Genomic DNA, 116,145 nt, shown 5'->3' with positions numbered 1-116,145 from the left:
CAAGCACAATGCCATTTGTCATTTCTGTTCCTTCTCTAACGAACTGGCCCATTTACAAGTTTCTGGCTATGGTTTGTGTAATTCTTGGTTCAAAACTAAGAGAGATGGAGCTTCAAAGTCAAGTGTCCAAGGTGACTTTGAAGCCCGAGGCCCAACTAAGAGAGATGGAGCTTCAAAAGTCAAGTGTCCAAGGTGACTTTGAAGCCCGAGGCCCATCTCTCTCCTCAGGTGGAGAGGCCACCCCCCCAACCCCCCCACCCCCCTGCTGCTGGAGCTGGCAGGTCACTGAAGGGCATCGGTCGGGACCTTGGGACTGGGTCAGGCCTCCCCGCCTCTTCTTTCCTGTTGAGCCTGTCTGGTGGGAGAGGAGAACCACCAAGTGAAACTATAGAATTAATCGAAAGTTGCCAGTCTGAGGAGACCTCTCGCAGTTAAGCTTGGGGCCATGTTTTCTGTTGCTGAAAGTCTTTCAAAGATAGCAGCAATGGAATTGTGTTTAGAAAGTCCCCGGAAAAGGGTAGGTGGTTGACCCCAGTTCCTGGCACACACATCTGACAAGGGCCAACCTTCAGTGATGCAAAGGCGGTTCTCGAAAACGAGGCCCACCAAATTTGGGTCCCTCAGGGTTTCCAGGGCCTGGTGGGATTTGGGAAAGGCTTCTTTTTTTTTTTTTTTTAAACCGTCCTCAGGCAGAGCTGCTTGGATAGAAAGCTTTTAGGGAAAGTTGTCAGGACAGCCTCCCTACCCCACGCAGAGCGTTTCCGCATACACACTCGTTCAGCTTCTTTCTCACTACAGTATGACTGAGGAGACAAGGGCTCTGATTGGCATGTGGGGACACAGTCTCTTGGAGGTTAAACTGGGCAACTTTCTGGAACCTTCCTTCGGAACTAAATCAGTATCCAAGGAGGCCAGCTGTGAAAGTCTAGACCACTAACTAAGGCACTGTTGGAACTCAGAACACTGAGGGGATGGTGGGGCAGGCCGTGGTGAATGCACACAGCTTGGGGTGCCAGCACCCTGCTGTGTGTTTGCCTCCAACCTGACTTAGTCACTTGAAGATCAAGCAGATGGACCCAGGACTCTTGCGCAGCTCCTCTTTATTTTTCCTCTGTGAAACAACAGGCACTGGAGCTGGAGGGGAGAAAGGCCAGGTTCCATTTCCTTACTGCCAGCAGCAATCTGCTCTGTGCTCCTGGGGGATGAACGTGGGAGCTTCAGGAAGAAAACTGCCAGTCAGTCTTGGCGAGGTGGTGATGAGACTGCTTTATGCGGAGGCATTTTATAACTTGTAAATTAAATGGGAAGCGAGAGCAGTTCATTAAAATGGGCATTACACAAGTGGCCTGCTGAGGTTTGCAATAGCAGAGTGGCTGGCGGCTCGGGCTGCTCTCTGAATTAGCGCTGTAATTCTCCAGGAAGTCGGTGAAGGGAGCAGGTCACAGATGACCCTGCTCAGCAGCATCAGCTCAGAGCGAACTTGGGAGGCTTGAAAATGGATCCACAGCAAGAGTCATAAACCCTTTCACTCCTGCATCCAAAGTCCACCTGGTTGCATACTTAGCAAGCAACCCTTTACACTTACCACACGAGTCAGCCCCTGGGGAGTATGAGTTGGGGGCAGGAGGTCACCCACCCCTGTGCCGAGGCACCCAGACCTCCCTCAATGGGGTGTTCTTAGCAATAGCTATGACACTTAGGAGCAGAGCCATGGAGGCTGGATGAAGCCCCAAAATCATTGCCCTGAGATAGTCTTTAAAGCTTCAAACAAAAACATCCCCAGAAGTCTTAAAACCAAGCAAGTTTAGCTTAACTAGTAACAAACGTCTGCCTTGAGCATTATGCCCTTTTAAGATCTATCTATATGGGACCAAATTGGTAACAGCAACTCAAAAGGTTAGATAGGAACCCTAAGGGGCAGTGAGTTTATGTTAATGGGGAAGGAACAACTGAGAAAAGGAGGGTGAGACTGGTTGCAAAATTTGAAGAATGTAATCAATGTCACTGAATTGTACATGTGGAATCGGTTGAATTGGTGTATGTTTTGCTGAGTGTATTCTCAACCAAAACAACAACAAAATAAGTTAAAAAAAAAAAAAAAAGAGGCATCATTTCAATTTATTTGCATCACAGAGGTATATTTAAAAATTTAAAAGACCAAAAAACCACACGAACAGCTGTGTGTCATAGTTACAAGGGAAACTGGCGGAGGTGGATAAGAGGTTGTCTCAATTAATATAATTACACCAGATTTTTTTTTTCTGAATGGGATTAATTCATTAGAAAATGTCTGCATCAAATCTGTAGAAAAGGAAGAAAGAACCAGAGACAAAAATATAGCTATTACCTCCCTCACCATAAATACTTGCAATTATGATACCTTGGAATGCTGCCACGATATAGATTGCTTTGATTAAAAGATGTCGGTTGAATAAAACAGTACCCTGGGATGATAGTTTTCCGCGGCTGGATAAATGCTAATGTTTATTTTTAAACCAGGAAACATTGATCCTGTGACAACGCCCTGTTACACTGACTTTATCATACCTAGGGGCTGATATATATTTAATCATTTGGCTAATGAATGGGGGGTGCGGGGAGGATGCTGGTGCTCTGTCTTGCATCCTAATGAGTGCTGGAGCCCGGCCGCAGCTTCTGCTTGGGATCGGGGGTGGCGGGGGGCTGCTCCCTGAGAGTTCGGTACCCCCTAGTCCCAAAGCCAGGCCTCGATGAAGTGAAGCAGGTTATGTTTTACTTTTGTCTCCCTTCAGAAATGCCCTTCAGAAATGCCCACTAGGGGAGATAAATCAGATCTCTTAACACCATTTCATTAAAGCTCAGTGCTCCTAAGAACACGTCACTCTTGATGATTTCCGAAAGTTATAGATGAGCCTGCTTGTTTCACACGTCTTCCCCTGTCATACAGAAAGGTCTGGTTTTTCTTACCAGCTGCTGGCCTGCGTTCCCATCTCTCTTGTTTTACAAGTAAACTAAAGTCAGCTGTTACCCTCTACCACGAACCAAACCCGCTGCCATAGAGTGGATTCTGACTCAGAGTGACCCTACAGGACAGAGTAGAATGGCCCCACAGGGTTTCCAAGGAGAGGCTGGTGGATTCGAACTGCCGACCTTTTGGTTAGCAGCTGAGCTCTTAACCACTACACCACCAGGTTGCCCTCTCTGGCACAGCAGTCATTAAAAAAAAATTTTTTTTTTTTTTGTTCATCTTTTGCTTGGATCCACAGCTCAGAATTTATTGTCTGTGATGCTGAGGCCATTTGTACAAGAAGGGCTTTTTGCTTTTCATCATGCCCTCGCTCAGCGAACATTTATTAAGTACCTTCTGCAGGCTAGACACTGTATGAGGGGCTGAGCGATTCATCAGTGGGAGTGATTTGGGTCAGATGTTTTTCGTTTACCAGCAGCCTACATAAGGTGATTCAAGTTTATACGTAGAGAGAAAAATGCAAAATACGTTTGGTTCTCATTTCTGTTGCTAGCGTTTCCTTTTTAAAAACAATTTATAAACTGCTGCCCTTTGGAGCTTCCTATAAGAAACTCAAAAGGGTCTATTTAAATGTTCCTTTCCGCTCCTCTCTGCTCTGTGAGTCAAGAAATCTTTCCTATAAGGCTAGCTGTCCCTACACTGATTTACATTTTCCTCCCGGGCTTGAAAACAGATCTCTGCAGTTGGTGACGTGTGTTTGTATTCTGATTTCAGCGTAGGTTAACGTTTTGGGAATTGAACATTTTAAGAAATGCATTAGAACGCTTTAGTTTTCATAATTTTTCCTTTATGTATTTTAAGTTGTATTTCCTGTTTTGATGTGGAATTCATTTACAAAAGTCGGTGCAGGAAAGGACTTCTTCCCATCGTACGTTTTGGTTATCTGATGTGTCATGAATCCATGGCTTTATGGCTGACTTTACTTGCCCTGGAGGGAAGGAGATGTATTTCTGTAGCGTCCAGATCGAAAGAGCCGTTCACAGCATGTTCTCACATGTTCCACATCCACCTGATGAAGCCTGCCTTGCCAAAGCGTAAACTTTTGTACTTGCTGTCTCCAGATTATGCTCAATAAATTCTGTGCTCTGAATATATGTAAAAGATGTTTCAGTGTAAAATCATTTTGAGTGAATAGCTTAACGAGCATTTAGATATGGTTTGGAGAACGTACTAGGCCCCGTTTCTCTACTCTTCCACTGCTTCTTAGGAGCATGACATTGGTTTAAATGAAAATCATAGACATTTTGAGCCAGAAAACAGACTTTAGAGATGGCTTTGGTCTGCTTTCTCGTTTTACAGATGAGGAAACTTTTTGCCCAGAGAGCTTAAGCACAGGGTCTGGGATTGTACTGTAGCGGTTTCCTGATGGGAGGCAAGACATACCCATGTAAATTATTTCCAACTCTGAAAGGTGGGTGCCTTCTGTCTCTAAGCAATGGTTGACAAGGTCTCCATCTTACCATCATGTTTTGTTAACACGTTGATGAATCTGTTTTAACTTCCTTTGGAAAAGTAACACTTGCCACTGGTGAAAGTTCATACAAGGCCAAAGGATTTACAGTACCAAGTCAGTTTTCCTCCTACCGCAAACACACCTCATTCTCCAGTTGTCATCAGGTGCCATCGAGTTGGTTCCAACTCATTGGGACCCTAAGTACAACAGAACAAACGCTGCCCGGTCCTAGACCATCCTCACGATCGTTGTTATGTTTGAGCCCATTGTTGCAGCCACTGGGTCAGTCCATCTCTTTGAGGGTCTCCTCTTTTTTGCTGACCCTCTGCTTTACCAAGTGTGACGTCCTTCTCCAGGGACTGGCCCTCCCGATGACGTGTCCAGAATACGTGAGATGAAGCTTCGCCACCGTCGCTCTAAGGAGCATTCTGGCATTCTCCAGAAACAACCTGAATTTTCCATGTCTTGTTGGCAACCCAGATCACACGCGTCGGTGAGGCACAGCCCTGTATCTTCTTGGACACAAGCGGCACACACACTGCATGCCGTGGCGTGAGTGTTGCTCTTTGGACTTGGGACTGTATCTCGGAGATCATTTCACATCAGCACGTGCAGTGTTGCTGTCATTCTCCTTAACGGCCCTGTAGTTTTCTTCTGTGTGGTATGCCCATACTTTTCTTAATCAGCCCACTATTAAGATGTGTTTAGTTTCTAGTCTGGCTACTATAAACAAACCTATTGCCGTTCAGTCGACCCCAACTCCTAGTGACCCTATAGGACAGAGTAGAACTGCCCCATAGGCTTTCCAAGGCTATAATCTTTATGGAAGCACACTGTCAAGTGCTCTAACCACTGATCCACCAGGGCTTATTACTACAAACAGAGCTACAGAAAATACCCCTGTCCATGAACAAGAATACCATGGGATCTGTTCCTAGCAGTGGAATGAGTGGCTGAAAGGGTGCCTGCATTTTAAATTTTGTTAGTTGACTTGCACATTGCCTTCTGGAGCGCACATACCAACACATTGTCCTTATGGTGCCGGCTTCCCTACTCCTTTGCCAGCACGTTTCACTGTCTGGCTTCTCCATCTTTTAAAAAAAGTCCAAAACTAAATCCATTACTATCGAGTCAATTCTGACTCATAGTGACCCAGTAGGACAGAGTAGAACTGCCCCATAGGGTTTCCAAGGAGCATCCGGTGGACTTGAACTGCTGACCTTTTGGTTACCAGTTAAGCTCTTACTGCGCCACCAGGCTCCTCTTGATCTTTGTTCATCTGAAAAGTGAACATGGTGTCAGAGTTTTAATGTGTCTTTCTTTGCATGAGGTTGAGCTGCTTTTCATATGTATAAAGGCCGTCTGAAAACCCTCATGAAGATCTGGGGTGGAGTGAAAGGAAATAAAGGCTTAGCATGCACACAAGGTTGCTCATGGAACAGCCAAAACGAAGATTAAAACAAAACAAACCAAGCCTGTTGCCACTGAGTTGATTCCAACTCATAGCGACCCTACAGGACAGAGTAGAACTGCCTTGTAGTGTTTCCAAGAAGTGCCTGGTGGATTCGAACTGCTGACCTTTTACTAAGGGCATATTTTGAAAAACACACAATTACAAGTGTGGGACAATTACTTGTGACAAAAGGTATAGAAACGGGTTGAGGGGGGAGGACATAATGAACTCTTTATGGCCAAACCAACAGAACTCTGATCCTTGATCTATTCTAGCAACCTCTCTGCTGTATAGCCTAAATGTGTTTGTGTCACTCTTGTGTCCCCAAGGGTCTTTCCGACCATGTGTTTCACAGAGGACACACATGAGGAGCCAGTCAGCAGTTTCATCAGGCCAAAATCTCAGCACCCCAGACAAGAGAGACTAGAAAATGATGGCAGGTTTTAAAGGGTTAAAACCCAAGCCGTGAAATAGGGGCGCCTTCTAGAAAGAGCAAAAGGAGCCTTTCTGAAGAAGTCACCACCCTTACCCACCACTGTCTTTTGTTAGTGCATTAGAAGACAAACTGCCACCTAGGAATGCGCCAGAGCCCTGGGATGTGGGGACACGCCCAGTCAGAAACTGGGAATACCCTCCAAAATGGCACTTAGAGCCTAGGCTTTCTCTCTCTCTCTCTCCTTTTTTTTTTGGTAAGTAGAATTTCTGTTTTCTTTAGTCATGTTCGACCACTAAAATCACTTCAAAGAAGAACAGAAACACTGAAAATTTGAAGAAACACAAAATTAGCGTTGGGTACTTTCTGAAAAATGTACCTTTATGTTATTTCCAAAAATGTCAAGAAAATGGGTACGGGAGAAAGGCTTTTTTTGTTTTTCTTTGTTTGGGGGTAAGGGGAGGAAGAAGGCATTTTAAAGTCAAGCCAAAACCCACTATTATATTTTCACCTCTTCCATGTAGTCACATTGCTAGTCCTAAAAGTGGCTCCAAAATACAGAAACTATTTTACACTGGCCATGATAAGAGGAGTATTCACCCAGTCGATGTGTGAGGAAAGGCTGGTGGCCCATGGGCTGTGGTCCAGGCTTTGTCCCACTTTGGGCATTTGCCCTGTGTTTCCCATAAGCTCAGACACTGCTAGAGAACCCAATTTGTACACTCAGATGCCACCATCTCCCATTCGCTGTGAGGCCTGCTCTTTTGAGCTCTCCTTACCCCACCGCCCTTAACCCCCAAAGCACTTGAAATCTTACCATAGTCTACACTTTGCTGCCGTGAAAGCAATTGGAAGGCAAGTTCTAGATTTTGTTGGGGTGTTTTTATTTTTTATCAGGGCATTTCATTTACATAATATAAAAAGTCATATAGTTCTAACAGGCTTATAATGAAAACCAGTAGGCTCTCATCACCCTGGGCTTCCACTTCCCAGAGGAAGCCATTTTAACCCTTTGAGCTGTTTCTTCTGGCTTTGACCTCCATGTTTCCAAATAACGTGGTTATGTTACTCTTCCTTGATTTTTTTCACTTGTAGATATTCTTTATTGACTTCCTCCTAAGGAAGAAGAGAATTTAGCTCTTAACCTTTCTTCCCACCCCTATCCCAAGTACATATCTCCTTTTCGTTTCCTCTCATCAAGTTATATTATAATCTTTGGCCAAATCAGTATTTTTTTACATTATTAAGACTACTGAAACATTGTTCACAGCTGTGCCTTACAAGGCATGTTCTATGAATACATTTCCTTTCTACACACAACTCTTTGCTTGCCCATACTAAACCTCAGTTTCTTGTTTGCTTAGTTTCCTATGTATCTATCATCAATTCAGCCCCAAACTCTGACAGAAGTGTAAATCTCCTCCATACATTCATACATCAGGTAATCTATGATTTTTATGTTTTTCTTAAAGATCATTCCTGGGGCTCTCCATTCTCCTGCTCTTCTCTGGGCTGGTGGCTCTTTAGACCTCCTGCACAGCTTGTACCCCAGAAAGGCCCTTCACTCGCTCTCACCTTGGGAATTCTTTTTGTTCTCTTCTTGGTTGGATTCCCTGTTTTCTGGATTCTCTATCTTCCTCTTCCTTGTTTTACTTCTTCCTTTTGGGGACCACATCTTTTAGCAAGTTTCTGAGTGAGGGATATGTGGGGGATAAGTTTTCTGGGAACTCTACGTATCTGAAGATGTTCCAGTCTAGCCTCACATTTGATTGATAGTTGTGCTGGGTATAAAAGCCAAGTTTGGAAATCATTCTGAAGGTTTTGAAAGCAAGATTCCACTGATTTCCAACTTCCAGTGTTGCTCTTAAGAAATCTGATGCCATTTTAATTCCTGATCCTTTTTTTTTTTTTTCTTCTAAGTCCTGGGAAATTCCTTCAACTTTAGTTTCCAACCTTCTTTTGGTTATTTCTGTTATCATACTTACAATTTCCAAGAACTCTTTCTTTTCCATTTAATATTATTTGTTTATAGCAACCTTCTCTTTTTAGATGTATAATATTTTCTTTTCACTGAGGACATTAATTATATTTTGGTGGCGGTGTTCTGTCCCTTGCATCATCACCTACCTACTAGTCACTTTGGACTAATTTTGGTCTCTGTCTATCATGTTGGAGCCTTTCCTCAAAGGTCTGGTGATCCATGGCTGCCTTATGTATTTGTGAATGAAGCACTAAAAAGCTGATGGGAAACTGTATGTGTACATGGGATTTGTTGAATGGTGAGTTTCTATGCCAGCTAATTGGGTAGGGACCTAACAGGCAGCCTCCTTCGGGAATTCCCAGCTGTCAGTATCTGTAGCTGGTTTAGGTTGGGCTCATTGCTCCAGAGGAATCTTCCAGTGTCTTGCCTGGCAGCATCAGCCTGGCCACCAGCTCACTAGGAGCCAAGCTGGGAAGAGTCTGGGCAACCTCAGTGTTCAGTGTGTAGAATTTTATTTATTACCTGTATTTTTGGTATGATACCTTGGGCTGTCCCCAAGTTCAAAGATCCTCTTGTTGACTTTTTGATCTTTTGTAGCAGTTAGGGAGAGGGTCTGAGGGTACAACTGCTCCTTTTACAGGCTTGCCCTACGGTCCTCTGTTTTTAGCCCCACTGCTCCTCTACCTTCTGAGAGGCCTGGGGACACCAATTCCTCTGCCTTTTGTTGGGAGGGAATCTGTGGAACAAGTGGACTTGATTCTGAGCTCTGCCCCCAAACAACCCACCAGCACCTTGCTTTCAGCTCTTTGCAATCTGTGATCAGTTACAATTTGCCCATCAGCTTTTCACATTCCGAAATTTTGCGCCAGCAAAATTGTCTGCTGTGGTCTCCTCCCCTTTTCTGTTTATCCTTGTAATTGTGGCCTCTTTGCACTTTCCCATAATTGATTGGGGCTTCGGAAGAAGTAGAGGTAAGATCATGTGCCTGTTCTAGCTGGAGCTCAGGAGGTCTTCCTGCTCAGTAAATACATTTAGGTCTCATTAAATGGACACAGTTGATTTTAATAGAGATAATGCCAACCTAAATTTGTAAAAGCTTTTTCATTCAGAGGGATTAAACATCACCAAACATAGGAATGAGAGTAGTACGTTACTGATAACCCCTCAGAAGTAAATACTGTATCTCTGGATGAACACTCATCCTCACTGAGAGTTTGTTTCAAGCCATTCCTCTCAGAGTGCATCATTGATTCCTTTTGAACCACTTACTAGTTATGGTCCTTCCCAGTGTTGGGGCTGATGACTCCAGGAATTATTAGGGGTAAGCTCATTTTACTGGTGAAGAAACTGAAGCCAGAAGGCTCCAAAGCTAAAGATGGAAAGCCTTGGTACCTGGGTGAGGCTGAGCATCTCTCAGGCTCCCTGACCTCTGTAGGCTTGAGAGGATTAGGAGGAACTCTCAGGGGACCCTGTGCCAGGCTGCCCTGTAGCCCTTATTCTGGGACAGCAACTGTCCCCAGTGCCCTTCTAGAGATAGATATCCTCAAGTTCCCAGCTCTGGGTTCTGTTCTGTCTACCTTACCAAAAAAACAAAGCAGCCACACCAAAAGTCCAAGCTAGTATTTAGATTATGTGGTTGTTATCTCGATGCTTGAATTCAGTCTCTTTGCAGGATTCAGAGCATTTGTTCACGGAACCAACATTTACTGAGCTCCTACTGTGTGCTGGGTGCCACTGCTCTGCACCCAGGGGGCCCAGTGGGGAACAAGACAGACAAAGGGGCCCTACTGCCTAGGAGCTCATCTTAAAGAGGAGAGAGATGGACAGCAAGCAGAAAGTGAGCCCATAAGATGTTTTTAGATACTGCTAAACACTATAGCAAATAAAAAAGAGTGCCGAGATGCGGAAGGCAGAGGAGGGTAAGGGAGCCCTTTTTGGGGTGGCTGGGGATGGTGGGGTGATGACTAAAAGCTGAGACTCAATGATGGGGCCGTCTGAAGGAAGGATATCCCTGGCAGAGGGAAGAGCTGAGAGGGGCCAAGTTGGGTGTGATTTGAGCATAGCAAGGATCTGTGGCTGGGGTGGCAGATGGTGGTGGACAGGGGCTTGGAGGGTCTGGCTGGACACTTACTTCTTGGGAACACTGACAGGTAGTTTACACTGTCCTCACATCCACTTATGGGGTGATGTGTGTGAGATGGGACTGGCTCTCTGTCACTTAAGGCCATCAAGAAGGAAAGCAAGGTCCCACACTGCTGCCCAAGTTGAGCACCCTCTAAGTGGAAGCAACCCCCCCCCCCGCCCCTTAGCTCCCATCTGTGATATTAACAGTGGTGAGGCAGCCCAGGCCCCGGCCCTAATGAGATTCCACAGTCTGCGTCAGAGAGCTCTTCGCCCCCGCGGCTGAGTCACCGGCTCCCGGGAGAGGGACCTGCAGGCTGGCCAGTGTCTGCAGAGCGCACGTCACTGGCTGAGACGCAGTTTCTCAGCCCAGCAGCTCCACAGGGAGATTAAACACGTTCACTCAGAAAAAAAAAAAAAAAAAGCAAAGAAATAACTTCTTTTGATAACCAGCATCTGTTAGTTAATGGACCTCTGAGAGCTGTATACAATTTAAACTTTTTATTAAAAAAAAACAAACAAACAAAAAGAACGAACAGCTCTTTTAATCTCCTGGGTTTTTGTTTTTGTTTTTTTTTTTCCTTTTAAACGTGACTGAACATACAGTGGAGAACATTAATTTTGTTTTGTTTCAAATGGGAGCTGTGGGCTTCACTCTCTTCTCTTTTGATTAAAGCAATTTTGGGTTTTATGTGGAGACTGAGGAGGAGTCAGATGAAGCGGGGGCCCGTCCCTGGGACAGCATCCGCCACCCCTCCGCCCCGCGCTGTGCCCCCTCATTCCAGCCCGGGGTGCGGGGGCCCTGACCTTGCTACCCGTGAGAACAGGGGTCACTGCCCTTCCTTCAGCCTTCTTGTTTTCCTTTCTTCCAAGCTAAGTCCAGTCAAGGGAAGGACAGACTGAGCAGCTGGGAGCCCGGAACCTTCTCTCTCCCTAAATACATACCTTCTGATTAGAGGTGATTTCATGCACATGAAGGGGTGCAAAACTCCTTCCCCAAACACAGTTAAGGAGTCCCACCCGCCAGGGAGCCCACAGGTGCATGGACCTGGTGCAGGGCTGTGACCTGATCACTGATTCTGGTGTGAGGACTAGTGGGCTAACGAATGTCTGCCTAGTCAACAAGTGTTTATCAAGTCTCTATCATGTCTCAGTGAGCGAGTCCCACAACTGACATTCTAGGGGAGCAGGCAGAGGATAAACAAACAAACAAGGTCCTTCCTGACAGCAATTAAAAAAAAAAAAAAATCATTGCTTTTGAGTTGATTCTGACTCATAGCAACCCTACAGGACAGAGTATAGCTACCCCACAGTGTTTCCAAGGCTGCAATCTTTCCAGGAACAGATCACCAAGTCTTTCTCCTGCAGAGCTGCTGGTGGGTTTGAACCACTGATCTTTTGGTTAGCAGCTGAGCACTTAACCATTGCACCACCAGGGCTCCTTGACAGTGATAAAGAAGCACTATAAAGAACAGAAAATGGCAATAGGATAGAGGGTGACAGGAGGCACAGGGGATTGCTCTTTTGGAATGATGAAGGTGGGCCTCCCTGAGAAGGTGACATTTGACCTGGGTCTTGAATGAAAAGAAACAGCCAAGCTTCTGAAGATTGGGGAAGAGCATGCTAGGTAGAGGCACTGGCAGATGCAGAGGCCCCGAGGCACGAACCAGCCTGGCACCATCAAGAAACAGAAAGAAGGCCAGTACATCCAGGGCATGATGGGTGGGGCTGGAGAAGCAGGCAGTGGCTGGCCTGTGGGGTCTTGCCACCCATGGTGGGCAAGGAGTGGGGACTTTACTCTCAGCACATAGAAACCCACTGAGAGTTTGAAGCAGGGCTGGGCTGTGGCATGGAGGGGCTTAGCAGGGGGAGCCGGAGCTGACCACTGATTTTATCCTCTTTCCCACAGTCTCTGGATGACACTCTACTGCCTCATCCCCTAGGCTGACTTTAATAACCCATAGGAACATTTTGCAGGCTGTTTAATTTTATTAAAAGATTCAAATTTGATGATAAATGGTGGCATGTTTCCCTCAAGCCTCAATACAAGACTTGCTCAGTCGCAGTCACGGTCTTCACACCCACGCTCACCCCCAGTGGGAACTCCCCCCACCCCAATTCAGTTTAAAACAGTAAATAATCCAATGATTTCTTGTACTTTGGCAAAGATTTGAGGAACCAGGGCTTCAAACTGGTTCTTCCTGGTCCTGTCATGGCCAAGGAAATGACACCAGAACAGATGGAAATTTTTTAAATTTAGGTGAAACAGAACCATAACCAGAACAGGAAAAATTATGAGTCTCAGCTCTGCTAGAGACTTAATCTCCCTCTTAGAACACAAGGGCAGCGTATGCGTTGCATAGCAACCAAATCTCTTACCCACCAGATTTTGAGCAGAGTTGGAAAAAGTGGTACCCCACTCAAAGATGGCAGCTGACTGCATGACTTTGAATACATAGCACTCTCCTCAGTCCTAGCAATAATCCAATCTCACCCATTAGGCTCACTATGCCTCTTCTGAGTCTCCCATTCCAGAGCTTCAACTTGTATTTTTCCCATTATGGTTATCGTTCTGGATCACCGAAATTTTAAAAATTTGGATCTGTTCTGGTTTCCCTTCATCGGCCATGTCTGAACCAGTTTGAAGCCCTGCCAGGAGCACTCATAGCTATCTGAGACCTACAGGGAATATTAACTTGGTGGGTTTTTTTTTTTTTTTTTTTTTCCTAACAAGAATGTGTGGATAAGTTAGGGCAATTTCAGCAGGCTGATTGAGCCCCATGCAATCTGGCAGAGGACAGGACTTCCCTTGGAAAACAACATCAGCCTTGGAGAGGACCGTGGTTCAAGATCTGTGATAAGAGGCAGAGATTGGGATTGGGGGGGTGAGTCACGACACAGTCCCGAAAACCCTCAAGCCCACCAGGATGCCAGTGAATCCTCAGGGTGCAGATGAGACTCTGGGGTGCAGGCAGGGACCTGGAGAGGTGCGGCCTGTCCACCCCTGGTGACAGCCCCTCTGTGCAGAGCGGGATCAACTAGTCAGCATCACACCGAAGGGTGGGGCAAAGCCTGGCCTTCTGGCTCCTCCTCCCAGTGCTGCTGTGGGGCCTGGTGACCCTCACCCCTCCACAGGATGGGTCCCAAAGAATCACTGGAGGGTACCCCACCCACCAAGCACAAGGAATCTTGAGAACAGAGGACGTCTGTGCAGGGTAATTGCAGGGCATGTTGGCTTCACTGCTGTCATTAGTATTAATTACTTTCCAAAGGCTGGCAGCACTGCTTTCCTCCAAAGACTTGCCCCAGCAGCCAGTCCCTGAACATGGGCGCTCAGCGTGGGCATGAGGCCCAGCGCCCTGGGAGCCCTCTTCTCTAAAGGCCCCCCGGAGGGCGGGAGGCACAGCCTCACAGTGATAGCTGGGGTCTGAGCCGCAGAAGCACAGGAGATGCCGACAAATGTCAGTAGTCCGATTGAGAAAGCTGAGTGGCCCTGAAGAGAGGGGCCCTTTCGAAAAGTACGAAAAGCTTGAAGCAGCATCTTTAATTCACAGCCCCAGCTGGTGTCTGTGTTCCTAAATTCAGTTAAGAATCTTGAAAATAACCCACAGACGTGGCAGAGAATCATTCGTGTCGTCTCACCCCATTTCACAGAATCCCAAGGGTGTGGGTGAGAAGAGAAGCTGGGAGGCTATGGGGTGTGCTGGCTGGTGCTGGACTGTGAACAGCCTACGATGAGGAACGCACGGGAGTGAGCGTTTAGGAACCTTGATAGCACTCTGCCCTTTGTACCACACTGAAGTGTGAGATCAGTGGACGTCTATCCCCAAGCCGGGTATAGACTTTCCACGGGCTGTTGACTCACGAGCTGAGTTTACAAGCATCAGGGCTGTGTACTCATCCATAACTGGTTGGAAAGAAAACGAGTCCTTTACACAGATAGTTTGAGGAGCTCCATGTCCAGGAGGGAGTCCTGGATAGCTGAAAAGTTGTAAAGAGCTATAGCACAAAGATGTTCATTCTGGTGTTATTTATAATAGGAAAATCTAGCCACACTCATGTTTTGAGGCCTAGTCACAGCCCTCAATCACCCCAGGGCCAGAAAGGCATCCCAAGAAGCCATTCTTGACATCGAAGACCAATTTCAAAGCCACCCAAGGAAGGCCAACCCTAGAACAAGGAGCAGAAAGGGGAGAGGGGCTACAGGAGGACGTGGACCCCCTCCGCTGGGGGGTTTTCCCAGCAGAGGCCTGTGAGGCAGGAGTATCGGGAAGTCCTGGGCCATCTCATCACACAGGACCAGGGGGGCTTGGAATGATGTGGGACGCTTCTCGGGGGTATCAGGACTTGACCCGTCGGTGGGCCGTTGTCCAATGAAGAGAAGGCTTTGGCCACGGGGGTCTTGCTCCATCTTGAAAAGCTCATATTCCACATGGGGGAGCCTGATGCCCAGTGGCATACACCCGTTGGTGGCTGTGACATCCCGTTCCGTCCCCATGGACCAGGCTCCCGGCCCCCCACAGCTGCCCGGCTTCGAGAAGTTGAGCATGGCCGTGGTGACCTGGTCCATGGGGGTCACATGGGCCCGTGTCACCTCGAACACAAGCTCAGTGCCTCCACGGACCTTGGCGGATGGCGTGCCATTAGTGTAGCGGCCGGTGGCATACACGGTGAAGGTGGGCTGCTGGCAGGCTGGGTCTGAGAAGTGGTGGTAGTGGCCCTCCCAGGAGCGGTTGTGCCCATGGAAGGTGAAGAGTCTGGTGAGGAAGAGCACAGCAGGCCGTGCCTCGCAGCCAGAGCTGACCCAGCGGCCTTGCAGGCGCAGGGCCAGAGCCACCGGAGGGGGCAAGACGGGTGGGTGGTGCTCATCAGCATGGGACACGAGGCCACAGACCAGGCAGGGGTGAGAATGGTGCTGTCAAAAGACAAACAGAGAGGAGGTAGTTTTCCAAAGCAGGAAATCTCAGCTCTGTACCCAACTGACAAGGTCCCGAGTGGCCAGCCCATCTCATCACCAATCACTGTCCCCCTCCCTCCCTCCAGCCACATGGCCCTCTTTGCTCCTTCCCTCCTCCAGGCCATTGCCCGTGTTGTCTTCTCTACCTGGGATGCTCTCCCCAAAAACAGTGCATGGAGGGCTCCTTCTTTTCCTTTAGGTCTCAGGTCAACGAGAGGCCACAGAAAGCCTTTTCCTGACCACCCCATATAAAGTAGCCCCCAGGGCCCTTTCTTTCTTTTTAAAATAATTTATTTGATTTTTTTTTTTTTTTTTTTTTTTGCTGTTGTTGAAAATATACACAGCAGAACATGCACCAATTTCACAATTTCTACATGTACAATTCAGCGGCATTGATTACATTTTGCAAGTTGTGCGACCATTCTCACCCTCCTTTTCTGAGTTGTTCTTCCCCCATTCACACAAACTCATCGTTCCCTAAGGTTCCCATCTCATCTTTTGACATGCTGTTTTCAATCCCACATAGATAGATCTTAAAGGAACACAATGCTCAAGGTGGACATTCTTTACTAATTAAGTTAAACTATTGATTGGTTTTAAGAAGACTTCGGAGTACACTTTTGGTTTAAGGCTTAAGGTTTTAAGATTATCTCAGAGCAATAATTTCATGGGTTCATCCAGCCTCCATGGTTCCAGAAAGTCTGGATTCCATGAGAATTTGGATTTCTGTTCTACATTTCCCTCATTTGATCAGGATTCTTCTACAGAATCTTTGATCAAAGCATTCATTAATGGTAGCCAGGTAACATGCAATTCTCCTGGTCTCGTGGCAAAGGCGACAGAATGGAGGGTTTTTTTTTATTCTTTATGAAATCCAAAGCCATTTTATTGAAAAACAACAACAGAAACTTTTTACCAATGTAGAAATTTAAAGGATCTAAGGGGTCTTCCTAAATCTTAAACCAAACATTAACAGAAAGTCTCATTTTTAACGGTAAACCGTTAAAAGCATGCTCATTAAAATAAGGAAAAAGAGAACCATACTGAGCATTCTCACTTCAGTGAAACAATGTCCTGGAGGTCCCAATTAGTTCGCTGGTTTACAATGGTCATGATGAGATTTCTTTTCACCATCAACTTAGAAATCTCCATTGTGTCCCTCTTGTGTTTGACATTTTGTCTTCCTCTTTCTTAGATTTTTCTTTCATTTCTGAAGGCCAGAGTCTGGAATCAAGGTGTTGGTGGGGTTGGCTCCCTTTGGAAGTTCTAAGGGAGAATCTATTCCAGGCCTTTCTCCTAGCTTCTAGTGGTGTTATTGTTGTTAGGTGCCATTGAGTTGGTTCCAACTCACAGCGACACTATGTGCAACAGAATGAAACAGCCTGGTCCTGCACCATCCTCAAAATCGTTGCTACGTTTGAGTTCTTTTTTGCAGCCACTGTGTCAATCCATCTCCTTGAAGGTCTTTCTCTTTTTCACTGCCCCTCTACTTTACCATGCATGATAACATGATAACATGTCCAAAGTATGTGAGATGAAGTCTAGCCACCTTAACTTCTAAGAAACATTTTGGCTGTACTTCTTCCAAGACAGATTTGTTTGTTCTTCTGGCAGTACATGGTATATTTAATGTTCTTCACCAACACCATCATCAAAGGCATCAATTTTTCTTTGGTCTTCTTTAATCATTATTCAGCTTTTGCATGTATCTGAAGTGGCTGAAAATACCATGGCTTGGGTCAGGCACACCTTAGTACCCAAAGTGACATCTTTGTTTTTTTAACACTTTAAAGAGGTCTTTTGCAGCAGATTTGCCCAATGTAATACATCGCTTGATTTCTTGACTGCTGCTTCCATGAGCATTGATTGTTGATCCAAGTAAAATGAAACCCTTGAGAACGTCAATATTTTCTCTGTTTATCATGATGTTGCTTATTGGTCCAGTTGTGAGGATTTTTGTTCTCTTTATGATGAGGTGTAATCTATACTGACTGCTGTCGTCTTTGATTTTCATCACTAAATAGTTCAAGTCCTCTTCACTCTCAGCAAGCAAAGTTATATTATCTACATAATGCAGGTTGTTTATGAGTCTTCCTCTAATCCTGGAGCTGTGTTCTTCTTCATATAGTCCAGCTTCTCAGATTATTTGCTCAGGATACAGACTGAATAGGTATGGTGAAAAGATACAACCCTGACGCACACCTTTCCTGATTTTAAACCATGCAGTATCACTTTGTTCTGTTTGAATGACTGCCTCTTGGTCTATGTACAGATTCCTCATGGGCACAATTAAGTGTTCTGGAATTCCCATTCTTTACAACGTTATCCATAAATTGTTATGATCCACACGATCAGATTTCTTTGCACAGTCAATAAGACATAGGTAAAGATCTTTCTAGTATTCTATGCTTTTAGCCAAGATCCATCAGACATCAGCAATGATATCCCTGATTCTACATCCTCTCCTGAATCCGGCTTGAATTTCTGGCAGTTCCCTGTCAGTGTACTGCTGCAACTGCTTTTGAATTATCTTCAGGACAATTTTACTTATGTGTGCATTTAGCTTCTGGTAGCTCCCAGTACTCCTTGGTGTTCCTTGGCTTGTAATGTCATCATTCCAATCTCTGCCCCCATCTTCACATTGCCTTTCTCTCTGTGTCTCTCTTCGTCTTCTCCTATTCTGTCTCTTATAAGGAAACTTGTCATTGGATTTAGGGCTCACCCTAATCCTGGGTGATATCATTTTTAAACCTTTCCCTTAACTGGATAAGCAGACACTAACTCCAAACAAGGTCACGGTCTGAAGTAACAGGTGGACATGAGTTTTAAAGTGTGTGCTCTGATCCCCAGAATTCACGCCCCAAAAGTCCTAACCAATTCCATCATCAACTCTAAGTCCAAACTTTCATCTAAATAACATCAACTCAAAACATCCCAAATCTCATCATCTAAAACATCTAAATCAGATGTGGGTGAGACCCTTGGTATGATCCATCCTGGGGGAAAATTTCTCTCTATCTGTGAACCTTTTAGGGCAGGGTAGTCACGCATTGAGAAGTTTATCAGTTTTCTTCTGCTGTGTAGCAAATTACCACAAACTCAGTAACTTAAAACAACATCTTTTAATTAGCTCACAGTTCTGTAGGTCATTATCCTGGTACAGTGTTGCTGGCTTCTCTGCTCAGGGCATCACAATGTTAAAATCAAGGTGTTGGGCAGGCTAGGCTCTTATATGGAGGTGTTGGAGGGAAATTCACTTCCAAGCTCATTCAGATTGTTGGCTGAATTCAGTCTCTTGTTGGTATAGGACTGATGTCCTATTTTCCTGCTGACTGCCAGGCAGGAGCCCCACTCAGTTCTTTAAGGCTGCTCACATTCCTTCCCATGCGGCCCCTCCATCTTCAAACCGGAAATGCTGTGGTGACTCTCCCTAAATTTTCAACTATCTCACTTCCCCTTCTTCCATCACCAACCCGTGAAAGCTCACTTCTTTAAAGGCCTCATGTGGTTACATTGTCCAAACTCTCCAGGATAATCTCTCTATCCTAAGGTCAACTGTGACACATAATATATCATAGTCATGAGAGCAAGACCTCAGCATATTCACAGGTTCTGAGTATTAAGATGGGACATCATTAGGGAGTCATTTTTGAAATTCTGCCTAACACAGCGTCCTAATCTTCCAGGGCAGCAATAACAATATACCATAAAGTGGTGGCTTTATGGGACATAAATTTATTTTTTCGCAGCTCCTGAGGCTAGAAGTCTGAATTCAGGGTATAGGCAGGGCTATGTTCTCTCCGTGTCATCTCCAGGGATAGTTCTTCCCTGTTTCCTACAGATTGTGGTAGGCCTGGGCACTTGTTGGCATTCTTTGGCTTGTAGAAGGATCCTCACACATTGGCTTTTTGGAAGAGAGGTTTTTGATCTTCAGAAATTTCACATGGAAGGTGAGCATCATTCCCTCCACTCCCTTGGAAAGTGAATGTGGCAACAAGGACCACAAACCTTCAAAATATTCATACCCTTTGCACCCCAGTGCTTAGAGTCTGTGCTAAGCAGCCCGCTGACACGTCGTAAAGAGCTATAGCACAGAGATGTTCATTCTGGCTTTATTTACAGAAGCGAAGACCAGCCGCACTGTGCTTTGAGGCACAGCCACAGCCCTTGGTCGTTCCAAGCTGTGAATGGGTTTTCCTCTGTCTTTGACCTTGTTCACAGTCATCCCTGCTTTACAAATTCTCATGAGTTGGGTTTACAGTACAACAGGAAACAGATGCTAATCCAAATTGCATGGGAGTAGTCACTCTGCATTTTGGAGGGAAAAAGCTCAGTAGAGGCCAAAAAGGAACCAGATACAGACATTTTCTTTTTCTCTTTTTTTAAGGGAGCTGCTGACCAGAATGTAGTCCAAAGCATCATCCTAAAAAGTACACGTCTTTGGGACAGCCACTTGCCAAAGTGAGGCTGATGTGGGAGCTGGCGACCATTCCCTGCTGTTACCTTCCAGAAGGAAACTCAGGGCCAGAAGCCCAAGCGGGACAGGCAAGGGGAAGGGGGCATTTTGAGGGCCCAGCTGGGGAATCAGTTCCAGCCTTTTCTTTCTTGCAAAAAACAAAAGATTTCCATGGATTGCTGCTAGACGAGCTTCACGCCAAATAAGTGTTGTTTGGGAGCTCTGGTTTAGAAAGAAAACAGTTCATGATTGAGAAAAAAATAATTTTTCTGGATTGCCACATTATAAAAGCTCTTATTTATTCCTGTGATGAAGCTAACCTTTCCTTGATTTCCATAATAGAGGAAACGATATGATACGTGGTTTGGGGGATTATTACCGGGAGGGCAAGAAGACACTTGGAAATGCTAGCAAATGGCCGCTCCTTGTCTGTGCTGGAGTGCTGCTAATTGGAATGCAGGCTGATACAAGCCTACAGTAATTTAGGCGTTTCAAGCTACATTCAGACTGTAGTTACACGAATGCATATTGACGAGATACGACAGATTATATTCAAATAACCCCACGGACAGCCCTTCCCCCCCAAAAAGAGCTATCTTCTGCGGGTAGGACATCTGGGGATACTAGCAGGTAATCAGGAGCCCTGGTGGCGCAACGGTTAAGCGCTTAGCTGCTAACTGAAAGGTTGGCAGTTCTAACCCTTCCAGTGGCTCCACTGGAGAAAGATCTGGCAATCTGCTTCCGTAAAGATCACAGTCTAGAAAATCCCATGGGGGCAGTTCTACTCCGTCACATGGGGTCGCTATGAGTTGGAATCAACTTGACAGCATCTAACAACAACAATGGGTGGTAACTTGTGGCAAGCAATTTTCTGCAGAGCAGAAACAAATTGAGAAACTGCAAGCTTTTGAGGTGGGAGAGGGGAGAGAAGACATTTCCTTCTCTGTGCTTTCGATGGGGATGTGAGAAAGCAGTCATCTTTATCCGAAACCTTCCGGAGTCCTTCTGCAGAGCCCTGGAGCCGCACGTGTTAATAACCAAGGCCCCTGCCAGCAGGATTCACACTCGTGCAGAAACCAGACTCTACCGGTTTAATCCTGTTATATAAAGTTATTTCTCAAACAGCACATAGCAGTCTCTAATTAACCCCCGAGGTGCTACCAGGCTCAGATGATTTTGGTCCAATGTCAGCTGATTGATTAGAATTCTCTATCCAGGCAGTGAATTTGGGGATCAAATTGGTTTTAAATTAACTTCTAGAAATGCTCATGTTTGCCATCTGGTTTGGGTCGTGGGCACTGCTGGGCCCCGGAGAGCAGAAGGCAACGACTAATTCGTTACTTGGGATTTCTCTGCAGACTTTCCTTCTTTGAAATTATCTTCCTCCTTTTTTTTTTTTTTCCTCTGGGGTGAGGGCTGTTGGTGAGCAGACATTTAAGTTAATGGCTGCACATCTGGCACTGTTGGTGTTTGCATACATTCCTGTGATTTACTTCTCAGTCACATTTTGGGCTCCACAGCCACTCAGGCTGACCACAGCAGGCAGGGCAGTGATGCCGGTGGCCCCCAAGCCCTGCCTGGGAAGACATAGGTTGGTACCCCTCACGGGTTCCTATCCAAATATCAAGGTGGGGGCTGGATCACACCTTCTCTTTCTAAGCAGGATAATGCCAGGCAAGGACTGACACCTAGAACGTTGCTTGCCATTTTAAGGTCACAAAGAGCACTCTGGGGCTGATTTTCTGATCATGAGACCCTCTTGTCATTCTCCTTCTCTGCAACCCAGATTCTGGGTTTAAGTGGGGGATGGAGGGCGGGAGACAGAGGAGAAGGGCAGATGGGTAGGCATGGGTTCTCATCCCCATTGCTGCCCCCTTAGGGCCTTTGACAAGCTGCTGTTCCCCATCGATGAGAAGTTGTTCCATCTGGTTTACTTCCTGTACATCTACTACACAGTGGGCACTCAATACATGTGAATGATGTGAGGGTTTGCTTAGGGCTCAAATAACACTTGACAGAGAAACCAAAACTCATCCCTCCATCTATCCACCCATCTATCCACCCAACACTCATCCATCCATCTGTCATCCATCCATCCATCTGTCATCCATCCATCCATCCGTCATCCATCCATCCATCCATCCAACTCTCCATCCACCCATCCACCCACCCACCCACCCGTCCACACGTCCATCCGTCCATCCATCCATCCATCCATCTGTCAATACATCCAACTATCCATCCATTCATCCACCCATTCATCTATCCATCCATCTCTCCCTCCCTCCCCCTCTCATCCATTCATTCATTTATTCATCCATTTGTCCATCCTTCTCTCCATTCCTTTGTTCTTTTGACAAATACTCACTGAGTGCAGAGTACAGAGGTTTTTAACCTGGAGTCTTAACCTGGGCTTCTTTTTTCACTAACCTCTAACTAATAAAAAGTTAATATTTCCTCTAAGTGAGAACATAGGTAACAGCCCCTAGTAGCATCAGCAGAACCTCTGAATTGCCACCAGTGGAAGCCAGATATCTTAGATCACATTAACAGTGTCGCAGATACTTGAAACCTTGTCTAAACTCATCAATACTAGAATGACTATGTATGAAGAAGGACATATATTCCTATATCCCAAACCTAACATTTCAATATTTGGGTAACTATTTCAAATATACAGTCAACTCTCATTATTCATGGTATAGTTCATAAAGCTGCCTCAAACACTGAATTAGCAAATATTAAGCCATTCCTTCATGAAGAAACACTAGGTTAAGTTCCTGCAAGCCTCTGGTCACAATGTTTTCATCAACTGATCAGTACATAACTTGTTTTCTGTGTAAAGACCCCTTGTTTAATATAGTTTTTAATTTAATGTTGTTGATTCATTAACATTGAGCACACGGCTGACAGCACCATTTCTCAAGTCAAGGAAGCTTATCTAACACCCATATTTTCTCTGTAAGGCACATCACAGCCTTCTCCTGCTTAGGAACACTAGACAGCACTTCAGCACTATGCTGGGGGCCATTTTAAATAGCTAAATCATCAACAAAAATGTGAAAAACATGGCACTAAACAGACTGAGAAAGGGACACTTGTTTGCAGCATGAGAGGTGAAACAAGAAGGCAGAGCGCCGCCTTGTTTGAAGTCAGCGGGGAACGTGTGTGGGGGGGCGACTCAACTTTTTCACCTCTCTGCGCGTGCTCGAAATGGCCTCGCAAGTGCCGACAGTATTGATTTGGGGGTTACAAATAAAATTTAGTGAGGCGGAGAATCCGCAAATATGTAATCCATAAATTACGAGGATTGACTGTGATTGGCTTCTGGCGAAATGTAGCTTATCTTATGTTATGCTTTGTAAACACTGTTCTGAGGCAGGGTCAGCAGGCTCCACCAGCCCCCAGGAGCCCCTGACACAGGAAAGACTTGTTTCCCCCCATCCCCAGAAATAAAGCTAAGTGCCTTTCTGGCTGTTTGCTCACTGGGCAAAAACAAGCAACCAGATAGCCCCCAGGTTAGGAGAGTTATGTTTGTGATGGCCTAACTTAAAATATACGCTAATTGGCTTGAGCGAAACTCATTTCGGGGGCTGGGGTGGGCACCTCGAAGAGAGGGCACTTCCCTTTGGACGGGAGCCTCGCTTCCCGAGCGCAGCCCATCAAGCAGCAGCACCAGCCCCACCTGGGAGCTGGTTAGAAACCAAAGTCAGACCAGACCTGCGGAATCCGACTCTGCTGTCTAACAGAGATGCCCAGGGGATGTCCACATTACAGTTTGAGAAGCCCGGCTCTGCACATTAGTACGGAGGGGCATACTTCGAGGCCTCTAGCTCCCGGCAGAAATGTAGCTCATGCGCCACATTGAGGTTTTATGGGGGGGGGGGGGGGCGTTCTACCAGCAGCACCCTGGAGGAAAGCTGCCACTTCCCAAATTTATTCAAAAACATTTACTGACATCAACCGAGCGCCAGAGCCTGTACAAGGTGTCAGCCCCGTCCCGTGGATGGTCTCGTTCCAGAGGGAGAAGAAGGCAAGAAACAAGTAAATAAACAGTGCAAGTTCAGGGCATGCCAAGTGCCAGGAAGACCACAGATAGAGGAGTGTGGAGAGTGGGGACTAGAACTCAGGGAAGGGGGAGCTGACCAAGCTCACGTGTCCAGCAAGAGCAGCAATGGGACTCTGCAGGGCCCTCGAGGACCAAGTCTGGAGGATGTGGGCTAAGGAGGAGTAGGCATGGGCGCCGTAGACAGAGCTTCTTTCCCCCCCCCAAAAAAAAAACAGCCCAGTAAAGATCCAGGAGATGTCTCAAGCAGCGGACCGGTTTGTGCAAAGGTCCTGCGGCAGGCAAGCCACAATGGGAGGGGCCGTGATAAGAGCGAAGGGTGGGGTGGTTGCCAGGCAGGACCTGCTGAGTGTGGAGGCTCAAGGCTCGTCCTTCAGGGCCCCAGACTCACCAGGGCGCTCTGCAGTGGGCGCTGGTAGCCGGTGGGTCGGTAGTGCCGTCTCTCCGCGGGGTCAGTGTGGATGTCCCCCAGGTACAGCTCCTCTACCAGGCGAGACGGGGCACGGGGCTGCGGCTGGAGGTGGCGCTGCACGCGGACCAGGCTGAGCTCGTGCATGGTGAAGCCCAGCGCCGCGGCGCAGTCCTGCTCAGCCTGGGCACCCAGCAGCTCATACACTGCTCCGGGCAGCCAGGCACCGGCCGGGGGCAGCCGTCGGGCGCAGTCCTGACTGGCCCGGCTCAGGCCGAGGCGCTCGGCGACGGCAAGCAGCGCGCCGCGGCTATGGAAGACTATACCCACCTTGTGCAGGTGGTAGTCGGCCTCGGTGGCGCCCCGGGTGACCCAAGAGGCCCGGCGCAGCCGCACCTTGCCCTTCATGAGCAGAGAGTGCGCAGGCTTCTGGCAGGAGGGGTCCTCGTAGTAGAACTGGTAGGCGTGAAAGAGGCGGTTGGGGTGGAAGGTGTAGGAGCGGGTGAGGAACTCGGGTCCTGGGCGCACCTCGCAGCTGCAGGGGGGCGGGAGAGGGGGAGAGAAGGGTTGGCAGAGCAGTAAGAACCTGCACCGGGAGCCACTGGCCCCCACTCTCAGTGCAGCACCAGCTCCCACCAGGCTCCCCTTCTGTCCTCAGCTCGGGGTGGCTTCTCCAGCCTCAGTTTCCCTGACTGGTCTAGGCAGCTCCGACTTTGAAGCTGTGGCCTCCCACTCAATGGCTGTGATCTCAACAAAATCTTCTCCTTCCCTTCCATCTACCCAACATCTTCCGTGTGGTGTGGGTCTCACAGGCTTTGCAGTCAGAGGACCTGGGTTCAAATCCCATCTGCGCTCCTCATGGGAACATGAGCTGGAGGAGTGCCCCAGCTCTTGGCTCCCTCCTCTGTGACACAGAGGTGACAGGTCTCCACCATAGGGTCAGGAAAGCATCGAGTGCAGTGGGGGGCAGCTGGAAGGTGCTAAAGAACAGAACTGCTTTGCAGCCATTTGGGGACCAGCTATTCTGTGTGCTCTGGGAGGAGGGGTCCTGCCTGTTTCTCTTCCCCTGGATGCCTGGTGCCTGGCACAGCCTGGTCCACACTGGACCCCACCAGGTGCTTGCTGAATGGATGGATGAATGATGGATGGATGGATGGATGGATGGATGGATGGATGGATGGATGGATGGATGGATGGTAGATGATGGATGGATGGATGGATGGATGCATGGATGGATGGATGGATGGATGGATGGATGGACGGATGGGTGGATGGGTGGATGGACGGGTGGATGGTGAATGATGGATGGATGATGGATGGATACATGGGTGGATGGTGGATGATGGATGGATGGATGGGTGGGTGGATGGATGGATGGATGGATGGATGGATGATGGATGGATGGATGGATGGATGGTAGATGATGGATGGATGGTGGATGATGGATGGATCGCTGGCTGGCTGGCTAGATGGGTGGATGGATGAATGGTGGAAAATGGATAGATGGATGGATGGTGGATGATGGATGGTTGGATGGATGGTGGATGATGGATGGGTGGATGAATGGATGATAGACGGATAGATGGTGGATGGATTGATGGTGGATGATGGATGGTTGGATGGATGGTGGATGATGGATGGATGGTGGATGATGGATGGGTGGATGAATGGATGATAGATGGATAGATGGTGGATGATGGATGGATGGATAGTAGATGGTGGATGGATGGATGGATGGTGGATGATGGATGGTTGGATGGATGGTGGATAATGGATGGGTAGATGAATGGATGATAGATGGATAGATGGTGGACGACGGATGGATGGATGGATGGATGGATGGATGGATGGATGGATGGATGGATGGATGGATGGATGGTGGATGATGGATGTTTGGAGGGATGGTGGATGATGGATGGGTGGATGAATGGATGATAGATGGTGGATGATGGATGGATGGATGGATGGATGGATGGATGGATGGATGGATGGATGGATGGATGGATGGATGGACGGATGGATGGATAGTGGAAGATAGATGGATGGATAGATGGTGGATGGTGGATGGATGGATGGTGGATGATGGATGGATGGATGGTAGATGATGGATGGTTAATTGGCAATGGGTGGATGGATGATGGATGGATAGGTAGATAGATGGATGAATGGTGGATGATGTTTGCTCATATCCTGTCTTCCTCCCTGACCAGTGAGAGGTCCTTTCTTGACCAAGGTTTATTCATGTCTGTCACAGGGTTTGTTGACCTAAACTAGGTTTCTGTACACTTTTACTATACTGTGTCAGATAATAAATACGCTCAGCCTTGTAGGCCAGATGGCCTTTGTTGCAACTATGCAACTCTCACTGAAGTGTTAAAGCAGTTGTGGGCAGTGTGTAAATGAGTGGGCATGTTGGGGTCCCAATAAAACTTTTACAGAAACAGTCACAGGCCCTAGTCTGCAGATGATGCAAACAAGTAAAGGGTGGGGAGCGGAGGTAGGGGAGCTCAATGATTCTTGCACCCATAGTCACACCTGGACTGGCAGGGAAGCCTCTGGGGGACTTCCCCATTGTGGACTCAGATAAAGTGGATGGTGGAAAGAAAGAGCCGGTGGTATTACTCTAACCAAGTAATACCTGTGCTGTTACTGTCTTGTTATTTTTCATAGAGCGCTGTTGTAGCTGAGGAAAAATGTTACCACCCAGAAAGAAAACACACCCCTCCCCATTCTCTTTCAATCTGTCTGATAATGTTAAAGAGAAGGTCTCAGTCTGGAGCTAACGTGTCTTCAACACCTCTAACCTCCCTTTTCTCCCTGAGAGAACAGACTCAGAGCCTTCAGCAGGCAATTGGTCTAGTGGGAATTTAATTACATTGTTTTGTTTTCATTGTGCTTTTTTCTACAGTTACTTCCTTTTTAAGGCTAGTGACACTGCTATCCATTTCCAGGGTGACACAAAGATTTCTTTAGAAATAATTAGGTCATACCATAAGCTTGTGCAGTTTACAGTATGCCGGTTGTTGAGGTATAAACATAAATAAAAATGTTTAAGTCAATAAAAGCAAGTTGGTTCAGGAAAACTATTAAGTAAGTAACAGTACCAAAACTAGTTACTGTAGCGTCAACCCTGACTCATGGTGACTCCATGTGTCTCAGAGCAGAACTGGGCTCCATACGGTTTTCAGTGGCTGGTTTTTCAAAAGTAGATTGCCAGGCTTTTCTTCTTAGGTGCCTCTGGGTAGACTCAAACCTCCAACCTTTTGGTTAGCAGCCAAGCATTTTCACCATTTGTACCACTGAAGGACTCCAAATAACAGTACAGGCAGTCATTAAATATGGCAAGGGGTGCCCGGCGTGCCACAGCTCTGTCCTGGCCCATTTCTCGGTAACACCACATGGAGAAGGGGTTTGCCTAAGTAGGCTCTGGGTGTTCCCAGCCTCTGAGCCCTTATCTGCACTCCCCCTGGGAAGCAGCTGAGCTCATCTGGAGACCAGGGAGGGGACCTTTCTAAGAACTGCTATGAAACGCTATGGTCTTGGGGCAGGAGCAGCCTGACAGGGCAGCCTGCAACCAGTGCTTCCCCCCAGCCCCGCCCCAGTTCAGCCTCTGAGGGACCCTGGCCAGTGGCCTGGGGAGTGAGGGGTGGGGCTGCATGTGGCCCTGAGAGCCTGGGAGCAAGCCTGAGTGGCTTTGTGATGTCTCCTCCACCCCAAGTGGAAGTAGATGTTTGGCAGGCGGTTCCTCCCTGAGCTCGGAGGTGCATGGAGGACATGGGTGTAGAGAGTGCTGTCCCTGACCTGAGAACGGTACCGCCAGAGGGGACTAGGGAGCAGGGAGAGGAAGGGCTGTGTTAAGAGGCCCAGGAGGGAGTCCTCTGCAGGCTAATGTGGAGTTTGTGCTCGGCAAATGAGGGCAGAAACTGGCTTCTGTAGTGTCAGGGGGACTGGGAGGACATAAAGAGATTTAGACGAGAGCGAATACCCGGCCCTCTCCTGGATCTGCCACTTCCTGCCTCAGGGCCTTTGTACCAGCTGCTTCATCTGCCTGACTCCTCTGGCTCTCAGAATGGTTGATTTCTCTTCTTTCAGCTCTTATCCAGATGTCACCGCTCCCAAGAAGCCTTCCCTGACTATTGTCTCTAAAGAACCTTGCTGATAACTCGCTATCACAGCCTTGGTTTTATTTCCTTCATTGCAAAGTTTGGCACCATCTCAAGCTTATATTACTTATCTCTGGGTTCTCATACTGATCCCCTGCATCTGATTCATAGTAGGTGCTCGATAAGCGTTTGTCTAGTAGCTGTTGGGTAATTGCTTGTATAGCACGTGTTTGATAAGCGTTTGTATAAGGTGCTTGATGAGCCTATGTTTCCCAGGGCACACTCTGTGGTGGGGAGGCAAGCAAAGCCATGTGCTCAGCACTTAGTAGGCCTCATGAACAACTGAATGAATCGACCTGTTTCACAGGTGCAGACACAGGTTCAGAGAGGGTAAAGTCTCCCGGCCCAGCAGCCTGTGGTCACGGTGATCTTGGATCTTACCCAGTGGAGACCCAGGGCCCATCGAGGCGTGGGGGCAGCAGTGTGGTGACGTGTGCTCCGTCAGGCAGGGGCTGCTGACAGCGGGGCTCCCAGGGCAGGTGGCCTCTCCCTGCCACCGTCTCTGCCGTGTGGGCTGCAAACCAGTCAGAACTGGGTTAGCCATCCTGCTGCATCCCCAGAGATGTCTGCCCTGGCCACCCTCCCAAGTCTGCCTGGACCACTGGGCTCTGCACTCCCATCAGGCTGCCCCTAGGTCCCAGGTTGGGAGCCAAGAACACCTGTCCTTGAAGTCCCTTGCATCCAGCCCCCCGACTCAGCTCCTGGAATCCTAGATTGAGACAATCCTGTCTCCTAGGGGGAGAGGGGCCCAGATTTACAGGACTGGAAGCCCCTGGGAATTAGGTTCCTAGGAACTTGTTAGCTAGACCCCCAGGTGCCTGGACCTTTCACAGACTCACCTGCTGGGCCTGGCACCACTGGCGGGGGCTGGAGGGATCCTGCACTCCTGGATAAGTGCCCTTTAGACTCAGACCTGAGGAGCTGAGGGCGTGGGCTCTGACCCTTCCCCAGAGTGGGTCCCCTTCCAACCTGGGGGAGGCCCTGCTTCTGTTTGAACCTTGGCTGGAGCAGGTCAGACCTGCCGTCCACCCTGGAGGCCAGTGTCCCAGCTTGAGGCTGCCTGTGCTGTCAGCCTCTGTGTCCAAGGCACCCTGAGCAGTGCCAGCACAGGGAGACACTTAGTGATGCACCGTGAGTGGACAAGGGCACGGCCGGCAGGCGCCCAGGATGGTGCCCCGGCTAGAAGAGGGGGACCATGCCTCTTCTAGATGGCTTGTCTCCATGTCTGAAGCTCCAGGGATGACCAGGGGTTCCAGGAGGAAGGTGGGGTGTGTGGACTCAGGCTGCAGGGCAGTGCTCTGGGTTCTGCGTCCTCATGAGTGACCCCAGGTGTGCTCTGCCAAGCCAGGGTGTGGGACATTCGTGACATCTTCTGTGAGTGCTCAGAGGTACTCACGCCAAGATCTTCAGCTGCTGAAGAGCAGCAATTCACCCTGAATGTCATCTCCACTCAGAGGCGCAGGCTTGAGGCTGTGCGGGTGGCGGATGCTGGGGAACCGTGTACTCACAGCATCCAAGTATTACAGCTGTGGGCTTGCTCTTGGGGCCGGGCCTGGGGCCCAGCCAGCCAGGGCATCCTGGCACAGCCTTCCCCTGAGCCTGTGCTGAAGTGGGACGGGAGAGCAGAGCCTCAGAGGGTGGGCCAGGGGGCCAGGGTACTGCTTGCCTCAACCTGGAGCCCTGAAAGTATTGGTGGGCTGAGCACAAAAGTGAATGAGAGAAATGTTCTGCCCCTTCCCATTGCACGTCCACACCTTTCCATCGAGGCTCAGGATAGGCAGCCCAGCATGGGAGATCAGGGTGTTCTCACCTCCCTGGAGGCTAGTGAATGCATCCAAGACTCTCAGGGTTCCCGCTGGCCAGTGAAGAAAGCAGGTGTGGTGCTGATGAGAGTGGTAATGGCAGCTCCCGTTAACTGAGTGTCGACTCCGTGTATTTTTATACTGTACTCCATGTTATACTATATCTCATGTGGTCTTTGCAACAGTCCTGGGAGATGGAGGCTTGTGTTTTCATCTTATAGATGCAAAAATAGGCACGGGGGGAAGAGGGCTTAGATGGCACAGGGGTACATGCTGCCCAAATGAGACACAGCCAGGACTCAAGCCCCAGACGTGGGACTCTGGAGCCTGATGCCTGACTGCTTAACCCTGCATTGCATCTCCAGCTTGGGTGAAAGGAGCTGATTGGGAGGCATGGCAGACTGCAGGGCACACACCAGACATCTGCTGAAGGAACGAATGGGTGAATGAGTGGATAAATGAGTGGATGGATGGATGGGTGGATGGAAGAGTGGATGGATGGATGGATGGATGGATGGATGGATGGATGGATGGATGGATGGATGGATGGATGGATGGATGGATGGATGGATGGATGGATGGATGGATGGATGGATGGATGGATGGATGGATGGATGGATGGATGGATGGATGGATGGATGGATGGATGGATGGATGGATGGATGGATGAGTGGATGAGTGGATGAGTGGATGGATGTATGAATGAATGCATGGATGGATGGATAGATGAATGCATGGATGAATGGATGGATGGATGAATGAGTGGATGGATGGACAGATGGATGGATGGGCAGACAGACGGATGGGTGAGTGGATGGATGGGTGGATGGATGGATGGATGGATGGATGGATGGATGGATGGATGGATGGATGGATGGATGGATGGATGGATGGATGGATGGATGGATGGATGGATGGATGGATGGATGGATGGATGGATGGATGGATGGATGGATGGATGGATGGGTGGGTGGGTGGGTGAGTGGATGGGTGGATGGGTGGATGGGTGGATGGGTGGATGGGTGGATGGGTGGATGGGTGGATGGATGACTGGACGGATGGCTGGATGGATGAGTGGATGGATGGATGAGTGGATGGATGGATGAGTGAATGCACGGATGGGTGGATGGATGAATGGATGGATGGATGGATGAGTGAATGCATGGATGGATGGATGGATGAGGGATGGATGGATGGGTGGGCAGATGGGTGGCTGAGTGGATGGATAGATGTATGGATGGAGGGGAGGATGGTTGGATGGATGAGTGTATGAATGAGTGGATGGATGGATGAATGAATAAGTGCTGGTGCAGTACTTGGCCCTGCTATATTCCTGGTTTATCTACAACTGATTCATTAGCTTCAATTGCCAAAGAGGAGATATGCAAACAACAAACCCACCATCAAGGCTGAGTTTCCTTATGCTGGTAATGTGGGCACTTGGGCCACTCCATGGGCTCCCAGCGCCACTCTGCAGAGTGAATGAAATGCCTGTGAGGATCTTGAGGGAGAAGCTTGTGGTGGTCCTGTGTTAACTTGTGCACGCTTCAATTTTACAGGGACCTGAACAGAATGTTGTGGTGGGCGGGTAGGTGGGCTTCAAAGGTAGGCCAGAGTCCCAGCACAGGCCTTCCCCCCACCCCAGGGGTCCTGAGCTGGGATGTAAGCACATCTGTGCTGACACCTCACGCATGTTAGCGCTTCTGCAGTTGACCTTGTGGGAAGACATTGGGCCCTGGGATGCAATTCTGCAGGTTGATTGCGAACATCGCCAGTGTTAATGAAACCTGTCTGCGAGAGTTGATTTGGGGAATGGAATGGAGGCAAAGGGAGAGAAGTCTTTCAGGGCTCAGCATTATCTGCCTGGTGTGAAAATCCAGCTTCCACATCAGAGCCCTGAAAATTAGACTGGCATGGTTTCCATGAAGCCCAGTTTCTAGAGGAAATATTTTCTGTTTCAAAGAAAACAACCCTTTTCCTCTGTACTCTTCCTGAAGACACTGAGAACAGACGGCCACACGATGCTCTATTTTGTCACGAATTCTCAGATATGATGTTTTGCTAAGGGTGTTTTAGTTTGTCTTGTTTTTCTGTGAGAAATTAGAATGTAATGAAGTCAGGAAATGACAAGAAGTGGTTAGACCTCATTGTATTCCCAACGTGCTCTCACAAACACAGAACTGGAGAAAATGCTGGAGCCCAGCCGAGCCCTGCTTCTTGGCCATCCGTGTAGCCTCAACCTCAAGGTTACAGAAATAAAATTAAGCAATTATAAATTATTCCATGAAATTTTCTCAGTTGGAGCCTTCAAGGTCATCTTTGATTTTCTTTTCTTTCTCCCGTTTTCTTCCCCCGGCCCTACTGCAAAGAAGTCTCTGCTGAAGCAACGCCAATGGAAAGCAGATGGTGCCGTGGGCTGGGTGGCACACCTTTTTGAAGGTGCCTGGTAGAGGGAGTTAAATGCATGGGCCAAATTGATTTTTATCAACCATGGATTTTTTTAATTAACAGTGGTGTCCACTTACTGCTATCCATTATTTACTGTTTATCCACTAATTAAAAATTATGCTGCTTTTGCACTCAGACGAGCAGGGACATTTGAAATTAGATTGCATGGTTCAAATTACCTGAAGAATTAAATCTAGAGTGCCCAATTTCTCAGCCCACGCTAATGGGGCTTAAAATATGACCCGCTTCAGCCTGGTATATGATCGTGACTCAGAGTACCAGGGCATGGAAAAACGCCGTATGGAATCTGCCTGGGGCCTTTGGGGTGCTGGATGCTTGTTGAGCCCCTACTGTGTGCCAGGCACTCGGCCAAGGTCACTTTAAGATGCTTATATCAGTGCCCAGCCTCTAATTGTATTGCATTAAATGCTTTATTGCATTGTGGTGGTTGGTCCTCCCAGCAACCCCAGGAGAGTATGATGGGTGGTCCGGTGCCAGCCACTGCACCTGGCAGTCCCCATGACTGACAGGCATAGTTTGCACAGCCACCCATGATGGAGGTTCTGCTGATGCCCCGATTTTGCAGACGAGGAAACAAAACTTCAGAGGGACGGTAGGGCTTGGCCAGTGTCAGGTGCTTCTTATCTATTTTATTTATTGTGATAATAAAATACACATAACATACCCTGAAATTATTGCCCTGAGATCATCTTTAAACCTTAAACCAAAAAATACCCCCTGAAGTCTTCTTAAAACCAAACAATAGTTTAGCTTAATGAGTAAAAAATCTGCCTTCAGTGCTGTGCTCTTTTCAGATCTATCAGTGTGGAATTAAACCAACAACAGCAACCCAAAAGGTTAGATAGGAACCTGAGGGGGCAGTGGGTTCATGTTAATGGGGGAGGAACAACTCGCTCGGAAAAGGAAGGTGAGAATGGTTGCACAACTTGAAGAATGTCATCAATGTCACACTGAATTGCACACGTAGAAGTTGTTGAACTGGTGTGTATTTTCTCACCACCACCACCAACAAAAGAAAAAAAAATACACATAACATAAATTCACCGTTTTAACCATTTAAAAGTTTAAGTTTAGTGACATTTAGACCATTCACAAGCTTGTGCGATCATCACTCCTATCCAGTTCTAGAACATTGTCGTCGTCCTCAAAAGAAGCCCATCCCCATCAGCCGTCACCCCTGCCCCTAGGCAACCACTAATCTACTTTCTGTTTCTATGGATTTACTTTTCTGGTATTTCTTATAAATATTTTTATTGTGTCTGCTTTTCACAACAATTTTCTTAGGTGGATGTGCTCATCCCATTTTACAGATGAAAAATGGAGGCTGAGCACTGTTTCACACCCAGGCTCACAATCCGTGTTTCCTCCCAAGAGCATCAAGACAGGAGAGGAGGGCGGAGAAAATGTTTGGGGTTTGTGGCCAGAGCCGAGGGACAAAATATCAGGTCTTTAGTTATCTTTCATAAAAGCACTGTTTTTTCTCATCCTAATTGACCTCAGTATGGATTATACCTCAGGATAAAGAAAACAAAAATCCTCACAACTGGACCAATAAGCAACATCATGATAAACGGGGACAAGATTGAAATTGTCAAGGATTTAATTTTACTTGGCTCCACAATCAATACCCATGGAAGCAGCAGCCAGAAAATCAAAAGACATATTGTATTGGGCAAATCTACTGCAAAAGACCTCTTAAAGTGTTGAAAAGCAAAGATGTCACTTTGAAGACTAAGGTGCACCTGACCCAAGCCATGGTGTTTTCAATTGCCTCATATGCATGCGAAAGCTGGACAAGGAATAAGGAAGATAGAAGAACTGATGCCTTTGAATTGTGGTACTAGAGAAGAATATTGAATATACCATGGACTCCTGAAAGGATGAACAAATCTGTCTTGGAAGAAGTACAACCAGAATGGTCCTTAGAAGCAACGATTGCGAGACTACGTCTCACATACTTTGGACATGTTGTCAGGAGAGACAAATCCCTGGAAAAGGACATCATGCTTGGCAAAGGACAGGGTCAGCAGAAAAGAGGAAGACCCTCATTGAGATGACTGACACAGTGGCTGCAACAATGAGCTCAAACATAGCAACAATTGTGAGGATGGCACAGGACTGGGAAGTGTTTCGTTCTGTTGTACTCAGGGTCGCTATGAGTCAGGACGAACTTGATGGCACCTAAAAACAATTGGCTTGCTCTGAGGTTTCTGAAGCCAGAGGCGTGTGAGGTGATTTTAGGAGCAAGGGTGGTTCCACGTTGATCTTAAAAAAAAAAAAAAACCCAGTCCTCTCGAGTCAATTCTGACTCATAGCAACCCTATATGCTGATCTTTAAAAAAAAAATTTCTAAGATGTTGATCTTAGAGGGTCTTAAAAAGCAGCAGTAGTTTTCATAGCAAACTTGTGATTTCACAGCCCAGTTGCTTAGGACAAGACTCTGTTTTAAAAGGCCGGGGTGGGGGGTGGATCTGCACTTAATCTTAAAATATTAATATTTTAAGTCAGTAGCATTTACTAAGTGAGTGTGTCAGGGACTCATAGTAAATTCTCTGAGGGTGATGTACCACAGGCAGACTTTGTCTCAAGAATGCAAAAGGATACAGTATTTCTTTCCTAGAGTTGCTGCAACAAAATACCACAAGGTCCCACAACTGCAAGGCTTAAAACAACAGAAAGTATTCTTTCACAGTTGTGGAGGCTAGAAGTCCAAAGTCAATCTGTAAGCAGGGCCATATACCTTCTGAAGGCTCCAGGGGAGAATGCTTCCTTGCCTCTTACTAGCTTCTGGTGACTTCTGGCAACATTTGCATTCTTTGGGTTTTAGCTGCATCATTCCAATTTTTGCCTCCATCTTCACATGGCCTTCTTCCCTCTCTGTGTCTCCTCTGAGTCTATGTCTTTGGGTCCAAATTTCTCTCTCCTTTCTCTTACAAAAGCATCGGTTATTGGATTTAGGTCTCACCCTAATCCAGTATGACCGCATCATAAATTGATTACAGCTGCAAAGACCCCATTCCCAAAAAAGGTCATGTTCAAAAGGGCAGAGACTCCAACAGCCTGAGACCAGAAGAATTAGATGGTGCCTGGCTACCACCAATGACCGCCCTGACAGGATACACAACAGAGAGTCCCTGATGGAGCAGGAGAAAAGTGGGGTGCAGAACTCAAATTCATGTAAAAACACCAGACTTAATTGTATGACTCAGACTAGAGGAACCCCAGAAGACGTGGCCCCCAGACTCTCTGTTAACTCAGGACTAAAACCATTCCCCAAGCCAACTCTTTAGACAAAGAAGACTACAAGACATAAAATGATACTCGTGAAGAGTGTGCTTCTTAGCTCAAGTAGATACATGAGACTAAATGGGCAGCTCCTGTCGGGAGGTGAGATGAGTAGAAAGGGACAGGAGCTGGTTGAATGGGCATGGGAAATCTGGGGTAGAAAGGAGGAGCGTGTTGTCACATTATAGGGATAGCAACTAGAGTCACATAACAGTATGTGTATAAGTTTTTGTATGAGAAATTAACTTGAGTTGAAAACTTTCACCTAAAGCACAACAACAACAAACAAAAAAAAAAAGCAAAGATAGTCACTTTCACAGTTACCAGGAGTTAAGATTTGAACATACATTTGGGGAGGCACAATTCAACCTATAACAGAAACCAATGGCCATCTTAAGCCCAGGTCCCCCCAGCAACCTGACCTTTGTTCATTCATTTCTTTGCCCACACACAAACACTTCAAACCCACTGCCATTGAGTCGATTCCGACTCATAGCAACCCTGTAGGACAGAGCAGAACTGCCCCATAGGGTTTCCAAAGAGTGGCTGGTGGATTTGAGCTGCCGGCCTTTTGGTTAGCAGTTTAGTTCTTAATCCCTGCTCCACCAGGGCTCCCACAACTGAATGCCTATTATATGCCAGGTGCTGCGATAGGCCCTGGGTTTATCAGGCTGCACAGGGTGGCCAGAATTTCTGTTCTCATGGAAACATAGGCATTACTCAAATAGGCCCTCTGTGAAATATAACTCCACACCGTCATGTTGTTGTTGGGTGCTGTTCAGTCAACTCGAATTCGTAGCCATCCCACGTGACAGAGTAGAACTGTCCCAGATGGTTTTCTTGGCTGTAATTTTTTTTTTTAATTTTATTTTATTAACTTTTATTGAGCTTCAAGTGAACGTTTACAAATCAAGTCAAACTGTCACATATAAGTTTATATACACCTTACTCCATACTCCCACTTGCTCTCCCCCTAATAAGTCAGCACTTCCAGTCTCTCGTGACAATTTTGCCAGCTTCCAACTCTCTCTACCCTCCTATCTCCCCTCCAGACAGGAGATGCCAACACAGTCTCAAGTGTCCACCTGATACAAATAGCTCACTCTTCATCAGCATCTCTCTCCTACCCACTGTCCAGTCCCTTTCATGTCTGATGAGTTGTCTTCGGGAATGGTTCCTGTCCTGGGCCAACAGAAGGTTTGAGGACCATGACTGCCAGAATTCCTCTAGTCTCAGCCAGACCATTAAGTCTGGTCTTTTTGTGAGAATTTGGGGTCTGCATCCCACTGGTCTCCTGCTCCCTCAGGGGTTCTCTGTGGTGCTCCCTGTCAGGGCAGTCATCGGTTGTGGCCGGGCACCATCTAGTTCTTCTGATCTCAGGATGATGTAGGTCTCTGGTTCATGTGGCCCTTTCTGTCTCTTGGGCTCTTAGTTATCGTGTAACCTTGGTGTTCTTCATTCTCCTTTGATCCAGGTGGGTTAAGACCAATTGATGCATCTTAGATGGCCGCTTGTTAGCATTTAAGACCCCAGACGCCACATGTCAAAGTGGGATGCAGAATGTTTTCATAATAGAATTATTTTGCCAATTGACTTAGAAGTCCCCTTAAACCATGGTCCCCAAACCCCCGCCCTTGCTCCGCTGACCTTTGAAGCATTCAGTTTATCCCGGAAACTTCTTTGCTTTTGGTCCAGTCCAGTTGAGCTGACCTTCCATGTATTGAGTATTGTCCTTCCCTTCACCTAAAGCAGTTCTTATCTACTAATTAATCAATAAAAAACCCTCTCCCACCTTCCCTCCCTCCCCTCCTCATAACCACGAAAGTATGTGTTCTTCTCAGTTTATACTATTTCTCAAGATCTTATAATAGTGGTCTTATACAATATTTGTCCTTTTGCCTCTGACTCATTTCGCTCAGCATAATGCCTTCCAGGTTCCTCCATGTTATGAAATGTTTCACAGATTATTCACTGTTCTTTATCAATGCGTAGTATTCGATTGTGTGAATATACCACAATTTATTTACCCATTCATCCGTTGATGGACACCTTGGTTGCTTCCAGCTTTTTGCTATTGTAAACAGAGCTGCAATAAACATGGGTGTGCATATATCTGTTTGTGTGAAGGCTCTTGTTTCTCTAGGGTATATTCCGAGGAGTGGGATTTCTGGGCTGTATGGTAGTTCTATTTCTAACTGTTTAAGATATCACCAGATAGATTTCCAAAGTGGTTGTACCATTTGACATTCCCACCAGCAGTGTATAAGAGTTCCAATCTCTCCGCAGCCTCTCCAACATTTATTATTTTGTGTTTTTTGGATTAATGCCAGCCTTGTTGGAGTGATGGAATCTCGTCGTAGTTTTAATTTGCATTTCTCTAATGGTTAATGATCGAGAGCATTTTCTCATGTATCTGTTAGCTGCCTGAATATCTTCTTTAGTGAAGTGCATGTTCATATCCTTTGCTCACTTCTTGATTGGGTTGTTTGTCTTTTTGTGGTTGAGTTTTGACAGAATCATATAGATTTTAGAGATCAGAGGCGCTGGTCAGAGATGTCATAGCTGAAAATTCTTTCCCAGTCTGTAGATGGTCTTTTTACTCTTTTGGTGAAGTCTTTAGATGAGCATAGGTGTTTGATTTTTAGGAGCTCCCAGTTATCTGGTTTCTCCCGATCATTTTTGGTAATGTTTTGTATTCTGTTTATGCGATGTATTAGGGCTCCTAATGTTGTCCCTATTTTTTCTTCCATGATCTTTATCGTTTTAGTCTTTATGTTTCAGACTTTGATCTGCTTGGAGTCAGGTTTTGTGCATGGTGTGAGGTATGGGTCCTGTTTCATTTTTTTGCAAATGGATATCCAGTGATGCCAGCACCATTTGTTAAAAAGACTGTCTTTTCCCCAATTAACTGACACAGGGCCTTTGTCAAATATCAGCTGCTCATGTGTGGATGGATTTATATCTGGGTTCTCAGTTCTGTTCCACTGGTCTATGTGTCTGTTGTTGTACCAGTACTAGGCTGTTTTGACTACTGTGGCTGTATAATAGGTTCTGAAATCAGGTAGAGTGAGGCCTCCCACTTTCTTCTTCTTTTTCAGTAAAGCTTTTCCATCCGGGGCTTCTTTCTCTTCCATATGAAGTTGGTGATTTGTTTCTCCATCACATTAAAAAATGACATTGGAATTGGATCAGAAGTGCATTGTATGTATAGATGGCTTTTGGTAGACTAGATATTTTTACTATGTTAAGTCTTCCTATCCATGAGCAAGGTATGTTTTTCCACTTAAGTAGGTCCTTTTTAGTTTCTTGTAGTACTACTTTGCAGTTTTCTTTGTATAGGTCTTTTACATCTTTGGTAAGATTTATTCCTAAGTATTTTATCTTCTTGGTGGCTACTTGTGAATGGTATTGATTTGGTTATTTCCTCTTTGATGTTCTTTTTGTTGATGTAGAGGAATCCAAGTGATTTTTCTATGTTTATCTTATAACCTGAGACTGCCAAACTCTTCTAATAGTTTCAGTAGTTTTCTGGAGGATTCCTTAGGGTTTTCTGTGTATAAGATCATGTCATCTGCAAATAGACATAATTTTACTTCCTCCTTGCCCATCCAGATGCCCTTTTTTTCTTTGTCTAGCCTCATTGCTCTGGCTAGGACCTCTAGCACAATGTTGAATAAGAGCGGTGATAAAGGGCATCCTTGTCTGGTTCCCGTTCTCAAGGGAAATGCTTTCAGGCTCTCTCCATTTAGAGTGATGTTGGCTGTTGGCTTTGTATAGATGCCCTTTATTATGTTGAGGAATTTTCCTTCAACTCCTATTTTGGTGAGAGTTTTTATCATAAATAGGTGTTGGACTTTGTCAAATGCCTTTTCTGCATCAATTGATAAGATCATGTGGTATTTGTCTTTTGTTTTATTTATATGGTGGATTACATTAATGGTTTTTCTAATATTAAACCAGCCTTGCATACCTGGTATAAATCCCACTTGGTCATGGTGGATTAATTTTTTGATATGTTGTTGAATTCTATTGGCTAGAATTTTGTTGAGGATTTTTGCATCTATGTTCATGAGGGATATAGGTCTGTAATTTTCTTTTTTTGTGATGTCTTTACCTGGTTTTGGTATCTGGGAAATAGTGGCTTCATAGAATGAGTTAGGTAGTATTCCGTCATTTTCTATGCTTTGAAACACCTTTAGTAGTAGTGGTGTTAACTCTTCTGTGAAAGTCTGGTAGAACTCTGCAGTAAAGCCATCCAGGCCAGGGCTTTTTTGTTGGGAGTTTTTTGATTACCTTTTCAATCTCTTTTTTTGTTATGGGTCTATTTAGTTGTTGTACTTCTGATTGTGTTAGTTTAGGTAGGTAGTGCTTTTCCAGGAATTCATCCATTTCTTCTAGGTTTGCAAATTTGTTAGAGTACAATTTTTCGTAATAATCTGATATGATTCTTTTAATTTCAGTTGGGTCTGTTGTGATGTGGCCCATCTTGTTTCTTATTTGGGTTATTTGTTTCCTTTCCTGTATTTCTTTAGTCAGTCTGGCCAGTGGTTTATCAATTTTGTTAATTTTTTTGGAGAACCAGCTTTTGGCTTTGTTAATTCTTTCAATTGTTTTTCTGTTCTGTAATTCATTTAGTTCAGCTCTAATTTTTATTATTTGTTTTCTTCTGGTGCCTGATGGATTCTTTTGTTGCTCACTTTCTATTTGTTCAAGTTGTAGGGACAGTTCTCTGATTTTGGCTCTTTCTTCTTTTTGTATGTGTGCATTTATCAATATAAATTGGCCTCTGAGCACTGCTTTTGCTGTGTCCCAGAAGTTTTGATAGGAAGTATTTTCATCCTCGTTGCATTCTATGAATTTCCTTATTCCTTCCTTGATGTCTTCTATAACCCAGTCTTTTTTCAGGAGGGTATTGTTCAGTTTGTAAGTATTTGATTTCTTTTCCCTAATTTTTCTGTTATTGATTTCCACTTTTATGGCCTTGTGGTCTGAGAAGATGCTTTGTAATATTTCAATGTTTTGGATTCTGCAAAGGTTTGTTTTATGACCTAATATGTGGTCTATTCTAGAGAATGTTCCATGTGCGCTAGAAAAAAAGTATACTTTGCAGCAGTTGGGTGGAGAGTTCTGTATAAGTCAATAAGGTCAAGTTGGTTGATTGTGGTAATTAGGTCTTCCGTGTCTCTATTGAGCTTCTTACTGGATGTCCTGTCCTTTTCCGAAAGTGGTGTGTTGAAGTCTCCTACTATAATTGTGGAGGTGTCTATCTCACTTTTCAGTTCTGTTAAAATTTGATTTATGTATCTTGCAGCCCTGTCATTGGGTGCATAAATATTTAATATGGTTATATCTTCCTGGTCAATTGTCCCTTTTATCATTATGTAGTGTCCTTCTTTATTCTTTGTGGTGGATTTAAGTTTAAAGTCTATTTTGTCAGAAATTAATATTGCTACTCCTGCTCTTTTTTGCTTATTGTTTACTTGATATATTTTTTTCCATCCTTTGAGTTTTAGTTTATTTGTGTCTCTAAGTCTAAGGTGTGTCTCTTGTAGGCAGCATATAGACGGATCGTGTTTCTTTATCCAGTCTGAGACTCTCTGTCTCTTTATTGGTGCATTTAGTCCATTTACATTCAGCGTAATTATAGATAAGTATGTTTTTTATGTGTTTAGTGTTGTCATTTTGATGCCTTTTTATGTGTGTTGTTGACAATTTCAATTTTCCACTTACTTTTTGTGCTGAGATGTTTTTCTTTGTAAATTGTGTGTTCCTCATTTTCATAGTATTTGACTTTATGTTTGCTGAGTTGTTACGTTTTTCTTGGTTTTTATTTTGAGTTATGGAGTTGTTATACCTCTTTGTGGTTACCTTACTATTTACCCCTATTTTTCTAAGTAAAAACCTAACTTGTATTGTCCTATATCGCCTTGTATCCCTCTCCATATGGCAGTTCTATGCCACCTGTATGTAGTCCCTCTTTTTGATTATTGTGATCTTTTACATATTGACTTCACTGATTCCCTCTTTTGAGCATTTTTTTTAAATTAATCTTAATTTGTTTTTGTGATTTCCCTGTTTGAGTTGATATCAGGATGCTCTGTTCTGTGACCTTGTGTTGTGCTGGTATCTGATATTATTGGTTTTGTGACCAAACAATTTCCTTTAGTATTTCTTGTAGCTTTGGTTTGGTTTTTGCAGATTCTCTAAGCTTGTGTTTATCTGTAAATATTTTAATTTCGCCCTCATATTTGAGAGAGAGTTTTGCTGGATATATGATCCTTGGCTGGCAGTTTTTCTCCTTCAGTGCTCTGTATATGTCATCCCATTGCCTTCTTGCCTGCATGGTTTCTGTTGAGTAGTCTGAACTTATTCTTATTGATTCTCCCTTGTAGGAGACCTTTCTTTTATCCCTGGCTGCTTTTAAAATTTTCTCTTTATCTTTGGTTTTGGCAAGTTTGATGATAATATGTCTTGGTGTTTTTCTTTTTGGATCAATCTTAAACGGGGTTCGATGAGCATCTTGGATAGATATCCTTTCGTCTTTCATGATGTCAGGGAAGTTTTCTGTCAGCATATCTTCAACTATTCTCTCTGTGTTTTCTGTCCTCCCTCCCTGTTCTGGGACTCCAATCATGCACAAGTTATCCTTCTTGATAGAGTCCCACATGATTCTTAGGCTTCCTTCATTTTTTAAAATTCTTTTATCTGATTTTTTTTCATCTATGTTGGTGTTAATTCCCTGGTCCTCCAGATTTCCCAGTCTGCATTCTAATTGCTCGAGTCTGCTCCTCTGACTCCCTATTGCGTTGTCTAATTCTGTAATTTTATTGTTAATCTTTTGGATTTCTGAATGCTGTCTCTCTATGGATTCTTGCAACTTATTAATTTTTCCACTATGTTCTTGAATAATCTTTTTGAGTTCTTCAACTGTTTTATCAGTGTGTTCCTTGGCTTTTTCTGCAGATTGCCTTTATTTCATTTCTGAGGTCATGCCTGATGTCTTGAAGCATTCCGTAAATTAGTTTTTTATATTCTGTATTGGATAATTCCAGGATTGTATCTTCATTTGGGAAAGATTTTGATTCTTTTGTTTGGGGGGTTGTAGAAGCAGTCATGGTCTGCTTCTTTATGTGGTTTGATATCGACTGCTGTCTCCAAGCGATCACTAAGATATCGTAGTGATTTATTCTATATTTGCTCACTGAGTCTCGTCTTGTTTTGTTTTCTTTCAATATACGTGGATGGGCTACTAGATTGTGCTGTCTTGATTGTTGTAGCCCTTGACTTACTTATGACCTATTACGAGCTGGTTTGGGCTCTTACCAGATATATATGCCTGAGTCCATTCACTATTCTTGAGTAGAATCTGATTTTGGGTCATCAAGTGTGTGATGCACCCTATCATCTATCCACCTTGAGAAGTAGTGGTGATAGTTGTGTGCACCAGATTCTAGTAGCAGCTGGGGTTCACACTCCAGGCGGGGCAGGATGCTGACAGGCTTCCCCCAAGTGTCAGTGAGGTAGGTGTGTCTCTATTCCTAAAGCACCTTGGTGGGTGGGCTCTGCAGCTGTACCTTAGGCCCCCAATGCAAGTACCTCTACAGATTGGTAGGTGTCACCCTCCTTAGACCCCTAAGGCAGGAGGCTAGGTGGTCTGGGGGGAGCTTCAGCCCTCAGCTCCCTGTTGTGGGTCAGTGAGGGCTCTGTTGAATACCCTGGGAAACTTGTCTTTCCAGTAAATCCGCTAAAAAAAAATGCTGTCAGATCCCTATCAGAAATGCCTTTGCATTATAATAGCCACCTTGTTCCCTGTAGGGATGAAAGCTGGAGACTGCGGATCACATATGCTTGGCTGGAGCTGGTTCTGTGTTTTTAGTCCAATTAGGGAAGGGTTTTTGGTCCCTGGGTTTTTTGTGGTTGCTTCTCGCAGGCTGGAAGAATGGGTTAGGAAAAGACCAAAAAAAAAAGGGAAAAGAAAAACCGCAGAGCAGTTCTCCCTCTGGCTCAGGAAATTCCAATGTTAATGAAGCCGCCTGGGAAGGGGAGGGGAGGGTTCAGAAAAATAGGAGAGAGTAGCACCCCAGAATATAGACAAAGTTACTTATCTTGCTTGGGATGACTATTTTATCAGAGATTCCCGAGAGGTGTGTCGCCTATGTGTGCTGGCTGGGTAGAGATTGCCCCCGAGGGTGAGGCCCGCAGAAGCTGCGGTCAGTTCCTCCGCTGCCAGTCCAAAGCCCAGCTTCAAGGTTCCCCGGCTGGGACGCTACACTCCCGGCTCCAAAAACAGTTGCTGCCTCCCGGGGACTTCTCCCGCCAGCCGCGTCACCGCGCTGCCCGCGTGGACTGGCTGGGCCCCCTCCCGGTGTCAGTTCAGGGGTGTAGGGCTGCGCTCCGTGTTTGCACCGTCACAGGATGTGGTGCTCAGCTCCCCTGCGCCCAATCCTAAGCCCGGCGCCAGGGTTACCTGACTGGGACGGTGGCTCCAGGCTCCGAAAACAGTCGCTGCTTCCCCGTAGTGGTTCGTTCTCCTTCTCTGTCACTCAGGTCAACTCTTTAAATCTGTGTTTGTTGGTCAGGGTTCGTAGATTGTCATGTATGTGATTCATTTACTTGTTTTTCCGAGTCTTTGTTGCAAGAGGGATCCGAGGTAGCGTCTACCTAGTCAGCCATCTTGGCCCCCTATTTCTTGGCTGTAATCTTTACAGAAGCAGATCACCGGGTCTTTCTCCTGCAGAGCTGCTGGGTGAGTTTGAACCGCCAACCTTTTGGTTAGCAGTTGAGCACTTAACCATTGTGTCACCAGGGCTTCGTCATAAGTGTCACAAAAGAAATTCAGGTGGTGGCCAAAACCTTTGATGTTTTCTCAATGTACTTGGAGTGAAACCCAAGATTTCCTTGGATTCCTTTAAAATCGGCCGTTTGCTTGTCTTTCCAGCTTCATCCATGAGATCCATCTACATTTCTGTACTGTGTGTTCCTAGGGATGTGCCTCAGGACCACTGCATGTGGTGTTCCTCGGCCTGGCACACCCTTCCTGCTGCTTTGGGCTTATTCTTCATTGAAGCCTCAGCATAAACTACCCTGTCTGGCAGGCTGGGAAACCCTGGTGGCATAGTGGTTAAGAGCTACGGTTGCTAATCAAAAGGTCGGCAGTTCAAATCCACTAGGTGCTTCTTGGGAACCTCATGGGGAAGTTCTACTCTGTCCTATAGGGTCACTATGAGTCAGAATCGACTCAACGGCAATGGGTTTGGTTTTTTTTTTTTTTCTGGCAGGGTGACATCCAGTGAGGCCCCTCTGCTTTTCCCACTCCCTTCTTTTCTGCCAAGTACTTGTCACATCTGGCAATTATTTATCTGCTTTCTGTTTTTCCAATTGTTCCACTCATGTCCATTGCGCCACCCGGGCTCCTTTTTTTATGAAGCGTACTCGCCAGTTATTTTGTCATTCTCGTTACTGGTTGCCATCGAGTCAATTCTGACTCAAGGTGACCCTATAGGACAGAGTAGAACTGCTCCATAGGGTTTCTAAGGAGTGGCTGGTAGATTCGAACAGCTGACCTTGTGGTTAGCAGCCAAGCTCTTAACCACTGTGCCACCAGGGCTCCTATTTTATCATATGTTCCTCAACTTGGATTTGTATGATCTTTGCTCATGACTAAATTCAGCTTATGCAGGTTTGGCAGGAATGCCATAGAAGTGATGTAGTGTTCTTCTCAATTCATTTTATCAGGAGGCACATGTCATCTTGTCCCATTGTTGGTGATGTTAACTTTGATCATCTGTTGAAATAGCTGTCTGCCAGGTTTCTCCAATGTTAAATGATGACTTTCATTGTAACTAATAATTATGTTATGGGGATATGCTTAGAGACAATGCAAATATCCTTTTTTCATTATATTTTCCTTTACTCATTTTGGCATCCATTGATGACTACCAATGATTCTTGTGTGCAGCATGGATAACTGTGGTGTTTTCCAAATGGGGCTTTTCTGCTTCCATCATTCATTTTGCATTTATTAATTGGAATTGTGCTGTAGGAAGCGCTATCCCTTCTCGCCATTTATCTATTTATTCAATTGTTCTTTATATCAGTATGAACTCACGGATATTTATTTTATAGGTTATAAGCCATTGCTATAATTATTTTACCCCCACACATCTGTCAGTTTGTCATACTGTGGGGGCTTGCATGTTGCTGTGGTGCTGGAAGCTACACCACTTGTATTCAAATACCAGGAGGGTCACCCATGGCAGGCAGGTTTCACTGACCTTCCATTAATAATAGGAAGGTGGAATATATGACGTCTGAGTCTAGAAAAGCTGCAAATCATTCAAAAACGAAATCGAAGACATAAAGATCAATATCCTAGGCATTGGTGAGCTGAAATGGACTGGCCATTTTGAATCAGACAATCATATGGTCTACTATGCCAGGAATGACAACTTGAAGAGGAATGGCATTGCATTCACTCTCAAAAAGAACATTTCAAAATTTATGCTCATGTACAATACTGTCGTCAGTGATAAGATAATATCCACACACCTACCAGGAAGACCAGTTAATACCATTATTATTCAAATTTATGCACCAACTACTAAGGCCCAAGATGAAGACACTGAAGATTTTCACCAACTTCTGTAGTCTGGAATTGAACATAAAATAGGATGCATTGTTAATTACTGGTGATTGGAATGCAAAAGTTGGAAACAAAGAAGGATTGGTAGTTGGAAAATATGACCTTGGTGATAGAAATGATGCCAGAGATCGCATGATAGAATTTTGCAAGACCGACGACTTCTTCATTGCAAATACCATTTTTCAACAACATGAATGGTGACTCTACACGTGGACCTCACTGGATGGAATACACAGGAATCAAATAGACTAAATCTATGGACAGAGGTGATTGAAACGCTCAAAATCACCACTCAGAACAAGACCAAGGGGCCAACTATGGAACAGACCATCAATAGCTCATATGCAAATTCAAGCTGAAGTTGAAGAAAATTAGAACAAGACCACAAGAGCCAAAGTATGACCTCGAGTATAACCCATCTGAATTTAGAGACCATTTCAAGAACAGATTGGATGAGTTGAACACTAATGATTGAAGACCAGATGAGTTGTGGGGTAATGTCAAGGACACCATACATGACGAAAGAAAGAGGTCTTTAAAAAGACAGGAAAGAAAGAGAAGACCAAAGTGGATGTCAGAAGAGACTCTGAAACTTGCTCTTGAACAGTGAGTAGCTAAAGTAAACAGAAGAAATGATGAAGTAAACGAGCTGAACAGAAAATTTCAAAGGGTGATTTGAGAAGACAAAGTATTATAATGACATATGCAAAGACCTAGAGTTAGAAAACCAAAAGGGAAGAACACGCTTGGCATTTCTCAAGCTGAAAAAACTGAAGAAAAAATTCAAACTTTAAGTTGCAAATATTAACTGATGCAGAAAGCATCAAAAGAAGATGGAAAGAATACACAGTCATTACGTCAAGAAGAACTGGTCAATATTCAACCATTTCAGGAGGTGGCATATGATCAGAAACCGATGGTACTGAAGGAGGAAGTCTAAGCCGCATTGAAGGCGTTGTCAAAAAATAAGGCTCCAGGAATTGACTGAAGACCAATGGAGATGTTTCAACAAATGGATACCGTGCTGCAAGTGCTCACTCGTCTATGCCAAGGAATTTGGAAGACAGCTACATGGCCAACCAACTGGAAGAGATCCATATTTATGCCTATTGCAAAGAAAGGTGATCCAATAGAAAGTGGAAATTATCAAACAATATCATTAATATCACACACAAGTAAAATTTTGCTGAAGATTATTCAAAAGTGGCTGCAGCAGAACATCAACAGGGAACTGCCAAAAATTCAAACTGGACTCAGAGAGGATGTGGAACAATGGACATCATTGCTGATGTAGGATGTATCCTGGCTGAAAGCAGAGAATACCAGAAAGATGTTTACCTGTGTTTTATTAACTATGCAAAGGCATTTGTCTGTGTGGATCATATCAAATTATGGATAACATTGTGAAGAATGGGAATTCCAGAACACTTAATTGTGCTCATGAGGAACCTGTACTTAGACCAAAAGGTAGTCATTCAAACAAAACAAGGGGATACTGCGTAGTTTAAGGTCAGAAAAGGTGTGCGTCAGGGTTGTATTCTTTCACCATACTTATTCAATCTGTATGCTGAGCAAATAGTCTGAGAAGCTGGACTATATGAAGAAGAATGGGGCATCAGGATTGGAGTAAGACACATTAACAACTTTTGATATGGAGATGACACAACCTTCTTGCTGAAAGTGAAGAGGATTTGCAGTACTTACTGATGAAGATCAAGGACCACCGCCTTCAGTATGGATTACACCTCAACATAAAGAAAACAAAAATCCTCACAACTGAACCAATAAGCAACATCATGATAAACAGAGAAAAGACTGAAGGTGTCATGGGTTTCATTTTACTTGGATGCACAATCAGCACCCATGGAAGCAGCAGTCAAGAAATCAAGGGATACATTGCCTTGGGCAAATCTACTGCTGAAGAGCTCTTTAAAGAGTTAAAAAGCAAAGATGTCACCTGGAAAACTGTCTTAGTCATCTGGTGCTACTGTAACAGAAATACCACAAGTGGATGGCTTTAACAAAGAAAAATTCATTTTCTCACAGTCCAGTAGGCTAGAGGTCCAAATTCAGGGCACCAGCTCCAGGAGAAGGCTTTCTCTCTCTGCCGGCTCTGGAGGAAGGTCCTTGTGATGTATCAGTCTTCCCTTGGTCTGGGAGCATCTCAGTACAGGAACCTCAGGTCCAAAGGATGCGCTGTGATCCCAGCACTGCTTTCTTGGTGGTATGAGATCCCATGTCTCTCTGCTCGCTTCTCTCTTTTATATCTCAAAAGAGATTGGCTTAAGACACTATCTAATTTTGTAGATCTCACCAATACAACTGCCACTAATCCATCTCATTATATCATAGTGATAGGATTTACAACACATAGGGAAATCACAGCAGATAACAAAATGGTAGACAATCATATAATACTGGGAATCATCCCCAAGCCAAGTTGACAGATATTTTTGGGAGACACAATTGAATCCATGACAAACACTAAGGTGTGTCTGACCCAAGCCATGGTGTTTTCAATTGCCTCGTATGCATCAAAAGCTGCACAATGAATAAGGACGACTAAAGAAGAATTGATGCCTTTGAATTATGATGTTGGTGAAGAATATTGAATATACCATGCACTGCCAAAAGAATGAAAAAATCTGTCTTGAAAGAAATACAGCCAGACTGCTCCTTAGATGCAAGAATGGCCAGACTATGTCTCACATACTTTGGGCTTGTTATTGGAGGCATCAGTCCCTGGAGAAGGACATCATGCTTGGTAAAGTAGAGGATCATCAAAAAAGAGGAACACCCTCAACAAGATAGATTGACACATTGGCTGCAACAACGGGCTCAAGCATAGCAACGATTGTGAGGATGGTGCAGGACCTGGCAGTGTTTGTTTCTGTCGTACATGGGGTCACTATAAGTTGAAACCTACTCAACGGCACCTGACAACAACAACATCATTACTTATTATGTTGTTCTAATTTTCCCCAAGTTAGCCATTGGAGCTCCTTCAGCTTATCTCCTGTGTCCTTTTTACAGGCCATCATCACTTTTTTTTTTTTAGTATCTCCTCATTTTCTAGCATGACAAGATGCTCCAGGTTCATCTCATAATTTCCCTGCTCCAGCTCTGGAAACAGCCACTTCTCTAAGGAGTACTAATTCATTTTTATTGGAGAGAGGTGTTTAGAAACCAAGATCTGAGTGATGGGTGTGCTCAAGGCTATTAGGGTGTTACTTCTTCTAGGCTCCTCAGCTGTTTTCTTTCATTTTTATTGTGGTAAAAATATATATAACAGAACATTTGTCATTTTGACATGTTTTTTACATGTATAATTCAGTGGCATTAATTACATTCATCATGTTAGGCAAACATTACTGCTATTCTTTTCCAAAATTTTCTAACACTTTTAACAGAACTCAATGCACTCTAAAAAATTACTCTTCCTCTCCTTCTCCCTCCCATCCCTGGTAACTGCTAATAAGCATTGGTCTCTATACACTTGCCTATTCTAGACATTTCATATAAGTGGAATCATACATTATTTGTTCTCTCGTGACTGACTTATTTCACTGAGCATAATGTTTTCAAGGTTCATCCATGCTGTAGCATGTATCAGGGCTTCATTTCTCTTTATGGCTGAGTGATATTGCATTGTATAGATACACCTCATTTTGTTTACCCATTCAGTTATTGATGGACATTTAGGTTGTTTCAACCTTTTAGCTATTGTGAATAGTGCTAAAATGAACACTGGTGTACAAGTATCTCTTTGCATTTCTACTTTCAATTCTTTTGGGTATATACCTAAGAGTAAAATTGCTGAGTCATATGGTAATTCTACATTTAACTCTTTGAGGAACTGCCAAACTGTTTTCCACGGTGGTTGTACCATTTACAATCCCACCAGCAATGGATAAGGGGTCCAGTTTTCCACATCCTTATCAACACCTGTTTTGTTTTCTTCTTCTCCTTCTCCTCCTCCTTTTTAATTATAGCCACCCAGTGGGGGTGAAGTGGCATCTCATTGTGGTTTTGATTTGTGTTTATCTAAATGACTAATGATGTTGAGCATCTTTTCATATGCTAGTTGGCCATTCGTATATTGTTGGTGAGATGTCTATTAAATTTCTTTGCCTAATTTTTTATCACATTGCTTGTGTTTTTGTTGTTAAGTTATAGGAGTTCTTTTTATATTCTGGATACTAAAGCCTTATCTGATGCACAGTTTCTCAAAAATTTTCTCCCAATCTGTAGTTTGTTTCTTCACTTTATAAAGTTCTTTGATACACAAAATTTTTAATTTTAATAAAGTCCAATTTGTCTATTTTATCTTTTGTTGCTTGTGCTTTTGGTGTCATATCTAAGAATCCATTGTAAAAAACTAGATACTGAAGCATTACCCCTATGTTTTCTTCTAAGAGTTTTATGGTTTTAGTTGTTACATTTAGGTCCTTGATCCATTGTGAGTTAATTTTCACATATGGTGTTTTCTTCTTTCCTTCATTCTCTCCTTCCTTGTTCCCCTCCCTCTTTCCCTCCCTCCCTCCCCTCCTTCATTCCTTTCAACTGTCTCTCCCATTGGCCTTCCAGCTCCTTGAGAGCAGGGTCTTGTTCATTGCTGCTTCACTGGTACCCAGTACAGTTGCCAGTGGGTGCTCAGTAAAGATTTGTTGCGTTATGACATGGAAAGTGCTTAGAACAATGCCTTCACATAGTGTTTAAAAAATGCTAGTTATAGCTATTATATTTAGTGAGAGCAAGGTATGTGAGGTCCTTGTTGACACTTTTCCCACACCTCAGGATTTCCCCTCTTAAAACTTGGCTGGAGATTCCCAACATGTGCATGGCTATTAGGATCATCTCCCATGTGCCTGTCAGTTTGTTGTACTGTGGGGGCTTGAGTGATACTGGAAGCTATGCCACCAGTATTCAGATACCAACAGGGTCACCCATGGCAGACAGGTTTCAGCTGAGCTTCCAGACTAAGACAGACTAGGAAGAAGGACCCAGCAGTCTACTTCTGAAAAGAATAAGCTAGTGAAAACCTTATGAATAGCAACGGGACATTGTCTGATATAGTGCTGGAAAATGAGCCCCCTGGGTTAGAAGGCTCTCAAACTATGATTGGGGAAGAGCTGCCTCCTCAAAGTAGAGTCAACCTTAATGATCTGGATGGATCAGGTTCTTCATTTTCTGATGTGGCATGACTCAAAATGAGAAGAAACAGCTGCAAACATCCATTAATAGTCGGAACCTGGAATGTATGAACTATGAATCTAGGAAAATTGGAAATCAGCAAAAATGAAATGGAACACATAAACATTGATATTCTAGGCATTAGTGAGCTGAAATGGACTGGTATTTGTCATTTTGAATTGGACAATCCTATGGCCTACTATGCCAGGAATGACAGCTTGAAGAGGAATGGCATTGCATTCATTGTCAAAAAGAACATTTCAAGTTCTATCCTGAAGTGCAATGCTGCCAATGGTAGGGTAATATCCATATGCCTACAAAGAAGACCAATTAATACAACTGTTATTCAAATTTACACACCAGACAGGGGGCCAAGATGGTGGAGTAGTCAGATGATTCCGGTGATCCCTCTTACAACAAAGACCTGATAAAACAAGTGGAGCGATTATATATATGACAAGCTAGAAACCCTGAACATTGAAGGCAAAGTTAGGAAATCAGACTGAGCGGCAAGGGGAGGGAGAGATGGTTCAGAAGCAGTGAGGAGTTTCTGGACCTGATTTGGCAGTAACTGCTGCCCATCAGGCATGATCCTCTGGTGCTAGCTACCATGGCAGGGCTGGCAGTAGCATGTGGGATGTGAATTCCTCAGGGAGAGACAGTGAGCTGCATAGTCTACTCACACCTCTCGAATCAGAGAAGAACAGTGCTCTTGGCAAAAGATAAGTACTTGTGTCTAATTTACTGCACCCCCAACCCCCAAACTGGCTTCAGTGGCTGTTGATTTCTCTGGGCCTGAGATAGGTCCTGCCGCATGCCCTGAGCCATTCTCCCAGCCTTGGAGAAGGAATAAATTAACAACTGGGGGAAAAGATAATCTCACGGCTCCCTTAAGCTGGGAACTCAGGGCAGAAGCAACTCCTGTCCGGACACAAACAGTCTGCAGACTTTGAATGCCTTTCACCCCTGCATGGACGTGTGTGGGCCCATTTCAGGAGCTTAGGCACTTGTTGGCAGACTGCAATGGTGTATATGCCTGAGATCTGACTTCAACTGTTTCAGCTGTGCAGTGAAGAGGCAGGTTTTTGAAGTTTGACACTACTCTGCCTATTAAACAGGGTCCTCACCTACCCACACCAGGGCCTTGAGGGCTGGTGGCTCCACCCATGCCACCTAGCCACCCACGACAGGGGCCCCAGGATAAGTGGTGCCTTCCAGTCCTTACAACCAAAAGTATTGGGTGCTCATGGTCCAGCTGCAGAACGCACCCACCTGTGCACTCTAGGGAACAGGGATGTGCTTTCCTCACAGACACTCAGGGGATGGTTGTCAGCCCCTTGCCTTGCTCAGAGCTTGACCCCCTGCTGCAACAAGATACTGCACCTACACCAATCACCCTGCCCCTCTAAGACTGTAGGACAGAGCCTACACCGCAGTCTTGGTGACTGACAACTGGACACCTGAGCTGAATTCATACAAGAAAAGTGAATGGACTCCTAGGCTCATATACCTGGTAACAGCTCTAGCCATCTGGTAACAGGACAATAGAGCTTTAAAGGCACAAATAATAAAGCTAGCTTACTCAGGAAGCCTACCTGGGCATATCAAAACAAAACAAACCAAGAAGCTAGGATATGGTAAGCAAACATAAAATAAATTAATACAATAACTTATAGATGGCTTGGAGACAATTGTCAATATCAAATCACATAAAGAAGCAGACCATGATTACTTCAACAAGCTCTCAAAACAAAGAATCAAGGAATGTTCTGGACACAGAGGTATCTCTGAAATTACCAGAAGAAGAATACAAAAGGTTAATATACAGAACTCTTCAAGAGATCAGGAAGGAGATCAGGCAAAACACAGAACAAGCCAAGGAACACAGACAAAGCAGTTGAGGAAATTAAGAAGGTTCTTCAAAAGCATAATAAAAAATTAATAGGCTGCAATAATCCATAGATAGACAGCAATCAGAAGTTCAAAAGATTAATAATAAAATTTCAGAATTAGACAACTCAATAGAAAGTCAGAGGAGCAGAATTGAGGAATTGGAAGCCAAAATTAGTAAGATTGTAGATAAAACACTTGGCACCAATATATTTGAAGGAAAATCAGATAAAAGAATTAAAAAAAATGAAGCACCCCTATGAATCATGTAGGACTCTATCAAGAGAAATAACCTACAAGTAATTGGAGTATCAAAACAGGGAGGGATAACAGAAAATACATAGACAATTGAAGATTTGTTGGCAGAAAACTTCCCTGATATCATGAAAGATGAGAAGATATCTATCTAAGATGCTCGTAAAACTCCACATAAGGTAGATCCCAAAAGAAAGTCACTAAGACATATTATAATCTAACTTGCCTAAACCAAAGATAAAGAGAGAATTTTAAGAGTGGCTAGGGATAAATGAAAAGTCACCTACAAAGGAGAGTCAATAAGAATAAGCTCGGACTATTCAGCAGAAACAATGTAGGCAAGAAGACAATGGATGATATATATAAAGCATTGAAGGAAAAAACTGCCAGCCAAGAATTATATCCAGCAAAATTCTCTCTCAAATATGAAGGTGAAATTAGGACATTTCCAGATAAACAGAATTTTAGGGATTTTGCAAAAACCAGATTAAAACTACAAAATATACTAAAGGGAGTTCTCTGGTTAGAAAATAAATAACATCAGATATCAATTCAAGACTAGAACACGGGACAGAGCAACCAGGTGTCCACCCGGATAAGGAAATCACAAAAATAAATTAAGACAAAAAACAAAACAAAAACTTAAAACAGGGAAACAGTGACATCATTATGTAAAAGATAACAGCATTAAATCAATAAAAAGGGACTAAAAAATGTAGTCATAGATCTTTCATATGGAGAGGAAGTCATGGCGATATAAAGAAATAAAAGTGTGGTTTAAACTTAGAAAAATAGGGGTAAATATTCAGGTAACCACAAAGGAGCCTAACAACCCTACACATCAAAATAAAACACAAGAAAAGCATAAAGACTCAGCAAAAACAAAATTAACAGCAAAGAAAAAGAAGAAAAGACAATATATAAAGAAAAAATACTCGGCAAAAAAAATTGGGTGGAAAAAAGCAACTGTCAACAACACATAAAAGAAGACATCAAAATGACAGCACTAAACTCATACCTATCCATAATTATGCTGAATGTAAATGGACTAAATGCACCAGTAAAGAGACAGAGAAGTGGCAGAAGACACAAAGAAACTAAAACTCAAAGAAAGGAAAAAAATATATCAAGCAAACAACAAAAAAAAGGAGGATTGGCAATATTAATTTATGACAAAATAGACTTTAAAGTTAAATCCACCACAAAGGGTAAGGAAGGACAATGTATAATGATTAAAGGGACAATATACCAGGAGGATATGACCCTATTAAATATTTACACACCCAACAACAGGGCTTCAAGATACATAAGACAAACTCTAACAGCATTGAAAAGCGAGATAGACAACTCCACAATAATTATAGGAGACTTGAACACACTTCTTTTGGTGAAGGGCAGAACATCCAGAAAGAAGCTCAATAGCAGCAATAGCAGCACAGAAGATCTAAATGTCACAATCAACCAACTTGACCTCGTAGACATATACAGAACACTCCACCCAACGGCAGCCAAGTATACTTTCTTTTCTAGTGCACATGGAACATTCTCTAGAATAGACCACATATTAGGCCATAAAGCAAGCTGTAACAGAATCCAAAACACTGAAATATTGCAAAGCAGCTTCTCTGACCAGAAAGCCATAAAAGTAGAAACCAGTAACAGTAACAGAAAAAGCAGGGAAAAGAAATCGAACACTTGGAAACTGAACAACACCTTGTTAAAAAACAACTGGATTATGGAAGAAATTAAGGACAGAATAAAGAAATTCATAGAATCCAATGGGAATGAAAACACTTCCTATCAGAACCTTTGGGACACAGCTAAAGCAGTGCTCAGAAGTCAACTTACAGCAATAAATGGACACATCCAAAAAAAAAAAAAAAAAAAACAGAACAGGGCCAGAATCAAAGCATTATCCCTACAACTTGAACAAGTAGAAAGACAGTAAAAAAAGGAAACCCTCCAGAAGAAAGCAAAAAATAAAAATTAGAGCAGAATTAAATAAAATAGAGAACAGAAAAACAATTGACAGAGTTAACAAGACCAAAAGCTTGTTCTTTGAAAAAAATTGACAAAATTGATAAACCATTGGCCAAACTGACAAAAGAAAACCAGGAGAGGAAGCAAATAACCTGAATAAGAAATGAGATAGGTGATATCACAACAGACCCAGCTGAAATTAAAAGACTCATATCAGATTACTACGAAAAATAGTACTCTAACAAATTTGAAAACTTAGAAGAAATGGATGAATTTCTAGAAACACATTACCTACCGAAACTAACACAGAGTCAGAACAACTAAATAAACCCATATCAAAAGAAGAGATTGAGAAGGTAATTTAACAACTCCCAACAACAACAACAAAAAGCCCTGGCCCTGACGGCTTCACTGGAGAATTCTACCAAACAATTAGAGAAGAGTTAATACCACTACTACTAAAGTATTTCAGAGCATAGTTGTTGTTGTTGTTGTTAGGTGCCGTTGAGTCGGTTCCGACTCATAGCGATCCTGTGCACAACAGAACAAAACACTGCCCGATCCTGAGCCATCCTTACAATCGTTGAGGTCATTGTTGCAGCCACTGTGTCAATCTAACTTGTCGAAGGTCTTCCTCTTTTCCGCTGACCCTGTACTCTCCAAGCATGATGTCCTTCTCCAGGGACTGATCCCTCCTGACAACATGTCCAAAGTATGTAAGACACAGTCTTGCCATCCTTGCTTCTAAGGAGCATTCTGGTTATACTTCTTCCAAGACAGATTTGTTCATTCTTTTGGCAGTCCATGGTATATTCAATATTCTTTGCCAACACCACAATTCAAAGACGTCAATTTCTCTTTGGTCTTCCTTAATCATTGTCCAGCTTTCACATGCATATGATGCAATTGAAAATACCATGGGTCAGGCAAACCTTAGTCTTCAAGGGGACATCTTTGCTCTTCAACACTTTAAAGAGGTCCTTTGCAGCAGATTTACCCAATGCAACGTGTCTTCTGATTTCTTGACTGCTGCTTCCATGGCTGATAATTGTGGATCCAAGTAAAATGAAATCCTTGACAACTTCAATCTTTTCTCCGTTTATCATGATGTTGCTCATTGGTCCAGTTGTGAGGATTTTTATTTTATTTATGTTGAGGTGCAATCCATACCGAAGGCTGCGGTCTTTGATATTCATCAGTAAGTGCTTCAAGTCCTTTTCACTTTCAGCAAGCAAGGTTGTGTCATCTTTATAACCCAGGTTGTTAATGAGTCTTCCTCCAATCCTGATGCCCCATTCTTCTTCATATAGTCCAGCTTCTCGGATTATTTGCTCAGCATACAGATTGAATAGGTATGGTGAAAGAATACAACCCTGACGCACACCTTTCCTGACTTTAAACCAATCAGTATCTCCTTGTTCTGTCTGAGCAATCACCTCTTGATCTATGTAATGTTCCTCATGAGCACAATTAAGTGTGCTGGAATTCCCATTCTTTGCAATGTTATCCATAATTTGTTATGATCCACACAGTCAAATGCCTTTGCATAGTCAATAACACACAGGTGAACATCCTTCTGGTATTCTCTGCTTTCAGCCAGGATCCATCTAACATCGGCAATGATATTCCTGGTTCCATGTCCTCTTCTGAAACCATCAAAATGGATGTCAGAAAAGACTCTGAAACTTGTTATTGAACATTGAGGAGCGAAAGGAAAAGGAAGCAATGATGAAGTAAAAGAACTGAACAGAAGATTTCAAAGGGCGTCTTAAGAAGACAAAGTAGAGTATCATAATGACATGTGCAAAGGGCTGGAGATAGAAAACTAAAAGGGAAGAGTACGCTCGGCATTTCTCAAGCTGAAAGAACTGAAGAAAAAATTCAAGCCTCGAGTTGCAATAGTGAAGGATTCCATGGGGAAAATATTAAACGATACAGGAAGCATCAAGAGAAGATAGAAAGAATTCACCGAGTCATTATACCAAAAGAATTGGTTGACCTTCAACCATTTCAAGAGGTAGCATATGATCAGAAACTGATGGTATTGAAGGAAAAAGTACAAGCTGCCCTGAAGGCACTGGTGAAAAACAAGGATCCAGGAATTGACAGAATACTGAGATGTTTCAAGAAAGAATACTGGAAATGTTCACTCAGCTATGCCAGGAGATTTGGAAGACAGCTACCTGGCCAACTGACTGGAAGAGATTCATACTTATGCCTATTCCCAAGAAAGGTGATCCACCCGAATGTGGAAATTATCGAGCAATATCATTGATATCACACACAAGTAAAATTTTGCTGAAGATCATTCAAAAGTGACTGCAGCAGTATATCGACAGGGAAATGCCAGAAATTCAAGCCGGATTCAGAAGAGGGTGTAGAACCAGGGCATCATGGCTGATGTTAGGTGGATCCTGGTTGAAAGCAAAGAATACCCGAAAGATGTTTACCGGTGTTTTATTAACTAGGCAAAGGCATTCGACTGTGTGGATCTTAACAAATTATGGATAACATTGCAAAGAATGGGCGTTCTACAACAGTTAATTGTGCTCAGGAGGAATCTGTACACAGATCAAGAGGCAGTCATTCGAACAGAAGACAGGGATACTGAGTGGTTTAAAGTCAGGAAAGGCGTGAGTCTGGGTTGTATCCTTTTGCCATACCTGTTCATTCTGTATGCTGAGTGGTTAATTTGAGAGGTTAGACTGTATGAAGAAGAATGGGGGATCAGGATTGGAGGAAGACTCATTAACAATCTGCATTATGCAGATGACACAATCTTGCTTGCTGAAAGTGAAGAGGACTTGAAGCATTTACTGATGAAGATCAAAGACCACAGCCTTCAGTATGGATTACACCTCAACATAAATAAAACAAAAATTCTCACAACTGGACCAATAAGCAACATCATGATAAAGGGAGAAAAGACTGAAGCTGTCAAGGATTTCATATTACTTGATCCACAATCAGCACCCATGGAAGCAGCAGTCCAGAAATCAAGGGATGCATCGTCTTGGGCAAATCTGCTGTGAAAGACCTCTTTAAAGTGTTGAAAAGCAAAGATGTCACCTTGAAGACTAAGGTGTGCCTGACCCAAGCCATGGTATTTTCAATCACATCACGTGCATATGAAAGCTGGATGATGAATAAGGAAGACCAAAGAAGAACTGACACCTTTGAATTGTGGTGTTGGTGAAGAATGTTAAATATACCACGGACTGCCAAAAGAATGAATGTATCTGTCCTGGAAGAAGTACAACCAGAATGCCCCTTAGAAGTGAGGATGGCGAAACTGCTTCTTACATAATTTGGACATGTTATCAGGAGGGATCAGTCCCTGGAGAAGGACATTATGCTTGGTAAGAGTACAGGGTCAGCAAAAAGAAGGAAGACCCTCAAGGAGATGGATTGACAGAGAAGCTGCAACAATGGGCTCAAGCTTAACAATGATTGTGACTCGACAGCACCTAACAACAACAACATTAGGGTCAGGCTTGCGATAGAAGGGGAGAAGGGGAAGGGGGGGGAGCAGGCAGGTCCCTCTCCCTGGTTGGAACCCTTTAGAATCTGCACTTTGTAGTGGCATGCATCTTTGGGGGACGACCTGCTTTTCACCCCTGGACCCCCACTGGGTTTACTGCCTGCATGCAACCAAGTAGTGGGTGCATTCATGGTTTGAGGGTGAACTGCCAGCCTGAGTCTGCAGACCCCCCAGGGATGATTGGGTGGGTGAGTTGCAGTGTCTGTTATAGCCCTCCGTACCAGGTCCCCCACGAGCTCCATGGAGGTGTGGCTGTGCTCTGGGTGTGTGATGGCCACGGGAGCGGTGGGACCAGAAAGATCAGAGGCAGGAACCTGGTGTGGGGTGGGGGGGAATTCTGACCCTGACTCACCCCACCTGCAAGTCCTTGGTTTCTAGTCTGCACGATGAAGATGAGAAGATCTACCTCCCAAAGGCTGCTGCAGGGTTCAGTGAGGGAAGGTATGGGGAACCTCCTGGGATCAGGGCAGCCCTGCATGGTGGGGGGTATCTTTACAGCCAAGAAAAGAGGATGTTTCTTAAGAGGAATCCCCAGTTGTAGCACCACATTAGGAGCCCTGGTGGCATAATGGTTAAGCGCTCGGCTGCTATCCAAGAGGTTGGCGGTTTGAACCCAGCCAGGGGTTCTGTGGGAAAAGGACCTGCTGATCTGCTTCTGTAAAGATTACAGCCTAGAAAACCCTATGAGGCAGCTCTACTCTGTCAATGGGGGTCACTGTATGTCAGAAATTGACTCGATGGCACCTAACAACACCACCACCACAGTGGGCACGCACTGCCTCCTGGGAACGAACAAGGGAGGGAGAAAGGCAGGAAGACTTGGATGACCTAACAACACCATGAGCTCACAGTAGTTGAGCCCCACATGGGAGGGCCCACGGGCATAATCTCGTTATAATCTCACAGCCATTCTGACAAGTGCTATTATCAACCCCATTTTACAGTTGTGGAAGCCAAGGCTAATGGAGATTAATTCTGTCACCCAAGGTCACACAGCTAGGAAGTGGTACTCCAGGTTTCTCTGACTCAAGAAGCCAGTGCTTTGTACAATTGCAAAATATTGTTCTGGGTGAGAGCAGGGTGCTAAAGGCCATTCTAAGGTTTATGGCTGCAGGGTGGACTCTGGCCGAGGGTGGAAGGGTGGTCAGTAAGGCTGTTGCCAGCAGGCTGGGGGCTGGGATGACTCAGGCAGGTAGAGAGGAAGAGAAGGAGGCTAAGGAGATTAGAGTGTGAGCATAGGATCTCACCAAGAGCTTGGAGGTCTGGCTCTACTGAGCCTGCGGAGCTGGGGTTTTGAACCTGAAAGCTTGCTCCAGTTGCAAAATAAAGGACAGAGGAGGCCAACCTGGTGGGCCCTTCAGAGTCCTGATGGATTAAATTTATGTCCCCATTAGAGTAAATTGGTGAGGCAGTGTTAGTTGTCCTTGAATTGGCCCTGACTCATCGCGACCTCATGTACAACAAAATGAAACGTTACCCACCTGGTCCTACGCCATCTTTGAGATCGCTAGTTTGCTCGAGTCCATTGTTGGCAGCTACTGAGTATTTTGAGTGCCTTCCAACCTAGAGGGCTCATCTTCCAGCACTATGTCAGACATTATTGTGTTGTGATCCATAAGATTTTCTTTCAGCAATTCCACTCCTAGGTGTATACCCAAAAGAATTGAAAGTAGGAATGCAAACAGATAGTTGTACGCCAATGTTTGTTCATTGCAGCACTACTCACAAGAACTAAAAGGTGGGGAAAAAAAACCCTAAATGTCTCTCAGTAGATGAACGGATAAACAAAATGTGGTAGATCTATACAATGCAATATCACTCAGCCGTAAAGAGAGATGAAGCCCTGATATGTGCTACAACATGGATGAACCTTGGAAACATTATGCTGAGTGAAATAAGTCGGAAATAGATGACAAGATGAGTTGTAGGATGACATCATACAAGAAGAAAGCAAAAGGTCATTAAAAAGACAGGAAAGAAAGAAAAGAACAAAATGGATGTCAGAAGAGACTCTGAAACTTGATCCTCAATGTAGAGCAGCTAAAGCAAAAGGAAGAAATGATCACTTAAAAGACTTGAACAGATGATTTCAAAAGACAGCAGCACAAGAAGACAAGGTAAAGTATTATAATGAAAGGTGCAAAGACCTGGAGCTAGAAAACCAAAAGGGAAGAACATGCTCAGCATTTCTCAAGCTGAAAGAACTGAAGGAAAAAATTCAAGCCCTGAGCGGCAATATTGAAGGATTCTATGGGCAAAATATTGAACAATGCAGGAAGCACCAAAAGAAGATGGAAGGAATACACAGTCACTGTACCAAAAAGAACTTCTTGATGTTCAGCCATTTCAGGAGGTAGCATATGATCAAGAACTAATGGTACTGAAAGAAGAGGTCCAAGGTGCACTGAAGGCATTGTTGAAAAACAAGGCTCCAGGAACTGACAGAATACCAACTGAGATGTTTCAACAAACAGATGCAATGCTGAAAGCACTCACTCATGTATGTAAAGGAATTTGGAAGAGAGCTTCCTGGCCAACTGACTGGAAGAGATTCATATTTGTGCCCATTCCAAAGAAAGGTGATCCAACAGAATGTGGAAATCATTGAACAATATCAGTAGTAACACACACAAGTAAAATTTTGCTGAAGATTATTTGAAAACTGTTGCATCAGTATATAGACAGGAAACTGCCAGAAACCCAAGCCAGATTCAGAAGAGGACGTGCATATCATTGCTTATGTTAGACGGATCTTGGCTGAAAGCAGAGAGTACTAGAAAGATGTTTACCTGTGTTTTATTGACTATGCAAAGGCCTTTGTCTATGTGGATCAAAACCAATTATGGATAACATTGGAAAGAATAGGAATTCCAGCACACTTAATTGTGCTCATGAAGAACCTGCACCTAGATCAAGAGGCAGTCATTCCAACAGAACAAGGGGATACTGCGTGGTTTTAAATCAGGAAAGGTGTGCATGAGGGCTGTATCCTTTCACCATACTATTCATTCTGTATGCTGAGCAAATAATCAGAGAAGCTGGAGTATATGAAGAAGAGCAGGGCATCAAGATTGGAGGAAGACTCATTAACAACCTGCGTTATGCAGATGACACAACCTTGCTTGCTGAAAATGAAGAGGACTTGAGGCACTTACTGACAAAGATCGAAGACCACAGCCTTTAGTATGGATTATACCTCAATATAAATAAAACAAAAATTCTCACAACTGGACCAATAAGCAATGTCATGACAAATGGAGAAAAGGTTGAAGTTGTTGAGGATTTTATTTTACTTGGATCCACAATCAGCACCCATGGAAGCAGAAGTCAAGAAATCAAGGGATGCATTATCTTGGGCAAATCTGCTGCAAAATATCTCTTTAAAGTGTTAAAAAGCAAAGCTGTCACTTTGAGGACTAATGTGCAACTGACCAAAGCCATGGTATTTTCACTTGCCTCATATGCATGTGAAAGGTGAACAGTGAATAAGGTAGATGAAGAAGAATTGATGCCTTTGAATTATGGTGTTGGTGAAGAATATTGAATATGCCATGAACTGCAGAAGAACAAACAAATTTGTCTTGGAAGAAGTACAACCAGAATGCTCCTTAGAAGAGAGGATGGAGAGACTTCGTCTTATGTACTTTGTACGTGTCATCAGCAGGGGCCAGGCCCTGGAGAAGGACGTAATGCTTGGTAAAGTAGAGAGTCAGCAAAAAAGAGGAAGACCCTCAAGGAGATGGATTGACACAGTGGCTGCAACAATGGGCTCAAACAGTGCAATGATTGTGAGGATGGGGCAGGACTGGGTAGTGTTTTGTTCTGTTCTACATAGGGTTGCTATGAGTTGGAACAAATTTGACAGCACCTAACAACAACAATAGATCACCAGGCCTTTCTTCCTAGTCTGTCTTAGTATGGAAGCTCTACTGACACCTGCCCACCACGGGTAACTGCTGGTATTTGAAATACTGGTGGCCTAGCTTCCAACATCACAGCAACACCAAACTACCACAGTACAACAATCTGATAGACTGGTGGTAGGCAGTAAGAAGAGAACCAAACCAAAACCAAACCCATGGTGGTCAAGTCGATTCTGACTCATAGCAACCCTATAGGGCAGAGCAGAACTGCCCCATAGAGTTTCCAAGGGGTGCCTGGTGGATTTGAACTGCTGACCTTTTGGTTAGCAGCCGTAGCATTTAACCACTATGCCACCAGGGTTTCTGTAAGAAGAGACAGGTGACATTAATTTTAGTAATATATTTTATTTAGCCCTCAATATTATACTTCAACATGCAATAAATATCAAAATGATTAATGAGATACTTTACTTTTTTTCATACCAAGCCTTTGAAATCAGTGTGTGGGTTACATCTCAGTTTGGCTCTGCCACATTCCAGGGGCTCCGTGGCCACGTGTGGCTGGTGGCCGCTATGTCAGACAGCATGGCTAGGGCTCAGGAATGGAGTGTGTGTGTCATTTTTTGCTGTTTCAGAAAATTTCAAGCTAGTTTCTGAAGACCCCTAGGGATTTGGGGACAGAGGGACAGACCCAGTGACAGGACTCCAGCTTCCTCCCCTTGGCTTTAGCCCAAGTGGCTGGCTCCCACTCCTGTGTCCCGCTTTGTATATTGGGATTCTGAGTAAGATTCCCTTTGAGGAAAGTGTCCTCTTGCTTAAAAGAAAAAAAAAAAAAAAAGAAATCTGAAAGTTTCTGGTTTCTTCAAGTCCCTCGGCTTGAGGTAACTCACCTAGAACATATGGACTTGGTAGTTTATGCACATTTTAAATAAAAATTTCAGCAATGGATCTTCTCCCCTCCCCCCCCCCCCGCCCCAAAATAACCTCTCTTGATTAGAGGCGGCTCGCTTTTTGCAAATGCTGGCGTGCCTGGCATGTAGTAGTCTGCACCCAGGACTCTGCCAGCAAACTTCAGAAACCGGCGGTTGAGATGGCAGCTGCCGCCAAAAAGGTTGCTACAGCAAACGCTGTGCTTTCGGATGAAGTCATTCCTCAGCCGGCACACAAAGTTTCCATTTGGCTCTTCCAGGGGCTCACAGATAGGCGCACGAGGACAGTGCTGGCAGGTCTCAGCAATGGGAAGACCAACTTGGAATTCTGAGGAGCCCCATGGCGCCTCCGAGGCAGATGGCTTGCTCTGCCCGTGTCCCACCTGCGCCTCATTTGGCCACAGTTAAATCTCGCCAACCAGCTCATTGGAGGGTCTTTGGGTTTGGTGGGGAGTGGGGAGTGTTAAGAGACTTTGCATTCTTGGGAAGCTCAAAAATGGCGTGTTATGGAAAAAGCCTAAGGAGTCCTGGTGGTGCAACAGTTAAGTGCTTGGCTGTTAACTGAGAGATCGGTGGTCAGAACCCACCCAGCAGCTCTGTGGGAGAAAGACCTGGTGGTCTGCTTCCATAAAGATTACAGCCTAGGAAACATTATGGGGCAGTTCTATTCTGTCACATGGGGTGCTATGAGTTGAAATGGAGCTGACAGCATCCATGACAACAGAAAGGGCATGTTTTTCTCCCCATTCCCTTCAACATCCCACCCCCATGGGCCTTTGAATGCCTTCCTGGGCTTGGTGAGATCAGAGATTAGGAAGTGGCCTTGAGAAGTTCTGGGAGGACTGGGTGCCCAGAGAAGCAGGTTCTGATAGCGAGAAGTGGACGAGTATTCAGCTTCTGATGCCAGCATGTTGAAACACTAGCAGGGGTATGGTCTGTATGTCATTGTCCCCCAGGTCAGGCAGGGCTAAGGAGTCGTGGAGAAGGTGGGCCTCGAATGGTGCCGCATGGAAGAAGTTGTTTCATGCATGTATGCACACATGTTTGAAGATGAAGTGGAGAACATTTTCTCATGGACAGCAGGGTGACCACTGTGGACAGCGCCGGGTGGCCTCTGATGAGAGTTTCCTGCGAGGGGAGGAAGCATCTGGCTAACAGAATGGGAAAGAAGTGAGGGGGTTGGAGAGACAAAACCTGGCCCACCAACCCTGGCTCTTCGGCCAGTGTTTTCACTTCAGAATGTTCCAGAACAAAAGCTGTTCACACCAAAACTCTCCCTAGGGGCTCCATGATAATGCTAATTATTCCTTGCTCTGGCTGGGAATTCTATCCAGATGAAAACTGGATCATTCCAGCCAAAGCCCCAGCTGTTTCCAAATGGCCAAGGCCCTAGGATGATTGAGTTCTTCCCCCTTCTACCCAGATGCTCTGGTGTCTTGGAGACAAGGCCTTGTACACTGGCTTCAGCACCTGCATGTTTGTCCTTAGGTATTCATAATTTACACCAAATTTGGGCAAAGCTCTCTACAGATAGTGATGTTTCGCGGTACACTTTGAGGAGCTAGGTAAAGGGGAGCTACAGCCTGGATGGAAGGAGCGTGAGCTCTGTCAGGGATTCTGAACATACCTGGCTCTCCTGGAACATTCCAGAGCCCGCCTTCAACAGCGTTGGTATAAAGTCGGTATTTGCTAAAGAGAACATGTGCCTGGAAGCCTCCCATTGGATTGAATCTTTCTTAGCTCTTTTGGTAGAAGACCGAATTGTTCATTGTTCTGTAGAAGAGGTATATGGCAAGATAATCCCAACGTTTTAACATACTCAATAAGAAAGAAGATGTTTGTATAACCATGGTGGAGGCTCCCTGCAGAAAAGATTGCTCCAGAGGAAGCAACACCTGGAAAGAGTTGACTCTTCATGGGGCCTTGGGAGCTCGTTCTCCAACAGGTCTTGCCCAAGGGGCCAAGAACCTTCCTATCTCACTGACATACTTAGGTTTTGAAGAGGCTGGTGGTTTCTGTTGAGTACCTTTGGGTTTGAGAATGGCGCGGAGATGTGGGGGGTCAAGGGGAGCAACCCCAGCCTTGGGGGATGTACGCCACTTGCTGGGCTGTTCTTGGGAGTCTCCACAAGGGGGCCCTCATGAGCTTTGGCTGGGGCCATTGGGAGGCCCTGGTGAAACCCGGCACCATCTCCTCTGGCCCCCGCCTCCTTGCTGAGGGCCACGGTGGCCTCCATCTTCCTACCCTTCTCTTGAGTGAAGAGGAACCCATAGCAGGCTGGCTCTGGGCCCATGCTTCTCTTCCATGGGGGAGATCTTCGTTTCCGTTCCCACAGAGAAGATATTTGGAGACTGAAGGGCGAGAATAATGGGGTCACCCAGCCATTCCTCCTTTCAAAGAAGTTTGCAACACATAACAAAGATGCAAATTGGAACTACACAAAAGAGCACCTGGGCGACTTCATAAACAATGAAACAAAACAGTCTTGGCCCCTCCAACCTCTCCCTAAAGACGCAGATAGGGGGGCTTTTGGGTCAGCTGCGACAGGAGGCACTGAGATTTTAAATGCTGGAAAATTACTGTAATTTAGCAAATCAATTTTTCTTACACTGTATTGAGATTAAGTTCATAGTCTCTTTCATACATTCAAAACAAGGAATTTCCTTAGAGAGCAATTTTGCTGGAAAACCTACATCATGTTTTGAAAAACCCATTTTGTTAGGAGTTACCAGACTTTATTTTTAGAGAAATGGTAATATTTAATTATGGTATTATTTTACCATCTAGAAAATTAATGTGCTTTTGGAGTTTCAGGAGAAAGGCAGGCTGTAAGTCCGAACCCTGTTTTTAAATTACCATACAAATAGAATCCTAAAGACGCAAATATTGGCTTAAGTGTTGCAGACAAGGTACGGGAAAATGTGTTGGTTTCCTAAATGTTAAATAAACAAGCCTGTAATTCTTACCTTCCCTCGTGGCCCAGGACCAGCCATGTCCCTATCATCTGCAACAGTGAGCACAGCCCACGCAGGGACAACAGCCTTGTTCATTGAATGACCACAGCAAATTAGTCATTGGACCTCATTGTTACAATCACAATAATAAGCTGCACATTTCTATGAAGCTCTGGGTTTGCAAAGCCCACATTCATCTATTTGCTCAATCCTCCTAGCAAAACTTTGGTGGTAGGTATTGTAATTGCCCCCTTCTTGTAGCTGAGGAAACGGAAGCTCAGAAAAAGAGGTTAACAGTGACCCAAATCCTTGGGTGGTGTAAAAAGTGAACGCACTTGGCTGCTAACTGAAAGGTTGTAAGAAGTGAACACATTTGGCTGCTAACTTAAAGGTTGGAGGTTCGAGTCTACCCAGAGGCACCTTGGAAGAAAGGGCTAGCCATCTACTTCTGAAAAATCAACACTGAAAACCCCATGGAGCCCAGTTCTGCTCTGACACACATGGAGTTGCAATGAGTTAGACTTGACTCAATGGCCCCTGCTTACAGTGTCTTGCTTCAGGTACATACTCAGTAGGTGAGAAGGACCAAACCCCAACCCAGGTCTATTGTAAACCCCATGCTCTTTCCACCTGTGCCTACAGCCCTTGGCCTTTGGTCAGCTTCACTGAGCAGCTACTGTGTGCTGGGCCACAGGTTGCCAAGATGCCTCTTCAAGGGCTCAAAGTCTGAGTTTTGGAGTCGAGGCAAAAGAGTGCTATAGGGCTCTGTCGATGCCAGCCCAGGTTGCTCAAGGAGAAGGGGGGCAAGGTGGGGCTCCCTGCCCATGTATTCCTTGAGAGGCAGATGGTGAGAGCGGTAATGGGCACTCCGGCAGAGGCTGTGAAGATAGCAGGGATGTGTGAAGCAGCAGAGTAGGGCTGAGGGGGTGTAATTAGCCCCAGAGACCATGCGAGGTGGGAGGTTGTCATGGGGAGTGATGAAAAAGCAAAGACTGAGGAGCTTCGAGGAGGCTGTGAACCACTTAGTGGTCTGGAGTGTCCTCCACGCAAGAGGAGCTGTGGGGGAAGAGATGGGACCAGATGTCCATTTATGAAGCAGTGTTGTCCGTGAGGTGCCGCGCCTGCGAGGGTGACACGCCCTGAGTTCCACGGGTGCGTGACGGACATTTTGTTTTTGCATCGTCATGTGTCCGGTTTAACTCAACCACTGATGCATCGAGCCTGGGATTCTGTTAGGATGAGGCTAATGCACAGACGGATCTTTGCTGTTTTTTTTTTTTTAATTTTTAAAATAAGTTAAGTTAAAATAGTTGATTTAGCGAGGAGCACTGAGTCAATCACAGGACAGTAGTGCTCAGATGTGGCCAGATTGTCATGGTGGTGTTTGGAGACCAAGACTAGAAGGCCCCATAGGCTTATGCTGAGGATGCTAGAACTTATGTGTGTGGTGGGGGGGAAGGCATGAGAACAAGAGGGGTTTGGGGGGACCAGTTTGAAACCACTTCAAAGACCAGAGTGAGGAGGTGAAGCCAGGTGGAGGGGATTGAGGGCAGCTGCAGGGGCTGGGAAAGCCAGCTGGGGTGGAGAGAGGGAAGGGGTGGTTTGCAGCCCGCGTAGCAGGGTGGATGGTGATGCTGGTTTCTGGGATGAGAAAAGGAATATTGTTATGAGGAGCAGCCGCTTTGGGAATCGTGGACCCCACGGGCGTGCATCCGGGAGGGCCCTGGTCTGTGGCCAAGCGATTGGCCACTACACACACACAGGCAAGGATGGAGGGTGGAGATGCAGCCAGGGGCAGAATCCCAAGGCTAAGATGGAGGAGGGTACTCAGGAAAGAGCAGGCACACTGGGAACAAGTTGCTTTGTAAGTAGGGTTGCAGATAAAATACAGATAATGGTGTCTTTATTTCAAGGTTGTTTTTGTACCATCGAGTTGATTCTGACTCAGCAATCCCATGTGACAGAGTCGAACTGCCCCGTAGAGTTTCCTGGGCTGTAATCTTTATGGGACCAGATTGCCAGGTCTTTCTCCCACGGAGCTGCTGGGTGGGTTTGAACCACCAACCTTTTGGTTAGCAGCCAAGCACTTAACCGTTACACTACCTTATCCTTAAGGGGTTACAGATAAAATACAGGCTGCCCAGTTACATTTGATTTCCAGATACATAACGAATAATTTTTTTAATATCACTGTGCCTCAAATATCGCACCAGTGAGTCTAAGAATTTGGCTATGGACAGGGAAGAGAGATGATCCAGAGGGATGTGCAAGATTGTTTTTTGATAGTTTAATGATTATTTTCTTTTATATTATACACTGTGCAAAAAATATGACAGAAAATACAGAAAAGCATGAGGGTGATATGAAAGTTCACCCATAATCAGCTCACCCAGAGCAAATCACCACTAACTCCCTGGAATAGATTACCCTCTAGATCCTAGAGTCTGGGATACCAGGAGGGACTCTGGTCTACTCTGAACATCTGTCTCTACCACAGTGCCTGGCCCTGGGGTAGGCATGCAATACATTTTTGTTGAATAAAGAATAAATCTTTCTAACCTTGTTTCTTTTTACACACACATATACATGCACTTATTCAATTATTTATTTTTTTTACAGAAATGGGGTCAACCATATGTATGACTTAAAATCTATCCTTTTAACTTAATAATCAAAGAATATATCCAGGTTGTCAAGGATTTCATTTAACTTGGGTTCACAATCAACGCTCATGGAAGCAGCAGTCAAGAAATCAAACAATGTATTGCATTGGGCAAGTCTGCTGCAAAAGACCTCTTTAAAGTATTCAAAAGCAAAGACATCATTTTGAGGACTAAGGTGCGCCTGACCCAAGCCATGGTATTTTCAGTTACCTCATATGCATGCAGAAGCTGGATGATGAATAAGGAAGACTGAAGAGATGCCTTTGAATTATGGTTGTGGTTGAAGAATACTGAATATGCCATGGACTTACAGAAGAATAAACAAATCTGCCTTGGAGGAAGTACAGCCAGAGTGTCCTTAGAAACGAGGATGGTGAGACTTTGTCTTACATACTTCGAATATGATATTGGGAGGGACCAGTCCCATGCTTGGTAGATGGTCAGCGAAACAGAGGAAGACACTCAACGAGATGGAATGACACAGCGGCTGCAACAATGGGCTCAAGCATAACAATGATTGTGAGGATGGCACAGGACTGGGCAGTGTTTCATTCTGTTGTATGTGTAGTTGCTATGAGTCGGAACCAACCCAACGACACCTAATAAGAACAACAACAACAACTTAATAATAGATTTTGGGGGCTTTTGAGAAAAGCCTATTTCTTAAAGCCAAAGGGACTAGTGCATGTTTGCTGTCTGTAGGAGGGGCCTAGGAGATGAGGAAGAGGCAGAAGCTGGCACTGTAATAACTGAGTTAAGCAGGTGCCCTAATCAAGAAGCATCCCATAAAAACATTCAAACAAAATCAATCTGTGGCTTGCAGTGGAATTTTCAAAATATATAGAAAAGGTGCAAAATGAAAAGTGGAAGCCTCTTTCTACTGTGAAGCCCTGGTTCCTTCCTCCAAAAAAGTCATGGTAACAGCGCCCTGTGTGTCCTTCCAGAAGATGGTTCCATGTGGACTGCTACATACAAATGCGTACTTTTTTTATTTGACCATTAAAATTTTGTATGAATGCAATCTGTCTATACACACTGTTCTGCACTTTTCTTTTTACACTTCAAGTATTAGGGATATCTTTCCATTTCAGACTTAGCTCTTCATAGAAAAGGCAAAAGAGTATTCCATTATATGGGTGGATCTTGATTTGGTTATTCAGCCCCTTGCTGATGGTCATTTAGGTTGTTGGCAAATTTTTTAAAAATATGATTATAAACAAAATACATTGAACATCCTTTTTTAAAAATTTATTGCGCTTTAGGTGAAAGTTTATAGTGCAGATTAGTTTCTCATTAAAAAATTTATACAAAAATTGTTTTGTGACATTGGTTGCAATTCCTGCAATGTGTCAGCACTCTCCCCCTGTCCCTTTCCACCCTGGGTTCTCAGTGTCCATTCCACCAGTTTTCGTTTCTCTTCCTGCCTTCGCATCTTTGCTTTCAGGCAGGTGTTGTCCATTTGGTCTCGTATACTTGATCGAACTAAGAAGCATGTTCCTCACATGTGTTGTTTGTTTTATAGGCCTGTCTAATCTTTGGCTTAAAGGTGGACTCTGGAAGTGGCTTCAGTTCTGGGTGTCTGGGGGGCCACAGGCTCTGTCAAACCAGTAAGTCTGGTCTCTTTTTGTGAATTTGAATTTTGTTCCACATTTTTCTCCCACTCTCTCTGGGACCGTATATTGTGATCTATGTCAGAGTGGTTGGTGGTGGTTGCCAGGCACCGTCTAGTTCTGGGCTCAGGCTGTGACTAAACATCCTCTTAAGCATATCTTGGTGTGAATTTTGTGAGTGCGCCCATGGAGAAATTCCTAGCAGAGAAATTGTATGTGCATTTAAGATGTTGATAGATTTAACTGAATTTTCCTCCAGAAGTGTTTCGATCTACCCTCCATCAGTGGCGTAGATGAGTAGCTGTGCCCCTACACCTTTGGCCACACTGGATATTATCAAACTTTTCCTTTCTGCAAGTCTAATGCATGAACAATGGAAAAGAAATTACAAGGTAATGAAAATTTGTAGTTAATCACATATTTTTATGCCTACAAATTAATAGCAGGGTACTATGAATAAGCAGATACTCAGCTAACATGGACACATATACTTCTGTTTATGTTCACTGCTACCACTCTGGTTCAAGCCACCATCATTTCCCACCTGAAAGACTGAAAGCGGCCCTTCCCTCGTTTTTCAGCATCCACTCAGCCCCTACAATCCATTCTCCACAGAGCAGCAAGTGAGATCTTTAAAAAACCTAAATCAGCCCCCTGCTTTTGTGATATGGCTATCTAAATATTCTGAAGAGCACTCCCTGCCCTGTGCACAACTAGGTTTGATATAAATTATAATCTTGCAGAAAGTAAAAGAAGCCTCTGACTTCCCTAACCCCCAAAGTGAACTGAAGTGGGGTTGGTGGAGACACACCTCAGGGTAAATGCCAATATCAGCACTGCCTGTGCCAAGAAGTTAGGAGGATCCAGGGGCTAGAGTGATCCTATGTTGCTGGTGCTCCTGGGCTCCTGGAAGAAGCAAATGCAAATTATCTCTTGAGGGAAGCATTATCATTTTTGACTCCAAGATTTCCCATAGGTTAAGAACAAATAAATATGAGTTCCTAATTAAAGATCACAAAACACACATGTGAATAATCACTATGGGATAAGAGTTACAAGAAACAAAAAATTTACATCCCACGGATCTCAGATATTGGAATTATCTGTCACAGAACACAGAAAATTATCACAGAACACAGAAAATTATGTATGGAATGCTTAATAAAATGAAAAGGGTAATTTTTTTTTTTAATGAGCAAATAAGGTGAGCCTATAAAAATGACCACACAGATTTGAAAAAGAATCAAGTAGAACTTAAAGAAATAGAAAATATAATTCTTCAAATAAAAACTTAGTGACTGGATCTGGGAACAGTTTAGACACAGGTGAAAAGAGAACTAGTGAACTGGAAAATGGATGTAAAGAAATTACCCAAAATTCAGGAAAGAAAAAGTGGGGGCTAAAAAACTAAGAAAAAGAGGTTAATAGATAAAGAAGATATAATGAGAACGTTTAACTAATGTTTCCCAGAAGAGGAAAAAATAAACGGTGGAGGAGAAGCAATAGGTGAAGAAAAAATTTCTGATAATTTTCCAGAGCTGATAAAAGACACTAACCCACCTATATCAGGAAGCACAGCGAATACCAAACAGGAGTAATAAAAGAAATAAACACTTGAAACTTCAGAAAATCAAAGACAAAAAGAAGAACAAATAACCATCAGCCTAGATTTGCGTATCCAGTAAAATAATGTTTCAAGAACAAGAGTGAAACAAACAAGGATAAACAACTCCGAGAATGTTTACCACTATACTAAATGACCCTCTAAACAAAGGAATTGGGAAGAAAGATAGTTTACTGAAAGGAAGATCTGATTTTTAAGAAGGAATAATGAGCGAAGAATTGGAAAATGTTATCAATCTAAAAAAAAAAAAAACTGAATGAAATGATAATGGTCTATAATTTATAGGGTCAAATAAAAAGAACACACATATTGCTGTGCCCAACAACTTGAGAAGGCAAATTCTTTTCAAGCACAAATGGAATATTTATAAAAACTAAGCCTGTACCAGGCCATGAATTGTTGTTGTTGTTAGGTGCTGTCAAGTCAGTTCCGACTCAGAGTGACCCTATGTACAACGGAACAAAACACTGCCTGGTTCTGTGCCATCCTCACAATCTTGCTATGCTTGAGCCCACTGTTGCAGCCACGGTGTCAATCCATTTCCTTGAGGGTTTCCCTCTCTTTCACTGACCATCCACTTTACCAAGCATGATGTCTTTCTCCAGGGACTGGTCCTTCCTGATAACATGTTCAAAGCATGTGAAACGAAATCTCACTATCTTCACTTCTAAGGAGCATCCTGGCTGTACTTCTTCCAAGACATATTTGTCTGCCATGAATTAAGTCTCAACAAAGAATTGGTATCATATAGACCACGTTTTCTGACCACGATGTGGCTAAATTAAAAATCAGTATTAAACATGTTTAAATGTTTTTATGTATTTGGAAATTAAGAAGTCACTTCTAAAACACTTACACATCAAAAATAAATCAAAATTAAGAATTTAAAAACACAGAACTTAGAACTAGGCAAAAATGAAGGCAGTACCTATCAAAACTTGTGGAGTACAGAGAAAGCAATACTGTGAGGTAATTTTGTACAATTATAAGCTTATATTTAAAGGAAGAAAGTCTCAAAATTAATGATAATCATCCACTTTAAGAAATTAGAAAAAGAAAAAATATAGTAAACCCATATCAAATAGAAAGAGATAATAAACAAAAAAGAGGTTATTAAAATAGAACACAAAGCTATGAAAGAGATCATCAACAAGGTTCAGGCTGGTTCTCTGAAACATCTAATAAAATAGATAAACCTCTGGTACCCATTGCCATTGAGCCAATTCTGACTCATAGCGGCTCTATAGGGCAGAGTAGAACTACCTCATAAGGTTTCCAAGACTGTAATCTTTATGGAAGCATATTGCCAGGTCTTTCCTCCTGATTCAAACCACTGACGTCTTAGCAGCCAAGCACCTAACCATTGCATCTCCCAGGCTCCTAAGAGTCTTACCTCTGGTAAGACTGATCAAAGAAAGGAAGAAAGAAAAGAAGGGGGGGGGAGGAAGAAGAAAAGAAAGAAATTAATAATATTGGGAGTGAAAAGGAGCCATAACTACAGAGCCAACAGATTTTTTTTTTTCTTAAAAAAGAGGTTTATGAGGTTAAGTATATGTAATGGTTAAGTGCTCAGCTGCTTACCAAAAGGTTGGTGGTTCAAACCTACCCAGCCACTCCAGAGGAGAAAGTATGTGAGACGAAGTAGTGCCATCTTCACTTCTAAGGAGTACACAAACACACACACACATACACGTATATATGAGCCTGAATAGTTCTGTATCTGTTAAATAAATTGAGCAGCAATTTAAAATCTCCCCACCAAAACAAAGCAAAAACAACAAAAAAAAAAGGGTAAGATGTTTTTATACAGATGAGTTCTACCAAACTTTCGAGAAACAAATCATTGCAATTTTACATAAACTCTTCCAGAGAGCAGAATAAGAGGGAGTACTCCTTGATCATTCTGTGAATTCTGTATTACAAAGGGCAGAGCCAGGTTTTGCAGAGTATGATTTTTATTCAATTTGGGGGAGGCTTTTTAAGAAAAAGAAAGCAAAATTATAAACACAAAACTGGCATAAAATGCATATTTATTCAGGATGAGGAAAAACTCACAACAAATTAAAAATTTTATAAAGCTGGCAAATACTACAAACAACAAAATCCAGAAAAATAGCGTCCTATTCTTATTAATCAGCTGCTTGAAACTTCTATAATGTTTTTTTTTTTTTTCCCTACTAGTTTTTTAGTTGAATAGTCTTTACTTCTTCATATCACAAGAAACCCTGGTGGCGTAGTGGTCAAGTGCTACCGCTGCTAACCAAAGGGTTGGCAGTTTGAATCTGCCAGGTGCTCCTTGGAAACTCTATGGGGCAGTTCTACTCTGTCCTATAGGGTCGCTATGAGTTGGAATCGACTTGACGGCACTGGGTCTGGGTCTTCACATCACTGAGATTTTATATGTTCATTTTCTATAGCAAGATTAGAAAGGCAATTTAGTCTTTCTTCTACCTTTGCTGATTGGGAATACCGTTTGTGATTGGTAATTTAGAAAACTTTCAGCTCCATAACTCATTATTATAATGTACATTTTCCAGATTATTGTCAAATTTTGGAAAGGCTCTATCAAATTTCCTTTCTATATGAGCTGTGAGATTGAAACAATTCACCATAGACTATCTTCTAGCTCTGTGCATCTCACCCTTTGTCTCTCATCTAATGCCCACACAGTTCTGACAATGTGGCTGGAGGACAAATTCATATGTGACTTCATGTCATGATGCTGGGTAGGTGGAACAGTGATGTTGTTGTTAAGTGCCATCAAGTTGGTTATAACTCATAGCAAACCCTATGTACAACAGAATGAAACACTGCCCAGTCCTGTACCATCCTCACAATCGTTGCTATGTCTGAGCCCATTGTTGCAGCCACTGTGTCAATCCATCTGACTGAGTGTCTTCCTCATTTTTGCTGACCCTCTGCTTTACCAAGCATGATGTCCTTCTCCAGGGAGTGATCCTTCCTGATAACAGGTCCAAAGTATGTGAGACGAAGTCTCGTTATCCTTGCCTCTAATGAGCATTCTGGCTGCACTTCTTCCAGGACAGACTTGTTTGTTCTTCTGGCAGTCCATGGTGTATTCAATATTCTATGCCAACACTATAATTCAAAAGCATCAATTCTTCTTTGGTCTTCCTTATTCACTGTCCAGCTTTCACATGTGTATGAGGTGATTGAAAATTCACATGCAACTTCATGTCATGATAGGGGGTAGGTGGCACAGTGATAGGTAAGGGTATTCCTGGAAACCATTCCTACACCAGCTCAGCTAGAGATAGCTTAACAAAACACACAACCATGTCCCACCAACTATAAGTATCCCCAGAGCCCTGGTGGCACAGTGGTTAAGTGTTAACCAAAAGGTTGGAGTTTGAATCCACCAGCTGCTCCTTGGAAACCCTATGGGGCAATTCAACTATGTCCTATAGAGTCGTTATAAGTCGGAATCGACTCAATGGCAAACGGCTTGATTTTTGGGTTTATAAGTATACCCAACTGAACTTCTCCTAAGGTTGGATCCCCCAGCTGCCAGTGGTCATACCATGTTATGGGTTGAATTATGTCCCTCCAAAATATAGGCTGAAATCCCAAGCCCTATACCTATTAATGCAATCTGGGTTGGAAATAGGGTTTTCTTTGATATGTTAATGAGGCCATACCAGTGTAAACCTAACCATCAATTAATTATAAAAAGAGCAGATTGGACACAGATGAGTTTGCAGAAAATGGGGAAGACAGATGCCAGGTGAGATCCTCTACAAGCCAAGGAACCAAGGAGGGCCCCAGACTACCTGCAAAGAAGGAAGAGACATGGCAGAGACCTTGATTTGGATTTTCAGTCTCTAGAACCGTGAGAAAATACATTTCGGTTCTTTAAAGCCACTGCCTGTGGTACTTCTGTTACCGCAGTACTAGGAAGCTAAGACACTCCAGTACCTTATAGCAGCCGAGAAGTGCGGTGGAAGTCCAAGTGGGAAAAAGCAACAACAAGAATGGGAGGTGATTGTTTCTAAACTGACGAATGTTAAATTACCTTATGTTTTCAATGTTTTAAAAAGTTTATGACCACGTGAACACATTACTAGACACTCCCACCCGGGATTTAAAAAGGACACTTGCAAGAGAGAGACCCTGAAATTTTTTGTTTTTTAATATAATAATATAATATATAATAAATTGTTGTTTTTATTGATGAGAGTACACACAGCCGCACACCAATCCAACAGTTTCTACATGTACAATTCAAGCGATGTTGATTACATTCTTCTTGTTGTATTACCATTCTCATCTCCTTTTCTAAATTTTTTCTCCCCCATTCACATAAACTCACTGCCTCCTAAGCTTCCTACCTAACCTTTCAAGTTCCTGTTCTTGATTTGATTCCATATAGATAGATCTGAGCACAATGCTCGAGGCAGATATTCTTTACTAAAAACCAACCAATTCTGACTCATAGCGTCCCTATAGGACAGAGTGGAACTGCCCCGTAGGGTTTCCAAGGAGCTCCTGGTGGATTCAAACTGCCGACCTTTTGGTTAGCAGCTGAACTCTTAACCACTAAGCCACCAGGGTATCCAATTGTTTACTAGTAAAGCTAAACTATTATTTGGTTTTAAGAAGACTTTGGGGGACATTTTTGGTTGAAGGTTTACAGATTATCTCACGGCAATAGTTTCAGGGGTTCATCCAGCCTCCGTGGTTGCAGAAAGTCTGGATTCCATGAGAATTTGCAGTTCTGTTCTGTATTTTCCCCCCTTTGATCAGGATTCTTCTATAGAATATGACCCTGAAGCCTTTTAGGAGACTGTGAAGATGGCGTGAGGAAGGAAAATTGAGGACAGCATGAGAAAGGAAAATTATAGGCTGATCTCATTAATGATGGGCTTGTAAAAGTCTTAAATAAAATATTAGCAAAGGGAATACAGCTATGTATAAAAAAGATAATACATTCTGTCCACCTTGGGTTTATCTCATAATGCCAGTGTTTAACATTAGAAAAATCTATAAATGCCATTCACTACATGAATGAGTTAAAAGAGAAAAACCATGTGATCCACTCAATAGATGCAGGAAAATCTTTTGAAAAGATTTCACATTCACCCACCCACAATTAAAAGACAAACTCTTATCAAAAGAGAAATTGTTTGGAATGTCCTTATGCTGGTTAGGGGCATCAGCAAAAATTCCTACACTAAAGGACAGTCCATAATGAAATGCTGAACTTTTGATATCAGAATAAAACAAAGATACTGCCATCATAAAACCAAAACCAAACCAAACCCATTGCCCTTGAGTCAATTCCGACTCACAGGGACACTGTAGGCCAGAGTAGAACTGCCCCATAGGGCTTCCAAGGCCATAATCTTTATGCAAGTAAACTGTCACATCTTTCTCCTGAGGAGCCGCTGGTGGGTTTAAACTGCCAGCACTTGGTTAACCAGGGTAGTGGATACCAGTTTCTTTTACCATTTTACTAAAGGTTCTAGCAGTAAAACAGAAAAATAAATAAAAGGTATGAGAATTAGAAAAGAAATAAAATTGTCACTGTTTGAAGGTGATATGATTGATTGTCTATATAGAAAACTGAAAAGAATTCACAGACAAATTATTGGAAAAAAATACAAGTGTTTAGCAAGACAGCAGGATGTAGTAATCAATGCAGAAATATCAATTACCTTCTTCACCAGCAACAAATAATTGAGGTGGGGCGGGGGAGGGGGGGAACAACCAGTTACCATTTTCAACAGTAGTAAAATGTATAAGGTACTTAGGAATAAATACCATAAAAGACATGCAAGACATCTTTGGAAAACATTATAAAACTTTATTAAAAGGCAGGAAAGAAACAGTTCCTTGGCTGGCACAAAAGGTGAAGCACTTGACTACTAACTGAAAGTTTGGCAGTTTGAGCCCACCCAGAGGTGCCTTGGAAGACAGGCCTGGCAGTCTGCTTCTGAAAGATTACAGCCTTGAAAATCCTATGGAGCAGTTCTGCTCTGCACACATAGGGTCACCATGAGTTGGAATCAACTTGATGGCAACCAACCATCAACAACGTAACTAATTACCCTAAAACTAAGTGCCTTGAACCATGCTGAAGAAGATATAAATAAAATGAGACATATACACGGATCCCATCCCAATCCCAGTGCCGTCGGATAGGAAATATCAAAAGATGTCTAGTCTCTTGAAACTAATCCATAGATATAACAATGGATTCCAGTCAAAATACCAATAGATTATTTTACTTTTTTAGGATCTTGACAAGATGGCTGTAAAATCTATATGAAAGAGCAAAGGTATCCGGAAGAGCAAGACACTTTTGAATAAGACATGGGGATGTGTCCTACCAGGGATCAAGATTTATTGAAAGCAAGAGTAATTGTAACATTTTATTTACAATATTTACAAATGGACCAAAAGTATAGGCTAGAGAGCTCAGAGACCGACTCATGAAATGTGGAAGCTGGCTGGGGTGCTGCTCAGTGGGACAGGACAATTACCCACATGGAAAGGAAAATGAATTTGGATCCCTTCCTCCTATCATATATCATACCCCAAACCCAACTCCAATGGATTCAAGACTGAATGTAAAAGGAAAAATGCTAAAGCTTTTCAGAACAAAATGCAGAAGGCTTGTTGTAGGACTTCAAGATGGTGAAAGCGTTCTTCAACAAGATGCAAAATGTGCTATAACTGAAAGACAAGCTGACAAACAGAACTACAATAAACTTAGGAATTTCTATTACTCATAGAGTAACAGAATAAACAGTAATAAAAAAAAAAAAAAAAAAACAGCCACAGACTAGGTGAAGCGATCTGCAGCACACGCCACCGCCTCAGAGGCCTGTTGTGGGGACAGAAATGACAGATGATGTCTCTGTGCAGTGTGTGACTGGTAGAAGCTCAGCCCGTGTTTGCTATTCCAGGTGCAACACAGAACGAGAAGTATGTGGCCTGGCCACACTGGCCACGACATGGCACCCAGGCTAAGGGTCCCAGCACATCCTAACGCCCTCAGTCATGGCAGGGCCGTCAGCACCAGCTCCAAGTTCTCCACGTGTGACCTTGGGCACTGGACCCCACCCTCCATGCGTCTGCTTCCTCACCCTCTCCCTGGATCATACACCCTTATCGCTCATGTCCCACGCTGAGAGCAAGGACCAGGTGACAGATGGCTGCAGGGAGCCGTGCACAGGGCCAGCGGTGTGCTGGGGCCAGAGCAACACTCCCACTTTACGACCGTTTTTATGAGCGGGTGAGGGCAGGGACCATTTCTATTCAGTCCTGCTTCCTCAAGGTTAATGAGTTCAGGTTGGTTTTCTGAATGCTGAATGGAAATTTTAGCGTATGCAATTACTGATTTTTATTTAGCAATAATCCAAGCCAGGCCTGGGTCAGGTGTGGGAGAGACACAGATGGGGGGAAAGGGGGCCGCTATGCCAGGAGGGCTCAGGTCCCGTCTGGGAGAGACCCCAGATGAATCATGCTGGGGCGGAGGGTGAGAGGTGGGTGCTTACCAAAGCTCACGTGTCAGTGCTGGGCGGGGGCCAGGGACCAAGGCAGCCAGCAGGAAGCCTGCTCCCTGTCCCCAGGGACCTACCTAGTCGGGGAGATAGACATTGTTCAAATAACCTCATGGGTGGAAATATAATGAGCAATACAGGCACTTTTGGTCTGTGGAGACAAAGAATAGCGTCCTTTGATAAAGGATAGCAAGGACTGGGGCCTACCTGAGGTTAAAGGGCTTAGGGGGAATGACACGGGGGACTGCTCAGGTGGGACCTGATGGGATTCAGGGGGCAGCATGTGCAAAGGCCCTGAGGAGGGGCTCAGCTGGCCACGTTCAAGGAAAGTTAGGAAGCTGATGAGGCTGGGGATATGCCAGTGAGAGGGGACAACAGGCTGGGGGGCTGCCAGCTGGAACAGGCCTAGAGGCTCAGGTGGGGGTGGGGGTGGGGAGTCTGGACTTTGCCCCAAGGCACCAGAAGCCCTTGGAGGGTGTTAAAAGCAGACACAGCTGAGCGAGCTTGGGGGCCATGGGGTAGAGCATGGTGTGGGGGGGGGGAAGGGACATCCTTCAAGAGGCCAACCGGGTGTCCAGGCAGGAAAGGTCAGGCGTGGGTCATGCACGGAGGAAAGAGGAAGATGGGTGCGCTCTGCACTGAGGGATGCAAGGAGTAAGACTGTGATCTACTCATCTTGTTGGTTGCTGTCAAGTGAAGCCTCACTCATGGTGACCCCATGTGACAGAGGAGAACTGCCCTGTAGTGTTTCCTAGACTGTAATCTTTTTTTTTTTTTAATTTTTATTGTGCTTTAAGTGAAAGTTTACAAATCAATTCAGTCTCTCATACAAAAATTTATATACACCTTGTTTTTTTTTTTTATATGCTAGTAGTTGCTCTCCTCCTAATGAGACAGCATACTCCTTCTCTCTACCCTCTATTTCCATGTCCATTCCGCCAGCTTCTGTCCCCCTCTGCCTTCTCATCTCCTCTCCAGACTGGAGCTGCCCACACAGTCTCATGTGTCTACTTGAGCCAAGAAGCTCACTCCTCACCAGTATCATTGTCTATCCTATAGTCCAGTCCAATCCCTGTTTGAAAAGTTGGCTTTGGGAGAGGTTCTTGTCTTGGCCTAACAGGAGGTCTGGGGACCATGACCTATGGGGTCCTTCTAGTCTCAGTCAGACCATTATGAGAATTTGAGGTCTGCACCCCACTGCTCTCCTGCTCCCTCAGGGGTTCTCTGTTGTGTTCCCTGTCAGGGCAGTCATTGGTTGTAGCCAGGCACCATCTAGTTCTTCTGGTCTCAGACTGATGTAGTCTCTGATTTATGTCGCACTTTCTGTCTTTTGGGCTCATAATTACCTTGTGTCTTTGGTGTTCATTCTCCTTTCCTCCAGGTGGGTTGAGACCAATTGCTGCATTTTAGATGGCCGCTTCCGCTTGCTAGTGTTTAAGACCCCAGACGCCACTCTCCATAATAGATTTTATTATGCCAATTGACCTAGATGTCCCTGGAAACCGTGGTCCCCAAACCCCGGCCCCTGCTATGCCAGCCTTCAAACTGTTAGGTTTATTCAGGAAACTTCTTTGCTTTTGGTTTAGTCCAGTTGTGCTGACCTCTCCTGTATTGTGTGTTGTCTTTCCCTTCACCTAAATTAGTTCTTGTCTACTATCTAATTAGTGAATGCCCCTCTCCCACCCCCCTCCCTCCCCACTCTCGTAACCACAAAAGAATATTTTCTTCTCTGTTTAAACTATTTCTTGAGTTCTTATAATAGTGATCTCATACAATATGTGTCCTTTTGCAACTGACTAATTTCACTCAGCATAATGCCTTCCAGATTCCTCCATGTTATAAAAAGTTTCCCGGATTCCTTATTCTTCTTTATTGATGTGTAGTATTCTATTGTGTAAATATACTGTAATTTACTTATCCATTCATCCGTTGATAGGCATCTTGGTTGCTTCCATCTTTTTGCTATTGTAAACTGTGCTGCAATGAACATGGGTGTGCATATATCTATTTGTGTAAAGGCTCTTATTTCTCTAGGATATGTTCCAAGGAGTGGGATTGCTGGATCGTATGGTAGTTTTATTTCTAGCTTTCTAAGGAAGCGCCAAATCGATTTCCAAAGTGGTTGTACCATTTTATATTCCCACCAGCAGTGTATAAGCGCTCCAGTCTCTCCACAACCTCTCCAACATTTATCGTTTTGCATTTTTTTGATTAATGCCAGCCTGGTTGGGTGAGATGGAATCCCATCGTAGTTTTGATTTGCGTTTCTCTAACGGCTAATGATTATGAGCATTTCCTCGCACATCTTTTAGCTACCTGAATGTCTTTTTTAGTAAAGTGTCTGTTCATATCCTTTGCCCATTTTTTAATTGGTTTGTCTTTTTGTTGTTGAGTTTTTGCAGTAGCATGTAGATTTTACTTTTTCCCAGTCTGCAGGTCATCTTTTTACTTTTTTGGCGAAGTCTTTGGATGAGCACAGATGTTTGATTTTTAGGAGCTCCCAGTTGTCTAGTTTCTCTTCTGGTGTTTGTGTATTGTTAGTACTGTTTCATATACTGTTTATGCCATTTATTAGGGTGCCTAGTATTGTCCCTATTTTTTCTTCCATGATCTTTATCATGTTAGATTTTATATTTAGGTCTTTGACAATTTTTAGTTAGTTTTTGTGCGTGGTGTGAAGTATGAATCTTGTTTCATTTTTTTGCAGATGGATATCCGGTTATGCCAGCACCATTTGTTAAAAAGACTGTCTTTTCCCCTTTGTCAAATATCAGCTGCTCATATGTGGATGGATTTATGTCTGGATTCTCAGTTCTGTTCCATTGGTCTATGTATGTGTTGTTGTACCAGTACCAGGCTGTTCTGACTACTGTGGCGGTATAATAGGTTCTAAAATCAGGTAGAGTGAGGCCTCCCACTTTGTTCTTCTTTTTCAGTAATGTTTCCCTTACCTGGGGCCTCTTTCCCTTACCTAGGGCCTCTTTCCCTTCCATATGAAGTTGGTGATTTGTTTCTCCATCTCATTAAAAAATGTCATTGGAATTTGGATCAGAATTGCATTTTATCTATAGATAGGTTTTGGTAGAATAGACACTTTTACAATGTTGGGTCTTCCCTAGGGTGTAATCTTTACAGGAGGAAATTACCAGTCTTTCTTCTGCAGAGCCACTGGGTGGGTTTGAACTGTCCACCTTTTGGTTAGCAGCTGAGCGCTTAACCTTCATGCCACCAGGGCTCCTGATCTACTGCTAAGTGAGGGGAAAAGTTGCCTGAACTGAAAAGTCACTCTGAATTGGCATGTGTCTGTTAAAATGTCTGGACTCACAGTGTCTGGATGTGCCTGCTCACAGTGCTGGCCTCTGGGGAGTGAGACTGCAGGGAAGAGGTAGACGGAAGAAGGACACTCAGGGCTGCAGGAAGTACAGCCGAAGCCACTGGATGGGGGCAGGGAGGAGCCACTTCGAGGGAGAAAGTCCTGGCGATCTGCTCCTGTAAAGACTGTAGCCTAGAAAAATCTGTGGGGCAGTTCTGCTCTGCCCGTGGGGTCTACAGGAGTTAGAATTGGCTCAACAACACACAACCGCCACACACTTTATCCAAATAACCTTACTTTTCACCAAGTGTTCTTTTTCTGAAGAACTGGATTTTTGATTTTATTTAACTTTGTTGTTGTTAGGCGCTGTCGAGTTGATTCTGACTGGTAGCGACCCTGTGTACGACAGAATGAAACACTGTCTGGTCCTGCACCACCCTCACAGTCACTGTTATGCTTGAGTCCATTGTTGCAGCCACTGTGTCAGTCCATCTCATTGAGGGTCATCTTCTTTTTTGCTGACCTTCTACTTAAACAAGTATGATGTCCTTCTCTAGGGACTGGTCCCTCCTGATGACATGTCCAAAGTATGTGAGATGAAATCTAGACAATTTACTTAATTTAAATTGAACACCTAATACTCAATTCAGTTATTAGAAAACTTTTAAGAACGTCTGGAAAACTTGGGTTAGAACATGTCCTTTTTCAACCATACCTTTTATAAAAGCTAAATATAGATCAAGTATTTCCAATGAAAATTTTGCATCCGAAATGGGATGGGCTGTAAGTGTAAAACACACAGCAGATTTTGAAGACTTGCTATGAAAAAAAGAGTATCAACTATTTTTATGTTTTTTAATATCAATTACATGTTGAGATAATATTTTGGATACGTTGGGTTAAACAAAATATCTAGTTAAAATACTTGACCTTTTTCTTTTTTCCTTTTTTAAAAAACACAGGCTACTAGAAAACTTTAAATTACTTACATGGCTGGAATTTACATTAAACCTGTGAAAGCCAGAACCTGTGACAGGCAGAAACCTGTCAGAAAAGGAAAACTCAGATATTTTCCACTAAAACGAGCAATAGAGAAGTGGCGACTGCACCCTGTCAAACGTGGGAAAAATGTGAGACCCGGAAACACAGAGCAGTCTGTTGAGCTCTGGCTCTCACAGGTTTCACTATATTTCTTTGGAAGGTGCTGACTTACAGGGTGGCAGCCTGAGAAAAGTGGAGAAGGAACAGTCGGGGTATAGGGGCAAAACCACAAAGAGGCAAGCGGTCCAGAAGGTGGGTGGGGGAGAGCTGGGTGGGCCAGGTCTGGATCTGGGGGAAGCTCCCTCCTACTGACAGGGAGGGAAGCAGGAGAGGAAAGTGGGCCTGGCTTCTGGCTTCGAGGGCAGGGTGTTCAAGCTCGGGAGGAGCCCACCACAGCCTGGGTGGTCTTTGTGGAGGAGGCAGGATGGGAGGGGAGTGGGGAAGTCTTTGAGCAGGGGGGCTGGAGGCTCTTGGGTGGCATAGGAGGCCTGCCAGTCAGTACCAAGGACCCAGTGAGTTTCGTGTGGATTAACCAGGGTCACATCTAACACGCCAGGCTCGTTGGAAGTGACCAGTGGGAGAGACGAGATGGTGGTGCCGGTACCAGCTGCCATCAAGTCAACTCCGACTTCTGGCGACCCCCCGTCTGTCAGAGTAGAACTGTGCTCCACAAGGTCTTCAATGGTTGATTTTTCACCAGACCTTTCTTCCAAGTTGCGTCTGGGTGGACTCGAATCTCCAACCTTTCAGTTAGCAGCCACCCAGGGACTCCCCCCTATTCATATATTCTCGTTATTGAAAAAAAAAAAAAAAGTCAGATACAGGAGGAACAGAATTCGCTTTAGCGCCCCCTAATCATCCTCCCCTTCTGAGCAGAGACCACTACAACTGTATCTTTCCAGAACTTTTCCTTTTTTTTTTTTGTTAATAAACGAACATACATAAATATATGTGCTTGGTGGGGGCGTGGGGAGACACAAGCTGTTTTTTAAATAAAATTTAAATCCCTGTTATGGTGAAAACACTGCCTAACGAAAGTTGTGTTTCAAAATAGACAGAGGCGTTGTTTGTGCTAAACACAGTGTCCTTTGTCTCATTTGCAATGGAAAAGTCCTTTGTTTCAAGGAAAAAAAAAAAAAAAACATCATTAAGAGACCTTACAATACAAACCACATTTTCCAATTCAATAGCTTACAAGGGCAGCCAAGCAAAGACAATGTAAACTAGCTTCAGAAGTATCTTGCTCAATAATGAAATTTGTTCACAGGGGCAGCATGATAATCAGATGGAAATTTTAGCCTGCAAAATGAACCCCTTCAGTAACTGGGGGACCTATTAAAGGATGCTTAAATGCAGTTTCAAGGATTCCAGGTGGCACAATGGGTAAGCACTTGGCTGCTAACTGAAAGGTTGGTGGTTCGAACCCACCAGCTGCTCCGCTGGAGAAAGACCTGGAGATCTGCTCCCACCAAGGTTACAGCCTAGAAAACTGTGCATGTGTGGGGGGCAGCTCTACTCTGTCGCATGGGGCAACTATGAGTCGGAATCGACTCAGTGTCCCTTCCAAACCTTCACGCTGTCCTGAAGCCATCCACCCAGCCCCTGCCTACTCCCACTCTGTGGGTGATGTCACCCTACCAGACCCTACCCCCCACCAAGACAGTAGCGCCCACCCTCTCAGAGCATGAGGCTCAGAGCAAGGGGGTGCCCCCCTATGTCTGGAGCCCCACTCTCGTCTCCTTTCTCAAGCCCAATGTTCCTCTCTGTTTCTCTGGGATCTTCAACCTCTTTTTTTCCCATACTCAAGCCGGCTTCCATGGTCTCTCACCCGCCCGTGGCCTCACATCACCAACCAGCAACACCTCAGGCATCAAGTACTGGGCAGGTGCCTTCTGTGGTCCGGACACTTCCACCTCACACCCAAGGTTTAGAAAAAAGTTTTTTAGATGTAAAATAAAGCTGGCACATAGTAAAAAAAGAGATTTCAATGTGAATGACATCGAAAAGCATCAAACGGAGTTTTCCTCTCCTTCAACAGTGGTCTCTCTCCCCCAGAAAACAAGCCATGATCAGACTTCTGAGTGTCCTTCTGGGGAAAAAACGACATATCTGTAAACTTAAGTACCCTGTCTTCTCTCACTTAATTTGCTGAGGTAATTTCCCATCAATACAAACTGCTCTTTCTACCATGTGGTTCAAAATTTTTTTTACTGGCTAGCTGCATGGTATTCCAAAGGAGTCCTGGGGCACAGTGGTTAAGCACTCAGCTGCTAACCAAAAGGTCGGTGGTTTGAACCCACCATTGGCTCCATGGTAGAAAGAGCTGGCGATCTGCTCCTGTAAAGATTACAGCCCAGAAAACCCTACGGAGCAGCTGTATTCTGTCACCTGGGGTTGCTATGAGTCAGAATCGACTCGACTGCACGCAGCCACCACCACAGTATTCCAATACGTGGATGTAGCAAAATGGCTTCAACCAGCCTCTACTGATGGACATTAGGTGCTTGCTGTGTTTTGCTACCACAGCATACCTGCCCATCCCGCATTCCGTCCCTTTGTGGCATCAGCCTTGCCAGGGGGGTCCTATGGGTCATGTTCAGCCTGCTCTGGGCTGTGAGCAACCTGGGCTGGGTGCATGGAGCATAGATGGGATTTCACCTTGTGCAGTGCACGACCTACCCAGCAGTACATGGGAGCCCGGCTACCACAGTCTTCATCACCCATCTCCAGGACCCAACCATCCCTTCATTACCGAGGCCCCCCATTTGGGAGGCCATCTTGATCCCCTACTTATCCCTCATCTAATCCATCAGCAAGGCTTGACCATTCTGCTTCCACCCATATTTGGAAATAGGCGCAAATAGTTCTACCTTTTTCCATTTCTCACTAATATAACCCAGCCTCCACCACAGCCTCGCAGCCATTCATTCTCCACCCAGCACCCTGAGAATCCGAAAACCTGCCACGGGTGTCCCAAAACCCTTGGCCTTGGATGCTGCAATCTCATTTGCAGTCCCTCCACCTCTCGACCTTGCACCCAATCACAATCTTGTGTCCCCCAGAGCCAGCACCCCAGCTTTCCTTCCGTCTGTTCAACAGACCAAAGCTCCCTCTTAGCCCCTCCTCAACCGATGTGCCCCCCTTAGATTCTTCTCCACCCAGGTCCACACCTGGCTGGCTCCTTCCCATCCTGGAGGAGTCGGCTTCAGTATCACTCCTCGGAGGGGCCTCCTGGGGACCCCTCATCACTGCAGCCCCACCTCCCCATCACTGTTCCACTGTCACCACCAGCCATTTTCCTGTTTATTTAGTTTCTTATTTGTTGTCGGTCCCCGCTTCCAACTAGAATGCGAGCCCTCTGCCTCTTCTTTCCACTGTTGTGCCTCCAGCATGTAGAACAGTGCCTGGCCCATAGTCGGTGCCACTGAAGGCCCCCAAAACACTGAATATAAGAAGGAAGAAACACTTCCGCCACTCAGTCAGTTACAGGAAGTTATGCAAAAATCCCGGAAACACAGGCTCATTGATTTAAGCTCTCCTAAATTAGGATTTGGAGTAGAGAGAGAAAGAAGTTTTTGCCTTTGTATTCACACAAGATAAAAAAGGAAAGAGCTTTCAAAGCAAATTATGCAAACGGTCTGTTTCACTCACTTGATCATGACGTTCAGCGGCCCTGGGCTCGAACAGGCTGAGAGGCAGCGTGATGAATATGCAATAGCTGAAGGGTTGTGTGTTCTCCATGAAGCCCTTCCAGGCTTCCGGAGGCCCAGGGCCCAACTTCTCTGCCCTCTCTAACCATCTAACCTCTCTAAGCCGGAGGTCTGCGTGGGATTGCACTTAGTTCTGTACGAGCAGCTCATTGTCAGCTGCCCTCCGGCCAGCCCCCAACTCATGGTGACCTCACGCACAAAGTGATTGGACTGTTGTGATCCATAGGGTTTTCGCTGGCTGGTTTTCCAAAGCAGACCACCAGGCCTTTCTTAGTCTGGAACCTATTCAGCATCCTAGCAACACGCAAGCCTCCTCTGAGAGACGGGCGGTGGCTGTGCGTGAGGTGCCTTAGCCCGGAATTGAACCTGGGTCTCCCACATGGAAGGTGAGAATTCTACCACGGACCCCTCACTACCCCCCATCTGTAGCCTAGAACTCTGAATTTTCAGGCCTGCTAGTCACCACTAGAGACAGAAAGCCCCTAGCAGATGTCTCCAGCTCCTGAACACTTAGGGGGTGAGGCGCTCTGGCAGAACGCAGCCGGTTACTCAGCCTGGTGCTATTATGCTCTCTGGGGTTTTGATGTGACTTTAAACTGACTTCCTGCAAAAAAAAAAAAAGGCGGGCGAAAATGCAACAGTATTGTAAGGTTGAGGGGGAAAAGAAAACCCAAATTCAGACGTTGCCAGTTGTAAAAGCCCAGCCCTGTCACTCCCTGACAAGTTGGTTTTAATTTCAGTACCTGTGGCCTGCTGTTAAGGAAATTGGAATCCATCAGAATTTGGTTAAAGCTGACGGGGCCAAGAGGTAAACTTCAGCTTCAAACTATCTAGAAACCACACCCCACCACCAAAAACACATGTTAAAACAACTCTAATTGTATATTTCAAAGGATGAGTAATGCCCTTTTACTCTGGTCACTACTCATTCCAAGCTAAATAAATCCTGGCCTTGCTATCCGTACTGACGCATACTTTTGGGAAAGACTGGAGTCGGATGTGAGCGACGGCTTTCCTTTCCCTTTTTGGTATAATTTAATATGGAGGCTTGGGGAGGGCAGCTCAGGTTTTTCAAAGCACATTGAGTTCTGAAGGTAGCTAAGAGTAGGGGCTTACGACGTGGGCGCTGCTTAGCCAACAGAGTGGACACTATAGGCATGGTGGTTAGGTCCTTTTGTTGCAAGCAACAGAAGCCCAACTGGACTCACGTGAGCAAAGAGGCTTCCTGGGAGGAGTGTGAGTGCTCCTGAGCCAGAATGCTCCGGGCATCCAGTTAACTAGTTAGTTATTAGGTTTCCATAGCTTCTTGGCAGTTCCTCCAGGACACCCCAGGGCATGAATGCTGCTCCAGCTTCTGGCCACTGCATGCAGCATTCATTCATACCATGAAACGCTACTCAGCAATCAAAAGGATACACACAACAACGTGGGTGCATCTCCTGGGCGTTACTGCTGAATGAGAAAAGCCAATCTCAAAAGGTCCATATGGTGTGATTCCACATATATAGAATTTTTAAACATTCTATTTTGGTGTTGTTGTTGAGACTACACAGCAAAACATATGCCAATTCAACCATTTCTACATGTACAATTCAGTGACATGGATTAAATTCTTGAAGTTGAGCAACCATTTTCACCCTCCTTTTCTGAGTTGTTCCTCCCCCATTAACATCAACCCACTGCCCCTTAAGGTTTCTATTTAATCTTTCGAGTTGTCACTTTGATACCACATAGTTCTTAGAAGAACATAATGCTCTAGGCTGACATTCTTTGCTAATTAAGCTAAACTATTGTTTGGTTTAAAGAAGACTTCAGGGGATATTTTTGCTTTAAGGTTTAAACATTATCTCAGGGCAATAGTTTCAGGAGTTCATCCAGCCCCCTTGGCTCCAGAAAGTTTGGATTCCAAGAGAATTTGAAATTCTGTTCTGCATTCTCTCCCTTTTGATCAGGATTCTTCTGCAGGTTCTTTGATCAAAATGTTCATTAATGGTAGCCAGGTACCATCCAGTTCTGTTCTCATGGCAAAGGAGGCAGTTGTTCACGGAGGCAACTAGCCACATATTCCAACACACATGTAACATTTTTGAAATGTTAAAATTTTTAAAATGGAGGACAGATTAGTGGTTGCCAGGGATTAGGGAAGGGCTATAGGGGAGGTGTGGGAAGGAGGCAGGAATGGTTATGAAAGGGGAGCACAAGGATCTTTGTAGCTAGAACTGTTCAGTATCTTGACTATATTTGTAAATACATCAGCCTACACAGGTTATGATGTATACAACTTCATACACACATACATACACAAATGAGCAAAAGTAAAACTGGGGACATCCGAACACGATTTGGTGGATTGTAGCAATGTCAAGATCTTGGTTGTAATACTCTACAACGGTTCTGCAGAATGTTGCAACTGGGAGTAACTGGGAAAAATGTAAAAAGGATCTTTCTATTAATTTTCACAAGTGCACGTGACTCTACAATTAGCTCAATTAAAAAGATAGCAAATATGTCTCAAAACAAAAAAAAAAAGATTCAAACTCCTGTGAGGAGCAAGCACCCTCTTTCCTCAACCCCAGACTCAGGACCCAGGTGGAAGTGAGACTACTTGACTAGTGTTATGGATTGAATTCTGTCTCCCCAAAATATGTACTGTAAATCCTAACCTCCTTGCCTGTAGTTATAATCGCATTTGGAAATGGACTCTTTGTTATGTTAATGAGGCAGGATTAGTGTAGGGTGTATCTTGAGTCAATCTCTTTTGAGATGTAAAGGAGATTAAACAAACCAGCAGAGGACAGATGGGGTAAGACAGATTCCAAGACACAAAGAGATCTCCAAGGAACCAGGAAGCAGAAACTAAAGAGATGAGGAATTTCCTTCAGAGCTGATAGAGAGAGAAAGCCTTCCCTGAGATCCAACACCCTGAATCCGGGTTTCGAGCCTCCAAAAATGTGAGAAAATAAATTTCTATTTGTTAAAGCCACCCACTTGTGGTATTTCTGTTATAGCAGCTCTAGATAACTAAGACAGAATTGGGTACCAGAAGAGTGAGGTCCTGTTCTAACAGATACCTAAAATGTGGAAGCAGCTTTGGAATTGGGTAATAGGTAGAGGCTGGAAGAGTTTTAAGGTGCTAGTTTAATAGTAAAAGCCTAGATTGCCTTGAAGAGACTGTTGGTAGAATTATGGACATTAAAGGCAATTCTGGTGAGGCCTCAGAAGGAAGTGAGGAGAGCTCAAGCGAAAGTCTCTATCGTCTCAGAGAATACATATGGCACCAGGGACAGAATGTTGCTAGAAATGTAGATGTTCAATGTGCTTCTGATGAGGCTTTAAAAGGAAATGATGAAGTGTGATTGCACAATGGAGGAAGGGCAATGCTTTTTATTTAGTGGCAAATAACTTGTCTGAATTATGTTCAAATGTTTGGTGGAAGGTAGAACTTGTAAGTGATGAACTTGGATATCTGGCTGATGGGAATTCTAAAGATCTTAAAGGAGCCACGTGGTTTCTCCTTGCTGCTTATAGTAAAATGCGAGAGGGAAGAGATGGACTTAAAAATGAACCGTGCAAAATGAGTACAGAACTTAAAGATTTGGAAGATTCTTTTGTACACACTAAGGACTCGTGTCCTAGAGTTTTCACCAAGAATGTGACTACACAATCTTTTGTTAATGAGATTAGAGACTGATGGATCTAACCAACTACCACAGCAAAAAACCCATCAGCTTAAACTGAAAGGGATAGAGAAAGAACAAAAGGAAAAAATGTTGTCTGCCTCTTGGAATTCTACAGGCAGGAAATAGGTGCATGGAGCTACATCTGTTTTCCTCCAAGAGAAAAACAGGACCATCCTTGGAGCAGCTCAGAGATCTGCAGAACTGTTGGAAGGAGTATGGGAAACAGGGCCTTTTTGGTTTTGAAGGGTGGGGCCATAGTCTCCTAGATCTCAAAGAGTGGGGCCACAGCCTCTTGGGTTTCAAAGAGTCAGATCTTCACTAACTTGGTTCCAGAATGTGGGGCTGCCAATAAGGTGTACCAAAGGGATGGAGCCACCGCCAAAAGCTGAGGGGGAGGGGCTTCCATGCCCAAGGCACAAAAGAACAGGGCCTGCTGGGGCCGAAAGGTTCGGGTCACCCCTCAGATTGACTAGGAGAATGGGGCCAGCCAAAGCCAAAGGAGCAGAGTTGCTATCCCAGAGAGCCTGGAAGGCTGAGCTGAAGCCCAGGGCAGAGGGGGCTTCACCCAGAATGCAGATAATGCGGCCAACACCTAGAGTCTAAAGCGTGGAGCCATTGCCCAGATGGTCTCAGAGAAACAGCAGTATTTTCAAGACGTGAGAAAAAAAAGCTAATGTAATTTGTTCTGCTGGGTTTTGGACTTGCTTGGTGCCTGTTATACCTTCTTTCCCTCTAATTTCTCCCATTTGTAATGGAAATGTCTACCTTATGTCTATCCCAGCATTGTGCTTTGGAAACAGATAACTTGTAGTCTAGGTTTCACAAGTTTACAGATGAAGACTTTTGCCTCAGGATGGAATATGTCTAAAGTCTCACCCATATTTGATTTAGTTGATTCGGAAGATGAGATTTTGGGCTTGGAGTTGATTTAAGACTTTTGGATAATGTGATGGGGTGAATATGTTTTGCATGTGTCAAGGAGATCAATTTTGTGGGGGTCAGAAGGTAGAATGTTATGGATTGCATTACGTCTCTCAAAAATATGCGTTGTAAATCCTAACCTTTATGCCTGTGGTTATAATCCCATTTGGGAATGGGTTGTGTTTGTTATGTTAATAACGCAGGATTAGTGTAGGGTGTGTTTTGAGTCAATCTCTTTTGAGATATAAAAGAGATTAAACAAACCAGCAGGGGACAGATGCCAAGACACATGGAGATCTCCAAGAAACCAGGAAGCAGAAGCTGAAGAGAAAAGGAACTTTCTTCCTCCAGAGTCGATAGAGAAAGCCTTCCCTTAGAGCCAGCACCCTGAATCCAGATTTCTAGCTTCCTAAACTGTGAGAAAATAAATTTCTGTTTGTTTAAGTCACCCCTTAGTGGTATTTCTGTTACGGCAGCACTAGAGAACCAAGACAACTGACAAGCTCTCCAGGGCTGGATTCAATGAGGGAGAGGTTGCTGTGAGCAGAAGAAGAGGGGATGGGACTCCAGCACACAACACTAGTATCATCCGCTGCAGTTTTGCCTCAGGCAGAGCAGGCCTGGAGATGGGGCAGGATCTCAGGACAGGCTCCACTGCTCATGGGACAGAAAGGAGTACAGTGACTCTCCTGAGTCATTGTGCCGAGGGACCCTCCCTTCCCAAGTTCTTCTCGGTGGTGGGCAGGGGGTCTGCTTGCCCTGAGCTGGCCTCAGGGTCACCAGGGAGTGGTGAGTTTGAGCATGCCTGGGCAAGCATCTCTGGATGGCTCCTGAGCAAGCAGAAACTCCCAGCCTGATGGCCTCCATTTCCTTGTGCAGAATAGGGTAATAACGACAGAACTAACTCACAAGGCCAGAGCGCGGAAATTGGATAATGCTCGTACAGTGCTTCACGAGAGCAGGTGTCCAGTGGATGTCAGCTACTGCCGGTACTGATCCATTCCTGGCTGCAGCCTTGCCTCAGTCTCCCTACTAGGCCAACAGTCCTTGTTCTCCCTCTCTGTCTCTTTCTCTTACACACTCCCCACAAGTGCTCATTTACAGGAAGAGTTAAGGAGAGCAAAGGGAAGGGTTGCAAATTCTCTTTCAGGAAGGTTGGGTAAACAAACAGCAGGCTGAGGGAAAACGCAGCACAGGAAGCAGACAGCTACTCTATATAAAGAACACTGATAAATCAACAAGAAAAAATATTTTTAAGAAGTCCAGTATAAAAATGGGCAAAAGATATGACCAGGCATTTCTCAGGAAAATCAATACAAGGGGTCCATAAAAATGCAAATAGATGATCCTCCTTGCTCTGTATGAAAGAAATGAAAGTCAAAACCACCAAGCATTGTCACCGGCAAGATTTTAGAAGAATGTTAACAGAGAGGGTTGGTGAGGGGGTGGGGGAACCAGTACTTGGTACTCTCGTAGCCACCAGGGGAGTGATAGCTGGTATACCCAATTTGGAGAGAAGACTAGTGAAATAATTTTGCACACACATTTTGCTGCAGAAACTCCACAGCAAAGAATTTACACAAAAATCTGTAGGCCAAGGGAGGCTGGGGGGCAGGGAACAGTGTCCTAAGCAGGACGAACAGCATGTGGCTTGGTGGATGGACTGACAGCTTCCGTGGGTCTTCGTCACCATGGTGGTGCTTGGGGGCTCCTGCCTGGTGGCTGCCATCTTCCTGGAAGAGGGGAAGGAGAGTTGGCCTGTGGTTGGGGGGTAAGGTCATATTGGCACGAAGGGGCAGAAGTGGTCAGAAAAGCAGATGCTGAAAGGAGGAGAGGATATGGGCAATATGCCTGCACCATCCAAGGGTCTGGCCGAGATTGATCCCATAAATCTGGAGTGGCCCAGTTGATGGACTGATTTATATATGCCCTACGGTCCTCACAGAGCGCAAGCATCTTAAACCTTGAGATGCCACCTGAAAGTAACTAAAGTGCTGTTCCCAGATGCTTTAGTCGGTGGTGGGGAGAAGAGATGAAGACTTAGAAGAGGAAGCTGGGGAGGGGGCACGGGGACAGGGAGGCCATGGATTCTGCCTTCCAGTCTAGGCGGGCAGCCTGCAGGAGCAGGGGAGGGCCTCAGCGAGTTGGGGACTCATGTTCCCAGCAGCAGAGGCTCTGGGGGAGCAGCAGGTGGACTTTTCTTCGGCGGTTACCTGTGCTGCCCAGCAGGCCTCTGTGTGCTGGATAAATGAGTGGTCAGTATTCAGTAAGCACCTACAACATGCCAGGGACTATTCCAAGCACTGGGGCTGGAGCATGGATAAAAAGGGCCGAGTACGCCCTTGTGGAGCCTGCGTTCCAGGTGGGAGACAGACGGGGAGCAGAGAAACAAGTTCCTAAGTCCGAAGAAAGCCAACTGGAGCCAATGAGAGTTAATTCCTGCACCTTCCCTGGAACATTCTGGCTCCACAGTCCAATTGCCCCCTCTAGCCATGAGCAGAGGGCAATGAACCCAATCCTGAACCTCAGTTTCCTTATCTGTCCAATGGGATGATGACAGCACCCACTGCTGGGCTCCAGACAGGGTTATGGGAGGCCATGTATGTACATACAGGTCCAGCCCGGCCTGGCGCAGCACCAAGGCTCAGTATGGATGGACAGGTAACATTGTCACGGTCGTCCGAATCATTACACACCAAGGTGTTCTTGAAGCTCAGAGACCTGAGTGGGGAGAAAATGCAGCGCCCGCCAGAAGGAGATGGCATTAAGCACTTCACCTGGGGTCAAGCTGAAACGGCAACTTCAGGAGACCCTGAGTGGTACAAATGATGAATGCACTCGGCTGCTAACCAAAAGGTTGGAGGTTAGAGTCCACCCAGGGATGCCTCGGAAGAGAGCCCTAGTGATCTACCTCTGAAAGCTCAGCAATGGAAAACCCTAAGGAGCACGGTTTTACTCTGACAAATGTGGGGTCACCATGGTTCAGAAATGACTTGGGAGCAACTGGCTTTTCTTTTTTTTTTTTTGCCGGGGGGCGGGGAGGTTGGAGCCAGCCTTGTCCCTCTCTGCATCTGGGGGTGTAGTGCAGGGTCCTGCTGTTTGCAGTAACAGACAGGGGATTCACTAGGTCCACAGTGGTAGGCAGCAGTCACACATCACCTCATTTAGTCCTCCCAGCCCCCTTGAGGCTGGAGCTATCCCCATTCCCAGCTCACTGATGGGAATTTGGGCTCGGGGCGGGGGGCTGAACGGGCCCAAGAAACAGAACAGAAGGTGACAAAGGTGGGGGGGATCCAGCTCTGTCCAATTCCTGAGATGCTGCTGTCAAGTTCTATGTAGGTTTTGCCAAGCCTAGCTGACCTCTAGGGGCCCAGCCCTGCCTTCACCAGCTGTCCTGTGTCCTCTCAGCTGGAAGGCCTGGCCTTCCCTGGAACAAGGCTCCACCCTGGCACCTTCCCTCTCCCCTTCTTGTTCCTGGTTTCATTTCCCAGGTCTTAGACAGTTTCCTGGATCTTTTGGAAAAGATCTGAAAAGCCAAGGGCAGCAAGGGCTGGCTTTGCCCTGAGGGTTCCTGAAAGCCATTGTGGTTTAGGGAATGGCTACACCAATCCCTTGGCCACAATCATGGCCCCCCTCTTGCCAACTTCCAAGTTTAGTGCCACCCCTAGAGTCTCTCTCACTCACCTGAGCTGCCCTCAAGTTCAAACCCATCTGAATGGCCTCCCGCCCCTTGCACTGGGCAATCAGTCTTCATTTTCCAGACTGACTCTGGCTGAACCACTGCATCTTGGAAATTCTATCAGGGACTCATTCTGGCTTAAAGCTCTCACGAACGTTGATAACTTCCAGTGTTGTTGTTGTTGTTGTGTGCCATTGAGTCCATTCTGACCCAAAGAGACCCTATAGGACAGACTAGAACTGCCCCATAGGGTTTCCAAGGCTGTAGTCTTTATGGAAGCAGGTTGCCACATCTTTCTCCCTCAGAGTGACTGGTGGGTTCGAACCACTGACCTTTCAGTTAGCAGCCAGGCACTTAATTATAGTACTACCAGGGCTCCTTAACTTCCGATACATTGCATAAATATTTCTTCCTGTGCAGCTTCTAAGTAGTTTGTCATCCAGATGGTTTGGAAGTCAAGGGAGCTGCCCTGTTTCCCTCGAGCTGGCCATTTTGAATTTAGAGATTACGGCTTCAGTCTGAAGTATGTGCAACAGCTGGCCGAGAGAGGACGGTCCCACCGATAACCCCCTTTGTTTTCAATAATTGACTCTATCACCAATCTCTATTCACATTTGAGTTTTGGACCAGTGTACTCAAGTTAATTCTCTTCTCCATTCTTATTTTATGTTTCGAAATGAAGCCCCAGGTCAACAACTAATTTATTATGGAATGGCCTGTGATTTTGTTCCGCTTAATCTGTCTCTAAATGATAATTTGCCATCTCATAGTATATGGCTAGAGATAAAAGCAGGGCTGAAATTATGAAAAAAAATACAAGCGAGGGGGGAGAAAAAAAGAAGCCGTGGTTTCTCATTTCCCCCCTCAAGGACAAACTGTCGAGTAAGGAGATTTTTAGAAGCCAGAAATTGCTGTGGAGAGAACCAAAACTGGAAGGCAGCAAACCGGCAGGCAGGCGCCCAGCATGGCAGGGTTTGCAGGGAAGGCTTGCTCACAGTGGGTAACCGCGCCCCCACACTAGCTCCTGCCCCCTACCTATGCTGTGCTGTTTTTCTTGGGCCCCAACGGCACCTTTGATATCCTGATTACTCAGAGGAAGAATACCAACATTTAGCCACCCTAGCGATTTTTTGACAAAGATTCGTCTGAACAACTAGCAGTTGAGTTTAATCTGCACTAGTGGTTCTCAACCAGGAGGGATTTTTGTCCCCCAAGGGACACTGGACAATGTTTGTAGACAATTGTCATGACTGGTGTGTGGGGGGGGGTGCTCTTGGCATTTAGTGGGCCGAGGCCAGGGATGCTGCTAAACATCCTACAATCCACAGGACAGCTCCTGCAACAGAGAATGACCTGGACCACAAGGTCAGAAGTGCTGAGGCTGAAAAACCTGACGTGTGTGTGTTTGTGTGTACATGTGAGTGTATTTTGTGTGTGTGTGCCTGTGTGTACCCACTCTGCATTCACTGGTGATGGTGAGGGCTTCCTGTGCTGTCTATACAAACCTAGAACCTGGAGACAGAACCTCAGCCCAGGTGCCTAAGCCAAGCAAGCACTTGGTGGATTAGCTGGGTCCTGATTCGTTTCACTAAAGCAAAAGGCTCTGGTTGTCTGATGATAGAGCCGGTGGTGAAAAGAACCTTTATAGAAAGTGTTAAGTGGGCAATGGTGCCCGGCTTAGGGCAGGGAAGGCTAAGGCAGCCCGCACAGAGCCGTGGCCCTTTCCAGCCAGCCGACTCTGGAGTGGCCCCTCCACTCGCGTCTGCCCAATCCAGCACTTCTGGTTTCTCTCCTGTGGAATCTGTCTGGTCTGCTGTGCCAAAGGTCGCCAGGGAGAGAAGCAGCAGGACTCCCTGAGAGCAGACCATGATGCTGACTTCCAGTGCTTGGATTGGCATGGTGTGGAGCCTGGGCCCTGCCAAAGACAACAGCTCCGTGCTGTGACCCGGACTGCAGCTTCTGGGGCACTGGTCTCTGCTGCTCCGGAAGGTCCCGTTCCTGCCGGATGGAGTGGCTTGGGAGGAGGTGGGGGAGAGCAGGCCACTCACCCTTGGCCACCCCATGCTTCCCTCCTCTCTCCAGTCGGGCTTCCCTTGCCCAGTCTGACTGGCTGTCTTGGCCCTTTGCTGCACTGATGGAGGACTCTGCGGCCGGGAACAGCTGGGTGACTTTTCACCTCCAGTCCTGGCAGGGCAGGCGGCCCCTGGATGCACGCGCCATGCTGCAGGGCTCATCGGCAGGCTATCCATGCTTGCCCACCCACCCTCTAACCTTCCATCAAACCGTCCGTCTGTTCTCAAAATATCTTGCTTAGAAATGTTGGATTGGGAAGAAAAGACTGATTGAATTGCGGCTGGAGGGAGACCTGAGTTTTGCCCCTTGGTGAACCGTGTCCCATGCGGCACACATGTCTTTGTGCACAGCTTTTCGGTTCCATGACATCTGGCTGGGGGCCACCGGACAATTGCTTGGTGTCGGCAGCATGCTCAGTGCCTCCTTCCACTCCCTCTGTTAATCCACACAATTAGCCTAGACAGATGTGGCAATTTGCGAGCCCATTTGACAGATACGAAAGTCGAGGCTAAGAGCGCTGATGGACTTGCCTGTCCAAAGCCACACAGGTTGACATGAAGCTGATCTGAGCCAGGTGGCCTGACCACAGGCCAGCATTCTTCACCCTCCAGGAAGTCAGGGCACTTGGGCATGAGCTGGGGCTGGGCCTACTTCCGGGCCTGTGGTTGTTATTGTTATTGTTACCAATGGCGACAGGGGCCAACCACAGCGCACCCTGGTCAGTTGCGTTTGTAGAGGCTTTTGTCCACTATCAGCCCCCAAGAAGCCAGCAACAGAGCAGTGAGCCCTGGAAAGGGCACCATCTGCTACCCGGGGGGCCTGGGCTTCCTTCCCCACCCCCCGCCCCCCCTCCCCCATCAGGTTGCTGGTCACCAACCTGGGCACAGGGTCACTGCACCCTCCTCTAACCTCTCTCCCAGCTCTGCTGGTGGATACCAGACTTGAGCACCCACAGGGCCAGGAGTCAGGGATCAAGACCAGCCCAGTAGCCCTGGTAGGAGTGACCTGGGGCCATCCCTTGCCGGGCGTGGCCTCAGTGGGCCTGGGGTCCTACTGCACCTTCTTGGAGGCCCCACCACCCTGGGCCTGGACACAGGGACTTCTCCAGGAGGTCTGGAGGGCAGGCGCTGAGAGGCGCGCTGCTGGAGAGGCGTGCTATTTGTGGGACGCGGCTCTGGCAGCGCTCAAGGCCCACGAGGTCCCTTAGGCGCTGCAGGTGGCAGGCAGGTGAAGCTAGGGAAGGGAGCGCAGGACGCAGCAACACCGTCTGGACCACCTGGGGAGCGTCCCAGAGCCCAAGGGTCCTCGGAGGACCTCAGACGGCAAGCTCCCTCCCTTCCGACCTCAAGCGGCGAGCCAGCGGGGAGAGGGTGGCACCTACCTCCCAAAAGCACCAGGACGCACGCGTAGGGGAGCATGGCCGCGGGCATCCCGTCGGGGCTGGCAGGACGGCCGGGGACGCCGTTGCGCTGGGGGCTCAGGTCTCGGGCCGCAGCGGGCGCGGGTGGCGCGGGCCGGGGTCGCGCGAAGAAGTTGCAAGGGTCTTGCGCCCCCTCGGCGCTCACACAAGCTTACCCGCCGGGGCTGGTGATAGTTGTAAGTCGAGCTGCGCACTCATAGGTCCAAATCGCCAGAAGAGGTGGAGACAGCCCTCAGCGGAGAGCGCACACCCGGGCAGCGCGCACAGCCCCCTGGCGCGTCTCCCCTAGCCATTCCGACCCCCCCAGGGCGGCCTCCTTCCCTGCCCTGGTTCTCGCCTCCACCCAAGTCTTCGCAGTGGGCAAGGAGGCCGCCCCCAAAGTCGTGTCCTGGCCAAGGCAGAGCGGTGCGCCTGTCGCACCAAAGCTCAGCTCTATCCAGGCCCATTCCCTAGAAGGGCAAGGGGGCAGGGGAGCTCCTCTTTGCCCCGCTGGGCACCGAGACCCCCGAAATCCCTCTTCAGGCCTCCCAGACACTTTTGGAAAAGTCACACCAACTTGTAGGGACAGTGAGGGTGGCCAACTCTGGGCATCCAGTAGCCAGTGTGACTCTGAAATCAGCTCTTCCCTGCTCCAAAGTGCATGTAAGCAGATAGTGTGCAGTGGACCAGGGTGGGTTTTCCTCTCCCCAACTCCTCCTTCTGCCACCCTCCCCGCCCCTCCATTCTCATCTGAGTGAATCAGTTTAGGGTGGCAACTCAGAGCCAAGGCAGTTGGGAAAAAGAGGAGGAAAAGGAAGGGGAGGAGAAGGGCAAACAGCATGCCAGGAGTCACCCCTGGCTACCACCCCAGGCTCCCAGCCTCCCCATGGGGATCCCTGGGTGGCAGGCAAACCTTGCAGAAAGGGGTGGCACCTGGGAAGGAGGACCCCTTGTACTGGATTTATGAATGGAAACAGAAAGAATCATTGGACTAGAAAAATGTAACCCTATTGTTTCCATGTGCATGGATCTCCGGAAGGACTGAAGTCCACCTGGCGGGGGGCTGTTGCTGGGCAGAGGTGGGTCATGGAGCCCATTTGGTGTGTTGACACATGCATAGGACGGGGGAGCGGGGCAAGGAAGGAGAGGGAAAGAGAGAAAAAGGGAGAGAGAGAGAAAGCAAGAGAGGAGGAAGTGGGAGGAAAGAGAAATAGTAAAAGAAAGAGAAAGGGAAAGGGAAAAAAGGGGACAGGAAGGGAAGAAGAAAAAGAAGAGAGAATGAAGACAGAGAGGGAAAGAGAAAGAAGGATAGGGAAAGAGAGAAAGCAAGGGGAGGAGAGGAAAAGGAGAGAGAGATAAAGAGCAAAATACAGAAAAAGAGAAAAGGTGAGAAAGGAGAGAGAAAAAGAAGCAAAATGGAGAAAGGGAGAGAAAGAAAAAGAAAAGTGAAAGGAAGAAGAGGGGAGAGAGACAGAGAAAGAAAGGCAAGGACAAAGAAATAGAGAGATGGGGAAGAGAGGAAAGGAAAGAGGGAGTGAAAAGGAGAGAGAAAAAAAGAAGAAAAGGAGGAAGAAAAGAGAGAATCAGGATGAGGGGAAGAGATCGACAGAGGTTGTTCCTGGTAGTAAGGGTTTGGAGGACCCAGGTCTGTGCCCGGGGTGCCCTTGGGAGGGTTTTATAGGCTCATCTGTCCCACTTTTGTGGGCTCTGGGAACACCACCTCACCTCTTGATTCTTCACCGAAAACTTGGGTGAGGCTCCCAGGAACCACAGGAGCCCTTCAAATACACCCCAAGTTCCCCCCGACCCGGGGCTCCTGGCTGCCCTTAGCTTTCCTGTTCCCCAGAGGCACCAGGGAAGAGCAAAGTGCAGAGAGAGGCCCCGACAGGATCCCACACAAATGGAAATGTGAGAAAAGCGATCAATGTCTTGCTTGAAAATGACTTTTTTTTTTTTTTTGGTGTATATGGATTACTAGGAGCAGCGTGAGACCCGAAGTGGCCTGGCTGAGATTGAAGTCATTGCGTTCAATCGGGCAGACAATGGCACCCGCTGCCCGTGACATTCCCATGAAAGGGACAGCTCCTCTGGGCGAGAGGACCCTTGCTCAGGGTGATTATTTATGATTGCATAATTGTGATTATTTGTGGCAATTATGTGTCTTTACATTTGCAAAATTTACAATTACGGATCGTTTAGAAACTGCGTGCTGTTCGGTCTATAACTGCTTGAGCCTCTGCTCTCGGGGTTTTCTGAACGTGGGCACTTGGAGGTCCCCAGCCACTGGAGGCAGTTGAAATATTCCTGGTTTGGAGTGAGAAGGGGAAGCACACGGATGTGCCGGGGAGGTCATGATGTGGTACTTCAGAACTCATTGCACTGTGATTAGAGGTCGACACTTCCCCAAAACCTCTTGTGCTTACTTATCAGTCACAGTATTGGCGATTGCTGACAGCTATTGACAGCGTGGGGTGTCCCCTGGGCTGTGCAGAGGGCTTTAGCTGCATCTGCTTTATAGCCAAATACACCGATGAGAAGGAGTGATTGTTGGCCCCAGCTTGCAGAATGGGGAAACTGAGTTGAGAGAGTGTGGCCCACTATCCCAAGGCCACCCAGCTGGAAGGTGGCAGGACCTCCAGTCCCTGCTCATAACCATGGTCTCTGCCCCCTCCAAGGGGAGCCCCATCTCCCCTTGCTGCCGCCTCTGCTCCGAATCCCAGTCTGAAGATCCCAAATGACAAGGGCCATCCCTAATAACGCCCTTTCTCTGAAGAGGCTTTAGAATATGATGGGGAAGTGCATTTCCAAAGTGCCTTCCAAGTCTGAGCTAAGCCCCTGCTGTTGAGACTGTGCGTTCCGAGTGGGACCTGTGGCCGCCTCAGCCTCACGCTAATGATGGGGGTCCCTGGGGAAAGGGAGAAGTCAGGAAGGGATTTCAAGTCCCCTGGTCCCAGATCAGGTAGATTACCTGTAACAGGTGGATTACCTGCCCCATGGCTACACAGATTTTACTCCAAAAAAAAAAAAAAGGACGAATAGTGCTTAAACAAGACTCTCCTCAAGTCACAAGATCAAATAAAAGAGAAAGAACCAAAGCTAAAACTTGCTTATTGGCTTCAAACATATATTTATTTTTAACTGCAAAAAAAGTGATATTGCCCAGACCTTACATTTTGCTGGAAGAAGTGTGGTGCCTGACCCCTTCAGACCCGCAGAGCGGCCAGCCACTTGAGAACATTTGAGATGGTGGTTGTTTGGGGGAGAAGCAAATGATTTCTTGAGCCCCGACTGTGTTGGCCGAGAGCCACGTTCACGGGCATGATTGCATTTAGGCCTCCCGAGCTGGGCTTTTCTGGGCTGCTAACCACAGGGTCCCTCCCAGGTGGCCAGAGGTCTCCAGATGACCGTGTGTGGGAGAGAGGAGCCAGCCTTTCATGCTCTGAGTTTATCGCCCATCCCACCCTGCCCCCCTAATCAAAGTTTGCAGTTGGTTAATAGGAAAACATCATGGAACAGGGCCTTCCCCCTTCACCCCCCACCAAACACTTACCTCCTCGGACTGTTTCCTGTTAATGACACCACTGAAAGATAAGGTCGGCCATAGGATCTTGCTATAAAACAGTCGGTTTCCTCTGCTTGTTACCAGAGGCGTTGGATTAAAGGAACTGGTGCCAGGGCCTGGGTTATCTAAAGACCAAATCAGCTTCCAGACGGGCTTTCCTGGCTGGGGGGGACAGGATAGAGCAGGGTTGGACCTCTTGGTGACCGTTTCTGCCCATGGGGCATGCATGTGGCCAGACCCAGGACTTGACCACATCCTCACACAACCCCTTTGTTACAGATGGGGAAACTGAGGCTCAGAGTAGCCGAGTCAGTTTCTTTCTTATATGTGCTTGGACGTTGGACAGCTGATGGGCATTTGTGTGACGGGACACATGTTTGTTTCCTTCTGGTGATGTCCATGATGTCATCTTGTCCACCGCTGCATGCCCTGTGCCTGGCACATGCCTTGTACATAGTAGACACTCAACATGTGTGTGTGGAATGAATGACTGAACAAATAAACTTCCACAGAATGAGCACTGGGTTCATGTCAGAAACCTGACGTCAAATCATAATTCTACTGCCTCACGGGGCTGGGGCCAGTAGGAGCAAGCGAGACACCCAGGGCACGAAGTTGAAGGTCATGCAGATAGGCGCCACCTTCCATATTGAGCCTTGGGGGCCAGCTTGACTCACCCTAGTTCCAACCCCTCAACTCAGGCTGTCTCAGTCTCCTCATCTATAAAATGCGCTGATGCCTCTGCTACCCTTAGGATTAAGTCAGAGTCCGAGGACATGGGCAACTGGGTGCAGTATGCAGTCTTCACAAGCCCTGAGATGCCCTGAAGGGGAATCGAAAGCCTCACAGCTTGTCTGCTCTAGAGTCAGGATGGCAACCTTCCCTGGGCTGCAAGGCTATCCACCCTAACCCTAAGCTGCCAGGGTCCTGACTTCTCATCCACCTGACGCTTGGGGAGGCAGGTCATGAAACCACCTGGGGGAACTACCCCATTCTGTCCTCGTCCCTGTCTTGGGCTCCATCAGGCTGTGTGAGTGGAGACAGAGAAGGCAGTGGAGGGTTTAATCCAGTCTGGGCACACAGGTGGCTGGTTGTCAGACAGCTGGGAACCAGTAGCTTCATCTACACGACACTGCTAGAGTCGAGACAGATAGAGAAAGAACGGGGTGGTTCTGTCCATTTTACTTGAGAAACAAGACAGCTCAGGGTGAGAGAGGGCTTCTGTTGACATTGGGATCCAGGAGAGGCTGCTGTGCCCCGGGAAGGAGAGAAGGCTACGGGCATCTGACAGAGATATATGACCTTGGTTGACCTCTCTGAGCCCTTCTCACTCACCAAAGAAGCAGGAACCCCCTATTGGGTTTTTGGGGAAACCCTCAAGGAGATGGATTGTGACAGTTGGCTCAAACATAGCAATGATTGTGAGGATGGTGCAGGACCAGGCAGCGTTTCGTTCTGTTATACGTATGGTTGCTATGAGTGGGAACTGACTCGATGGCACCTAACAACAGAGAGGTGAGGCCAATTAAGCTCTTAGCTTGGGGTCTGGTGGGTTGCGGGTCCTTGGTAAGATGGTAGCCATTACCATTTTTCAGAGGGGACAGGGGGTTGAGGGTGGGTCCCCTGCACTCAGAAGCCTGACCCTAGTGTGCTCATGGCCCTGTATTGGGTCACTACTGCATTGGTTTGGGGCAGAAGGGCCCCAGAGGTCATCTGGTTCACTCGTTTCCAACAGCTCCTTGGAGAGTCTGAGGGAGGAGAGGAGAGGGAAGTTGAGAGAGGCAGAGGGGCTACCTGAGCTCACCTCCTCCCCAGCCAAGCAACTCCACATGCCTTTGTCCACACGCTGTGTGGGCACGGGAAATGGTGGTACCCCAATTGTCTCTCAAATGGGTTGGACCATATTGAGGGGTGCTAGGAGCTGTTGAAGCAACGAGGAGATACAGGAACTGACAACACAGAGACATCTAGAAAATGTGGTGTCAAGGAAACGAAGTAAGAAGCAGAAAGAGTTCATTCAGACAAACCCAAAACTCACACCTGCACATAAACACTCTGTGGTTTTCAGAGATGAGGTAACTAAGGCAACACATCGGGCATATTTAAGGGGGCGCTTTTGGGCGGGGGGAGGAAGGTAATGGGTGCAAAGATGGAGGATGAAGAGGAAAAATGATAAAATAAGACAAAATGAGACAAGCAAGGGGCCTTGCGTAGATGGAGGTTGGTAGCTCTCCACGAGCTTGGGCGTATTAATGCAACTTTCTGCATCTGAGATCCAAAACATAGGGCCAGCCAAAGAGAGAGAAGACTGCTGACATTCTCTTCCTTTATAGGGGAAACTGCGGAGCAGAGAGGGGAAGAGTGTTGCCATGGGTGGTGGTTGGGTGTCACATTACAGCCAGAACTCCTGGCTTCTCTGTCCTCTTCTCCATGCCTCGCTGCCCCTTACCAAAGGGCATGGCGAAGCTTCCATCCTTACACTTTTCCGTACTCATCAGCCACCCCTCCCCATTCACCAACTGGGGGGCAAGAAAAGGCCAACCCCGTGGGACAGATTCCTCTGTTTGGGGGACTTTTGTTGGAGAAAAAAAAAAAAATGAAGTTGGGGGTATGTGTGGCTTCAGAAATATGAATTTTTTTGCTATTATTTATCATTGCTATTTCCTCCTTATAGAAATCAATTTCTGCCCCACTATGATATTTAAAAAGCAAACAGTTTAGTATTTCTCTCCCATCACAAAATTAACCATGCTTTTAATATAGTATTTGGAAAATACAGACAAAGTGGAAATAATAAAAATGAAAGTCACGTACAGCCCTATCGCCCAGGGCAACCATGGCTAACATTTGAATGTACGATTTTTTTCCTCCACTTATGGTTTTTTTTTCCCCGCTCTCTATGGTCAAATTTAATAATGTGAGTATCTAAATAATTACTAATTCCCCAATTTCATCTTTTGCATTAATTTCCAAGCTTTTAAGGAGCCGTCAGGTGGCAGGCCGTGGTGTGTGGGGGCGGGGGCAGGAGGGCACAAAAACCAAGTCAGATTCTTCTTTTAGCCAGAAGATCCTGCGGGCTGGATTACATTTTTTTTTTTTTTTTTTTTGAGCCTCTTGACATGTTAGGTAGCTGTTTGTGAACTCTCTCTGCATCGAATTTCAGCCTGAAAGCAGCAAATCGATTTAAAATAGATATACCTCCGAGGTAGCAGTGTTTGGAGCTTTGCAAAGCCATCTGCAGGAGCCCCCCTCAGCTATCAAGTGGTGGTTTTCCTGCAGTCTTGAGGGAGCAGATCAGCAAAGTCAAGGTGAGCAGACAGCACTATCTCTTCTCTCCTGGCTGTCTGCCTAGTCTGGGGTCTTGGGGAACTGGGGAAGCCAAGATTTGGGGGGAAAGGGCTTTAACAAGTGTGCAGGGCACAGCCCAGGCAGAAGACCTTACTTATTTTTCCCTTCCTCCTCCTTTTTTTTACGGTTTACTATTAACATTCAAGGTTCAGTCTCTTCCCCCTCCTGAAATGGAATTTTTATCTCTTGATTCATGCTACAAGATAAAATCCCTGTTTACCCAGTTGCATGAATAATTGATAGGCCCTTTCCAACTTGCCAGAAACAACTTAGCGGTCTTGCCTTGCGGCCCCCGAACCCCTGGTAATTTCCGGAGCACCAGCTAGGGACCTTTGCAGGGTTTCTGCTTGAAGACCTCTGTCGCGGGGGTGGGGGCTTATCTCTTCATCCAGATTTGTGAGTCACACATGGGGAGCCCAGAGTCCCAGCATTGGGGGTGCAGTTGGCAGGGGCAGTGTCCACCTAGACTTTCTGAAATCACAGCTGTGCCAGGTGTGGGCCTCCGTGGGGGAGCCCCAGGGCCGGTGGCTTCAGAGTTCAGAGCATTAATTCACTCTAATCTGTTCCCTGATAGTTTAAACCAGGCCCAAGATGCGAAGGCGTTTTCTGGCTTAATGAGATAACAGAACCTGTATCTTGGCTTCTCTGAGTGCTGGCTCTCTGGCGGTGTTTATATGATAAAGAGTGGTGGGGTGTTATTTCTGTGCTTAGCTGGGGCTTATCCTTTTTAAACGGGTCTGGACCTGTTTATAAACCTGTTAGAGTTGGCTCATGAGAACTTAAAAAAAGAATTTATAGACCCGTGCAGCAGAATGTCCCAACTCTTCAGGGCCAAGGTAAATGCAACTTGGTGAGAGGGCGGGGGGGGGTGGTGCGTAGGGTGGGATGGGGGATATCGCAAAGCTCCCCCAACAAGGTATTGTTCCCTTCTGCCCACCGCCCCTCCCAGTTGTCTTCCCACCAGGCCTCCAGGCAGCAAACCCTGGCAGTCAGATGCCTGGCCAAAGCAGGCTGTTATTTAAACCCATTGGGAGGCGCTGCCCTCAGGGACCCCTGGGAGCCCAGCTGTGGGATCGCACCATGGCGGGAAGCAGGGCTTTGATTTAAGCCACTCACACTTATCAACCACAAGCTTTAATTGAGTTTTCCATTTCATTTGGGGAAGGTGGAGAGAAAATGAATCAGAGGCCATTTTTTTCTTTTCCTGGCCTGTGTTCCCAAAGCTCCAGGAAATTAAGAAACATGCTATGAGTTTTAGCAAACAGTTTAAACAAAGTAAAGCCAGATATCCCATGAAGGCAAGGATCTTGATGGAAAGTCCCCTCCTCCCGGCTCTGTCCCCCCTCACCAGGCTTGGCTGGGATGGAAGACCAGCCAGTGAGTGCAAAGGGGGTTGTGGGTGACACAGGAAGGAGAAGCCATGGGTTCTGTCCCTCCCCCTACCCCACTCTATTTTTCTCAGGAGGTCTGCTGACCACAGCCAAAGGCAAACAGAAAAGGTTTCTGGGATAATATGGAGGGGGCCTCAGGCCTGGTCTCAGGGGGAAGCTGCCTGGTGGCTTCGCGCGTTGGTTAGCTTCCCTGCAGACCCCAACCATGTCACCAGAGAACAGAACGAAGCTGTGGATTCAGACGATGGGCAGGAGGGCCCAAGGAAATACCCGGTGGTCCTTGGGACCCGAAGGGGAGCCAATCAAATACCCCTTAAACACTATATCCCCTTTCGGCCTTCCACCACCCCTGGTAAAAACCCATTGCTGTCAAGTCGATTTGGACTCAGCAACCTTAGGGTAGGTCTGCCCCATAGGGTTTCCTAGGCTGTAATCTTTATGGGAGCAGATTGCCAGATCTTTTCTCCCAAGGAGCCTCTGGGTAGATTCGAACCACCGACATTTGGGTTAGCAGCCGAGCCCTTAACCACTCTATCACCAGGACTCCTTCCCATCTCTGGTAGCCACTAACCAACTTTGGTGTCTGTGCATTTGCCTGCTCTAGATCGTTCATGTAAGTGGGATCATACAGCGTGACCTGTGTGTCTGACTTATTTCACTCAGCACCATGTTTTCTAGGTTCATCCATGTCATGGCGTGTGTCAAGACTTCATACTTCACTCTTTACTACTGAGTAACACTGTCATGGCGTGTGTCAGGACTTCATACTTCAGTCCTTACTATCAAGTAACCCTCCATTGTGCGTACCACACTGTTTGCCCATTGACTTGTTGATGGTCTCTCACCCTGATTTTGAGAGGAGAAGCTAGAGAATGGGAAATGCCATTTGCTGAAATGGAGAAGACCCCAAGAGGAAAGGGTTGGAGGAGCAGGCTTCAGAGCTCATTATGGGACAAGCTAGGTTTCAGGTAAGGAGCCCTGGTGATGCAATGGTTAAGCGCTTGGCTGCTAACCAAAAGGTTGGTGGTTCAAACCCAACCAAGGGGTTCACGGGAGAAAAGACCTGTGATCTGCTCTCATAAAGACCACAGCCTTGGAAACCGTATGGTGGAGTTCTACTCTGCACACATGGATCACCAAGAGTCAGAATCGACTCAATAGCAACTAACAACAATAACAAGCTTATTAATGCAGAGGAGTGCTGTTGATGCTAACTAAATTTGCAGTGAATTGGAAGGAGTAGAAAAAAGAGCCTGCATTTTCCCCATTAGTTACGATTCTTGAATATGACCAACTGAGATGCCCTTGCACAGATTCTCAGACTGGGGCTTGCTTTATGATTCTCAATAGAAAATATGCCTTCTTTGGCATCGTTTATTGTTGGTTCTCACCCCCCGACCCCTAAGAGGGAGCACCAAGGAGCCCTGGTAGTGCAACAATTAAGCACTCAGCTGCTAACCAAAAAGGTCAATGATTTGAACCCAACCAGCAGCTCTGAGGGAGAAAAGACCTGGTGATCTGCTCCTGTAAAGATTATAGCCTAGGAAACCCTATGGGGCAGTTCTACTCTGTCACATGGCGTCGCCATGAGTTGGAATTGACTAGATGGCTCACAACAACAAGTTTCAGGTGCATATTGGACATCCCAGTGGAATTGTCTAGAAGGCAACAGAATGTGGAGGTCAAGTGCATGAAGTATGAGCCCCACTACCTGCGTTTGCAAACTGCCGGACCTAGTGACCCCCCGCCTCAGTTTCCCTAGTGTAAGACAAGGGTAGCAACTGGACTACTCTACAGGGTCCAGTTGGGTCACAACTATGGGTCTATGGGTCACAGCTGCTCCTACACACTGTAAGCACTCAGTAAAGGTTAACTAACAATACCTACAACACTTAACAACAACAACATGTTAGAGGAAGCAGTGGTTCATGGGGGATATTAGTCCTTGTAGTCCACTGGCTTGCTGGGTTCCCTTTTTCCTCTGTTGCTCCAGGCAAATAGAGAAAAATGGTTGTATCTCTGATGGCCACTTGCAAGGTTTTAAGAACCCAGACACTACTCACTGAACTGAGAGGTAGAAGAGAACTAAGAAAGGGCATTTTTGAATATAGCCTCAGGCTCAGAATCTGAAGCAGGGAACTGTATCTAACACATTGCAATGCTTTTTTTTTCTTTTCCCATTGCTGTTATTTTGTAGTGATCTTTTACGTGCCATGAGAGATGCTGTTTCTCATTTTTATTTCTCTCCATTTTTTATTAAAGTATAAATTGTATACAGTAAAATCACGCCTTTTTAAAATTTTAACAATTTTTTATTTATTATTATTTCTTAAAATAATATTTTATTGTGTTTTCAGTGGAACTTTACACAGCAAATTATGTCCCCATTTGACAATTTCCATGCAAGTTGTTCAGTGACATTAGTTACATTTTTCACAGTGTGTCAACATTCTCTTCAATTGCTTTTTGATTGTTCCATTTCCAGTACCCTAATTTCCCTGCCCTCTTGTCGTCTCATCTTAGCTTTGTAGTAACTGTTGACCTTTTGGTAAAATCAAACCTTTTAGGTGGATAGTTCTGTGAGTTTCAATAAAGGTATATAGTTGAATAAACACCACCACATCCAGATATTAAATGGTGCCATCACCTCCAAAACCCCTCCTTTGTCCCTTGCTAGACAACTTCTCTCCCGACCCAGCCCTTGGCAACTGATGATGTTTTCTTGCCCGGATAGTCATGCCTTTTCCAGTATGCCCTATAACTGGAATCAGTCTGTAGCCTTTTGACTTTGCCTTCTTTCACTTAAAAAATGCATTTGAGATTCATCCATGTTGTGCATGTAACAGTAGTTTGTTCCTTTTTATTGATGAGTAGTATTCCATTGTAGGGATAGACCACAATTTGTTGAAGGATATTTGGGTTGTTTCCAGATCTGGCAATTACCGATAAAGCTACCGTAAACATTCGTGTACAGGTTTTTGTGTGAACATGAGTTTCCATTTCTCTTGGGTAAATGCCTGTAAGTGGGATTTCTGGGTTGTAGGTAAATGGATGCTTAACTTTGTGAGAAACTTCCAGGCTGTTTTCCAAAGTGAGTGTGCTATTTTTCATTTCCGTCATCAGTGTATGAGAGTTCCAGTTGCTCCACATCCTCACTAGCACTTGGTGTTGTCAGTTTTTGTTTTGTGTGTGTGTATTTTTTATATCCAGTCTAGTGGGTGTAGTGATATCTCGTAATGGTTTTGATTTGCATTTCCCTGATGACTAATGATATTGAGCATCTATTCATGGGCTTATTTGCAATCCGTATATTTTCATTGGTGAGGTGTCTGTTCAAATCTTGAGCCCATTTTTAATTTGGATTGTTTGTTTTCTTATTGTTGAGCTCTGAGTGCTCTTTATCTATTCTGGATACAAATCTTTTATCAGATATGTGATTTGCAAATATTTTCTCCCTGTGCATGGCTTTCCTATTAATTTTCTCAATGGTGTCTTTTGAAGAGCATAAATTCTGAATTTTGATGAGGTACTATTTATCAAATTTTTTTTTCTTTTATGAAGTGTACTTCTGGTGCCATTTATAAGAAATGCTTGCCTAATCCAAGGTTATAAAGATTTTCTCCTAAAGGTTTTATAGTTTTGGGTTTTACATTTAGGTCTATGATCTATTTTGAGCTAATATTTGGATATAGTATGAGATATGGATTGAGGTTTTTTTTTTTTTTGGCATGGATGTCCAATTGTTCCAGCACCATTTAAAAGACTATTCTTTCTCCATTTAATTGCCTTTGCAACTTTGTCAGAAATCAATTGACCCTATATGTGAAGGTCTATTTCTGGACTTTCTGTTCTGTTTCATTGATCTATATGTCTTGACTAGTTTAGCTTTATAGTAATTCTGGAAACCAGGTTGTGAGTCCTCTAAATTTAATTCTTTTTCAAAAATTGTTTTGACTCTTCTAGATTCCTTGACCTCTCATGTAAATTTTAGAATGAGCTTGTTGATTTTTTGAAAAAATCTTGGGAATTTTTACTGGAATTGTGTTGACTGTGTAGTAAGTTTTGGAAGAATTATCATGTTATGGATTGAATTGTGTTCCCCAAAAATGTGTGTCAACTTGGCTAGGCCATGATTCTCAGTATTGTGTGATTGTCCACCATTTTGTCATCTGATGTGATTTTACTATGTGTTGTAAATTCTACCTCTGTGATGTTAATGAAGCAGGGTTAGAGCATTTATGTTAATGAGGAAGGATTCAGTCTACAAGATTAGGTTGTATATTGAGTCAGTTTCTTTTGAGATATAAAAAGAGAAGTGAGCAGAGACAGTGAGACCTCGTACTACCAAGAAGCAGCACTAGGAGCAGAGCTCCTGCTTTGGACCTGAGGTTCCTGCCCTGAGAAGCTCCTAGATCAGGGAAAGGTTGACAACAAGAGCTTTCCCCCAGAATCAACAGAGAGAGAAAACCATCCCCTAGAGCTGGCACCCTGAATTTGGACATCTAGCCTCCTAAACTGTGAGAGAATAAATTTCTCTTTGTTAAAACCATCCACTTGCAGTGTTTTTGTTGTAGCAGCACTGGATAACTAAGACATGGCATCTTAACATTATCGAGTCTTCCAGTTCATCAGCATGGCATATCTCTCCATTTATTTAGGTCTTTTATTTTCTTCATCACTGTTTTTCGGTTTTCAACATACGGCGTTTGCACATATTTTGTAATTATTTCATGTTTTTTAGTGCTATTATAAATGGTACCTAAAAAATTCATTTTCCTTTTGTTCATTGCTAATGTATAAAAGTACAACACTGTCAGTGATAGGATAGCATCCGTATGTCTATAAAGAAGACCAGTTAATATTACTATTGTTTAAATTTATGTACCAACCATTAATGCCAAAGTTGAAGAAATTGTAAGATTTCTACCAACTTTTGCAGTCTGAAATTGATCAAACATGCAGTCAAGATGCATTGATAGTTACTGGTAATTAGAATGCAAAAGTTGGAAACACAGAAGAAGACTCTATAGTTGGAAAATATGGCCTTGGTGATAGAAATGACACTGGAGATTGCATGACAGAATTTTGTAAGACTAACGATGTATTCATCAGAAATACCTTTTTTCAACAACATAAACAACTATACACATGAAGAGCCCTGGTGGTGCAGAAGTTAAGTGCTCATCTGCTAACCAAAAGGTCGACAGTATGAACCCACCAGTGGCCCCATGGAGAAAGATGTGGCAGTCTACTTCCTTAAAGATTTTCATCCTTGGAAACCCTATGGAAGAGTTCCACTCTGTCCTATAAGGTTGCTCTGAGCCAGAATCGACTGGACAGAAATGGGTTTGGTTTGGTTTTTTATACACATGGGTTTTGCTGGATGGAATACACAGGAATCAACTCGAAAGAGAAGATGTAGAAGCTCGATGTCATTAGCCAGAAAAAGACCAGTGGCTGACTGTGGAACAGATCATCAATTGCTCATATGCAAGTTCAAGTTGAAGCTGAAGAAAATTCAAACAAGTCCATGAGAGTCAAAGTACAACCTTAAGTATATCCCACCTGAGTTTAGAGAGCACCTCTAGAGTAGATTTGATGTGTTGAACACTAATGGCCAAAGACCAAAAGAGTTGTGGGATGACATCAAGGACATCATACATGAAGAAAACAAAAGGTCGTTAAAAAGACAGAAAAGAAAGAAAAGCCTAAAAGGGATGTCAGAAGAGACTTTGAAACTTGCTCCTGAAAGTAGAGAAGCTAAAAAAATGGGAGAAATAATGAAGTAAAAGAGCCGAACAGAAGATTTCAAAGGATGGCTCGAGAAGACGAAGTGTTATAATGAAATATGCAAAGACCTGGAGTTAGACAGCCAAAAGGGAAGGACACGCTTGGCATTTCTCAAGTTGAAAGAACTGAAGAAAAAAATTCAAGCCTTGAGTTTCAATATTGAAGGATTCTATATTGTATACATATATGTACGTATATACGCATATATGTGTATATGTATGCATACATATATATATGGGAAAATATTGAATGACACAGGAAGCAGCAAAAGAAAATGGAATGAATATACAGTCACTGTAAAACAACTGGTTGATATTCAAACATTTCAAGAGGCGGCATATGATCAAAGACCTATGATACTGAAAGAAGAAGTCCAAACTTCACTGAAGGAATGGCAAAAAACAAGGCTCCAGGAACTAACTAATACCAACTGAGATGCTTCAACAAATGGAAGCAATACTGGAAGCGCTCACACATCTATACCAAAAAATTTGAAGAAAGCTGCCTAACCAACTGACTGGAAGAGAATCACATTTGTGCCCATTCCAAAGAAAAGTGATCCGATGGAATGTGGAAATTATTGAACAATATCATTAATATCACACACAAGTAAAATTTTGCTGAAGATCATTCAAAACCGGTTGCAGCTGTATATCAACAGGGAACTGCCGTAAATTCGAGCTTGATTCAGAAGAGGTTGTGGGACAAGGCATATCACTGCTGATGTCAGGTGGACCTTGATTGAAAGCAGCGAATACCAGAAAGGTGTTTACCTGTCTTTTATTGACTATACAAAGCCATTTTACTGTGTGGATTAAAAGAAATTATGGATAACTTTATGAAAAATGGGAATTCCAGAACACTTAATTGTGCTCATGCGGCATCTGTATATAGACCAAGAGGCAATTGTTGGGACAGAGAAAAGGGATACTGCGGGGTTTAAAATCAGAAAAGGCGTACACTGGGGTTGTATCCTTTCACCATACTTATTCAACCTGTATGCTGAGCAAATAATACAAGAAGTTGGACTATATGAAGAAGAAGGTGGCATCAGGATCGGCGGAGGACTCATTAACAACCTGAGATATGCAGATGACACAGCTCGAAGCACTTATTGATGAAGTGTATGGATTACACTTCAACATAAAACAAAAATCCTCACAACTGGACCAATAAGCAACATCGTGATACGTGGAGAAAATATTGATGTTGTCAAGAATTTCATTTTACTTGAATCCATAATCAATGCTCATGGAAACAGCAATTAAGAAATCAAAGGACGTATTGCATTTGGCAAATCTGCTGCAATAGAATTCTTTAAAGTGTTAAAAAGCAAAGGATGTCACTTTGAGGAGTAAGGTGCACCTGACCCAAGCCATGGCATTTGCAACCACCTCATATGCATGTGAAAACAGGACGATGAATAAGGAAGAACAAAGAATTGATACCTTTGAATCATGGTGTTGGCAAAGAATATTGAATATAGCAAGGACTGCCAGAAGAATGAACAAAT

At 45.1% G+C, this 116,145-nt stretch overlaps 1 protein-coding gene across 1 annotated transcript; it reads right to left on the bottom strand.

The window, feature by feature from the left end:
* Nucleotides 1-14,347: 14,347 nt before the first annotated feature.
* APCDD1L (APC down-regulated 1 like) lies at nucleotides 14,348-100,609 on the bottom strand. Its single transcript, XM_049869755.1, has 4 exons — nucleotides 100,524-100,609; nucleotides 28,881-29,013; nucleotides 24,319-24,871; nucleotides 14,348-15,363 (listed from the first exon to the last, which is right to left on the bottom strand). Exons 1-4 carry the CDS (start codon nucleotides 100,570-100,572, stop codon nucleotides 14,593-14,595), a joined length of 1,506 nt encoding a protein of 501 aa, XP_049725712.1. The 5' UTR covers nucleotides 100,573-100,609; the 3' UTR covers nucleotides 14,348-14,592.
* Nucleotides 100,610-116,145: the final 15,536 nt, after the last annotated feature.

The sequence above is a fragment of the Elephas maximus genome, chromosome 25, assembly GCF_024166365.1.
Source record: "Elephas maximus indicus isolate mEleMax1 chromosome 25, mEleMax1 primary haplotype, whole genome shotgun sequence".
Classification (NCBI taxonomy): domain Eukaryota; kingdom Metazoa; phylum Chordata; class Mammalia; order Proboscidea; family Elephantidae; genus Elephas; species Elephas maximus.
This window is presented reverse-complemented; position numbering and strand designations above follow the sequence as displayed.

Bases quoted from the DNA above. Each gene is read 5' to 3' on its own strand.
- APCDD1L (XM_049869755.1), bottom strand. From the start codon at position 100,572: ATGCCCGCGGCCATGCTCCCCTACGCGTGCGTCCTGGTGCTTTTGGGA. The intron at 29,014-100,523 runs GTAGGTGCCACC...ACTGGTTTGCAG, and splicing joins CGTCCTGGTGCTTTTGGGAG to CCCACACGGCAGAGACGGTG. The intron at 15,364-24,318 runs GTGAGTCTGGGG...GTCTTTTGACAG, and splicing joins GCCCACTGCAGAGCGCCCTG to CACCATTCTCACCCCTGCCT.